This window comes from Pteronotus mesoamericanus, unplaced genomic scaffold, assembly GCF_021234165.1.
Source record: "Pteronotus mesoamericanus isolate MK-2021 breed Mesoamerican mustached bat unplaced genomic scaffold, CSHL_Meso_final contig_182, whole genome shotgun sequence".
Taxonomy (NCBI): Eukaryota; Metazoa; Chordata; class Mammalia; order Chiroptera; family Mormoopidae; genus Pteronotus; species Pteronotus mesoamericanus.
In genome coordinates, this window is record NW_026555078.1 from 131,255 (window position 1) to 271,081 (window position 139,827).

Below are 139,827 nucleotides of genomic sequence, written 5' to 3' on the forward strand. Positions count from 1 at the left end.
GGGTCCCATCCAACCTCATCCGGCGGCCCCCGGGGCCCAGGATGGTGCCCCCCCAGGACAGGGTCCTCCTGCGACAACCCCCTGCCCCCACAGCTGCCCAGCAAGTGCTCCCTTGATTCTTTTTAAAAAATATATGTATTTTTAACCCTCACCCAAGGATATGTTTTTTGATTTTTTTTTGTTTTGTTTTGAGAGAGAGAGAAACAGCGATCAGTTGCCTCCCATACACACCTACACACCGTGTCCAGGAATGGAACCCGCAGCCTTTCGGTGTACGGGGATGGCGCTCCGACCAGCTGGGCCACCCGGCCAGGGCTCCCTTGATTCTTTTACAAAATTTTATCAAAACGTACGGCAAGTCTTTGAAAACATTTTAGGAGGTTTGGGAAAGAAAGTTCTTGAAAAGAATTGCGTAATGCTAACACTCCATGGCGGCCATTTCGGCATCTCCTTCCAGTCTTTTCTTCATGGGTGGCCTGCTCACCCCACCCCTGCGCCCCACTGGCTGGGGTGTGATGGCCCTCACGTCCCCACCTCGGATGCGAGGCCTGCTCTGTTACCAAGGGGCTTCCTCCCAGCTCTCGCTCTGCGGGCTCGGCTTTTCCAGTGCCCCGGGCCGCTGCGCAGGTACGGTAGGTCTTGGGTTCAGCTCTTGCTGGCTCATCCGTGGGTGACCTACTATGTGCTGCCCTGGGCAGAGGAGAGACGGCAGCGCTGCTGTCTGCTGTGGGGAGCTCAGGGCCCAGGCATGCGCTGTAACCTGTGGGCAGATCAAGACCAGGACGTCTTCCTCTGGGTATTCCCAGAGTTTAGGCTGGGCCCTGGCACACAGTAGGTGTTTCATCGAGATTAGTTGAATATGCCCTGGCTGGTGTGGCTCAGGGGATTGAGTGCCGGCCTGTGAACAAAGGGATCGCCGGTTCACTTCCCAGTCAGGGCACAGGTCTGGGTTGCGGGCCAGGTCCCCGGTAGGGGGTGTGCAAGAGGCAACCACACATGGATGTTTCTCTCCCTTTCTTTCTCCCTCCCTTCCCCTCTCTCTAAAAATAAATAAATAAAAAAAGATCAATTGACTATGTTCACAGATGAAATCGGGGAAGAGTTACTCTCTTCAGAGCTGAAACGAAAGGGCTGTAGTGTGCGCCTCAGACGGGGTGGGGTAAGTCTCCTCCACCCCAGCGTAAAGGGCTCCATAATCATAGGAGTAGTACCTATCATTTTTAAGTGCCTGCGGTCTGCCAGGCCCGGTGCGGGTGCTTTCAGATAGACACTCTGATGCCATCCTCACAACGTCTTGGGTGTCACGTAGGAGGACGGGGGACACCGAGACGGGAAGCAGCTGCACGAGGTCTGCCAGCTCCGGGCAGCACCCTCGGGGGGGGGGGGGGGGGTGTGTGCAGTCAGCTGTTTGGGCCCTGTCCTGGGACCCTCACAAGGTTGCAGGACGGACAAACTCAAGTCAGGCAATAAAAGGGCTTTGTACTCTGCAACAGTGTGTACCGATTTGAGCTATTTGTCTGTTCCCAGATTTAACACAGACCCTCTGCCTACCCGTTGCCTTTCGCTGCACAGCACGGCACGCCCGCGGCGTCTGCTCAGCGTGGCGTCTGCTCAGCCCGCTCCGCGAGGCATGATTCCCAGGTCTTCTCTGTCTTTTCTCCTTCTACCCATTTCTTTCTGCCTCAATGACTTGGTTTCGGAGCCATTCCCCTGGATTTTGCTGTCCCAAATGGCGGGGGGGGGGGGGGGGGGGAATCTCTTCTCCTAACTCCGCTTTAGACTTTGTCTCTCTTTCAGCGTTCTCCTCCCTCCTCGGTGTCTCCGTCACACGGCTTGGCCTGTGCAGCTCTAGCTGCACACCCAGGGGGCCTCCAGCTGCCTGCTGCAGCCTTGCCGGCGTGGGCGGTGGACGCGGAGTCTAGGAGAGACTGGGTGGTGGCTGTCCCCAAGCTGTTTCTGGCTCTGCCTCTTAGCTACTGGCCTTGGGCTTCCAGGCAGATGGCTTTTCTCTTTCCAGAATTAGATAAGGTCAACCTGGCAATGACATTAGCCCATCTCTTTGACCTATCAGGCCTTGAAGGTCTCGGAGGAATTCTGCAGCCTGTGGCCGGGACCGCTGCCCCTACTCCTGTGCTCCCATGGCCCTTGGGACAGGGCCAGGAGCTCTTGGCTGGGCTGATTGTAACTGCTGCTGTCCTAGCACTGTGCCACGGACTTCTGGTCTACCTTGGATGCTCCTCAGAGCAGCGATGGTGTGGCAAAGTCAGGTTTGTCTGAATGAGGAACCTGGGTCCTAACCACCACACATACCACCATCTTTGGGCCCCAGGACCCCGTATTATGCCTGGCACATAGCAGGCACCCCACCCCCGTGTGTTGTTGAAAGGATGAGACTCTGCGATGCTAGTGACTGCTGGGTGCCAGAGGCCGGGTCAGACGCCGAGGCCCACGTCCTACAGACGGTCAGCCCACAGGTGATGTAAGCCCCGTCTGACAAGGGAGATAGAAGGATCCCAGGAGTGACGCCCTCTTTCCTTGCACCCGACCACCCAGTCTGAGACACCAGCTCGGAGCCCCAGGCTGCGTGCGGTGCAGGATCTTGCAGGGCACGGGGAGAGCTCCTGGCTGGTGGGGAGGGGCTGACAGCTGGCCTGGCTGTCACCCCGGGCAGGCCAGGTTTAGGGGGTGGACACCTCATCCAGACCAGCCTCCCTTTGTCATTTGGAGGTGACCCTTGCTGGGTGCCGTGGTGGCAGCGGAGGCTAATTGCACGGCCTGGGAGCTAATGCGGCCGCTGAAGTCCTGCCACCTCCAGCCACTCGGTAGGAGCTGCCGCTGGGTCATGGGGGGCGTTTGGGAACGCTGCGCGTCCGTGGCAGGTGTCACTGTCAGAGGTCGGGCAGAGCGCCGGTGCAGTGCCACCTCATCATGTCATTAATTAAAGGAGGACCTACATGACCAGTGCCCAGGCGAGTCGGTCGTGTTCAAGCTCGGTGCAAACTGCCCTCGAAGACCTTGGCGGGAAGCAGCAACTTGGAACAGCCTGGCTCATCGCGGGAGGAGACCGCCTTTGCTTAGGGCTTCTGGGGAGAAATCGCCTCCTGGCGTGAATGTGCTAGCTTTGGGGTCTCCCTGAATTCCCGTCCTGGGAGCTGGGGGCTGGCCTGCATTTGCCCCTTCTCTGGGAACGGTGCCCCTTGGAGAACAGGAGGAGCATGGGAATAGGACAATTCAATCAACTCACAATAAAACATCCACAGCCTTTCATACTTTTTCACTTTCTTTAACTCAATTTATTTTTCATTTTGTGGACAGAGATTTAGTCCGGGTATTAGTTTATGATTTTTTGCTGAAGGAATTACTCAACACACACACATATAAAAAGGAAATATTATTTTTATCATTTATTTTGTGCCATGTATACCATAGGAGAAAAAAAACGGAGTGAAATCACTTCAGTACCGCTGTGTTTTTCATTACAAAGTTATTACATATAGAAATTACTCCAAATTATCTGAAATGAATGGAAATTATGAGGTTTAAATTCCCCAGGTTACTGCAGGCACAGCTCTGGAAATTTATTTTGTCATCTTGCTGAACATAATTGCTACAACAAAATTTCTTCCATTTTACAACTGCAGCATAACTTATTTATACCGGTATAGCTGTAATTTTACATCAATAAGTTGCATGGGAAGGAATACACAGGTGGTAATTGAAAACAATAATTTGTACTGAGGTCCAGGTGGAATGGTTGGCTGAGGAAAAGACTCCAGTTACCGTCGGCAACAGCTCGGTGTCACTGTGGCCTTTTCCCATCCGGTGAGCCAACACCCTGCAAACCATCCAAACGCCCTCCATCGCGTGTCCGCGGCTGCCAGGGCGAGAGGCCGGGCTTGTCCGACTTCCCGCCACGGCCCGGGCACCCGGGCGTCCTGGTCCGGAAGCTGAGGCCCCGGGCCCTGGGGGGCTGGCGAGGCAGACGCCCGCACCTCTGTGCGGCCCTGCCCTTTCCTCTCACGCCTTCCAGCTCGCCTCCGGGTGGGGCGCATTGAGGTGCCCGGAGCTAATTAAGGTGTTTGATAGATTTCAATTGGAGTATGAGTTCTTGCCAGAAACATCAACAATTCGATTCCCCGAACGCAACGCGGAGTGTTAAATCCACTAATGCTTTATACATTACTGTGTTCCTTCCCAGCTGGAATGTGTGGTCTGGGTACAATACCGAAACGGTCCCCAAACAGGCGTCCTCACTCTTCAGTTCTCTAATTGTTCCTGTTAAGCAGATACAAATAATGAAACTGCAGATGCCTGTGCTAAATCCCCACAGCTGATGAATCTACCCATTTGAATCCAGGATCCAAATTCAGAGGCGAAAAAAATGGGCCATAAATCCGCCCCGTTTAGGTTGCAGACCGTCGGAGACAGGTCAGAGGCGGGCCTCTTTGCTCCTGGCCAGCGTTCCGTTTCTGGACACATGTGGGAGGAAGAGAGACGGAGAGAGAGAATTGGGGGCGGGGGGGGGCAGAGTGGAGAGAGGCGCAAAGGGGCTTTGTCACAAGTTCAAGTGGGAAGTGTTACTGCCACAGCCATAGTTTAGAAGCCATTGTTGTTTCAAAGATCTCCAAACCTTAAAATCACAGTGAAATCATTTTCTAAAAGGACCAGGTTAAACTAATACGCTGTACCAGAATGCACAGCAACCCAGCACCTCGGTTTTCCCTGGGTGGTATTAATTATCTTTTGTTGCAGCAAATTGTCTGCCTTGTAAATTGAGCTGAAAGTGTGTCTTCAAGCAGATGCAATGTTTTATTATGCGCATAATGGAACAACTTCTATAACTTCCACGTCCTATAGATCTATTATTCCATCTCCAACAATGCGCCCGCAGTGCAGGCTGTGCATGGTAGAGACTGGTTGGTCATCCTGCGGCCTCGGCCCGTGTCTCTGAGACAGAGGGGATGCCACTTAAGTGTCTTCTAGGACACAAACTACCTTTGTTGAATTCACTCGAAAGCATACATGGCTGTTTCTAGAACTACCAAACAACAGATGAGATCTCCCAGAACCCATTTCTTTTCTAGCTCCGGTAGGCCTCGCTGAAGCAAGGGGTTGGCTGGTTTTCATTTTTACTTTTCGGTGAGCGGCTGCTGGCAGCATTCTCCGTAGACAGGCCTTGCGGAGCACGCCGCCCTGACTCACGCCTCTCTCCTCTGTTCTTCCCTAAGCCCGTCCTCCCTGCTCACTCCTCTCCATCGCTTCCTCCATCTCGGCGCAGACAGGGGTTTTCAGAACCCGGGCTTGGGGTGGGGGCGGGGCGGGGAGCAGAGCTTGCCACTCAAGTCAGATTCGTCTACAACTCCAGCGCAGCATTTACTGAAACTTTCTCCTTCTCAAACTGCTTAAGGATACAAACTAATTAATCCTCCCAGTCTCATAAAACCCTGGTTAGAAGGTAGTCATTATTGCCTCCACCCCAACCCCTCCTCATTTCCTATCACCAGACACCTCATGGTGGCGGCAGTTCTGACAGCAGAGCCAGAGCTGAAAATTCCCTCCTGGTTCTCAGCTCTTTCCGCAGATGAACCGTCTTCACTCTCTCGCTCTCCCTTTCTTGTCTGGGCGTCCGGTAGGGGGGGTGGATGGTCACGGGGCCACCGAAGTCACACTGGTGTATGTGTGCGTGTTTTGCGCATTCGGCCGTATAATTTGGAGACTCGGTGGCAAGAGGGAAAACAGCAGAGAGACCCTTTCTGTACATCCCGCCCCCGTGCACACGCCCGCGCGCGCCCACCCACGCACGCCCCGCAGCTGCTCTGACCTCGGTGCACAGGAGGGTGAGACTTCATGCAGTCACATCGTCTTCGTGAACGGCATTTCTCCCAAGCCGACCAACTGGGTGATGCCAGTCCCTACCAAATTTGAATTGATGACTCAACTAAAGAATTAAAATTAGCAAGGCAAGAAAATTCCAAATGAGGTGAGAAAGCTGTAGAAATAGTTCCAGATCCCCTAGTACTGAGCCATTCAATATCATTTCTGATGACAGGACAGAGCTAGGAACATTCCATGTGGGTGTAAGTCTTTTTCATACACGGAGAGCTGAGTTAAGTTTTTTTTTTTTTTTTTTTAAAGAAAATAATACATGAATCAGGAACAGTGACTTGGGTTTAACCCCTTGCAGGCTGCAGCTTAAAGACAGCAGGCAATGGGGCCTCTTAGATTTCCTGGGACTTACCTGTGTTCCACACAGTGAAGCACATCAACTCTCAAGCCCAAGTGTCACTTACAGAAACAAATAGGGTACAGATGATGTCATGTTTCAACAAAGGCAATGGCTGCTAAATTCAGTAACTGCAGAGAAGCCACCAAACAATTGTTAAAAGGCGAGTGTTGTGGCCCTGTCCCTGCCAGGAGGCGGCAGAACAACGTCCTCCGCACCCCCCTCCAAATCTTGCCGGCAAAGCCTTCACTAACAGTTTCTGGCACTTAGAACTTTGCAGAAATGACATCAAATAATTCTAGAAGATATACTAGGAAGCCCAAAAGACCTCTTTTTGTCTTTTGATGCTTCTGGGTGTGATAGCTCCTGGAGCTTCCAGAACTGGAATGAGGGAGACCAGGGCCCCCTTGGGAGCCTTATTAATGTGAACAGAAATAGGATTTGCTTAGTATCTCTACTGCGGTTTCCTCGAAAGTTACAACAAGTCAATCCACCGATCGGATCGATGCATTTGATTTATCTTCATTCTCTCGGTCAATAGTGTTTATAGATCCCAAGGAGAAGGGATACGCCAGTTCGCTTCTGTGCTGGCCCTACACCTGCGAGCCCGGGAGGGCTCGCCTCCTCCGGGCACAGATTTTCTTCAGGAACAGTGGGAGCTCCCTCTTCCACCGACACGACTCATCTTGATTCTTTCCAAATTTTTGTAAACACATAAAATATAATAGCTCAGAAGGCAAAGAACCTTGTAGAATCTCCTAAAGACTGCACCTCAGCTAAGAGTTAAGGATGAGAATTCTTTAAAGAATTGGAAACAAGAAGCCCTGCTTGGAGGGCGTGGGGGGTGTGTGGCTCCTGGGTCTGTTTCATCGGCCCCCACCGCGTGGTGTGTCACAGGCAGTACACGCAGGGAATCAGAGCTCCACACGGGAGTCATAAAAATGCTCCCTGGTTTGATGAAATGATTTCTGGTCTCTGAACTATTCCTCTAAAAGAAATTGGAAGTGTCCGAGAACACAGCGCATCGTCTGTTGGAACTCATCGTGAAGCTAGAAAAAGGAGAGCAGGGAAATGTTTGTGAGTTCAAAACGCTTTTTGACATCTGCTGTCCCTACTCTCCCTCCTCAAAGGTAGTGCAGAAGATGCGGCCTTTCTGTCCCTCTGATTCTAGTCTGCACAAAGGCCCAGCTCTGCGGCCAGAGCAGGGTCCAGCACACAGTAGGCCTGCTGCAGGTGGGTGCTGGAGACGGGCGTGTGAACTTGGGTCACATTCTGGAGCACATGAGCACCTGCACTTTTTCCTTTATATTTTCATATGTGAAGCACCTGTATCTCCTCTCCCCCTTATTGGGGACGGAGGGAATTTTATTCTAAACAAAGCCTTGGGAGACCAAGGGATGGGGCGGTGGGGGGGGGGGGCGCGGTGTGTGCGCACAGGCGCGCAGCGACCTTCTCAGAAGGGTGCTGGATCCCCCGCCGGCCTGGGGTCCTGAGGACGGGAAGAGACCGGGCTGTGGCCGGAGCCCCGCCACCCTCTTCCCGCCAGCCCGCCTGTTGTCTGGGCATCACGGGAGTGGAGAAACATTAGTGTGGGCCAGCTGCCGAAGCGGGGCGGGGTCTAGGGAGAGGTCAAGGTCGGCGGAGAGGCGGCTATTGATCCGGCTTGGAACGCGAGACAGGGAGAGCAGCAAGACTAAAGGGGGAGCTGTGAGACCAGACATTAACAGCTTTCTGCGCTAATGGTGCCCGTGCCAGACGGGCAGAGGGAAAAAAAGGAGACTGGAGCGGCAGCTGGGATTGCTCGCTGCCTGCGCCTGGCTGCCTCTCGGGAGAGAAGGAGGAGGAGGAGGAGGAGGAGGAGGAGGGCGAAGGGGCCAGCGAAGGGCTGGGCCGGGCCAGGGCCGCCTCTCCCCGGCCGCCGCGAGGTGGAGCGCGCCGGCGGGCGGTGGCGTGTCCGGGCGCCGGCCGGCCCGCCCGCGCGTCCCTCTTCCCGCCGTCGGGGCAGCGCGGGGCCAATGAGGAAGCGCTCCTCTGTCTGTCGCGGCCCGTGCCGCCCCCTGCCCGCTACTTCCTGCCGGGGTGGGGCGGAGGGTGCCCCCTTCCCAGACCTCGCAGCCCCGGCGCGCCGGAGGTGGCAGCTGCTGCCGGGGCCCCGGAGCACCCCGCGCAGTCCGCGGAGAGACCTCTTTCTCGAACGGGGCTGCCCCGTTCCCTGCTCCTCCTGCCCCCGCCACCCAAACTCAGTCCCCTTCCTTGTTATCAGCCCCCGGGAGGGCGAGGGTCGACGGTCGGGATTTCGGGTGCCCGAGCGCAGGCAGGCCAAGGCGATCTGAGTCCCGACCTGCGCCCATGCGCTGTGTGACCCTGGGCAAAACGCTAACCCTCCCTGGACTCCACAACGCCAATGCTCAGAAAGAGAGCTAACTGCTTTCTCTAATAATCTGGGCGAGTTGGGATGGCCGGTTTATGGTTTTCTTAAGAAGTTTATTGAAGGTGTGTGTGGGCATTTTTTTCTTATTTAGGCCACTTTTCTGGAAAAGATTTTCGGTGAGGGGCGGCATGCAAGGAGGTGCTTCTAGACTTTGGACCACGTGGAGGTGGGGTGCGGTTTGGGGGTGGTGAGCAGCTGCCTGTAGTCCCGGGCAAGAGGTGGGGAAAGCCGACGCGCCGTACCCCATCCATCCCCTTCCACCCGCTCTGCGGGCGACCCTGCAGCCCATGCGAAAAACTACATGCTAGGGCACATTTTTTTTATTATTTTTTTGGGGGGGGTGCTTTGGGAAGGGAGCCCTTTCTGTTCTCGCTAATGGGCGCTGCGCGCTGTTAAGTTGTTGGTATGGTCGCCCCACCTAAGACCTTGGGGGGGCGAACCAAAACCCCTTGTGCCTGCGAAGGAAAAGGCCCTGAGGGAGGCGGCGCGCCCGGAGGCGTCACAGCCCAGCCCCTCGTTGGGTGAAGCCGCCCAGGCCGGGCCTGGGGGCGGGGTGGGGTGGGTGCAGCTGGGCTCGCCTGCCAAGCCCAGCCCGCAGCCAGGCCCCGACCCGCCCCGGCCGCCTCCTGCCCAGACCGAGAAAGCCTGAGAAGGGAGAGTACTGTAGCCGCGTGGTGGCCCAGCCCGGGAGGTCAGGTCATAAAACAGACGGAACTGGCCGCCGCCGGGGCCGGAGAGGGGGATGCCCACGCAGACTATGTCCTGGCCTTGTCCCTGGGCCATGGTCAAACCCCCCAGTCCTCCTGTACTCGCCGGCTGGAGGCCACACGGGTGACCAGGCAGCTGTGTCTCTCCCTCTCTGACCGGCGATTTCGAATCCTGCCCTGGGCGGAGGGGCACTTTGGTGGTGGGGGGGTGGTGGTTCATTTTTCCAGGTTGCAGTACTTGTCAGGGGGTGGGAGGGTACTGTGGGACCAGAGTATCTTCCGAGATCCGGCCACACTTACTTCTGGGTCAGCAAGTACTAGTTCCTCTCCCACGGGGAGCACCCCTACCAGCAGACCCCTACACTTCCTGCAGACCCCAAAGGGGTGGGGCGCATGTTTGACCCCGAGGAGCTGAAGGGCTGGGGAGGTGGAAGCGCACAGATTCGGGTACACATTCCTTCCAGGACGGGACTCCAACAAGGTCTCACGCTCCTTCTCCCCGACATGTGCTCTTAACTCTCTTCTCTTGGTATCTTTCATTTTGTCTTCTTGGCTCTCCCAGCGTTTGTAATATCAGGATTTACATGGAGACACTTTTTAGAAGTTTAGCCCCATCCCCCAATAAAACAAAAAGTAAAAACAACCAAGCTACTTTTCCACGGAGATGAAGCAATTGACCATGTACCCCAATCGCGGTGCCCACCCAACCCTCTTCCACAGCGACCCCCGCCCCCTCGGCGCCCCCAGCAAATCCGAGAGCTTTCGGCGGGCGGGTGGGGACTGGCGTAGATTCAACTTCCACACACACACCGCACGCACTCCGCCCCCCTCCTCAGGGGGTCCTGTTCCCAAGAGGGGAGGAGGGACCAGAGGATTTTCTTTTATTTAAAAATGTCCTGCCCACTGTCCCCCTACCCCTTTAGCGCTGCCCGTGCACGAGGAGGAGAGCAGTGCACAAAAACGCCGTTTGCACGTGTGGCCGGCCTGGACTGCGGGTGTGCGCACGGGCGAGAGTGTGTGTGTGGGTGTGTGTTCGCGCGCGCGCGCGCGCGCGCGCGCTGGAGAGAGTGTCTCTGTGTGTGTGTGCTTTCTTGTTCTCTTACAGGGTACAATGTTAAAAAGCCACCGCTAGTCGCCCCCAGTGCTCCGACTCTCTGGGTCTTTTTGTCTCTCTAGTGCAGATTAAACGTCACGTCCGCACTTGAACTTGAATTTTATCCCATTGTACAGAGGCAGCCCCAGCCATAGAGAGACCGAGAGCTCCCAGAGAACCCGGACTCCGCCATCTTCACGTTGCAATCTATAGCTCCCAGTCCGCGCCCGCACCGACCCAGGCGCACTGGGCGAGCCGCCCCTCGGCCCAGCTCCCCCCGGGCCCGCGGCGCCAGGGGAGCGCTGGGGAGCGCTCGCGGGGACCAGGCAGCCTCTCCGGCCGGCGCCAGCCTGCCAGGTGAACTGGGAAGGAGCCGATCCTGGAGTCCCCCCAGAGCCTCGGAAGGGTCAGTCTCCGAGAAAAAAACAGGCAGCCCGCAGAAAACCCAGAAACAAGCAGACCCGGGCAGTTTTACATTGCTTCGGGTTTTTTGAGGGGGCGGGGTGAGGGGGTACGAGACAAGTCCCCAAGTTTTCTTTGCTTTCTTTTCTTTTCTTTTTCTTCTTTTATTTTTTATTTGTTTGCATTTTTTCCCTTTTCCCTTCTCCTGGTAGAAGTGCGCTTTTCACCTACCAGACCCTGAAAGAAAGTGTCAGGAGCCGGTGCAAAATCCGGTTTAGTTCAAGAAGACATTTGGAAGTCCAGGAGGCCAAGCAGTTTGAAGAAGTGCAAAGGATTTTTTTTCCTTCTAAAGAATATATTTTTAAAGAAACCAGCCAGTCTGCGGCAAGCAAGCAACAGCAGATTTTTTTTTTTTTTGCCTCTTTCTCCTATTTTAGATCGAGGGTTTTCTTTCCTTTTTATTCTGTTTTTCTTTTTGCAAACAAAACAAAAAACAGCATAGAAGAAAGAGCAAAATAAAGAAGAAGAGGAGGAAGAGAGGGCAAGAGAGGAAGGGGGAAAAAAAAAACCAAAACACCAACCCCGGCAGAGGAGGAGGCGCGGCGGCGGCGGCGGCGGCGGCGGCGGCGGCAGCAGCGGCGGCGGCGGCGGCGGCGGCGGCGGCGGCAGCTCGGACCCCCTCCGCCGGCTCCCCCCATCAGAGCAGCTCTCCGGGCGATGCCAGAATAGATGCCGGGGCAATGTCCCGCCGCAAACAGGGCAACCCGCAGCACTTGTCCCAGAGGGAGCTCATCACCCGTAAGTGTCTGCAGCGTGCGCGCGAGGGGCCGGAGAATGGGGCTCCGGGCGCCCAAGGCTGGGGACACCGAGCCCGGCGCAGCCAGGCCGGGCGCCGGGGCGGCCCGCAAGCTCGCAGAGGCAGCGGCGTCGGCCCAGAGCCTGGTGAGGGGCAGGGGGGCCATAGGAAAGTTTCTTTGCAGCCTGGGGAGCCGGGGTGCTGCGCAGTCAGACGCGCCCCGGGCTCAAGGGCCTGCAGAGCGGGTGCCGGGCCGGGGAGGGGACGCGCAGGCTGGATGAGGTGTGTAGGTGCGCGCGGAGCCCGGCTGGACCCTCGCCCCTCCGAGCGGCGTGTGTGGCGGCGGCGGCGCTGGTGGCGGGGTTTGCAGAGGAGGGGGAGGGGGCTGGCGGAGAGGAGGGGGAGGGGGAGCCGGGAAGTGGGGAAAAGTTGGCGAGCGCGTGGGTCCGCGCGGACGGCGCGGGCGGAGGAGCGCGGGGTGCGCTCCGGGCTCCGGGAGACGCGGGTCGCTCGGCGGCCGCCGTCCCCGAGGCCCCCGGCCGCTGCACCCGGCCAGGCAGGGCTCCGGCCCCGCCGGTCCTGGGATTCCGCAGCCGCTTTTCTCGCCCCTCCTCTTGCTATTTGCAAAAGAATCCAGCTGCGCGGCCGTTTGCCGGGCTCTGCCCCCCCCCCCCCCCCCCGCCAATCTCCCCACCTCCGCTGTCTCCTGGGATGATATCCTCTTCTTTCCCCCCACTTCAAAAAAAAAAAGGTGGGGGGATTGGGGGCTGATGAAAAATCCCCGCCACGGGGGGAAAAGGTTGTCAGCTAGAAGTGGGAAGAGAGGGATGTGCTTGTAAAATAGTAGTAAAAAAAAAAAAAGAAGAAGAAAAGGAGAGAGACCTATCAATTTCTTACCCGTCCTTCTTTCTCAGTATCTTTCATCTTCTGTATCTAAATAAACAAGTCGGGTCGCAATGGAAATCCATCGGCTGAAATCGTGTGGATTTCAAGCCAATGGCGGGGTGGGCAAAGTCTTGCAGAGGGGCAGAGAGTCGGGCTGATTTAGCGAAGGGAAAAAGCGAGCGCGAGCGCGAGCGGGCCAGGTTCGGGGTTTGCCGCGGAGCTGGCCCCGGATGCCCGCTCAGCTGCACCGGGAAGGTCGGCTCGCGGCGCTACCCGGCCGGCCGGCCAGAGCTTCGCGGCGCGGGAACATTTCCCCGCGGTCCTTGTTCTCGCGGTGCCTCGGTCGCTGTTTGTATTTTTAAAAAATTTATTGCAAGAGAAATAAAACATTCTCTGGGTGCCATCGAGACCGCGGGCAGGCTGTGTTCCTGCAATCCGCCGGGCACCTCGTCGGTCTGGGGCCGGCCGCCCGCGCGGAGCTGGAGAGGACTGCGCGCCCAGCCGCCGCCGAGGACTGGCTGCGGGGCAGCCGAGAGCCGAATATTTATGTTATATTTTAAAAAAATTTAAATAAATAAATAAATATATATATATAAAGGGGTTCTCCCCTCCCCTGAAAACCCAGCATAGGAGCCATCTGCTCGGAGCAGTTGCTGCTGCCATCGCTCCTTTGTTACAGCAAATACCTTAGTAAGAATTTGTGGATTTATTATTATTTTTGGGGGGGAGGGGAATAGATATTAAAGTGGGGTTTGCCTTGGGAGAAGGATGCCTTTGCGGGGAGGGATGGGGACTGCTCTTTTATTTTTCACCATTCCATCGTGAAAGAAGACCAGCGGGTTGCATTTAAAACAAAATGTTTTGCAACCAGATTTGAGCCTGGTTTGACCCAGTCCTCCTTTTTGCCAGTTGATGTTTTGTCCTTTACCAATAATCAATCGCTTATCCCCCTCACTACCACCCCCCCAACACCTTTAGATGGTGGAGTGGTTGTTAGGATGTCTGTACTTGCAGACGCCTGATTTCTCCAGGAGGCAATTTGCCCCATGTAGCTTCTGTATAATTGCAAGAGTTGTTTTTGAGGAGGGGGATGTTGGGGGGGGTGGTTATTGGAGAAGGGGGATTTGTGGGGGGGTGCATTGCTAAGCTAACAGCTTCAAAAAAGCAGCCAGGCGTCTTTGCAGTTGTGTGTCAGGGGGAAGAAGCAGGTAGGTTTGCTTGGCTTTTGCTCTTTCCTCTTCTGGCATTCCCGGGACATCAGGAGCAAGCCCGGCCAGAAGGACGGGTGGCAGCTGGCCGTGGGGGGTGCGGGGTGCCTGGTGCGCCGTCCTTCCCTGCCGCATTTGTCCGGGGTCTCTCTCAGCTTTGCTCAGAGCGCTGCTGGGGAAGGCCAGCGCTGCAGCACTGGCAGGAGGGAAGAGAGAGGCAAAGGAGAAGGGAGGTGGGGACAAGGAGACAAGAGGGCAAAGGGTATCCCGCCTGCCTCCCAGGGCACAGGGAGCCCAACGCATGTGCAGGGGTTTAAGCAGGGAGAGTGGTCCAACCAGTTTCCAGACAAGGCTATTTATTATCAAAAAGCAGCTGGCTTTTCTGTCTGTCCTGTGTCACCCGGGAGGTGGGAGTGCAGGCAGGGGAAAGGCAAGAACAGGGCGCCCTGTGGGCTGCGTGGCCTGTGGATGTGCCCCTCCACGGAGATGAAGCAGACGTGGGTTGGCGGTGCTCTGGGGTCCTGGCCGGCACCATGGGTGCTGTCATAGCCCTCACCTGGGGTTCACGTTGTAGATTTTAGATGTGATAGAAACCACCTACAACGCGGTGCAGCTTCAGCCCGCCGGCCTGGGGAGCGGCAAGCTCGGGTTCTTTGGGGATGATGCAACCTCGGGGAACTGATGGCCTGGGAAACACCATGAGCACACAAACAGCCTCGACAATCTTGGGGTGGGGGTGGCCGAAGGACTCCTTAATGAGCTAGTTAAATTTACAGACAGGGCCAGCGAGAAGAGGAGGGAGGGAAGAGTGTGGGAGACAGCTGGGGAGGGAGACCTGGGCTTCTGGTTTGTTTCACATGTTTGACCCAGATGGGCATGGCTTTTCAAACCGGAGGACAGACGCAGCTATTAATAAAAACAAACACAAAACAACACGGTGACAATACTGGAGAGCGGAGGAAGAGGGACAGTGATAGCCAGGCGGAGGGAAGAGCCGTGAGCCGGCTGTGCCAGGCGGGGCGCGTGGCGGGGGCCGCGGACACAGCCCGCGGAGGAGCCGAGGCTCTCGAAGAGAAAGAGATGTCGATGGTGAACACTGCCACCCGAGTGAAGGCGATTTTTCGACAACCCACCAACAGGTTTCTCTGGAAGATGAGCAATTTTCCGTCTGAATTCACAATTTTGCAAAAACAACGAGAGGCCCAAGATTTGACTCGGAAGTTAGGCCGGGTTAATTCCATGGTCTTACCTTTCAATTGGGTTTTGCTGTCGCTGTGGGTTTGGAAGGCGGCTGGGCTCACAGTGGCCCTCAGTCCCCAGGGTACAGTAGTGTAGTAGCGTGTCTCCGGTTGTCCACAGTTCTTCCGAAATTGGGCTTCCGATAAATTTTATAAGATATAGGCCTCTCCTTTTTTGGGGAGTTGGTGGTGGTGGTGGGGGGTGAAGTTTGTCTCCCCTCTGCACAAAAGGAAACCCCATATCATTAGAAGTGTGATGTAAGTCAGCTGCTCTGATTCCATGGGAGAATAAAATGTGTTCATCAAAGGTGCTATGCCAGGCTGATTTTATTCATTTGTAATTCACACCTGAGAGAAAACAGCCGTGAGCATATTTTAACAACCCCTAATATTTTTAAAAGGGTATTCTTTGCCTCCCTGAATATGTACAAATGCAAATTTCTTTGTATTTTATTTTTTTATTTTTTGGCGGGGGAGAGGTTGCTTTCTGCCTATGCTCTGGCCTTGGTGATCCTTGGCCTTCAAAACAGTTCCTAACAGAAAACGAGTCATTTCTCAAGAGCTGGAGTGAATGCAGTCGCTTTGGTGGAACCGGCCTCAGGAGCGGGGAGGGAGGCTGAGGTCGCAGGGTTGGGTGTGGTGCTCTGCAGACCTCAGTGCAGGACCGAATGGGTTCTCCAGGCCGAAGCTACGGGCAACTTTGGGTGCATTTGGCAGTGATCAGCAGTCTGCCTCAGTGAAGGGGGAGCAGGCAAAACCGTCCCTTTACAGATACCAGCTTCTGACAGCCCCGTGCACCGGTTTCCAGCACCTTATCAGAATCCAGCTCTTGGCACTGGTTTTTCTCTTAGAACACGGCTTGCACCAGCCTTTCCCTTTTTTCTTTTCATCTCCCTTCTCCATCGCTTTGCAATCGCTGTTGCTTGTTGTGATAAAAGACTTTCCAAAATAAACTTTCAGTTGCATTGGCTTCTGCTTGATGGCAGGCGAGCCTGACGTGCCGCGCCGCGCCTGGCGCCACGTAGCGCTAGGGGGCGCTCGGCGCCCGTGTCATGGCTCGGCGCCTCGGCTCCGAGGGGCTGGGACCGGCCTTCCGTCGGCAGCCCAGGCCTTTTGCGTGGCTGCAGAATGTCTTAAGTGCGAAGTTGTAATATTGATTTTCCTGCGGAGATTGGAGCAGGACAACATGAGAATATAAGTTTGAGAATCTATTTTCAAGCTCTCGGTATTGATGGATAGGCCTTCACTTGGCAGATGGGGCATTTTTCTTCCTTTCTCTTAAAAACAAAACAATTAAGATGGTTAGTTTTGAATGGTGTGTTCCCCTCCGTCCCCCGCCCCCATTAGCCTGTGGTGTTGACTTTCTGAAAATTCCTTAAGGTTGCTGAGGCATTCCTGACCTGGGGCGGGAGACTGCGAAGAGGTGCCTCGTGTTGTCCCTTTCTCGCTGCCGGTCACACAGGCAGGGGACAGCTGAGAATCACTGCCTTGCGGAGTTGTGTACGTAGAACAGCTTGATGAATGGAAATCCTTTTAGCCCAGGTTTTATGACACTTGGATTCTCAATTCCATTTATTAGGTGATGTTCCCACTGTACTAAGGGAAATGGCATCCTTCCCCAAAGATATAAAATGCCAACTCAAATAGCGGGTAAAACTTGTTTGGAAGGACAGTATGCTTGCTAGACCTGGCGTTGCTAATACCTTTCACCCCAAACAGGGCTTGTATCGGGTGGCTTCTAATGAGCCTGTTTCTCCCCTGAATGTGCGGTGCAGGGCTGGGGATGCGTGTGCTCTCGATTGCAGGATTTCTGGACCTATAATGTCTTCAAGTTCAAGAAATCTGAAGGCAGCACAGTTCACCCGAGTCTTGTGCTTGAGTTCAATATATGGGCCGAGGAGGTTACACTCCGACAGGAAAGGGTGCTTTATCCTGACCTGAAAGAGAAGTAAATGAGGTCAGACAAAAGCCGGGTGCAGCCCTCTGCCGTAGGAGCCTTCGCTCTCCAGTACAGAGGGCCGGCGAGCTATCTGATGATTTCTCCACTTCGTTTAATGTTCGAACGGAGCCAGTTGTAAGCGTATCGCAGCAGTGGGCTCAGCTGACAACTCAGAGATGAAGCGGCGCTGTCCTCTGGCTGCCTCGGGCTGGGCAGTGGCCTCTGGCCTGCAGAAAACCGTTAAAAACCGTCACTTTAGAAATCCCCAGTCCTGTGCCGCGGGACTTGGGGGAGTTTCATGATCTGTAACTAAACACAGACCACAGATGGGACAGAGCTTGAGAAAAATATGTATTTATCTGTTGGAGGTGGGTAAAGATGAGGTTCCTGACCTTCGTTTTTGTGTAGAGGCTGCTCCCTGCATCTCCTGTGCCTCAGAGAAGGGCTCTCTGGTCCTGCCACGAGCTGCTGCTCCCCGACGACTTTGGCTTCTTGGCTCAATGCTGTGTCACATTTGGGAGGACAAGGGAAAATAACTGCTCTCTGGGGACCGTGCCCTGCTCTGCACCGTCAAGTTATTGATGCCGGCTGAGCACCCTTCTCTGAAGGGGGTGTTAGCTGTAGGGACGCCGACATATTTTTGAATGGGGAGAGGGTACAGAAGAACACTGGGAATGAATGAATGTGTCACCCAGCTGCTCGGGGCATGGCTTTGTCACTTGAGGCGTTCTTTATTCACGGACGATGGGGCCTGGAGTCCTGCGTGTTATGTGCCTCCCCCCACCCCGCCCCTCCCCTCCCCCCGCCGCTCCCGACTCCCACAAATCTCTCTTTCCCAGGGAGCCAAACGTCATTGAAATCGACTCCCGTTCTTCCCCTCCCCAGGAAGAGCACATGCTGACTGCCTCCCCTGAGCAGCAGTTTTCCCAAGGCGTGTATAGAAAGTGCCGAGAACAGGCTATTTGGGGACACGTGGAAGCTGAGGGGCACACTCCTTGCACGAGCCGGTGAGGGGGGCGAGGGGAACAGCATCGTTTTTACTGGCAAGAGTGACACCAGATCGGAGGTTTGATTAATGGTGCTCCCTTCACGGGGACTTTTCGGCCGGCATTTTGACATATGCAAGTCTTTTGTGTAGTTGGTGAAATTCAAGAAATTCATTCGTGTGTGTGTGTGTATTTTTTTTCCTTTTTCTTTATCCGAGGCAGCCGGTAATCTGCTTGGGTGTTGAACCAGGGCAGGGTGAGCTATTTTACTATCATGAAAGCCCAGACTACACAAAATTAAGCAACTTCAAAGTTGAAAAAAAATCCTCTGTTTTACATAACTTTTTCATGACCCTCTTCCACTGAACTGCTGAAATACAAATACATTTGTTAATGTTCTGATGAGTTCTCTCCTAAAACAACACCCAGGAAAAGGGCTGCGGAAAGTTGAAGGCCAGCGTTCCTGTGGTTCACGTGGGTTTCAGAAATGGAGGCGCTGCTAAGGGAAGAAATGGGGTGGCGTGTACGCATTGACCTTGGATGTGAGACGTGGAGGGCAATGCTGGCCCTGTGGGCTTGTGTCCCCCCGGAAGGTCTCCCCGCTGTGGGCTTGCAGTCCGTGTCCTGGACGGACGGCCCCGCTGTTCTCCTGCTTAGCACCTTTGAGAAAGCACAGCGTTCAGTAAAACCAGCGTCTTCCTTGGACCGCAAAGAATGCTTTTACATCACATCCTTGGGAGCTCTGTTGTGCCTCAGAAGATTTAAGGCATTTGCAGTTGTGGAGGGTCTTCTGAATGTGTTGAGGAGGAGTTCTGTGCACTGTGATAAATCCTTTTTTTTTAAAAAAATTAAATGTGCTGTTACTTATCAATACGTAGGTCACTGCATGTACCGGCATCGCGGTCTTGGCTTTTTTGGGGTAATCTCTTAGTAATCAACAGGTAGGACCTGTGAAGACACCCGGAGGCTGTTCTTATTCACTGGGCCCTTTGGCTGCTTTTGAACGGGTGACACCTGGCCTCCCAATCCCAGTTTTAGGGGTTCTGGAGAGGTGTGTGGGGGGCCCTGGCGAAAGGTTGGGCTGAGCCTGTAGGGCCAGGTGAGATATTTTCCAGGGAGCTGTTAGGGATGAGCCCAACGGTCCTGGCACCAGGCGGGGGTGGGTAGGACCCTGTGTGTATCTGGGGCTCTTCCCCCCATCTTGCCCTGGCCCATCTGGACCTGCCCCTGGGTTCCACACCCCCAGCCTCTTCCTGGATCAGCAGCCCTGGCTTGTGGAAGGCAGGCCGGGCCCAGGCCTTCCCCCGCCCCCCTGGCCTGGCCAGCCAGACCCCCGGTTATTTTCCTGGGAAGGGGACCCACATGGCAGATGAGGGTGTGACCGGCAGCCTTTTCTCTGTCCTCTGCCCGCGTGTCAGAATCTTAAGATTTCGTTTTGAGACGCGCGCTGCATGAGAGGGTGGTCCCGGTATGCGCCCGTCTGGTGAGGGCAGTAGGGGGTGGCCTCTGGAGGGCCTGGGGGTCCTGGACCGCTAGCTCTGCGACACTTGGAATGTGCGTGGACACCTCAGATCATCTTGCAAGAGGGCAGGTGGTCAAGGGAGAGGGTCCCTCTGTATGACTCATCCTGCTTCGGACCCAGCCTGGCTGCGTCCTCCCAGGGTGCGGCAACAGCCCCGAGCCTTGCCGGCTGGCTGCAGGAACTTGGGGGGCAGATGGGCTGGGCCCGGGTTGCAGCTCCCGCCCTCGGATGTGCCTTCACCCTCTGTGGCCCCGTGAGGACCGTCCTCCTGACGCCCCTCTGGCTGGGCCGAGGGTCTCTCTCCTCTCCCGGGCACTTCATCATCCCCTGCGTTTGGAGGACTTCATCAAACCTCTTGTTGTGCCGTACGGCGTCATCTAGTCATAGATTATTTTCTCCACCAAGAATTGATTCCTTCTCTCTCCCATCCCCCTCTCCCCACGGTTGTTATTTTCTCTTGGATCCAATAAATTAAAAATTGATGGCAGCTTAGCAAGTGTTGTGCTCTGCCGAGTGCGTGTGTCGGCGGCGGCCCGGCCCCTCCCCGAGCGTTCTCGCGGAGGGAATGAGGCGATCCCTCCGCAGATACCGGTGAGCAAGGCGCAGACTCGTCTTCGCAGGAAGCAGGTGTCAGGTCTCCCGTCGGGTGCAGGGCTGGGCGGAGGGACGCAGCCAGTTCTTGTAAACACACGTACACATCACGATGGTGTCTGTGACGTTGGTGGCATACGATTTTAAGGTCCTGGCACCCCTCCCCCACCTCCTTTCCTCCTCCCCCCCCCCCCCCAATCCCTGAAACAACAATCCTGTGTGTGTTTCTCCCGGACTGTGGCTTAGCCGTGGAAGGCGGAGATTGGGGTTTGAATCACGGCAGGATGAGGGGACACGGGCTGTGTGCTGTGTGTGCAGCGGGGCTCCGGGGACAGCAGGCCGGGCCCCTCGGCTGGAATTCCCCGAGGGGCAGGTGCAGGGGCAGTTGCTAGAGATGGACCGGGGTGGGCGGGGCCGGGGGCCCTGCCTGCTGGGGTCACTGGCCAGGTAAGGCCCGGCTAAGCCTGTGCAGCTGCCTGGCTGGGCCCGTGGTAGCCATGTCTTTCCATTTCTGTCTTCCGCCCGAATTCCTTTGCGGCCGCGCCGCGGCATGGGCGAGTTTGTCTTAGGAAGGAGGGCTTCCGCATGCACTTAACAACGAAGTCCATTATTATTTGTGAATCCTGACTTCATTGCTTCTAAATGCATTCACCAGCTGGGAGGAGGCCCAGCATCCTACATAAAATGTGGTTTTGTTGTAAAAAGCAAATGAATGTGTGTAAATATAGATTTGTCCGTGTACTTTAGGATTTAACATTGTAGGACCCACCCCCGCCTGATCTGTGACTTGGGGACCAGAGGCCTGCACATCCCTTGCTGCTTCCTGTTAAGGAGTCACACACTGCAGCCTTCCCTCTACCTTACTCAGCCTGCTGCGGTGGGAACGGCAGGGTTCTCTGGGGCCGCCTGGCGTGGGGTGCTTTCCACGACAGTGCATGTCCTGCCCGGGAAAACCTCGCTCGTGCCTTCGTTTTGTGTGGCCCAGGTTTGCCGGACACGGCAGGGGGCCTGGTGTGCAGAACCTGGGAATCCGAAAGGCCGAGGCTGTTGGCACGCATCTTGTCCCCTTCCTGGTGCTTGCTTGTCTGTGGGTGGCAGTTGGGACTGCTCTGCCTGGCACGCAGGGGCTGCTTCTCGGAGGCTGTGCGGGGCTGTGCGGCTTGGTGCCCACGGGGCGGGGGGGGGCCTCTAAGGGGGCGAGGCATGGCCTCACCGTGCCCTTCTCTGAGCTCAGCCAAGTGGCTCTTTCTCCTTTTATTTCTCCCACCAGCGATACAGTTCTCAGCAGGGACACGCGCGTGCACACGCTCTCCACACACCCAGCCTGGTATCCGCCTGCCAGCGGAAATGAAACCACAGCCTGACTTTGGGGGTGTCTCCCAGGGCTTTGGGTGTGAGCTTTGAAGCCTCAGCAAGCCGCCTTGGTGCCCTGCTCTGACCCAGGCGTTTGACAGTTTGGGAGCTCAGGGCGCCTCTGCTGCCTGAACGTTGGAGGTGCCGTGGCCACGGCCCTGGGAAGGGCCTCCTGCGGCAGGCCTGCACCCCGGGGGGCAGGGGGAGAGGGAGCCCCGGTCTTGGAGCTGGCGAATGCCTTCTTCCTCTGGAGTTTTGCTTTCCGCTCTGGATGTGGGGGGGGGGGGGCAGAGTTTCTGGCCGGTGTTTCCTTGCCTCCTGGTCTCCGTGGGAGGCAGGGAGCTTGGATCCTGGGTCAGGAGGTGGAAGCCCCAGTTCAGAGCTGCCTGGGCACACCGGCGGGCCTGGCTGCCCAGGTGGGTTGGCTGTGAGGGGACTGGAGGCGGAACCTGGCCTGCGGGTGGCACAGTGAATGGCATGGGATACTTTCAAACTCGGCTCCTGGGGCTTCCAGGGCTGGCCAGGCGGGGAAGGGAAGAGGCAGAGGCTGCCCAATCAAGGACAGCTGACCAGATGTTACAAAAGAGAAAAAAAAAAAAAAGAGGACAAGGAAGACAGCTAGCTGTGCAGAGTCGTTAGCAAAAGATGCAAGGCGGGAGGTGGGGGGGCGGGGGCGTGCTTGCAAACGGCCGCTTGCGACCCTTGCTAGTTTTTACCTTAGTCTGTGCTTCTTTGGAATTACAAAATGCATTTGAAATTATGTAGCTTTAAACCCCCCAGCAGAGAGGAGCTCGTTCACGCTTCTAGAACTGCGCAGGGGAGCCAGGGGCGAGGCTGGGAAAGTTCATGGAAAGCAAAGCGACACACAGCAAGCCAAGGAAGCCAAAGGTGAAATTAAACACCAGAAGACACCTCCTCGCCCTCCCTCCTGCAGAGAGGGAGGTGGGGCCAGGAATGGGGGTGATGGGTCCTGGGTCCACTGCCGCCTTGTTTACCCTTATCCCGTGGCCTTGGGCGGCGTGGCCGGCGGGCCCGGCTCTTAGCAGGGTCTTGTCCACCCTTCCCACCGCCCAGCTCCCCCGGTTCTTTCTTTCTTTTTCTTTTTCGCTTTTCAGAGCATTTCCTTTGTGCCTCTCTCTCTTTTTTTTTTTTTTAACAAAACAATATTTTGACACCCTCCTCCCATTTATTAGAGTTCCCTCTCTAGAAATGACGCACAATACGTCCTTATATTTCTAAAGAACTGTTTTCACAGCCCTCTCCTTTGGCTCTGAAATTATGTATATGTAATTGGTAATTAAAGGTGTGAGCTTTTCAATATAAACAGTATTGCTCAATGTTAGATCATTAAAGGGAACAGAGGCTCCGAATAATTACCTTTTCCACCTGACAAACGGTTCACAGGAACCCCGGCCCCCCCAGAACCGCCGTGCGGTGGGAGGGTTGTGATTGCATTTTAACCATAGCAAAGCATCTTTTCATAAAATAAATTGGTAAATTAATTACGTAGCATTGTCTTCCAAGTCCTTTTTAAGTAAACTCTGATTTCTTCTTAAAGTGTAATTAATGGTTCCTGGGGCCAGCTTTGTGAAGACCGTTTCTCGTACCTTCCAGGTTCTTTTTGTTGGAGGGAAGCAGACCGCAGATTTAGGATTTCCTCATCGGCGGGGTATTTTTGTATTTTTGTACAACCACGTTGCGAATGCGTGTCTACGTTTAATTCATTGAAGGCTCTGCTTGCTTTTCTAGAACCCGAGGCAGGCTCTCCAATGTTCATCTCGCTTCTCAGCAGCCCCTGCTTGTGGACCCGTGCACTCCCCGTTCGCACGAGTGCCGTGGCGTGTGCTGACTGCTCTAGGACCAGTCCTGTGCACGGGCTCACAGGCCCTGCGGAAGCCTGTGTCCAGAAAATACAGAGCAGTGATTTATGTGTAGGATGAAAGATGCCACGGAATTTTTTCCTTAAATTATCTGTTCTTTGGCTCTGGCCCGCCAATAACTTCACTGCCACGGAATGTGTTTTTCTCTCTTCCCTTGCCTGTTCTTCTGTGGTTTCCGCCATCCTTTCCTAAACATCACACAACTTAAAACGTACCTGCCTCCTCGGGTCTCCGACCCCCAAAGACCCTGATGCGCGTGCCGTCTGCCCGACCACTGACATTTGCTCTCCAAAAACTCCTCCCGGAATTTGCTCGTACCCGGAGGGGAGATGCAACCTCCTCGTCCACTTCCCTGATTTATGACACTTTATCTGCTGCCCAGTCTTCCAGTTTTCCCCGAGGGGCTTGCTTCTTTTAGAGGCATTTATTAGCTTCAAAATACTTGGGTCCTATGCCCCTGACAATAAAAAGGAAGTGTATCGGCTGCTAAAAGAAATATGAAAACGCACAACCCATTGAAACTGTGGTTTGTCCTCTGCCAAGAAATGCTTTTGAGTCTGAAGATTTTTTTCCCCTTTTCTCTGTAAGGGAGGGAGAGTAAAGCAAGATGGGAGAGTTGACGAGTGCTGGGAAGCCTGCAAACACGGGGGTCTGACCGGGTGCCGGGGGCTGGATGGGACAGCCAGCCGCCCCCCCTCTCCCCGCCCCCAAGCCCGCAGACCTGCAGGGTCCCTTCCCTGCATTGTTTTTCCTTTCGATGTTGCTTTTGGAACCAACGCTCACTTGTTGCTTTCCGAGCACATGGGCTGCTTTCTCTCCGAAGACCCGGCCCTCTGACGGCTGCCTGGGTTTCTGTGTTCTTGTCTGGTGTGCAGCCAGGGCTCAGGTAGAGGAACGCAAGTCTGCCTGGCAGGAATGGGGAAGCCATGAATGAAACTGGAGGCAGGGGCGGGGCGGGGGGGCGGCCAGAAGCAGGGCCGCACATCTCAGGCTCAAGGTTCTCAGCCTTGACTGCCCAGCAGCATCACCAGGAGGCTGAAGCGACAACCTGGCATGCTCCCATCCCGGGGTCGTGGCCCCAGGTGTGGAAGGCTTTCCAGGCTCCCCGGCTCATTCTCAGATGTCGCAGAGTTTGAGAGACACGTCTCTGGCTGATACCATGGCTGGGATGGCCAAGTTGCTTGCGAAACCAGCGTGTGCGCTGTGCCTGTGCACTCCCGTGTGTGTTCCTGTGCTGGCGGGTGGGGTGGAGAGGGGGGGAATTGGGAGAGAGCAAACTAGAAAGCAGTAAGGTCAGTGCCGCTGAAGCCCCAGCTTCCGGGGGCCGTGGTGTTGCTCCCGGAGCCTAACTGTGCGTGACCGTCGCTGGCCCGCAGGATGGTGCCGCCGTGCGTCCAGGAGTGCTGGGGGGCACTCCGCGCACCCCGGAACCCGCGGCGGAGGGGCCTGCCCTAGGTGGGGAAGGGTTGGAACGCACGATGGGTGCTTGTGACCGCCTAAGCCCACCTCTGTCTTCTCTGCCCCCTCCCCTTTCTCTCTGCAGCAGAGGCTGACCATGTGGAAGCGGCCATCCTTGAAGAAGACGAGGGTCTGGAGATAGAGGAGCCCAGCGGCCTGGGGCTGTTGGTGGGTGGCCCCGACCCTGACCTGCTCACCTGTGGACAGTGTCAGATGAACTTCCCTCTAGGGGACATCCTGGTTTTTATAGAGCACAAGAAGAAGCAGTGTGGTGGCAGCCTGGGTGCCTGCTATGACAAAGGCCTGGACAAGGGCAGCCCGCCGCCCTCCTCACGCTCCGAGCTCAGGAAAGTGTCCGAGCCGGTGGAGATCGGGATCCAGGTCACCCCCGACGAAGATGACCACCTGCTCTCGCCCACGAAAGGCATTTGCCCCAAGCAGGAGAACATTGCAGGTATGGAACGTGGCACTCGCCTGGCCGCTGCAGACGCCACCGCCCGCGCCCCAGGCCCACCCTCACCCCTCGCTGTGTCGGGGGACCGTCCTCTGGCCGAGGGTGTCGGTGTGGGGATGGCCCGGGAGCTACGAGGATGGCCTCTGGCCGCCACTGGGCTCGCCCTTTCCGACGGGGACCTGCAGGAGGAGACGGGCCGGGCGTTCAGGGCGGCCTGACTGGCTGCCGATTGCTTCGCTTTTGGCTGTGGGACGCGGCACAGTGGCCGGAAGTCAGAATGGGAATTTGGAGGTGTAGTCGGCCCTCAGCCTGCCGGGGTCTGTGGCCTCGTCTCTGGCTTTGGAACCAGATAGCCTTGGGTTGGAATCTGTTCTTTGCACCGTGGCCTAGTCAGTTTCGCCGCCTGGGAGAAGGAGCTGGTGAACCCCCTTTCATGAGGGTTGTTGCGAGTTTGTGGGACTGCACGTGGGTGGTCCCTGGAAGGCACTTAGGAGTGGCACTCGTTTTCCTCCTCTCCTCCCTCAGTTTCCCATCTGTGCAAAGAAATGTCCTTCTGACGCTTTCTTGCCCCTATGGGTAAATCTGGGGATGGGCTGTGGGCACCTAGTGGACACCATGCCCCTTAGGGAGGTTGGACGTCTCCCTTTGGCGTGCCCCCTCGGCCGGCCACTGGGACCTCTGGTTCCTGCCGCCTGAAGAGTAGGGGTGGGGCTTGCGTCCTCCGGCCAGTCTGCCCACCACAGTGGGCTGGCATTGGGTCCGTCTCTCCAGGCCCCGGCCAGGCCGGCCAGACCCCCTGCCGCGGAGCCCAGGCTCTGTGCACCCCAGAGTGCTCGCTTCTGGTCCACGCTCCCGAGCCCGGGAGACCTGGGGGTCAAAGGAGGGTGCTGCCAGCCTGTGTCCCCAAGAGCGGCAGCCTGTCCTACAGCAAGACAGCATCAGAGCGTGTGCAGAGAGGGTTCGAATCCTGGTGGCTGATTTTGGACACGTCGCTCCTGGGCCCCTGCCTCGGTTTCCCCATCTGCCGCAGGGTGTGGTAACACTGGCAAGCTTGCCTGAGGCTCGCAGGGGCAGTGGCTTCCCGAATGCTTTGCCAGTGGAACTTTTCTTGCGGGAGGTCCCCGCTGTGCTGCTGTGTGCAGAGAGGTGTAGGTGGCCCGCTGGGCAGGCGTGCGGGTCTGTCTCCGCCGTGCTTTGGACGCGGGAGCCAGCGGGGATGCTGGAGGGAGTGAGGTGCTGGTGCTCCTTGGAGGGTGAACCTGGTGAGGCGGGTCCCCCATGTCCACGGGTGAGACGGTTGGGCGTGTGCAGAGGCCCCCAGCCCCGGAGGGCAGTGGGTAGGGTGAGACAACCAGCCTGGCTTCTCGGTCGCCGCCACGTGGCAGCTCTGTGGTTGTGGGCCTCACTTTGCCCATCTGTACAACGGGACCGATGAGAGCCTCTCCTGAGGAGACACCATGGGGGTAGGTGCTGGGGACACTGGCCTGCGGGCATCGCCTTCGGGTGTGTCCCGGCACGAGTGCTCGCGGACTCCTAAGGTACCAGCGCATGGGGGACGACGTCCTGGGCCACAGCCATGCACACGCTGCTCTGGGCTCTGCGCAGACCTGCGTGGCACTTCGTCCGTAAAGGCTGGAGCTGTTGGCGGGACAGGTGCTGTGTGGCTGGGGTCCCTGCCCTCTGCTTCCTTCATCAGGCGCTCGAGGATTGTTTGTACCAGCAGCGGGAACGCCGGGGACCCCTCAGGGGTGGCTCTGACCGTGAGACGCGGGCTCCGGTCCCTGTCTCCGTGGGAAGGCTTTCTGCCGTTCCCAGAAGCCCACCTGAGTCCCCGTCCCCCGGGGCAGGTAGCTCCCTCGAGAGGCCGCCGATCCCCAGGGGCAGGTTTGTCGAAGAAAGCGAGGAACATGGCCTCGCAAAAGGCCGAGGTAGCCTCCGAGGCGCTTCGTTCCCCCGCCCCCTCGTTGGGGTTGCAGGAGCCCCAGCATTTTTATTTCATGTGTGACGAAGGGTATTCTTGGCCTTTTCTATTCAGCAACCGGATGAATGGATTTCTTCATTCTGGAAGAAATATGTAAAATAATCCCTTGAAGTCGAAAGAGATGTGTTTGTTCAAAGCATTTGCAATGCTGTTTCAATCAAAGGCACAAAACAGACCCCGTGCCATGTCAGCTGAAGACGACTGTCCCGTTCGATGGCCCGCCGTGCCCTTCCCTCTCTCTGGTTCCCTCCGTTTTCCCTTTTCTCTACTTCCTTTGGCACCAACTTTTTTTTTTTTATTTAATAAAAAGGAAAGATTAAAGAATAAAACTTCAGGGGCTCCAATGTATAAAGTAATTTAATAGGGTGGGAGCATTAATTATTTTAGCTTAATTGAATTCTGAGGACTGCAGTGGTTGCATTTTTGTAGACAAGCCCTGTTTATTATTTCTCTGTGTAGATTAACAGTAAAGGAAACACAGATAACTTTCAGTTATTTATTGTAAAATAAATGTGTCAATTCATGTGTAAAGCAAGCTGCTCAAAGATAATTGAGTCTTTATATTTTAAGAGAGGGACGAGGAATCCCAGGCGCTTCTCCGCCCCGGTTCTGGAACCCCACGTGGCTGCGGGCTCTGCGGGCTGCGCCCGGCCTCTCCCAGGCCTGCTTCCCGGCCGTGGCCGGCGGGGATGCTCCGGCCCTTCCGGGCCCTGCTGCCCCCAGGGCCAAGGGCTGTTAATTCTTGGGCCTTGGCCTCTGGCTTGGCCGTCCGAAGTGAGGCGCCCACGGTGGCCGGGAGGGCCGTCTTACATGTCCCCCTCCCTGCCAGGTGCTTCTGGAAGCCGAGCTCCAGTAATGGCTGGGCAGCGCTGGCCTGTAAAGAGTTGGGGTCTCTTCCACCTTTATGGGGGTCCCCAGGATTCTGTCAGCCAGGGTTGGACCCCGGATCGACCCTTTTCTTGGGACAGTAATTCTGGAGATGGGAAGGAAGGGGGTAGTTACTGTTCCTTTAAAAAAAAACAATGATAGAGAATAGGAGAATGGGAGGAAGGCGTTTCTGAAGCTTTGTCTCCTGAAGGGCATTCACTCACTCACTCACTCAGCAAGGGTCCACCTGCTGCCCTTCCTCCGCCCCGGGCACGCCGACCTGGCCCTCGCGGGGTGGTGGGGCCCCGGGGGCCGGGCGCATGTGTGCGGGAGGATCGCCCCCGGAGCTGCTGTTCTGTCCCTCGTGAGGAACTCGGCCACTGTGTGGGCGGGTGGTGTCCCTGCCCTTGATGGGTGTAGCGACGGGCCCAGACCCTGCCCCCTGAACGTCCGCTGTGGACGAGGAGGTGCCACGGAGCCTCTGTCCCATCGGGGGACAGCCGGCTGGAGGTGGTCAAGGTGGGGGTCTTGGCCTGGAGGTCCGAGCGGGGTGCTGGCATCTGATTCTGGGGCGTGTCCGTCGATGTAGGATTCTCTCTGTTTCTTAAGATCCCTTCCTACAGCCTCTCCCTGCCTCTGTGAGTTTTCTGATGGCCGTTGGCGTCTGTCTGTCAAGGGGAGACGGCAGGCCCTGGGAGGGGACCCCAGGGGGCTTTGCACTGAGCAGGGGTCTTTGAGCCGCTCCCTGGGATGGGCGTTTCGAGGAGGGGCGAGGAGACGGGGGCTGAGGGGCGTGTGGGGTTCGCGGCCTGCACCGCGGAGGCCGTGTCTCGCTGCACAGGGAAGGACCCAGCGCAGGGCTGTGCCACCCTGCCGCCTTCCAGCATTGGGCGGCGCGATCGACCTGCCGAGCCGCAGCTTCCACATCTGGGGACGTACCTAACAGTCACTGTGACGTCAAGGGACGTGTGCTACAGATGTGAGCGCCCTCCCCTTCCCCTAGCTCCGTCATTTCCTGGGGTCAGGGCGGGTCTCCCTGGACCATGTCCCCACCCTGTCAGCCCGCGTCTTTGGTCCCATTACTGTCCTATAGTGAAGCTCTCATGGAGTATCGCCCTGGGGAGGGATTCCAGGGGTCAAGGAGCGAGGGCCTGGGCGTTGGCCGGCCGGGGTGGAACTCCAGTGCCAACCCAGGCAAGTCAGGTTGCTTTTCTGGGCCTCAGTTTCCCTGTTTGCACCCCCTCCCCCATGTTACGCCAGGTGGAAGCACAGGGTCCGGCTGGAGGTAGACGCTGGAAGAGCGGCAGCTTCTAAAAAGCTAAACTCGGGAGCCTGGACCCCGCTCAGTCACACGAGGCGCTTGCTTTCCTCGGTGCAAATCATGGCAGTTTACCTGGGATCTCTCGCTCAGCCTTTCTCTCCCGATTCCTCCTTAGAACCCCCATTTTCTAGCCACTGCGGGGGAGGCTCTTGATCACAGGTAGCTCGTTCTTGGCTTCTCGCGTGTTACCATCTCTTCCATCACCAAATGAAGCCATAACGGGAGGAATGAGCCATCAGCTGTCACTCAGAAGTTTGTTGTTTGCCTTTTTTTCCCTCCTCCCCCTAAACCCCAAATGTCAGGTTTCTGGAGAAACGCAGGAGACAGGCAGCGGGTGACAGGAGGTGGCAGGTCCCCCGGGGCTGGAGGTGGCAGGCAGTTCCCAGCTGTGGTGGCCCCGCCCACCTGTACGTCCTCATTGGAACCCTGAAGGTCCAGGGGCGCCCCGGGGCGGCGGGCACTCTGCAGAGCAGGCAGAGCGCAGACCGCGTATTTGCTGGGGACCCGCTGCTGGACAGGACACGCTGGGGGAAGGAGGGCTTTTCGTCAGCTGAAGGACTTACATACTGCTCTGGGGATGTTCGTTTCAGACTTTAAAAAATAAAGTAAATGGGGAAAGAAAAAAAAAAAAAGAATATTAGCTTGGCCAGTGGCAGAAACTAAATAACTTGCTTGCGCTGGAAACTGGAGATAAACGCACTTGCAGGTTGTGTTGAAAAACTTGCATTTGATATATTTAGGGTTGTTATTTTCCCTCCAAATTAAGATGGGTTAAATCCATGTGTGTTGTAGCATGGATTATCTTTTCTATTATTAAATCGTAACAGCTAATTATTAGCTCCGTCTACGCCAAAGCAAAGTGGAGTGTTCCGAGGGATGTGGCCCTGGCCGCAGGCGGGGGTGCTGGGTGTTGCAGGCCGGCCCCAGAGCCTGGGCAGCGCTGGGGGGCGTGGGGAGCAGGGGGGTGCCCGGGAGTCCCCGCTGTGCCAGGGTTGTTGCACCTTGAAGTAGATAGCAACTTTGAAACAGATACCTCTGACCCCACTTTGAAATAGACATGTCTAACCCTGCTTTAAACTGGGGTTCGGCGAGGTTAAGGGACTTGCCCAAGGTCACACAGCAAAGTGGCATCGGCTCCGGGTCTGCTTGGCTTCCCTGGATCACACGGGGTGTGGAGGCTTTTAGGGAGAGGCCGGCAGAGCCGTTGGAGGCAGGCACTACCTTTGTATCCCATCCAAGGGGATCCTTGACACTGGCCCCTAGGCGGGACCCCCGGATAAGGCCAGGAGCCCTCGGGCTCCCTGCTTGTTTCCTGGTGAAGGTTTGCCGGGGGGTGGGGAGGGTGGGGTAGGAAGGAGAGCTCTAGAACGTGAATTTAGACAGACCTGGGCTGGGAGTTTTGGTTTCGCCAGTGACTTCTCTGACCTTCAGCTCTCCAAGTCTCGGTTTCCTATAAAATGGAGATAATCTTTCTTATCATTCAGGCTTGTTTTAAGGTTCGATTGAGACAGTGTATGCCTCTCCCGGGTCCCTGCGGATTGCCAGCTGTCGTTAATCATAGAGGCAGCGGCGGGATGCCCAGTGGGGTTCTGGGCCCCTGACCTGGGCTGTGGGATCTCATTGCCAACCTTCCTGCTCTTCCCTGTGAAAGGACTTGTCTGAGCCTGTGTCCCCAGTACTGGCAGGGCTGAGCCCAGACCCCGTAAGTCAGGACGGGCGACCTTTGGCCACACCAGGCTGCCCAGCCCTGTGGCTTGAGACAAAGCATTTCCCCTTGCGGAGTTCCGGTTTCCTCACCTGTGAACAGGGGTGAGAAATTCCTGTCCTGCCGACCTCCCAGGAGGGCGGTGGACTGAAGCTGTGTGTGCCCGCGCACAAACCTGGTCAGCTGCTACACAGTGTGACCGTAGCCCTGAGTTGCACGGGAAAGGGTTATGGCATGAAAACAAAGACAGAAAGTGCTGGTCAGCCCAACGGCCATCTATCGGTTGGGGGCCGTAGGATCTGTGGCTTAGGCGGGTGGTTCCTTATTCCAGTTCAGAGGAAGGGAAGAAGGGAGGAGAGAGAGAAAGGCACCTGGAACCTCACCAACAGCCAGCCTAGTTACCGTTATTATTATTAGGGTTTTTATTTGACAGTAAATAGTTAGCAGTTGACTTAAGTTTTTTATTAGGCATTTGACAGCTTTTTTTTTTCCTTTGCTAATTTTCATGCATGACTAGTGCGCACCCACCAGCCCTGGAATCTGCTGGGCGCACACTCCGTGCCGGGAAGCCCGGCTGTCACCTCTGTGCCCTTGGGTTCATCTTTTCACTGAGCAAACAGAGAGATTGAGTTTTTCATGTGAGGATTTTTAATTTAACACATACTTTTAGAGCTTCCTGTGTGCCAGTCACTGTTTGAAGGGCTTTGCGAATCTGAGCGAATTTAATCCCCCTAACAGCCCGTGAAGTAGGCGCTCGCATCTGCCCCACTCTGCAGAAGGGGAAGCGGGAGGGCAGAGACGTCCAGTCCCTTGCCAAGGTCACACCGCCAGTGCCCAGTGGTCAACTCCGCAGTCACACTCTTCTCTGTGGTGTGGCGGTGCCGTCCCGGTCATAGTTCACCCTACGTCCCCTTCTCCGTCCTTGCCTATGGTCCTCGTCCCCCCCCCCCCCCCGTCCTCAGTTTCCTCACCTATAGAATACGGTAATGTCTGATTCGCTTCCGTCACACAGGAGGACGTATTCTATAGGTCAGGACACTTGAGTCACAGAGAGGCCGAAGTACCGGTACCATTGCCCTGCAGTGAGCCGCACGGTTGTGCTTGGAACCGAGGCCCCTGCCTTCTGGCCAGCGACCTTCCCAGTGGCGCTGGGTCCTCACTGACTGGGTCGCCTCCATGGGGGGGTGTGGGCCTTTCGCGGTCACCACCGCAGGCTCCTGCTCACAGCCAGCCAACGAGGGACTTTCTGTCTGAGGGCGAAGCTCCATGATGGACCTTGGGGACTAGCGTGGGGACAAAGAATCAGGACAGCGGGCCTCCCCCTGTGCCGCACGCTCCTGTGGACTCGGCGTCGACTGCCATTTGTGCAACGCCTGTCCTGTTGGGAGCTGACGCCTGCTCAGCGCAGTCGGGCCGTAGCAGGCACGTGGGTGCCTGGGCTGCTCTATGCGGAGGGCGGGCAGGCGACCGACTCGTGGACCAGGGCCCAAGACTCGGGGAGGCGTCCTTGCGCTGTGGCTGACACGCGGCGACCTTGAGCAGGCGCCCCCCCCTCTGGGCCCCAGCTTCCTGAGCTGAAGTGTGAGAAGGTGCTACCAGTGGTTTCCAACAGCTGTAAGGGCCTGGCCGGCGGCGGGGCGGGGGGGGGGGGTGCTTAGACCCCAGCTTCCCACCGAGACCCTTTTGCGCCCCATAGCCCCGACCCCCCCATGTGCCTCATCTGTTGTGGAGCGGGCTTAGGGAGTAAGCGTTCTTTGAAGCAGTGGGTGGCTGGCAGCGAGGGCCCTTAAACGAGAGGATAAACAGGGTCGCCCGTGCTCCAGGCTGTGGAGGCTGTCCTGGGGGCTTCAGCGCGGACTGAGGCTGAGTGCCCGGCCCAGGCCCCCCGCCCAGGCGCTGCCCCCACTGCTGGAGGTGTGCTCTGGCATCTGATTTCTTGTGTCAAAGGGCTCTCCAAATTGTGTAACCCTCAGGCCCCGCACACCTGGGCCCAGCCTGGTGCAGGAGCTGCTAGGTGGCGGCTGGGGACCTAAGGGGCAGTGTCCGCTTCCCTAGTGGACCCCAGGGAGGAGCTCCCCATGGCAGCACGCTCTGGGCTCAGGGGCCTCCAGCTGGACCCGGAGCGGCAAGGCCTCTAGGCCTCCTTGCATCCTTTTCAGCAGGCTTCCTCGGGCCCTCGGCCCTCCAGCTGATCTGCTGGTTTTGATGTGTGTGTGGGGGGGAGGGGTGGTGAGGAAGGAGGAGCTGTGCTGGGTAGGGACTAGGGGGTGAGGTTAGGGAGGGTGGGGGAGGGGTGTGGGCCAGGGAGGCCGGGGAGGGAGAGGTGAGACCCCTGGGTGAGAGACAGGCCTGCTCAGACAGCGTGGAAACTGGGACTCTGGGCCCCTTTGGGTGGAGAAGAGCAACAAAACGGCCTTACCTGGGAAGGGAGAAGGCAGAGCCCCCAGCCCGGGTGTGCAGAGCAGGCAGCCAAGCAGCTGGACCACAAAGGCAGGGGGAGCTGCCCAGCCCAGGACAGCAGTGTTTGCTCAGGGCGGCTGGCGCCCTGGGGCTGAGGCCTGCAGCTTCCAGAGCCTTTGGGGTGCAGGTGTGGACGCAGCCCCCTTACACAGGCAGATGAGTCAAGGCTCAAAGGTGCAAACAGGTGGGTGGGTCAGCGCCCACCCAAGAGGAACCCACAACGCCCGAGTCCTGCCCTGCGTCCCCAGTGCCTGGGCTGCTGTGGGGCCCCCGTGGGGACAGCTGTCCAGCCCCTCAGGGTCCAGAAAACGTAGGGCTGCTTTCCTGACCTCAGGAGCCAAAGGGACCCCTGAACGCAGTGGAGAAAGCAAGCACTGGCTTTGTCTCAAATGCTTCTTGGGGCAGAGTATGGCGTCTGGAGAATGCACCCCCCACAAGCGAGATTCTAGGGGGTCCTTCCTTGGGGTTGGGGGCGAGGGACTGCCTGTCCAGTGCTCAGGGTGAGGCCTGGGGCTTTCCTCTCCCTAAAGGAGAAACAGACAGACCTTTGATGACCCCTTCCCACCCCAGCAACTGGCTGAATCGGCTGAGGTTGGTAGACCCCACAAAACTGAGTTCTCCAAGGAAGCCAAGCGGATTCTTTCCCTCTCCCACCGCCATTTCAAAGCCCGCCAATTAAGCAGCCTAAACAGTGCGGTCTCTCCCTGCATCACTGACATCATTGGCCTGTAAAACTTTCCCTGCGAAGGAGGCCACTTCATTCGCTGGGAAAAAGAAGTCTGTAATTTTCCTGACCTGGCCTTTGCTTTGGAGAGAAGGGGAAAGAGAGAGAGAGAAACATTTCCAGAAACAAACGGGCACACAAGGGCCATCCAGTGTCGCGGCCCTGCGGTCCGGAGCGCCGCGGTCCAGGACACGGAAAACCACGTGTTGTGGAGACGCGGGACTCGGAGGCCGCCTGCCCGGGCCAGCATGCGCCGGCGTGCTCTTAAGACTAGGAGGGCGGGGGAGGGGCGGTGGTCGTCCAAGTCCTTCCGACTCGGAGAGTGACCCTTTTTTCCCACTCCCCTGAAACCACCTGACCCGCCACTAAAGCAATTTGCCGAGGGCTCCGACAGTTGCAGCTTGCGAGACTTTTTTTGCCTCGGTCGGTCCGGATCGCCAGCGACCCCTCCCCCAGCCTGGCCCGCTTTACTCCGCTCGACCTCCCCCCCGCCAGGAGGGGGCAGGGACAGAGCTCCTCCTGCCATGCCGGCGGGGAACTTCAGGCCCTGCCCCCTGGGGGACTCCGGGGTTGGGGTCCATTGGCCTCCCTTCACTGCCAAATCCAGGCACACAATGGCCTTTTCCAAGGCGGGTTGAGCGGAGCTTCGGCGGGGTCGCGGGGTGGGCCCGCAACTCGCGGACTCCGCACGGGAAACGGGCAGCCACTCCAGCAACGTAGGGGTTGCGCCGGGGGCTCCCCTGCTGTCCGTGCCCCTCCCCTGCCCGCTGGGTACCACCCGGGGCTTTGGGTGCGCCTGGCCCGCGCCGGGCAGCCGGCCTCGCCAGCCTGTGCCCCGAGCCGGGGCTCTGCGACCAGCAGCCACCTCCTTCCTGCTCCCCCGGCCCGGCCCGCGCGCACGTTGATTGTGTCTTCCTGGGGTGGGAGGGCGAGGGGCTCCAGGCCCATGCATAATTCGGGGGCTTAATGGGCCAGCTGCTGGAGCGGGGCGGCGAGGGGCGGGCAGAGGCGCAGCTGACCCTGCCCGAGTCTGTCCTCGCGGGGAAGGCGCGCTTTCTTCCTCCAGTGACAGCTCCCCTCCCCCTCTCGGCCGGGGTCCGAGGGAGGCGGAGGGGGGTGCTGGCGAGTCGTAGGGTAAGCCAAGGGGAGGGGGCGTCCATCGTGCTTCCGTGCAACTTTTGCTTTGGGGGGCGGGAGGCGTGCAGTGAATCGGACCCGCCCCAGCGCCCGGCGCCCGAAGAGGCCGGGGGAGCTGGAATGCAGGTTTCCTGGGAGCATTCTGCTGCCCCTGAGCCTTTTTTCCCTGAGTCCCGTTCCCCGGCGGCCCCCTGGCGGCCCCCCACCCCCCTGCGGCCCGCCGAGCTCGCCCCTGGCCCCGGGCCAGCCCCCTTCCCTGGCAGCGGGCGGAGATGGATGGAGGCGGAGACCCAAGGTCAAGGGCGGAGAGCCCGCCGTCCTGGGGCCCCTTTGTGCGCACGAGGCCGCCCCTCCTCCACCTGCTGCCTCCTCCCCGGCTCGTGGGCGCGCACCCGGGCTAGTGATGGCCCCAGGCCTGGGGAATTGCATTTCAGTTCCCTGAAAACTCCAGCCAGTGGTCCCCTCCCTGAAACTGCGGGGTGCGAGGGGGGCGGGCCTCCTTGCTGGGGTGGCCTTCCTGAGTCCTGGGGGCGCCCCGGGATCCCCTCTCCTGCTGCGAAAGCACTGAAGGGCCGTCCCCAGCTGCCCTTGGCCCGACAAAGCCCCGGCAGGTCCCTGGATCCAGGTGAGGCCCGCGGGGAAGGGGCCTCAGACGTCCCTTGTGCAACTTGTGTCCGTTGGGGGCGGCAGTCCTGTCCAGGAGGGGCTTTCTTTGGACTTCTTTCCCCCCTCCCTCCCTGCGGGAAAGGCAGCCTGCTTTTCTGGAGGGAATTCCTGGGGCTGGGATTTTAAAACACTCAACAACAAAAGTGTTTTCCCAATTGTGTGGGAATGGAACCCTCCACTCGAGTGGGACACAAAGCCTCGTGGAATTACAGGAAATTAATGTCGTCCTGCCTCCAGCCCCACTTCTCTTACAATGCCCTCCCTCCAAGAGAATTTGTATGCTAATGGTCACCTCTCTAAGAGTCTCTATTTTTGCTTCTTAAAAATTGGCCTCCAATTGTTTAAAGCCCTCCAGCCAGCCCTTAAAGGCCCAGAAAGGCAGGGGTTGGGCGCCCAGTGGATTTACCACAAAGCTCTGAAGGAAATGTTCAAACATTTTCCCAAAGCTGTTACTCTGGAAATAAAAATGTATGCTATTCGGCTATAGAAGATTAAAGTTTACCTTCAGCGTGACAGCTTTTCTAGGCTAGAATTGGAAACACATCTCTATTTTTCATTATTCAGAAATTTGCTGCAACAAGAGTCAAGGTAATTTTAAAAAAATATGCATGTAACCTATCTGTTTATGATTCGGGCCGGCCCCGATCATATCAGGGTACCGCACTTTCTGTGCTCCCAGAAATACCGTATTTTGTAACTGATGCCTTCATGGCATTTCGAGTAAGAGTTGATCTTTAAAAAAAAAAAAAAAAAAAAATTCTCCGATTGCTTGAACCCGAACTTTGAGCAGCTAGCTTTTCTGTTGGAGGACTCTGAAGGTATTTGTCAATTTGCTTTTTTTGAAAGGCCAGGTGGAAAAGGTAACAAATTCAACACTTGGAAACTGCAAAAGCTGCTGGCAGTCCCGGGCAGGAAGGTTTTCATATCTGCCTGGACTTGCTGGTCGATTTCTCAGCCGTCCATTTATAATAGTTCTAACAAGACAGAATCTGCCTTTGAATATCTGTAACGACGGGCAAAGATCACAATCCAGCCCTCCTAATGGCCCGAGACTGAAAAGGCAGATTCTCGTGCTTGGTTAATATTTAAGTTACCGGATTCCTTTGGAGAAAGGGAGAGAGAACACTGGTCACGTGTGTGTGCAAGGGGCCCCATCCTGGGTCCCTGCAGTCGCTTGGGAAGGATGTCCGTTTCAGGATTTGGGGAAACAAGGTGTGGGGGGGGGGTAATTGTTTATGTTTGCTTGGAAGACAGGTAGCCTGTGGTTGGTTGGCTTAATGGCCGTTACACGGGGGAGGGGGAGGAGGAGGCCAACTTGGCTGTTTTTCTTTTGATGATTCAACCGTGGTGAAAGCTACTGGCGATTTCTCCCTCTGGTTTTAGGTTAAGGCTGGGGGCAGAGTGTGGGAGCCCCTGTTCCCCCCATCGTTCCCTGGGAGGCGCACACCCTGGGTCCGCGGGGCAGGGCGGGCAGCCTTGCGGTGTGCTGCTCGTGCTGTGGCGAGTCTGCGGGGCACAGGTGACTTGCCTGGTTGTGTTCAGGAGCCGCGTGTGGGAGGCGTGCCTAGGGGTGGGGGATTTTGTCGGCTGGATCGTGTTGAAAGAAGTACCAGGAGCCCTGGGAGTCAGAGGGGTCCCAGGCCGGCCTCCTTCGGAGGGTGAGTGAGCATCTTCAGTTGCATTCCTTTCGGAAATCCAGATGTTTCTATAGGCTTTTCTAGAAGTGTGGCCTCTCAGAGCAGCCCCTGAGCCCTGGGGACACCCTCGGTCAGTACCTGTTGCTGCTGGGACGTGAGGGACCACCTCGGTGTGGAGGCACCGATCGTGGGCTCGCCCTGCCCGTCTCAGATACGTCTGCTTCTAAGTGGCCCCGGGCGAGCCAGCCCGTCGCTTCTTCATCTGTCAGATGGGGGTGTCCAGTTTGTGTGCGCTCCGGCCGCTGTCCCGGTGGGAGGACAAACCCTTCCCGAGAAGTGGAGCAACTGCTGATTTCAAAGATGCAAAAGAGTGGACTGTCATTGCTCAGTTTCCAGGGGCAGGGTGACTGGTTTGTAAAGGACAAGGAATCATAAAGCTCTTCGTGTAGCGTGTCATGTTCAAGGTAAGGGGGAAAATTAGGGCACTTAGGTGGGGCGTGTAAGGAGAGGACTCGAATTTTCAATTTAGTGACCTAGTATCAATAGGAAACCCATCCCTCCCGTTCCCATTCATTTTATGGGACTGCCCCTCGCCCCAGCTCCTTGTTTGGGGGCTATCATGCGATTCAGAACCCTAACACAGACCGGGTTTGCTGTTGCCCTTGAGCTGGACATACCCAAAAAGGTGTCTTTCCTGACATTTGGCTCCAGAAAGAGAGGACTTGGGCCGCGGGAGCGCAGCCGAGTTGGGTTAGGGAGGAGTGCATACAGCAGGCAGCCTTTAAGTGCACAGTCTTGCTCTTTGCAGGTGAGGAAGCAACTCTGTGCAGACTGGTGGGAATTCCTTGCTTCGCTTTTGCTGCCGCCTCTAGAGGCGAACAGAAATTGGCGTTTGTGCCCACTGAGCCGGCGCACAGCTGGCTGCTCTGAAACAGTCCCTTCGCTGGGGAAGTGAGAGGCCCCAAGTGTCCTGCCGGGGCTCTGTCTTACTTTTTGTTGTTGTTTTCTTCCGAAGAGGCTTGCATTCTTTTTTTCCCCCCAGCCAATGCTGAGTGACCTGAGTTGGAGTTGCAACAGGAATCCCCTCTGCCAGGGCCCAGAACCTGTGGTTTAGACTTGCTACTTAGAAAATGCAAATGCTTGCGTTATGGATTTCGTTGGTTCATCCCTGCACGGCCAAGGCCTCAGGCTTGGGTTTTGGGGTCGCAGTGGGGGAGTGTGGCCCTCGGCCTTTCCCACGGGGGGACCCCAGGGAGTCCTTGTTCCCCAGCATCAGAGCTGGAGTGGAGTGGGGGGCGCAGCAGACCCCCGTAGCTTTTGCTGGTGCAGGCACGGAACCAGAGGCTGTCTGGTGCTCCTTAATTGAATACAGATCTCAGTTCCACGCGGGCACGCCGGGATGGGCAAGGAGGGCGGGCATGGTCCTCCCTCCCCCCGAGGTCTGGTCACAGAAGCTTGGACCTCCCACCCCCACCCGAGAGGCCTCCATGCCTGTCCCCACACCAGCCCACATGGTTTGCCAAAAAGGAAGGGAGGTGGGCGACAGGATCGCGCAACGCCCATGTAAACACTGTTTGTATGAACTGGGTCTTCTCTCTTTTGTTAGTGGCAGCTCGTTAATTAACCAGCAGATTAGTGCAGCCTTCTTTGACACATGCATGTATTTGGGGGCAGAAGATTCTTGTTCTCCTAAAACTCTGAACAGAACTGCTCAGGAAGTCCTCGCAGTTCTGACACCTCTTCCCCCGGTGCCTGCGTTCCCCCCGCTGCCCCCCTCCGTCCCTTCCCATCCCTTCCTCCCCAGCCATCCCCTCCTCCCCAGCCATCCCCTAACCCGAGTGGGCGCCTAGTTGCGTGGAGGACAGACGCGCTCCACACAGCTAAATAAATCATGTTTACGCTTGGCGTTCTTGGTAGTGAAGAATCTGTTGGCTGTTTTTACTTCCTTATTTCTCAGCATTTGCTTCCTACCTGTTTTTGAGCTCATGCCCAGAAATAGTAGTTTTGTCAAATGAGGGTATAATGCCAGCCAGCCTCTCTTGCTGCCAAGGAAGCTGCTGGATTTTGCAAAACAGAGTGACGTTTTCTCAGTGACACTGATGTCCCCCCCCCATCTCAAGGAAATGAGGATGTAGGATAAGGTTTTGAAAATGCACGCAGGGAAGAAAAAAATACTCCCGCCCCCCGAGTCACCCCGAAGGCACAGGGACAGGCGGGGAGCCGGCCTGGAGACGGGTCTCACTTCTGTCTGCACTTGGCAGCGCCCAGGGCAGGAGGCGGGCCAGGGAGGCTGCCGCGGCTTCGACCGCGAGCCGGCTCAGGGCTGTGCCTCTCAGCCTCGCGACTTCATCTCTCTGCCATTTTGCATGATGTGCTGCAAAGCTTTTTTTTATTCCTTATTTCTGGTTGGTTTCGTGTCTGTTTAGTTTCCGAGGCCTCCCCGACAGGGCCTGCTGGATCCTGCCTCTGAGGTTGCAGTACGAATCCAGTCCCCGCCGGGGCCGGGGCACGTTGGGATCCAGCTACGCGCTCATTGTTTGTGGGAAGAAAAGCCAGGGAGGCGTCCGTTTTGCTGCCTTTTTCTCCACCACATTGTTGTGAGGTATCTGAAAAGGCATTGTCGTCAGGGGGTGCTGGGCTGGGAATTAGAGCCCAGGACAGCCTGCAGGTTCACACATTTTTTTTTTTTTTTGGTAGGAAAGAACTATTTATTTATTACTTTATTGTTTACACTATTGCAGATGTCCCCATTTCCCTCCTCTTTGCCCCCGCCCCCATCGTCACCCCCCTCCCCCGGGGCCACGGCCACGCTGTTGCCTGTGTCTATGGGTTATGCATATATGTTCTTTGGCTAATCCCTTCGTAAAAAAATTTTTTTTAATGGTTTCAAAAACAAATAAACGCCAGGAGGCGAGGCTTGACTTATCTGCAGCCTTTGCAAGGCTTCTGGAGTGAATTCAGTCTGAGGTCCAGCACATCTGTTTCAAAGACAGCCAAGGAAAAAAAAATGACAGCGAAATCAAAGTCAGCGTGCGGCGATTTCCCCCCGTTTCTAAGGGGACTACTCTGCAGTAGAAATGCTATTTCCGTGGAGGACCCTGCTACCGGTTTCTGTAATTACATTAAATAGCGGTATAAACCTCAGCTGCACGTAAGCCTCGGCTGCAGCGGCGTTGGGAGCGTGGCGGGATGGAATCGTAAGGAGCAGTGTTACTGGAGTTAATGTGCTAACGATCTTTATTAAATTAATCCTGCGAAGTGTTAATTTTTACAAATTTTGTTGTGCCCGCGCTGTACGTCACCGTTGGTGCGTTAGGGGAGGAAAATGGCTTTCACATCAAAAAATAAAGCAGGAAGGTACCTGTCAGACTGCTCCCTTAGAGGAAAATTTGTGATTTCAGTCGTCAAATGCTACCTGTGCTGAAAGGCAGGCTCACAGTGTGTACATTAGATGCCATCTGCATACAGAGAACTCAGTTAAAGGAACGACTTTGTTGGAAGTAATTACAGGCCTGTTCTGTGCTTTAGTGACATTTCAGACTTGGCTTGGAAGCATAAAGAGGCCATAGAAAGATTTTGTTCTTATGTGATGCAAGGCATTGAACCTCAATACTCTGTGTGTCTGTTAGCAAAAGGTAAAACGAAATGAAAAGGGGGGAAAAAGAATGAACAAAATCCAGGGGAGAGTTGGATTTTTAAAAAAATTATAGTAGGAGAGACCAATCGCATGGAACTCTAATAAATACAACTAAAAACAACAACAAAAAAAATGTGTTTAAACCACAGCAGGTCCCCTTTTCTGCAATTTGATTTGTTTTTCTTTCTTTTTCCGCAACCTGCCTTCTCCTAATCAAGTTAAAATTTCATTCCACCTACAAATAGGAGGGCCCTGAGTCGCTCTTTCCATCCTGCCCAGGTACCGCTTTACAGGCTGACCTGGGGAATGCCGGGCCACGCCGGGGGCCCTCAAATCCCGCCCTCCCCGCACCTGGAACCGAAGTCCCTTCTCCCGGCTGCTCCTGGCTTGCGTCATCGCAGTTCCCTCCTTGCTGGGCACCCTGTCCCTTGGTGTGACTTTTATTGGCTGGGCTGCGTTATTTTCACCCTGAACTCTCCAGGATCCTCAGAGCTCAGACTTCCTCCCTCAGCACGCAGGGCGGCTGAGCCCAAGCAGCGTCACAACGTGCTGAACCTGCCTGCTTTTACACACCATCTATAAGGGGACCCAGTTTTTAACAAGGGGCGGGAGTCAGCCTTTCCAGGTCATTCCTTCCTCAGATGCCAGGCACTGTGGAAGCTGATGGGAAAGAGAAACGTGTCGTTCGATGGAGTCATCTCCTGGCTTATTTTCCTCATGTGACATGTGACTTCAGTCTCGACTAGGCCCTCCATCCCCCCAACACACACACACACGCACGCACGCACGCACGCACGCACGCGCGCACACAACTGCGGAAATGGGAACGTGCCTAAGGGATTCCTGGCCAAGCCGGTCACTGGAGGCCGGGCTGCAGGTTCCTGACCCCAAGTCCCAAATTCTCCAGGCCTGGAAGGAACCCAAAGGACATAGCCAGCTTTTTACTTCAGCTTAAAGGCTGTGCTTTTCATCCAGGGGTGGGCCGTGAAGATCCGTGTGGCAGTGTTGGGGGAAACCTGAGGGAACGTTATCAGAGGAGCTTGGAGAGGTGGTTTTGGGGCACAGGCGGCTGAAGTTGGAAGCCGAGCAGAAAGCCTCAGTCGCATGGACAAAACCAAAGGGGAAGAGCTGAGGGAGGGAAGGAAGGAGGGGGCAAGGGAAAGTGGTGGGGGGTAGGCAGAGACAAATGTATTTGAAAAAATAAATTAAAAAAAAAAAAAAAAAGAAAGCCTGGGTTGGGGAAAAGGCCAGGTCCTCTGCTAGGTGTTGACCCGCTGTTTTTGCTGGTAACACTCAGAGACTCTGTCACCTCCAAGTTGTCCTTGGGCTCTGTCGATTCCTGGGCATGTGAGCAGATGCTGTAGCATGTCCACTTTGCTGATAGATGCATGTGTGTATGGTATGTGCACATACTTATAATATCTGCATAGTAGGTGTGCAGGCACGCAGTTTAGTGGAACGCATGGTTTCACCTTCTGCTGTCCCCGGCCTGCCCATTCCAGGATCGGGGACCCGATTCAGTGGGCCCTGCCTGCTGAGATTGCCCCGGAGCACTCCTGTCTGCTTCCTGTGGGTGTTGTGAAGCCAGGGTGCACGGGCCTCAACTTCCGGCTGGAGCTTAGGGCTTTTGCCATGTGCTCCAGCGGCTCAGAGAGCTCCAGGGATTTCCCCGTGCGCCCAGCAAAGAGCAGCGTGGAAGCTTCCTGTTTGCCCCATCGGTGCCCGCCCAGGGGTTGGACCAGTCCGCTCCCTCCACCTTGCCCTGCCTCGCTGCTCACAGAGGACAGTGAGGACACACCCTTCCTCCGCCGCCAGGCCTGAAGTGCCATCTGCTGCCTCCCTGGGAAGGGCCACAGGAGGGCTGGGCGTTCGTGAGGAACCTCACGGATCCTCTGCTCAGGGTGCAGGAAGGGGGCCCGCTGCCCCAGGTACCTCAGCGGCTTGCATCTTGAGGAAATTGGGGTTGGCAGCCACCTGGACCCGGGGAAGGGGTGTACCAGCGCAGACGCGGCTGCTGGGGAGGACGTTCCCTCCTCAGTCCTGGCAGAGGGGGGCCAACAGGTTTTGGTGGCGTGGTTGGGGGGCATGATTGTTCCTGGGCCTTGCCTCTCCCTTTCCTGGGATGCATTAGATGCGCAGCATGCTGGGGAGCAAAAATAGTTGAGGCGGCGAGTCACCGTTAACAGAGCTCCATGTGCGGAGAGGAGGTGCCCAGAGGAAGGCGGCCTGGCCTGAGGTATCAGAGGATGGGCCTCCCTGGCCAGGCCTTCTCGAGGGGGTGGGTGCGGGAGGACACCCTGCCTTCCACACAGGGCTGTAGGTGGCACGTGGGGTCTCTGGGTGGTCACTGTGGACGCCCAGAGATGTTCTTGGGGGCCCCTGGCAAGCCCACCTCTCCCCTGCCCTCCCTCTGTGCTCCTGCCCCGAGTGGCCCTCTCGGAGCCCAGCCAGGTCCAGGTGGTGAGGGGGCCCACCAGCTCCTTCACCTGCCTCAGACGTAGACTGAGAACTTGGAAGTGGACAGTGGAGCTTGGGGAGCCCCACCATTCTCCAGGGGACTCCTTGGTCCCCCAACGCTCTGTGGCCACCAACTGGGCCATGGGCACACCACTTACCCTCTAGCCTTGCAGGTTTACACATGACTTTTGGTGTTCACTGAAATGCCTGCTTGCGTTCCCTTTCTGCTTTATTATTCTATATATTTTTATAACGAAATGAAAAACAGGCTCCAGTCTTTGCTGGCTCCCAGACCTTGGTAATTAGGAACTAAGAAAAAGAGATGAAATAATACCTGTGGATTGAAGGAATTTATTTTTGGAACACCCCCCAGCCCTGCCCCCCTCCCCTATGACCCCTGTAGCTCTGAAATTGAGTAACAAAGAAGGTGCCTTAGAATCCTCCTCCTGGGTTCCTGCTATCTCGGCCCCGCCCCTGCCTGTACCTCCCTCCCCCTCCCCACCAAAAAAAAAAAAAAAAAAAATAGGGCAGGGTGGTGGGTCAGGGCTAGGACCTGCCTGGTGAGCACCTGTGCTGCCTCATTTAAGGTGGCACTCCACTTCCTTCAGGTAGGAAGGACATTGCCAAAATGGATGTCATCGGCTGCTAATTAGACGTGTTTTAACCGCAGGATCATTTTACCAGCTAACACCGTTCCTGTGTGCTTCCGCGGGAAGCGCACGGGAGCTGCAAAAATAGGAGGCTCCGGCCCGACAGACAGCTCCTGGGGCCGGCAGCTGCTGGAGGTGCTCTCCCTCGGTGGCAGCTGGTCCCCACGTGGCTGGCCTTGCTGTGGCCAGGCCAGACCCCACACCGAAGTCTCAGTCCTTTCAGCTTCTTGATGTGTTTTGACCAGGGCTCTAGTGCAGAGGAGGCGCTGAGCTCTCCAGACTGGGGTCCCCCCAAATCACACCCCTCTCCCTCTAGGAGTCACCGTCCTCTTCTTGCTGCCCGCCCCCCCCCGCCCCCGCCCCAGAAGCAACAAATGACCATGCGTGTGCATGTGTCCACCTCAAACAGGCCGGCCTTGGGTTTTTAAGCCCGAGCTGGCTTCCTTCCGTCTCCTCTCTCTAGCAAACCGGAAAAAGAGCCCCGATTTCCCGTTAGGTGGGGGGAGGTGGGCTGGAATCAGGATAATGATCCTTAAATGTGAGCCATGCCTTTGACTTCCTGTGATTTCTCACTCTCCCTCTCTCTCCGCCCCCAGCCCCTGAACACAGCGCATTTTTATCATTCTTAAGACCAAGTAGCTGGCAAAATATTTAAGCGATCCGAAAGAAATGTTTTTATTTGCCCACGTGCGAATTGGGTTATCTGCCTATCTTGTTTATGAAATTTGGGGCTGCCTCTCCTGCAGTCTGTTCGGCTCTCAAATCTTTCCCGGTGCCCATTTCCATATTTCTGCGTGCATGTTCTTTGTTAATCACTTGGCAAGCGCTTATTTGAATATTAAAAATTTCTTTAATCATCAAAGGCAGGAGCACAGTCTCATGAATATTCATATTTTTCCCCCTCCTCATTACCCTGCAGTAAAAGCCAAACAGCCATCAATCGCCCTCATTACAGGCCCTGGCGTTTTGATTGGCTGCTGCTGCCCAGAGCTTTTTATTTTTTTATTTTTCCCCTTCTCCTATGAGCTGTCTTGTACCTGCCAACAACCAAAAAAAAAAAAAAAAAAAAAAACAACAATGCAAGAATAAATTTCTCTGGTTGAAAAACAACTTTGCAAACTTGTCAAACAGTCCTTGTGGGTTGCTGCTGCCACAGCGGCCACCAGCACAACCTGCGCCCCTAAAAAAAATAAAGATGCAGGGGGAAAAAAGGCGGGGTGGGGGGGGGAGGGAAAATTAAATAAATAAATAAAGAGGGAGAAACTTGAGCCTCAGCGATGAATATTTGTCAAGAGAGTTGACGTAAGTTTCATTTGCATAATGACTTTGTACTTCTGCATTAATAAAATTTGCATATGAAGCCATGTTAATTACTCCTGATCATGCTTTTTGCATTCATGCATAGTAATTTTCTCCGACTTGTGAGAATTAATGTCTTGGCATGGGGGGAGGGGCGCGGGGATTGTCAGGTTTTCTTGCCAGTGGCCCTCACTGGCAGGCGCTGGCTCCCTGTCTGTCTGTCGCCCTCCTGGATCTATGACTCATTTTTGCACTATCAGTAGGAGTTCTTGGCTTTAAAAAAATGTATCCATTGAAAGGCACCGGTAGGGAGAAAAAAATATACATCTGCCCGGAGTATTCCAGGGCTGCTTTCCCGGCTGGGCGATTGTAACCCTCCCACGTGGGAGGGGACGCCCGAGGAGTCGGCGTTGGGAAAGAATCTCATCCCTCTGAAACGCAGTCTGGGGCTTTGCCGGGCGAGTTTTTGTGTCTGCCCGCCGGGGGGTGTGGGCGTGTTCACTGGGGAAGTGCGCATGTGTGAGGCATGGAGCCGGGCCACCTGCGGGGCCCTGTCTCTGCAAGGGGGACAGTTACCGACCCCTCCGAATGGGTGTGGTGACAATGACCTTCCACCCTCATTTGGAGCTTAAGAAGCGTTCGGGGGGGGGGGGGGGGTGTCTTATGCATGGACTTTTTTGTACCTCTCTGTACAGGATGCCTGGGGAGATTCTGACCCTGCTGGCCGCTTCATGCTGGGCACCCAGCCTCAGTGTTCTTCTTTGTGAGAGGGGGGGTCCTCTTACCCCCTCCAAGGAAGGCTGCTGGGCCTAAAGGAGGTGACAGATGTATCCATCATTTATTTCTTTTTTCGTAATGAAAGTGAACTTCCACGATAAGGAATCTAGCCAGCCAGGGGTTTATTCTTAAGCCACCTGGATCCCGGTAAAGCTGGAATGGCGTCTTGCGGTCCCTGGGCCTCTCATACCGCCCTGCACGTGGGGCTGTTCCAGTTTCAGGGGGGAGCCCACCGCGACCTCCAAAGAAAGTGCGTTTTGCAGGAGTGCCCTGCAGGGCTTCACGGGGTGCCTTTCTGTGTGGCGGGTAGGGAATGTTCCAGAATGGAGAAAAAACAAATGATGGTGATCACGTATTGAGTGTTTACTAGAAGCGTGGCTCTGGCTGGGCATGTCCTTACCGTCCTTCAAAGACAAGGCTCCGAGAATGTGGTCTACCCGGGTCACAGGGCCAGGAAGCGGCAGAGGAGAGGTTCAGGCCCAGGCCTCCGGCTCCGGGGCTGCGCTCGGAGCTCCCAGCTTCCTCTGGGCCGGCCAGTCTCTCCTCGGGGGCCTCAGGCGCGCTGGCTAGGGTTCTGGAGTCCCTGGGTGCCCTTCGCAAGGCTGACGCCCCTCCCCTGAGGAGGAACGGGGTGTGGGGGGGAACCTGGGAGGGGGCCTGGGACAGACACTGAGACCAGGGGCAGTCCTCACCTTGACCTTTAAAAAACATCTAGATTCACCTATCATAGAATCCCACTTTAACCACTTTAAGGTGTCCAGTCAGTGGTTTTGAGCGTAGTCACAGTGCTGGGCAGCCATCACCACTCTCTAGGGCCGGCAGCTTTTCATGCAGAAGAAACCCCTGCCCAGGAGCCCCCTCGCTGCCCGCCCCCGCCCCTCCTCTCTGTCCGTCTCTCTCTGTGGATTGGCCCATTCTGGACTCTTCCTACACACCCAGTCGTACAATAAACAGGTGGCTTCTTTCAATCGGCACCTCAGGCCTTGACAGTGGCTTCAGAAGAGGGTTCCTGGAGGCCCACCCTTGGGCAGGCTGAAGCCGCTGCAGCCCAGAGCCTCCCCGAGAGTCCTCTGCTGGCAGTTTAGGATTGGAAGCCCCTCCCCTGGTGCGCCCTTCCCCTGCCTCCACTCAGCGGCCCAGAGCAGGTGGACTTCAGCAAGGTGAGAATTCCTAAGGAGGCCTGGAAGCCCCTCCAGGGGCAGCCCAGCCCTCCACCCCTCCCTGAGTTGGGAACTGACTCTGGCCTAAGCCCAACCTTTCCAGAAGGAGAAGGTGCTGCTGGACCTGCCCTGTGCTCCTTCCTTCCAACCATGGAGATGCGGGTTCCGGCTTGGACAACGTCACCAAGCCCGGTGCGAGGGCGGGGGGCACCTGTTGGCTTTCTCAGCCCTGGTACGTGCTGGTGGCTGTGTGGTGGCCTCACCCAGAACCTGGGACTGTGCCCGGATTTGCTCTCTTGCGACCTTGGATGGTCTGACCGAGTCCTCAGACCCACAGGTGCCCCCCGACAGCCTCAGGTGGGGAGCAAGGCACATCCAGGCTTTGGAGACACAGCTGGGTTTGAGTTCTGAACCTGCCCGAGCCTCAGTCGCCCTGCTGTGGAGTGGGGACGATGTGCCCCCCTGAGCTGGGTGGCTGTGATTGGCATTGAGCACAAAGCCGCTGTCACAGTTACGGATGATCCAGAGCCTTCCGTGGTCTGTAAGCAAGGCCCCCGTAATGCGCAGGGTCATCCGTGCAGTGTCCAGGGTTTCAGGTAGGGACTGGCCAGGGCAAACTTCCGGGAGGAGCCAGGTGATGCTGGCCTCAAGTGCTGCTGACCTTCCTCAGGGGCCTGCCTTCCGTCTGGGGTGTTGCCTTCTGCTCAGCTTCTGTGGCTGGGACTGCTTATGGGGTCCTCGGCCACATCCTTCCTGGGCCTTAAGCTCAGAAACATCTCGGGCCCCAGGCTTAGCCTGGTAGGAGGTCTTCTTGGCCCAGAGGGGCCCAGGAGGGCGGTGCCAGCTTTGGCCCCCTGGGAGGACATTTATAGGTCTTCTCAAATGCCCTGATGCCCCCAGCTCGGGGTAACAGAGAAAAAACCCCGGTTCTGAAGCCAGGCAGCCAGGGCTTGGCGGGACCGGTAGCCGGTGCGCTGGCGTATGCAGCTCTCTGCAGCCACATGGTCGCTTTCCCGGTCTGGGCAGTGGGTGTCTGAAGCCCCGCCCCACGGCACAGTGGGAGACTCGCTCCTGGTGAACCCTGTGACTCCTGGCTCGTCGTGGGTTCAGAGTGGCTCTTCTGGATGGGGGACCCCATGTGGGGCCGTGGATCGGGCAGGTTCCCCACCCCCTGCGGGCCTGCGTGGGGCGCTGAGCAGCGTCGGGTGGCCGCCCTGGCAGAGCCGGCCCAGGGCCCAGCTGCCTGTCGTCTTGTTGATGTTTTCTTTTTGTCTCTCTGATGCTTCCCTGCTCAATTATTTACCCAGGGAATTTGGGCTTCTTCACTTGTGGTTTTGGCAAGGGCTTCACACAAATGCTTTGCCCTGGTGGTCTCGTAGCCATTTAAGATAAACGGTCAAATCAAATGCAGGCTGGGCCGGGGAGCCGAGGCGAGGCAGGCTCTGGCCCTGCGTCGTGGCCGTCAGACGGGGGCGGCGTCAGGAGGGTCCCTGAGCAGTGCCAGGGGTTTCTTGGGGGGTGTCCAAAGCCTTCTGGAAGGCTTGGGGCCTGGGCTGCCAAGGAGGACCGTGGGCAGGAGAGAGGCACCAGCTGGCCGCTGGCCAGGCTGGAGGTTAACCAGGGCCCGGCGCCCCAGAGTGGGCTGGAGGTGTCCCAGGCCTGTGCAAAGAGCCCATCCCGACTGAGCCAACAGCGGTGGCCAGGAGTTTCCCAGAGGGGGGTGGCCCAGATTTTTGAGAACAGATGCCCAAGTGGAGCCTGCTCCGTGCCCCTGCAGCAGCCCCCACAGGGGGCCCCTGCCTGGGAGTGGGCCCCTGACAGCTCCCTGCGTTGGGCCCCCAGGGACGGGAGTCTGGCCCCGAGACAGCCCAGCCTGGCAGCTGTGGACGTGGCCCCCCTCAGGCCCCAGCCTGTGCCCCGGAGGTCTTCCCCGCAGGGCCTGGCACCCTGCCGCCCTCTGCCCCGGGCCCCTGTTCCACACCCTGAGCCCCCTGTACCGTCCAGGGCCCGACTGACCAGTCTTTTCTATTGTTTTTTCTCCAGGGCCGTGCAGGCCTGCCCAGCTGCCAGCGATGGCCCCCATAGCTGCCTCCTCCTCCCACCCTCACGCATCCGTGATCACCTCACCTCTGCGCGCCCTGGGCGCTCTGCCGCCCTGCTTCCCCCTGCCCTGCTGCAGCGCGCGCCCGGTCTCGGGTGACGGGACTCAGGGTGAGGGGCACACGGAGGCTCCTTTTGGATGTCAGTGTCAGTTGTCAGGTAACAGACGCCGCGGTGGGGGGCGGGCGCCCGGGGGGGTGGGGTGCGCCCCGGCAGAGCCGGCCGCTGCCTCTCCCAGGTGGGCCGGGCAAGGTGGGGACTCAGGGGGCCATGCAGTCCCCGCCCCAAAAGGCATTTCTTGGGGGGGGGCGCCAGGGGAAGTGGTGAAGGATGCCAACAGAACTGCGCCCCGGCGCCCCGGTCCCCACGGGTCGGGAGGTCCCCCCACGCCTCCGCCCTTTCTGAGAGTCTCCCAGAAGGAACCCCCCAACCTCCAAATTCCATCTCTTTGGGCTGTTTAGCTAAAGCTTAATTGGATAACGCTTAACATCTGAGGTTTTCTTCTGCCACCCCTCCCCCGCCCCCGGCCCTGCCCCCCCGCCCCCCAAACTGGGCCAGAAGATTCTGTGGTTGTCTGTGTACATTGCCGAGCCGTCCAAAACGCCGAGGTTCTTCTTTGTGACAATGTGTTGCCCATTAACTCTGAAGAAACAGAGTCACTCTAAAGGAGCCTTTCAGGGGGGCGTGAGGCCTCGTGGGGTGTGTGGGGAGCTTGGGGCAGGGCTGTGTCTCTCCCTAGGCGCTGAGCACCTACTGTGCGCCAGGCTGCCAGTTGGCATGGCTGCCCATTTTACAGATGGGCACCCCCCGGCCAGTGAGGTGACTCAACCTGTGCATCATTAATTACGTCTTCACCCTACTCGGTCCCCAAACAGAACCCAAACCCCTGCGGTGGCCGGCGGCCCATGGCATTTGTGGGCGGGGGGCCCCCCTTCCTGGCCTCTTGTGTCCCGGTTCTTGGCTGCCCAGGCTGGTGTGAGGCCCACTGGGGACCCACGGGCCTGGAGGCTGACACACCCCGGGCGGTGGCGCGCCTGTGGCCTGGGTGCTAGGTAGGGGCCGGGACAGGAGAGGGTGGGCGCAGAGTGGAGGGCACCTGTAGGATTTCTCTTGACTTGGGTGGGGAAAGGAAAATGCTTTTCATGGGGCAGAGCTTGCTTGCAGTCGATGCCCTCCCGGGGAGGGTCCCTCGGGAGCCACGGCCCGGCGAAGGGCCGCGGGCATCCCCAGCTCCGGGGCCAAGAGCTCGCGGCCTGGCTGCTGCGGGGTGGCCCGCAGCCGTCGGCACCCTCCCGTGACAGAGGGGGCGTCCGAGGTGCCGGGCTCACGCTTTGAGTGCACGGGGCAAAGGTGGAATCATCTGGGCGGGGGCGTGGTGGTGCGGTTGCACAGAAGCGGGGCTGGCCTGGTGTCCAGGGGGCCCGGGGCTGCTGTCCCGGCTCCGCGGGCCTGTGCCGTGACCCGTGCTTGCAGAGTGCCAGGTGCTGCCCTGTGCGGGCGGCTGTCCTGCTCCTGTGACTTCTGTCATGGGTGGGACAGCCCCACTTAGGGACGAGGTGGTGGGGGGCGGGCCATCAAAGGTCAGCCCAAGTGTTTGTGACTGGACTCGGTCCAGTTCTGCGGTACAGAAATGCGATCCCGCTGGCGCTCGGGGTGTGGCTTAACCCTGGGCTGGCGCTGGCTCTGCCCGGAAGCCGCTGTGCTGTGCAGGGGCTGTCCCGCCCCCATTTTGCAGATGGGGACGTCAAGGCGCAGGCAGAGTGAGTGGCTGGGCCAAGGTTGGGGACGTGGAATGTATCATCGGGATCCCTCCTGACAGGGCCACCCCTCCCACTGAGCCATGCGCCCCCGCCTACATGCAGGGGACGTTCCTCACGCACCCGCCGTCAGCCACAGTGCCGCCCGCTTCCTTAGACGGGCTGTGTGTGGAGGGCTTACTGTGTGCCGCCTTGCGCTAGGCATGTTGTGTGTGTTCTTGAATTTCATCCTCACAGCCGTCTGAGGACGCAGTTCATTCCCCACTTCACAGGTGAGAGAATGAGGCTCGGAGACATTCAGGTCTCGGAACTCTCATTCATGCACTCCCTCATTCGCTCCCTCATTCATGCACTCCCTCATTCGCTCACTCATTCGCTCATTCACTCATTCACTCATTCATTTATTCACTCATTCGCTCCCTCATTCGCTCATTCATTCACTCCCTCATTCGCTCATTCATCCACTCACTCATTTGCTCACTCATTCATTCATTCACTCATTTGCTCACTCACTCATTTGCTCACTCATTCATTCATTCACTCACTCATCTATTCGACCATGAAAAGCCACTTCCTGGGCACCCAGCTTGTAGACATTGTGCAACCGAGGCAGAGCCAGGCACACGGGCCCCTGCCCTCCTGCGGCGTGCAGGCTGGTGGGGGAGGGAGGGGCAGGAAGGGGAACCCACGCACCTGTAAGGAGGACGCTTCGAAGGGGCTGGAGGAGCAGAGGTGGGATTTGGTCCTGGGCGGCCCACCCAGCACCTGTTTCATCTTTGGCGTTGGCTCCTCTGGCATGGAGGCCTTTTTGGGTTTCATAACTTGACGCTGCAAGGGTTCTGAGCCTGGGAGCAGCCCCCACATTGGTGGCCGTGCAGCGTCTGTGGCTGGGGCCGCGGGAACCTCTCGTCCCAACCCTCCGGGGGCCAGTGCTCAGCCTCCGGCGCGCCACACTGATCCCCAGTACTGTTCCCCTTCATCGTGGGGTCCCCATGAATCAGCCTCGTCAGGACGTACCACCGTGTCTTCTGATCAGTTTCAATACCAGAAAACGTCCTATTCCAGTGGTTTCTGTCCCCTGGTGGCTTCTGTCCCTGGCACGGGGCTGTCTGCTTAAGTGTTTTTAGCGCCTGTTTAATTAGTTGCTGGGGTGGAGCCGTTCCATCCCTGGGAGCCCATGAGGAGGCAGCAGGCCTGTGTGCAGGTGGGGAGGGGCCGCCGCCCTCACTCTGTCTTGTTCCTTTCCGGATCAGGACGCACTGGACCTATCTCTCCAAAGCAATACGGAAAACCCCGTGTCACGGCATTTGGCTCAGGTTAACTGCATGCCCGGGAATGCGTTCGCGGTTGTTTACACAAGAGTGCGATTTCATGGGGGAGGAAACCACGCAGGTATGTGTGCTGTGTGCCTCTTGGGCGGCAGCACCCCAAACGGCCGCGCTTCCCAGGACCCCAGTGCAGACCTCCGGCGGCGGTCACGTGGGAGAGGGGACTTCTCGGAGCCCCGCTCACCCATTGCTTTCATTGCTTTTTGGCTCTGCTGACGTGATGGGCAGCTGAGGCCGGGCAAGGACGTTCCTCCCTGAGAAATTCCACGAGTGACTTCCCCAGGCCGCCTGTGGGGTCCAGGGATTGGGCTATGGTCCTGGTCCTGACTCTCTCTGGCGGGTGACCTTGAACAAGTCACCCCCCAGGCCTCAGTTTCCCTTTCTATAAAACATACACACATATACAGACACATACATATACGAGTGTATCTGTGATATATATATGTCACACTTCAAAATGAGGCTCCTTGTATTTATCTCTGAAATGAATCATATTGGTCTGCGTCGATGGCTGAGTCCCTGTGGATGGCTGGGCGCGGGGCTTGGCTTGGGTCCCCGGGTCAGGGGTGGGGTGTCCAGAGAAGAGTTCGAAACCACTGCGCTTTGTTCTGAACCCTTCCCCGCTCAGCAAATTACAGAAACCGCGATGTCTGTCAGCGGCAGACATCGACGTTTTATCAGCCTCTGAGGTGCAGGCTGCTCTGTCCTGTAGAACTGTGTGGCCTTGGACAAGTCCTTCTCCTCCCTCTTCCTCAGTTTCCCCGCCTGGAGAGGATGGAGGGAGCCACCTCTCCAGGCGGGCGGAGGTGGCCCAGGGCTTCAGGGCGTGGGTGAGCTCCAGAAAAGTCTCCTGTCTTCGGCCCTCCTGTAACCTGGGGGTCACGCCAGTTTATGCTTCGAAGGATTGTGTTGAGGACCGAACGAGGTCCCACGCCGGGCGCTGAGAACAACGCCCCCTGCGGAGCCCGGTAGCCATCGTGACCCGTGCATGAGTAGAATGGCCCTCACAGCTTCACGCGGTCCTTGTCCTGTGCCACGGGGAGGCCTGCTTCAAGCCGGATGCCGAGCTTCCCTCCTGAAAGGCGTGGAACCTCTCAGTCAGCTCAGCTCCTGTACCGGCATCGGGAGGGAGAAGGGGCATCGAGAGACGTCCCTGCGCGTTTAAAAGCCGCAAATAGTCATCAGCTGCATTGATTCATACGCGAGCTTGGTGAAGTTCAAGGTCTCACGCGAGGCTACACAGGACTGGAGCTTGGGGAAGTGGAAGTGTTTGGATTTAATAGGAGGAGTCAGTTGCCGTCATTAGTATCTGCTGAAATCACAGGGCTATCCTGTAAAGTTAAATTCAATTTACTTTTCTACTGAAAGTGTGCTTGCTGTGTTATTTAACTAGTCTGGGGTTTCTTGGCTTGGGTTAAAGGGACAATAAAGATAAAAGAATACCTGTAAGTAAATAGTAGGGTTTAACTGTAGAATCTATCGTTTTCTCCTCCTTCAATTATATCCCAGTGTTCATTTTGTGTTGGTTTTTATAACCGGAGCCGTCCAATGGGACGCTGTGGATTAGACCACCCTGGCTGTGGAAGCTTGGTGCAATTAATACAGTCTGTCTGGAAAGTGGCCTTATTTCTGGAAGTTTTATGTTAATGATATGGTCTGTGCTTTGCACATTTCATACCAGAACAAGAAGCAAGCTGTAGTTTCATTCTGGACTGGGTTTGATTAACACCGGAGGATCGGTGGGAAGCCAAGGGGCGCTGCGGGCCGGGCTGGCGGTGCCCACCACGCCCCTGCCGGCGCAGGGCCTCGGTGCTGCCGAGGGGTGCGAGGCGCCCCAGTGGGGTGTGAGGGCCTCCGTGGAGACTCTGGAGGGAGGGGTGAGTATGAGGTGAAGAAGAAGAGAAGCGAGTGTGGGTGAGCATGTGCGGACCGAAGAAACGCTCCGGCGGGGGAAGGTTCGAGACACGCTCTTGCGCTTCCCTTTGCGAAGGCGTGTTTGTTGTTGGGTCGTTCTGGGCCCGCCAGGTCCCAGGTCACTGGGGGTTGGCTCACTGGAGAAAAAGGGCTCTTAGGGGAGTTACTGAAAATGTAGAGTCATCTGTGCGCCTTGTGATGCTGGCATCACCAGAGGGGCTGAGGCCCCAGCAGATACCACCCAGCGGGACTGCTGCGCGCCAGCCGCGGGGTTCTCCTCCCGCTCCGTCTGCTCTGGGGTCACGCCACCCCGCGCCGCCTGCCTTTAGGACCCGTGGTGGGGGAAGGTGCTGGGGGGAGCCGCGGAGAGCTGCAAGGCCCCGGGATGGAGGGAGCCACCTCTCCAGGCGGGCGGAGGTGGCCCAGGGCTTCAGGGCGTGGGTGAGCTCCAGAAAAGTCTCCTGTCTGACAGAGCCTGGCAGTCACAGCTCCGGCACCAGCGGGGGCTGAAGTCGCTGGGAAGGGAGGGGGGGCTCGGAGAGGCGTTGACGCTGCGCAGTGGGGGGCAGGGGCACCTACCCGCGTGACTGTCCTTCGATACAAGGGGTCCCAGCAACGTCCAGACGGGGACCCGCAGCCAGGCCAGATTCCACCCCACTCTGCGAGCCGTTCTGAAGGCAGAGCTAAATCAAAGAATTCTGTTCAAATTCATACAAGATGTTGCTGTTTTTTCTGCTCTGACAGGAGAGGCATTTGGAAGTGCAGTTTCTTTCTTTTTTTTCTTCTTCTTTTTTTTATAGCTGTCTTAAAAAGGAGTTTGGCTGTTTAGCACAGCTGGTGCTCATTACATTATGCACTGGCAATAAAATAGCATGTGTAATTAATTTTTAATGCAGCCTGGATGCAGCACTTTAAGGCAGTTAGTGGATGGGAATAACCAGCACTGGCCACCGACACCAGAGACCCCAGGGCAAGGCCGCCACGTTCTGTTGTTCTGAAGGCAGCCCGGACGCGTCAGGGCCGCCGGCGCCCGCCCCGTGGAGCCCAGCGGCCCGGGGCCGGCTGCACCTCAGTGGCCGGAAGGCTTGAATAAGCTTTAACGATCTAGGATCCGGGGTCCCTGAGCCATCCTCTCATCCAGTCCCTTCATTATCTAGATGGGGAAACTGAGGCGGAGTGTGGGGAAGAGGCCACAAGGCGTGTGTGGCTGAGCCAACCTGGATCGCCCCCCCCCCCCCAGGCTCTGCCCGCTGCACTGCACTGCCCTGCTGGAGATCGTACTGGAAACGGGACAAGGAGACTCATCATCTTGCTCAGGCCACGTGGAAGGGGCAGAGGGGTCAGGCAGAGGTGGAGGTTTGCGTCGGGGGCCCCGCACGGTGAACCCCTCGGACCCTCCGTTTTGGCGTCAGTGGTTGGACCGGGCTTCCGGGCGTCCTGGGCGGGAGACTGCCGGTGGCCGCGCTGGGACAGCTGGCCGCCCCGTGTCTTCTCAGGGCCGCGCGGCATGCGCTCCCGTCTGAAATGAAATGTCACCATGGACACGTTGGCGGGAGAGCAACAGGCGCAGGGGGACGCTCCGGAGATGGGACCGTGCTCGGCCCTTGTGCTCCAGGGCCCTGGGTGTGGCTCGGTGACCCTGGCCAGCCGCCTCCTTTCTTCAGGCCTCAGTGTCCTCACCTGTGAAGTGAGGACGCTGGAACTCCCTGCTCCTCACGCCTGCCCTGGAGGGTCCGCGGATCGGCCTCCCAGCCTGGGGTGGCGGCACGTGGGACAGCAGAGGCAAAGGCCGGTGTGAGGGGCAGGGAGGCGGGAGCCGCTGCTGGAAAGCCTTGAGGACAGCAGGCTCCGCGGAGGGCTTGGCCACCGTCTCTCTGAAAGCCATCTGCCAGGGAGGTTTCCTGAGCGTGAATGGGAGGGGAGGAAGCCCAGCGCCGTCACTGCTCCCGTGACTTGCTGCTGTATTCTAAAGGGCCTACTATGTGCCAGCAACGTCCTAGGCACTTGGAATGCTTTGCTCAGGCACCTTACGCTCACAACACCCCTAAGAAGGGGTAGTCCCCCACCTTTTGCGCATGAGGGTACTGGGGCTCAGAGAGGTCCTCAGCATGCCCAACGTCGCACAGCACACAGGCAGCAGAACTGAGCTTGGGCTCAGGCCTGGCTGGGCTGGGAGTCATGCCCGCACCTGGGAGGACCCGGGGCGTGGAGGGGTTTTCCCCCTGGGGAAGGTGAGGCTGGCCATGGGGACAGCCTTCTTCCAGTGTGTCGGTCAGTGACCGATGCGGATGTGAGTGTCTTCTAGGAGGGGTCTCGCTGACCCATCCAGCCTCCTTCGGCCCTGGGTGGCCCCTGAGGGGTCTGAGTTGTTAGTGACGTAAGGGGACGCAGAGAAACTGACCCTCAGACCACGAGAGGGAAGTTAGGACATTGAAGAAGAGGCCTGGGGCGTGGGAAAAGGTTCTCTCATCACATCGCCCTCCAGTTGGATTTCTGGGGTCTGGCTGGGAGGCGGGGCCTGGGAAGCTGGCCCCACTCCAGGCTCCAGCAGGTCCACACGCGTCCCTGTCCCGGCTTCCCAGCGCCCGGGCAGGCCCAGCCCTGTAGGTGCCCAGGCAATGCTGGTGGGCAGTGAAGACCCAGAAGAGGGCGTATTCACAGCTGGGAGGGGACTGAGACCTCCGCGTGTGCCTCTTCCGTTTTGTGCACCGTCCCCTTGAAACAGCATCTTGCTGCTCGAGAGAAACCAGCTGTCGTCACCCCCTTGAAAGCTTGGGGTGCTTGCTGTCGCTTCTTTGGTGGGGGAACAAAATGTCCTTGTCTTTTCAAAGCCGAGGGCCGGGCCAGGCGGAGGGGGTGTGTACCGTGCGTGTTTCACAATCAAATCCAAATAGTCTAAACCATGAAATATCGTTTATCCAAACATAATCAAGGCTGGCCCGTTTAATCCCAGAAGCAGTGGGAGCAACCTTCGGTGGGCGGGGTCCTGCGGGGTGGGGCTCCACGTGCCGCCCGCTGTGACCCCGGAGGGGCTGCAGCCTGCCCGTCACTTCGGTCCCCGCCTTGGGGTTACTCGATAGTGACCAGTGGCCGGGGAGGCGTGCGGCCACGCCGTGCAGTCAGTGGGGGTGGAAGCAGACGCCGTGATCTCCTGTCCCACCAGGCTCCTCCTTACGCTTGGCCATGAAGCCACCAGGTCCCAGTCAGGTTACCCTTTCTGTGTCCCCACTGCGCGTCAGACCCCTCTGCAGGGGCCTTTTCGGACGTTTAAGCTTCCCAGCCGCTTCTGCCTTAGGAAGGTAAGTTTCTGTAGTTCACAGGTGAGGAGACCGAGACCAGAGAGGTGACGTGTCTTGCCTGAAATTGCACAGCTTGTAGACGGCAGAGGTGGGCTTTGAACGCGGGTCTCCTTGAGTCTGGGGGCCACAGTCCACTCCTCCCCTGTCTTCCTGGCTCCCGGGCTGCCCTCCCGCTGGCCTGCCTGGCGAGTGTGAGTGGCAGCAGCCGAGAGAGAGGAGGGAGCTGGCGGGTCACGGGGCTGCACCGCGCTGGCCGAGCCCAGGATAACAAGAAGGCCTGCGTCTTAGGATTTCAGCGAAAGGCATCAGAGGGCTGGGACTTCTCCGCGGAGGTTAATGCAAAAACAGAGTCCCTCCCTGCCGAGACGGGCAGCTGGACTCTGTTCCTAAGTCTGGCTGCCTTGAATCGTTGCCTCTGCTAATAAGAGGTGAGGGGTGGCCGGGGGGAGGCGCCCCCCCAGGCGCGGGCGCGTTTAACCACTCCTTTCTGACATGGCCCCCTTCCCTCACAATTCCTTGCACTTTGTTAACAAGCACCTCGTTTTGTTCTTGATGTCATAGTAAATGGAGCCGTTGCTTGCGGGCCCACTGTGCGCCACGGCCGCGCTGCAGCGGTGTCGCCACCGACTCTCCCCACGGTGCCAGGGCGTGCCCACGGAACGGGCTCCCTGCGGTGGTAAACTGTGCCAAACGTCAAACGGACCGTGTTCGGCGGCCTCACGTGCATTCCCGTTGTCCTGGTGCCGTGACCACCCCGCGCCCCCAGAGCTATTTTGTCATCACACACTGAAACTCTGTGCCTGGTAAACATGAGCTCCGCCCCCGCCCCGCCCCGCCCCCCATCCTGCTTTCTGCCCCTGTGGGTGTGACTCTTCTGATACCTCACAGGGGTGGAATCACACGGTGTTTGTCCTTTTGCTTGCGTCTGGCTTCCTTCACCAGCATGTCCTCAAGGTTCACCCACATTGCAGCAGGCGAAAGGAGTCTTTTCAAGGCTGAAACGTATCCGCCACGTGGGTGGACCCCGTCTTGTCCATCCCACCCCCCGCGGTGGGCACAGGGTTGCTTCCGCCACGTCGCTGTGAATGTGGACGCGCCGGGGTTTGAGATCCTGCTTCAGCCCTTTGGGGCGCGCACCTAGAAGAGACGCTGCTGGGTCCCGCAGCACCGCTGTGTGTGTGTGACTCCCTGGGGAGCTGCCCACCCATCTTCCGCGGTGGCCGCGCCCCTTCCCGTTGCCACCAGCAGTGAGTGCTCCCGGGTCCCAGTGTGTCCACTTCCTCACCTGTCCGTGGAGTTTGCCCCTGAGCCTTGGGGACGTGGACGACCATCGGCCCAAGTCCAGCAGTTAACACGCCTGAGGGCCTGCGACAGGACGGCTCCGTGGGCTTCACGCGCGGTGCCTGGAGGTCCACTGTCCTGGGCACCTCCTGCAGCCCCTTTTGTCTGAGGGTCTCCACCGCACGGCAGCCCTGTCTCCCAGGATGGCTGGGTTTTGGCAGTCAGCTACACGTTTCCTAGCTTGAGTCTTCCGCGGAGAACACTCTGTTCAGTGGACGAGTTTCACTTTCTTTTCTGCTGGGACCCCAGGCGTTGATTTGGGTTTGGTTTAGGGGAAAGAGCCACGGAGGTGGGGTGGGGACGCGGGGAGCACCGTAGAGATGGCTGGTCCGGGCACGCCCCCGACCCCCCCCCCCTCCCGCCCCTGGCTCGGAGCCCCTCGGGGCCTCCTCGTCGCCTGGGGCCCAGCGTGCCGGCCTCCCTCCCGTGGCTGGGCTGGGCTGGGCTGGGCTGGGGGGGGGCACCTGCTGTGTCCGAGGCTCTGATGGGGCACAGGGGGTCGCTGTTGAAGGGGACGGTAGCCGTGGGGCTGCACGGAGGACCCCGTGGAGCTACGATTGCTCTCTCTTGCCCTGTATTTGTTCCCCAGCGCTGCCCTAGCAAATGGCCACAGGACGGGTGGCTTCCAACAACAGAAATTTACCATCCCAAGTCCAAACTAACGGCGTGGGCGGGGCTGCCCTTCTCCTGAGGCCTCTGTCCCTGCCTCTTCCAGCTCCTGGTGGCCCGGGTGGTTCCGGGCTTGGGGCTGCTTTTCTGCAGCCTCTGCTTCTGTGGTTGTGTGTCCTCTTCCTCAGGGTCTCCCTTCTCCTCTCCTGGACAATTGCAATGAAAAGGACAATGGCCATGGGTTTAGCACCCACCCAGGTCATCTAGGGGGGTCTCGCCCCAGATCCTGAACTTAACTGCATCTGCCGTGGCCCTTTCTCCAAACCAGGTTGCAGTCACGGGTTCTAGGCGTTTGCTTATAGCCATTGCATTTCAGTGGCCACGCTTCAGCCCACGACATGCCCCTGGCTGGATCGCAGTCCCTGCAGGGCGGTGTCCCCGGCTTGGCGTTCCCTGTGAACTCCCGAGGCCTGGGACAGGGGCCGGCACGCGTGGGCATGCCCCAGCTGTGTGCCGGGCCCGACCTGGAGAGGGGCCATCTCCAAGTGTCTCTCCTGTCCCCCCGCCCCCCGGAATTCTGTGATGCTCAGATGCTGCCACCGCTGGGGAGCACCCAGACCGCCATGGTTCGTGGGAGGTTGTGTGGCCCCCAGTCCGGCCCTGTGCCAAGTCAGAGCACAGTTACTAACGGAGAGGGGGGTGGCTTTGTACAAAAGTCTGCGATGGTGGTTATGAGAAAAATATCGGAGTCGAGGAGGAGCTAAAAATAGCTGGACACATACTTGCCTATAATATAGTTTTTTTTTTTTTAAAGAAAATGTAATTATTTTTGTGAACCGACTCTGAGAAGCCAGGAGTATTTTTAGTCTGCGTCTTCCAAGACGTTGCGCCTCTTTTCATGAAGAGCGGCATGGCGTCCACAGGCGTGTGATGTCACCGAATCGCACTGTAGAGGTCCGCGGAGTGGGGTCGGGGGCCAGGGGCCCGGTGCTGGGCTCCATCTTGCTGAGCATGTAGCTGAGGGGGGACCGTCCACGAGCAGCCGGACGTGGCCCCCATGGGTGCTGGCAGTGTGGGGAGGTCTGCGACCGCTGCAGCTCAGGAACTGGGGGCCGGGTCCCCCCTGGGTGAAGCTGGCCTGACACGCTGTCCCCACGATGCGCCGGGTCTGCGTAGACCTGTGAGAAATAACCAAGATTTGAGGGAAGACATTCCATGGCTTTTTTGCTGAGAGCCAAACATTGCCTCATATAATTTTCTCCCTGGTTTTTCCCATTGCCTCTGCCAGGGTCCTTGGGCTCGCCACAGACCCCATAATGAAAGGCCCTGGGCGTTTGTATCAAGTGTGTGTATTTGTGTGTCCGTGCACATGTGTGTGCGCGTGTGCATGTGCATCCTTGCATGTGTGCCTGTGATGTGCGTTTATAGGTGTATTCATGTGCGTGCGTGTCTATGTATATGTGTGTGTGCAGGGGTGTGTGGGTACATGCATGTGTTCGCACATGTATACCCAGGCATGTGTGTGCCTGCACATGCATGTGCGTGCTGACATGGGGCGGCGAGCACAGGACGCCCCTGCCCCGCCGCCGGGTGTCTCCGGCGGCGGCGCTTTCCATGACCCTGTCCCTGAACCTCGCAGTTCTTCCTGCGTCGCAGTGCGTGTGCGTCAGCGCCAGGCCCCCGGGGCCTCTGAGGGCGCGTCTCTCTCTGGGGATGCATTTGCCTTCCCAGTGCTTTCTAGCGGGGACTTTGTCCCCCCGCCCACCCCTGCCTCGCCGGCCAGTCCTGTGAGTCCCCCCCAACCCCACGCCCTGCAGGAGTGTGTGTTGGGGAAGCTCCCGCTGTGGAGGCTGGGCAGCTGGGTTCAAATACTGGCTCTGACGTTTATGAGCTGTTTGACCGTGGCAAGCGACCGCGTCTCTATGAGCCTCAGTTTCCCTGTGGGCAGACGAGCATGGCAGGGACCGAGTGGGACGGGCAGCACGCGAATGGGGCGCTGTGTCGAACGTGGGCCTCGCCCTCACCAAGTGTCACCCCACCTCTGCGAGGAGGGCACTGCTGTCCTCCTGTGGTGCAGGTGTGGACACCGAGGCCGTCGGAACCCAGGGCCCTGCGCTGCTTGGTCGCCCTCGGGGGCCGTCCCCGTTCGCGGCACTGCCCTCAGCGACAGCCGGTATGTGGCAGGCGGCGAGAGTAGCGGTAGTACTGCTGCTGTTGTAATGACAGTCATTGTTTTCCCCACCGTCGCCATCATCGCCGTCTCCCTGGGTGGAGGTGTCCTGGCGTCCACCTGGCCCTGCCCGCGGTAGCCGGGTCCTGCCCGGGGGCATCTCTGGTCCTGGGCCCCTTGGATCCTTGCGATGGGACAGGCATTCTCACCTGGCACCCCTCGCCCCCGCTCCTCATCTTCCCTTCTCCCTCTTGGGTTTGTGCATAGTTGAGGTCTCACATAGTCTTTCTCTGCTAATTGAGATAATGAACACAGTATTTCCAGAACCGCTGCACTAAAAGTCAAGTGCAAAGTGATGGTTTTCATTTGTTGTCCTTCCTCTCTCTCTCTCTCTCTCTCTCTCTCTCTCTCTCAATATGCATCTCTTTACGGAGGGATTGGCTGAAAGCAAACAGCTAATAACCTATGGATTTATGGAGCCAGCGCGAGCCGGCTTAATAAGCTCTTATACCTGAGACCAGCTTTCTGTCCCTTTAAGTTGAAACTCCAACTTGCTTGGTATTTTACAGTGCCTGGTTTCATTTATGCTGGAGCCAGACTTACTATGTGAGAGCCGTCCACATGCTGGAATTAGTCTTAAGCTTGCTTCTGTGGCGTTGCCAAATTCCATGTTTGTGTTTTATTTAGAATTCTTTTCACGGCCAGCCGATTCTGTTCCGGCACACACAGGCGCTGTTGCGCCCCATGGAGAAAATAAGCAAGCTTGCGTTTTCTTTGGCAGAGGCCGCGGCCACAATAGACTGCGGTCTCCGAAACATTTTTTAAAAGCTATTTTAACCCATAACAGATGCATAAAGTCGGCACAGGCATGCCAGTTTTCTTAGTTTTAATTAAAAAATAATTACAGTCTAATGGGATGTTAGTGACACATTTGGATGAATGGCGAGTGACATTATCTGCCACTTATAAATGAGCGCCTCTCCCTTGGCCGGAGCAGGGGTGGGGGAGGTGGTCTGGTTATCTCTTCCTCCTTGCAGGGAGGGGGCGGGGGTGGCCGGCGCCAGCCTGGGCACGGTGGGGTCCTGCGGAGGCCGGGGTGAACGGCGTGCAGCCCCCGACGGGACGTCCCGCTGCGGCCGGCCAGGTGACAGAGCTGCCGGGAGGCGGCCGCGGTGTCCTGGAGCATCCTCCTGCCTGCAGAGCTCCATGGGAAATTCTCACCCGCGGGGCTCCTGGGTGGCGGCGCGATGCGCAATGATGGGGCGGGAGTGCCGTGGCCTCGGGCCAGCACCTGCTTCTTGGCCCCCGGAGTCCCTCCCCTTCAGGAGCTGCCCACCGGCTAGAAGCCCTGGGGACCTGTGGAGGCCATGGCAGGAAGAAGGCACAGCCGGGAAGGTGAAGAGGCCGACTGGCAGGGTCTGGCCAGGTCCTGCCACTTGCAGGAAGCCCGCACCTTGCATGCTCACCCTGGGGTCATTTTTTATGTAAAACCTGACGCTCGCTGGGATCCGGAGAGGGGTGGGCCGCTCGGGGGGCTCAGGGCAGGGGCGTGGACATGGCTGGCTGGCTGTGCCAGGAGGGAGTGGCGGTTCTGGAGCTCCTGTGACGTCTCATCATGGAGGTAGGGGCTGGTGGCGACAGCTTGTCGCGACCTCTGAGCCCTGGTTCTGCCAGTTCCTCCGGGGTGAGGACTGGGCCTTGGGCGGGGGGTGGGGCTCGGTGTCCTGGGGCTCAGTGCCCCCAGAGCCAGTTCTGCTGGGAGGTGGGGGCCCTATAGTTGGGGTGCTGAGACGTCCCTCTGTGAGAGGTGCTGGGAGCTACGTCATCCAGAGCCTTTGGGGATCAGGAGGAAGGTGCCCGGCCGGCCGAGCTGTGCCCTTCATGCGAGTGGACAGCCTCATGTCCTGTCCACACAGCATCCCCTGCCTTGTGCCCTGCGTTTCCAGGTGGGCACGGCCCCCGGGCAGGGCCCCTGAGACCGGGGGCACTGGCTTCGAGCCACCAGCTGAGTTAGGACCTGCCTGGCTGGCCTCAGACCCCACGCCTTCTCCTGAGACCTTGCACTGTGCTCAGGCCCACGGAGGACCCATCCTGTGGTCAAGGGGCAGCGGGTGACCCTTATTTTTATCTTTGGGGGGAGTGGTCCTTACTGTTGTCAGTGCAGGAAAATGAGTGTTTCTTAGACGATGTTTCCCTGAGCCCAAATTCCTCAGAAGTGAAAATTAGGTTCCTCTATTAAAAACATGAGTCATACCAGCCCAGATGAGAGCCGTTTTGGCGTTCCTCGAATTTTTGGAAGGGAAGCATGGCATTCATGCTAATCCTTTCAATTATACCTTATTGCTGAATAATCCGCCGGGCGCTTTGCATGGCAGCCCTCTGCAGTCTGATTCCAGGGGAGCTCTGCAAGCCCGGGCCCCGGGAGGAGCAGACCCGGGGCCCGTGCTGGCCTCTCCGGGGGCTCACGCAGGTCGGCGGAGCCTGGCTGTTGGCGCCTCGGGCCTCCCTGCCTTCCCTGGGCTCATCGGATTCCCTCCACAAGGTCTCGGGTGTCTAATTGCTGCAAATGATTAATGTCCAGTTGAAAAGGTTCCACGTCTGTCTTCTCGTGTGAATTGGAAGCAGATGGAAGTGGGGTGGGGTAGGTTCCCGCTCCGTGCCTGGCCCTGGCACAGGACCCTGGGTCCCCTGTCCCTGGGCGGTCCCCTCCCCCCTCGGGTGAGGTCGCGGGCAGGCTAGGTGGTGTTCTCTCAGAGAAACTGGCCTGTAGATTTGCTGCTGTTATATCTACCCTGGAGGCCTCCAATGGCGAAGACTGCGGCCATTCAGGGGGTGTCACTGGAAGGAGGGGCAGGCTCAGGGACTTCTGTCTGAAGGCCGTGTGTCCTGCTTGGAAAACCGGAACCGGGCAGGAGGGGGAGGCAGGGCGCAATGAGGCAGGGCTGGCCCCTCGGCGGGTGCCTACCCCTCACTGGGGGGCTCACCTGACCCAGGCGCTGAGGAGCTGACCTTTGGCCCCAGGTGCAGCTTGCAGGGGCCAGGGAGGGAGGGTCGCCCTCTGGGAAGTGTCTGCTCCGACCAGGGGAAAGAGGCAGGTTTGCATTTTTAAGAAATGTGAGGCTCGAGCCTCCTCTGTAAGACGCAGCTTTAACACCAGCCTGGAGTCCGGCGCTCTGGGTTCGGGCCTGCCATGGAGTTTTTGAAATTTAGCCTTTTGGGGGAGTCCACTTTCCTTTTGCTCCTTGTCCAGCAAGATGCCCCAGCCCGCCCGCGGCCCCGGTGACTCCTCGGGCGGGGGCGGGAGGAGCAGTGCCTTGGGACGGGGCCTGAGAGGTAGGAAGTGCGGGGGGGGGCTCTGCTCTGGTGGGTCCGCTCCCAGGCGGGGGCAGCCTCTCGTTTTGGATGGACACGGAGCGTGGCTTCTGAGTGCGGAACTGTCGAGCCGCTTTTGGGACGTGTGGGGAGGCGTGGGGGTGAGCAGGGGTTCGAGATTACTTCCTTCGATTGACTTGAAGTTTCCTCTTTTTATGAGGAGGAAGAAGCAGCCCATGTAGGTGATGAGAAGCACAGGCTGGACAAGCAGGACTTGTTTGCTCGTTAAGTTTCCCAGAAAACAAACAAGGGTTTAGTACAGAGGAACCAGCAGTGGGGGCCCGGGGGGCGGGGGGAGGAGCTCCATGGCCGTCCACAGCTGAAGGGGCACATCTGTCCAGGAGGTCAGGTGCGGCCTGGGGAGTGAGGGTGACAGACCTGGCTGTGTGGAAGGGGTGCTCTGTGCATGTGCATGAGTGCACATGCATGTGCATGTGTGCACCCCGTGTGGACATCTGTGCACATGTTTGTATGCGTGCGTATGTGCACCCCATGCGTATACTCACCTGTGTGCCTGCCTTTGCGTGCATGTGCGTGCCGTGTGTGCACACATCGGTGTGCATACGTTTACATGCATGTGTATATATCCATGCGTGTGCAGGCACGCACATGAACAGCACTTTCCCTCTCCATTCTGAGGACCAGGCTCCATGGCCAGCTGCTTGTGGCGATGGTGAAGAGCCAGGTCGCAGGTGCACAGGGCAGGGAGGGAGGCACCAAAACGACACGGAGCGTGTGACTGCAGGTTCCTGTGAGAACCCGGTTCGTACGCCCCCGGGGGCCCAGTGGCTGCCCCGACGCTGCGTTCGGAGGCCCGGCTGGGCGGGCAGAGAGCCCTGCTGGGAGCTGCCCAGCCTGCGCCTGCCCGGCCTGCGCCTGCCCGGCTCTGCGCCGTCCTAACCGGGCGACCGTGGCTCGTCGCCTCCATCTCGGAGCCCAGGCTCCTCTCTCCCTGGAAGGAGGGAATGGCGTCACCCCAGTTCCAGGGTGTGCCCGGTGGGTAGTGCAGGACCTGGCACCTGGGAGGTCCCAGGAGGAGCTGCTACTGATCTGACTAGGACAACAGTTGTCATCACAGGCAGAAGGGAAGGCATCTTCTCCGCGGTGAACCCAGGGGTCTGCAGCAGCACGTGGGCTGAGGGGGTGCTGACGAGGGCTGGGCCCCCTCCAGGACCCCCTGGCGTCCTAAGTGCGGAGCCCTCAGGCCGGGCGTGTCTCGGTCGCCCTGCTGGGCTGCCTGAGCGGCTCCGTGCGCTGCAGTGCTCACCTGGACCCGGCTCCCGAGACACCCTCGCCCCGGTGTGCGGCCCTGCCCCCAGGCTCTCCGCAAGGGCCCCCAGGAGCCCCCTGCCCTGTGCGGCCTCCTGACGTGGCTGGGCTCCCTCTCTCCCCAAGATGCCCTTTAGGCCTCGCCAGGGATCCACACCTCAGGACGTCGGGCTCTAGGTCCTTGGGTGTGAGTGGCACAGGTTCCTTTGGGAGCTTGTTTCAGACCCAGAACAAAGGCGGTGGAGCCCGGGAGGTGGCTGGGTGAGCAGCGATCTCTCCTCAGTTATTTCTCCCTGGAGAAAACCTCCCAGTAAACACCTCTGTTGCCAGGATGGACCAGAAAACTCATGGCTTTGACTGTTGCTAATAAAGCCCAGAGATTTACGGAAATTCTGGGCAACTTTTCTTCCTCCCCTCCCTGGTTTAGACCATTCTTGTGGACCAGCTTTCTTATTTTCTACAGTCCATGCGCCATCTTTCCTTGTTCGTTTCTCCCGGGAGGAACGGGAGGCTGCGGTTCGGAGGTGGGTCAGGCAGGCACACGCGCAGCACGGGCCCCCCTCTGCCCCTTCCTGCTCCCAGGGCAGACGTCGCCGCACCTCCGTCCTCTGCGCCCAGGCCTGCGCACCTCACGTAGCGGCAGCCGCTACTGACCGATCACACAGGCCCAGAAGTTGAAATTTCATTTCCACCCCGACATGACTTTCCTGCGAGGAAACGGTGGTGGGGAAGACACCGCGTCACACCGTTTCCCCAGCCCCTGGGGAGGGCGTCTGGGGGCTTGGGGGTGGTTGGCCTGGTCCTTCAGCGCCAGGGCTCTGACCTCCCCTGAGCACCGCTCTTGGGGGTCCTGCCCCAGCCTCACCCTGCGGCCGGACCTGGCTGGGCTGCCCCGAGGGCGGGCCTGGCCGGCCCGGCCGGCCTCCCAGGGACTTGTGTTGTCTGGCGCCTGCGCGATGGCTGTGAGCGTCACGGCTGGTGTGCACCTGTGGCCGCCCGCGTCTCCTCTCTGCCGTCCCAGGGCCACGGGCAGCTCTGGGCTGGCAGGCCGCGCGCTGACCTCGTCCCGGCCCCGCGCTGGCGCGGGCTCAGCTTGTTCCATCACGTGGCCTCCGCGGTCCCCGCGGGTTTCCACCCCAGGGCTGTGGCCTGCTCTCCGGTCGCCTGAGGGTTCCCACTGATGTCCGTGGAGGCCGTGTGTTTTGATCAACAAGCAGAGGAGTCCGGTCCAGCAGGAACGTGAGCTCTCCAGGCGGGGAGATGGGGGCAGGAGCTCGGCGCTTGCCCCTCCTCCGGCCTCCCCATGGCTCCCAGAGGCGGGAGGGCCCCTCCCACCTCCCAGATGGGGAACCTGAGGCTCAGGAAGGTCAGGGTTCTCCGTCAGAACCGACAGAACCGCACGGCTGCTGAGTGGCCGAGGGAGGCCCGGGCCCCGCTTTCCCTGTCTCTGGACTTGGTTGGAAGTGCAGCGCCTCCATCCTGGGCGCAGTCAGAGCCGCGGCAGTGGTCACGGTGCGCTGCTCCTCCCCCGCCGCACCCCCTCCCTGCTCACTCGGTGCTCACCGTTCCCACATCTGTGCAGGCGTTGACCCGGCGGCGGTGTACGTGTCCGTCTCTGTGTCCCCGCCGCGCCCTGTCACGAGCCTGGACCTTGGCTGAGGCAGGGGCCGTGTCTTGAGACCGCGGTGTCCCTGATGGGAGCGCCCTGCCCTGCCCACTGAAGGGGCCTGATGGTGGCTGGGGGAGGGGTGGGTGGGCACCGAAATGATTTTTCCAGCGACTGTCCCTTCTGGCCCACCTTCTGGTGCCTCGGGATAGTAAAGCCTCACACAGAGGCCCCGGTGAATTCTGGGACAGGATGGAGGCAGCCAGAATGGTGAGGCACAAGTCAAAGGGCACCCGGTTTGCATCCTTGTCCTTCCTTCCCGGCCCACGGCGGGATGGAGTTGCACCTTTAAGACGTCAGTGTCCGGGAGACCTAGAGAAAGCCAGGTGTCAGTGGCGGCAGCTGCCGAAAACACTGAGTAAATGGTGCGGTGATGAGCGGGCCAGCAGCCTCTGTGGGGGCAGGGCCCGCGGCCGTGCCTGGCTGACACCCGGGCTTCTCTGTAGAGGGAGGGGACGCTGGGCCTAAGTGAGCCCAAAGTCAGGCTGCAGGACAGCATCGCGGAGGGCCTGGGTCTTCCAGCGCCCAGGGCCCGCCGGGGAGAGGAACTCCCCGCTGCCCCACGCGTGGCCGCACACACGGCCTCGGGGGGCCTCTGCACACAGCTCCCAGAGTTGCCCCAGGCACCCCAGCACGCAGCCAGGCCGCCTGCCGTAGCTTCCACTTACAAAGTACCGATTCGCACCCGGGCCTGCTGCCTCACATCCTCTGATAGGCTGCTGCTGCGACGTGGGTGTGAGGAGATGGAGGCTCAGGGGCCCCTGTGACTAACTCAGGGTCACCCGGCCCATATTTGCGGGTGGAGCAGTGGGTGAGACATGGCTTGGCCAGAACCCCCGCTGCTCAGGGCTGGCTGTCTCTGATCTCAGTTTCACGGGTTCCTTCCCAGGACCCGGGGTACCTCTGCCCCTGGAAGTCTGGTTGGCCCTGCCCAGAAAGTCCCTCAGTCTCTCTGGGCATCAGGGAACCTGTTTATTCCCTAAGACCCAAGCTCTCTGCAGCATCTCCAGGAAAAACTCCCACGGGCAGCACTTAGCGCACACCTCTGGGCTGAGCTGATCACGTGGCATCCTTCTTCCTTCTCATGTGGAGCGGGAGGGCCCCCGGGGCGCGGAGCGGGCTGCCCGCGTGCCTCTGGGTCTCAGCATCCAGTGCAGGCCTTGGTGCCCAGGCAGGTCTCGGTGAGTGCAGGATGTCTTTCTTGCCCACCAAAAAAAGCAGGCGGTGACCAGCGTGAGGGCCTGAAGCTCACCCAGCTTCATGCCGGCATTTGCGGTCTAGAGGGCTCAGCCGGAGGGAGTTTCGGTTGGCAAGGTGGGAAGTGGGGGGTGGGGGGGTGGGGGGGTCCTTGTTCCAGGGATATTCTGAGAGGGGTCTGCAAGGGGCTATCAGATGCAGAGGAACCCCTGAGAGGGAGTTCCATCCTGTCCTCACGCCGTTTTTCTTTCTTCTTTATACCGTAACCACTTCCATAATTAAGGAGTCTGAAGCCTCTTACTTTAAGTAAACCGGGAACAGAAGCATTAAATCAATGATGGAAGAAGGGGAGCCTTATAATTAAGGGACAGGAAATGATGTTCCAGGAACCTACACAACAATGGAGTGCAGAAGTTGGTGCTGAGCTTCCTGGTAGCCTTGGCAAAAAGGGAAATATGGTGAATTCGGATTTGCTTGTAAAAGAAAGAGTAATGGTTCAGCATAGATTTTTGCAACTATCTCATGCCTGGGAGATTTCCTCTTGTGGCTTTTTAGGTAAGATAGGGCTTTTATCTAAGGTGAAGGTCCAGGCAATATTTTAGCCCCTGTGAGCCAAATGATTTCTCTTGCAACTACACAACTCTGCCATTGCCAGGCAAGAGCGTGCATGGACCATGCATGCCCAGTGGGCGTGGCTGCGGTTCCAATAAAACTCTGTTTACCGGAACAGGCATCCTGTCCACGGCCCACCGTTTGTGGATTTTCGAGATAAGGAATTGTGAATATCACACTGATGGTCATTACAATATTAGCTCGCAAAACCACACACATCTTATATTGACCCTGGTAGAAGGTGAGGATGGAGGGTCTGGTCTTCTCATTCTGTACCCCAAGACCTCATTGTGCCTATTTGTCCCTGGAGGGAGACAGAGGGTCTGGTCAAAGGTGTTGCCTCCCCGCAAACCTTGGCCTCCAGGTGGAAAGATAGCGCTGGCCCTGCGGGCTCCTTTTCTGCCAGATGTCCCCATTCAGGGCCGCGCCTTTGGGGTTGACCGTCCTTCGACACCTTGTTTCTGCAAAGGAAGGCATTTGAAGCAGGGCCTGGGGGCCGGCTTTATGGCCCCGCCGTGGGTAAGAACCGAACCGCTCTTGGGAACACATAGGTGTGCTGGCATTTTCTTTTATTTGTTGGAGGCAAAATAGGGGAACAAGAACTCATGTCAGTTTTGCTCATTACCTCTTATGTTTAGTATTTTTCTTCACTGACTCCCGACCGCACTGCACAAGGACGGCGGCAAGGTGCGACTACAGAGGGTGCGGTCTGGGCTCCTGCCCCGCCCCGTGTCCCACCACCGCCCCCCCTCCCCCCGCTGCCCCGCGCAATGCATGCTGGGTGGGCCGGCGCTCAGGAGGTGCAGAGGCTCCGTCGCATTTCCTGAGCCGCCTGCGTAGCCACCGCCTGGCCCTTGGGCCGCAGTTAACTAACAACTGTCAGAAGTGGGGGTGTGCAGTCTTTGGGAGAATCCCCAGACTGGATAAAACTTGGGTCAGGGCACCAGAGGGGACAGGTTCTCCGTGGGCCCAGCTGGCCCTGGCGTCTCGGTGTGGGGTGTGCCTGGATGCTTATTTTTAGGGGCTGGGGAACCTCTGGCCACTTCACTGTGGAGGAATGGCCAAGGACAAAAGCGCCACCTCTACCAGGCCCAGAATTTTCTCGGCTGCCCAGGGTGGTCTGACGGCTCCTTCGAGGACCTGTTTTGTTTTCCTTCCCCTTTCCACCGCGGCGAAGGGTCCCGTTGCCATTAGGTGATGGTCAAGTCACCTCCCTTTCAAAGGAATTTACCTGAAGGTGCCTGTTCTGACCGCCTGCCCGCAGGTGACCTGGAACCTGGCCCGCCTGTCCTGTCTCAGGCACGCCGTGAGGAGGCAGCGGCGGCTGCGGGGTTGTCCCAGCAGGTGGCCTTAAATCGAGGCCCGGCCGAGCAACTGCGCTGTCCTTCACCCACGTGGCCTTACGGTGGATGACGTCATTCATTCCTTTAGGTGTTTAACATTTTTGAACAAGAAATGCCCTGCGTGAGGGCCTTCAGGGACCGAAGGGTGGAGCTGAGCTGCCGGTGCTCGGTTCTGTCTGGAACTGCCCTGCACGCCGGGGCCCCAGCTCCACCCTCCCTGCGCGCCGGGAAAGAGGCCGCTTAGTGGCGAGGGAGAAGCTTCTGGACTCTCCAGGCCCATCTTGGCCCCCAGCTCCCAGCTGCTCAGCACCTGGCACGACGGACACAGCGAGCCAAGGGGGCGAGCCGCTGAGGATCCCTGTCGGGCACGGGCAGGACGTCTGTGGGGCAGTGCCTGGGGGAGGGGTGGCCGAGGCGCCCGCTTGCCTCCCTCCCCCAGCCCACCGCTCCCGTCCCTGCTGCCCTGTCGGCCCCTGCAGGCAGAGAGGGCTCAGGGCTCAGGTACAGGCCGGCGGGCGCCTCAGCCCCTGTACCAACGCCAGGGACGGAGACACCTTTATTCCAGACTCCCGGGAAGCGGCCCGTCCCCAAGGTCACCAGGAGCCCACCACGTACAACCGTACAACCGCCCAGCCAGTGACCCCCGCTTCAGCTGCGTCGCCCCTCCCCACTCCCCGCCTCCATTGTCACATCCTAGACGGCCTTTTAGATTCCAAGGCCAAGGTCTGACGGAGCAGGGTCCCGGAGCAGGCAGGCTCCGGGGGCTGGGGAGGGAGGCTGCAGGGCCCCAGGGAGGAAGGCTTCACATGGCGCCCGGGACTGCCCTGCGACGCCCGTCGGCTTGAAGGGGTGGGGTGGGAGCGGCGGGCGTGGGTGGGCTGCACAGGGGCTGCCCTTACGAGGCCGCGGGAGGCAGAGGGGGTTGCTTCCTGCCATGCAGGACAGTGATGCTGCCTCCAGGTGTGTGCATGGGGGGGTCCCCTTCATGACTGCACCCCCCGCCCGGCACGGAGCCTGGCACAGGATACCCGGGCAGCAGACCCACACGTGAAATCAAAGAGCAAAGAATTAAGTGAATGAATGAGTGGATGAACGGGCGAATGAACGTGTGAGTGAACGAGCTCCTCTAAGGCAGGGGACATTGCCAGGATGCCCACAGCGCCGGGCACACAGTAGGTGCTGAGGAAATGCTGTTTTACGAGTGAGCGCACGGAACACATTTCGAACCCACCTACACGCTGGTCAGCGTCCCTGAGGCTGCAGGGGCACCTGCGGTTCTTCCCGCCGCCCAGCGCCTCTTGTCCTGAGGATGCGGGCGCTGTTCTGCTGCAGAGGTGGGGTTTGCAGGCAGGGACCTGGGCCAGCGGGGACCCTCCGGTGCTGCGGCTCACCCACCCGTCAAGGCCTGTTCTGCCTGCCACGGCAGCAGCCGGGGGAAGGGGCTGCTGGGCGGTGCGCCGGCCACTGCCTTCCTGCTCTGCGGCTGCAGAAGCTCCTTCTTGATGCTGAGCCTCCGGAAAGTGGGAGTTCACTGAGCTAATGTGTGGAAGGGCCCAGCCTGGTGCCTGGACGTGCTGGGCGCTCGGAAAAGCAGCCGCCACGGGTTTTGTCCAGCAGGGCTGTGGGTGTTGAGCCACCGAGCGTGGGGACTGGGGGCACCTCGCAGGCCTCCGTGGACGTGGCTCTTCAGTGGTTGTCCCTGCCGCAGGGCACCTGGGTCCTCAGCGGAGGTCGGGAAGCCGCCTAGCCTGACTCCCTCCCCGAATGGAGACCCAGGCCCGGGGAGAGGAAGGGCCTTGTCTGGGCCACGCAGCGGGGACGGAGCCGAGCTAGACCCTGGGCTCGTCTGCCCAGCGGCCTCGCCGTCCCCATGGTGAGCTGGCCTCTGTGGCGCTGGGGCCAGTCAGGTGGTCCTGCCACAGTGAGGGCTGTGGGACTTGGGTTCCAGTGGCCAAGAGGTGGCGTCCCCTGGATCCTGAGGGGTGTAGGTCCCGCCTCAGTTGGGGGGAGCCTGCGTGGGGGGCTCTCGCTTTCTCCCAGACCCGTGGGTCCTTAGCTGCACCCCTTGAGCTGTCATGGGTGTCGAGGTCTAAATGTTTGTGTGCCCCTCCCCTTGAATTTATGTGTTCAATCCTAACCCCCTCCCCGACCTCCCCGCGATGGTGTTAGGAGGCGGGTCTTTGGGAGGCGATTAGGTCGTGAGGCTCAGTGCCCTTATAAAAGAGGCCCCAGAAAGTTCCCCATCCTCTTCTGCTGCGTGAGGACAGTGAGGAGTTGGCGTCCGTGAACCGGGAAGCGGGTCCTCACCGGACACTGTCCCTGCGGGCGCCTGGCTCCTGGACTCCTAGCCCCTGGACCCGTGAGCATGAACGTGTGCTGTCGGTGGGCGCCCAGTCTCCGGTGGTCTGTTGCGGCGGCCCGGGCGGACTGAGACGGGGCTCGCGGGAGCCGCCGGGCCGCCCCCTGTTGCTCCACATTCCCGCCCGGCCCCTTCTCTGCTCAAAGCGTGGCCGCCTTGCTGAGCCGAGGAGGGGAGGGCCTTCCTTCTCCTGGGGTGGGTCAGAGGAGAACGCCCTTTCGCCCCCAAGAATACAAAGCTTTCACAAGAAACACCAGCGACGGTGGTGCTTATAGAAAAGGGCGCGTGTCTGACTGATGCTGGCAACGCCCAGCTGGCTGTGTGTGGGAGGGACCCGTTCTAGGCTCCAGCCTACAGAGACACGGGTCGGGGTCCGGCCCTGGAGGTCGTCAGGCACGGCCAAGGCAGGCTGGCAGCTCCGGACGGGGCTCTGCGCCGGACCCCTGTGAAGGAGGCAGGCATCCCCCAGGGTACGGGGTAATGTCGGGGTGCCCAGGAGAGGTGCAGAGAGGGCGGAGGAGGCAGCGGATGAAGGTGAGCGAGGGCCCCAGGCTGGGGCTGGAGGGCAGCCCCGCCACAGGCGGCTGAGGGGTCCCAGCTGTGTGGCCTTGGATAAATCACTTCACCTCTCTGAGCCTCAGGCTGTCGTCCGTGAGGCACCCCAGCCTGGGATGGTGATGCTGACGATGATGACAGTGTCCCCTCAGGTTGTTGCAGGCTTAGCTCAGGGGTCGGGTGTGAGCGTGCCCAGGACAGGGGAGGGTGGCCCTGTCCCCATGTGCGTCCCCACACCCACAATCACATGTCCAGGGCGTGATGTGTTACCTGGATGTGGCAGCTCTAACTGCGGATCAGTCTTGGGCGGTGGGTCTTGCGTTGGCTTCCCGGGATGGGCGACCCTGGCTAGAGTTGGTTTTTCCTCTGTGGGACTGTTTGCTCAGGCTGCTGGCCGCTTCTCTTGGGAAACCGGCTGCTCTGTGGAGTAGATCCTGCCCTTAGGAAAAGGCCGGGGACCCTGGAAGATTGGGGTGACGTGTGTTCACTCTCCAAGCCGCCCTGAGGCCCCCGCCACCCTGGGCCAGGCCGTGCCCACTCCCCTGTGACAGCTAAGGCTGGTCTGGGAGGAAGAAGGCCGGGACGCTGCCCGAGGCCCCGGCCGGGGCTGCTGGAGTCTGACAGGCTGCTTCATCGCCCTTTAGCCTCACCAAGGCGGGGCCGAGGGCCGCTCTGTGCCAGGCCTGGGGGACGGCCCCGGGCCTCGGTATGAGCTGCACGCAGGCCCTGCCCTCGAGGAGCTCCCAGCCTGGGACTCCCTGCTCCTGATTCCATTCTGGGTTTGCCCAGCAGTGGCCGTGCCAGCTTCCTGCCCCATGCCAGGGGCCCATGGCCCTGGGCCAGGCATTTGCAGGGGAGGCCAGAGCCCTGCTGGAGGGCGGGCAACATGGACACAGACGCCCCTTGCCCCAGTGTCACGGGCGAGGTGGCTTCCCTGGGCCTGGGCGGGGAATCCTTCATCTTTCGGGGGAGCAGACAAAGTGCCCAGGCCCCCAGAGAATGTTGTGGTTGGAGAGCTCCCAGCTATGGGCTCCCCAGGACAGCGCTTCGAGTAGCCCCTTTGCCCCGATGGCCGATGTGGCTGGACCTCAGTCACCACCTGTGTTTCTGGCTCCGACTGAGGTACCGGCCCTTCAGCTGTGGGCCTTCGGAGCCGGGAGGACAAAGCCCCAAATAGGATTTCAGCTGGTCCCCCTCCTCTGCCTGCCGGGCCTGGGCTTGAGGGCCAGGGACGTGCGTGGGCTCTGCTCTCCATGATGTGCACCCTTGGCGCACCCGGGTGGGCCTCATGGGGTTTGGCCCCGACCGGTGCTGCGTGGTAATAAGGCTGTGAGGGAAGAAAGGACAGGCGTCCCCATCTTGATGGAACTTGGCGCCTGTGGAAGCAGAGGGATGGAGAAGTCAGGGGGAGCTCTTTCACAAGAAATAGACTCTCCTAGCTTGGGATTTGGGGGAAGAGAACAGGCGAGGGTTTTTTTTTTCCTTCCCAGGCACCGCGTATTATTAAGACACTCTGTCTTATAAGGGATGCTGGGTAATTAATCCTGTAGTGAGGCAATAGCAACAAGCCTTCGAATATATTTAAATAATGAGGAAGCGCTCTTACGTGGACCGGGAAAACCATCGCAGGCCCGTGGCATGGCGCGGGGAGCGTCTGGATTTATTGAAATGTACTTTCCCTTCTGAGGATGGGCCTTTTCTTTTGTGTGTGTACACACAGACACACACACATACACACACACGTGTGCTCGCACACACAGAGCATTTAGCCAGAACCCCGCTATGTCTTTCCCTTTTCAGTCGAAAAGAATCAATTATGCCTTGTGGTCGCTTTCCAGAAACCACTTTCGATGGTGTGATTTTGTTTCCATCGAGAGCGCTCCAACCAGCCCCTCAGAAACAAGCGGGGCGGCGGGGCGGGGGGTGGCACCCCCTCTTACCAAACACCTGGGCACCGCGCGGACTCTCAGCAACGGAGGATATTGACAGCAATCAGAATTCTGCGGCTGTTGAGACTTCGCCTCTAATTGAACTGGGAAAGGTAAACCCAGATTCAGTGCTCTGCACGTGGTAATTGCAATAATTTAATTTAGCTATTTAACCTGTAATTCCGTGGTATTTATTAAGAAGCATGGGAGAAAATGAGGCCATTAGGAGCCAGAGATGAATACATTGAAGTGAAAATGAACACTTCTAACTGCCAGTTGACCTCCGGTTTGTAGCCGTTTTTATTAGGCTGGTCACGGTAATTACCAGGACGTGAATCAGGGAGGAAAGCGAATAATTCCGTAATGAACATTTTTATTCATTATCTCGCATTTTCAGGAAGCGGACAAGCATCGCACAAAAGTATCGGCGACTGTGCTCTCTCTGTTTGTTTTTTTAAAAACGATTGTTTGTGGACAATAGCCCCATGCGGAGCATCCTGCCGTGGGGAAGGAGTTGGCGTCCAGGGAGCTGGGGAGAGGCCCAGGGGTGTGTCGTCGTCTCTGGGCGCGGCTTCCGGGGAGACAGCTGTCCCGATGCGATGCGGCAGGCATCGTCCCCCTGGCAGTGACCGGGAGGGCCCAGGCAGGCCGGCTCAGCGGGGGAGGTTCCCCCCAAACCATCCATTGGATGGGGAGCTTTCTTGACGTGGGCTGACCAAGGCGGGGATGAACGAGCTAATCCGGGGCCCCGTGAGGGTGAGCTGTAAAGTGGGTGTGGCGTGGGAGGGCGCAGGCACCGCGGGGAACGTGTGGCCAGGTCCTTCCTACCCTCGGACCCAGGACTTCTGCCGCCAGGGCTCTGTCCTGAAGCTAGCAAGGGGCACTCAGACAAACACGTGCACGTGCCCGCAATATCCTCGTGACAGCGGACGTTTTGGGAGGCAAGCAGACTCCAACAGCAGGGGAGTGGTTCAATGATCAGGGTCCCAGCGTATGATGGAACGTCACAGAGAGATTAACATGAGGATGTCGCGGGCTTACGAGGGATGTGGGAAAATGCTCCCAATTAATATTGAGAGAGAAAAGCCCAAACCAAAACTGTAGATGGTTCTTCAGAACTCCAACAGTAGGTGCCTGTGTGTGCGCCCGCAGCAGGGAGTGCCCGCACTTTAACACAAGTGACTGGGGCGGTGTCTGTTTTCTTCGTATCCTGGTCTGCATCTGTAAAGTTTTCTACAAGATGAAAGGGTTCCTTTAAAAATCAGAAGACACAGTAATACTGATTTCCAAAGTTGTGTCTTCTGCTGATTGGAGAGAGAAATTGCTAGCTGGGCACCCTCCCGCCGGCCCCGCCAAGCTCGTGGCTTCCTTAGCTCCTCCCCACACTTCCCAGAAAACCCTTCAGCCCTGAGATGGACCAGGGGACGCAAGCTGGAAACGCGCCTGTCAGCCTGGCTGTGATGGATGGCCTGCCCCCACGGAAGGCCAGCCTCCCCTGCGTTTTCAGGCATTTCCTTTTTATTGGCTTTATTTCTATTCTCTGCTTGTTGGTCCACATTGGGAATAAGGGCCCAGAGGGGGCCCCTGACCCTCCTCCTCCTCTGGGGCTGGGGGTACGTGGTCCAGAAGTGGACATTTGTTGAGTTGATGGCCCCATTCTAGCCGTCCGCCCCGTCTCTAGCTGCGGTCATTTCCATTCAGATAGAGAGGTAGAGAGAAAATTTTCTATTCACGCAGCTAGAAAGAGCCAGTAGTGTGTGTGCATTGGTATTGTCAGAAGAACCTTATTAGATACTCGGGTGGTATCCCCTCCCCCACAACAGGGTCTTCATTTCCTCCCTGGGGTGCCCTTCCCTCACCTTCCGATACCCACAGGAACATCCTGGAGGCTTGCCTCCTGGAGGAAAAAAATTATTCTCTTTCCAGTTTTTAATTTTCCAACTTCACTCATGCTCTTTATTAAGTGCACTGTGGTTATTGGAGAGAAAGAAATGAGATGGCAGCTCTGCCCTGAATTCACAGTGTCTGCACCCTGCTCTGTGTACCGGCCGCGGCGGGCGGGCGGGGGTTAGGGGGGCGCGGCAGGGCTCCCTGAGGCCCCGCCGGAGCCTGGCACACCCCGGACCTCCTCTCCCTTGTCTGCTCTCTGCGTCTGCCCTGCTGCCACCGACTGCAGCCCTCAACGAGGGAGCTGCTGGCAAAAGGCTCTGTTAGCCTGAGCAGGGTGCGGGCCGGGGACTTGGAGAGACATCCCGTTGACCCCGGGTCAGGACCTGGGCCCTAGTGTGCATCCGGAGGGGGAATGGAGTTCAGGGGTCACGCGTGCAAAAGCCTCGGCCAAGTTCCTCTCCCATAGCAGGCTCTTGGTCAATGATGTTGCTGCCGCCTCGAGCCCGGGGCCCCGAGCCCCGATCACAGCGTGATAATCTCAACGCCGGCCTAGCCCCTGTGCCTGCAGCACGGTCTGGGACGTGAAAACACCTGGCTTAAGCCAGGTGCCCCGTGCGAGAGCTCGCCCTCGAGGAGCCTGATGGGGCCTCGAAAGTGTTTTGATTTTTTAGGACGATGAGGACACACGCCTGCGGCACCCAGGGCTTCCATTTCCTTGACCCCAAGATCCTCATTTTCTTCCCCCTCCTCCAGATCCAAGGTGTTCTCTTGGCCCAGGCACATTTCCCAAAGTGCAGCTGACCCCGCCGAGCCTCGGAGGCTTTGGGGTCCTGGCACCTTGCGGGGTGGGCTCCGCAAGGTGCGGGCCTCTGGAAAGGCTGTGGCCTGGGACCTTTTGCTGCAGACCTGTGGGTGGCCGTGGTGATTCCGGAGGACGGGTCCCTGGCCCTGCCGCACCGGCTGGCCGGTGGGGCCGGGGCAGGGGAGGGAGAACGCCACGGCTCCCTGCCCCCTGTTTTTTACGGTCTAGAAGAGGGTGTCACGCCGCGGCCTCTCAGTAGCCACCGCGCGCGGGATGCGGCCCTGTGAGTTCCTGTGCAGGAACTCTGCAACCTTTCCTCAGCCTGGTTGCCTGGTTACAAGATCATCTGTCAACAGCTCCCGAGAAGGGGGCTTGGCTGGGAGACACGGGAGGGGGCGTTGGGAGATGGTGTCTGCTGTTGGGAACGCAGTGAGTACATTTGATCATATCTAATTCCCATTTATATTAAGCCGGACAGCCCCACTGCCCAGCTGCCCTCTAGAAGCCTCGGACTGCTGGGGTTTTTTTGATGCATGAATGAAGACTGGGAAGTGGGCCAGGACTTGGCTCATGGGCTTCTTCATCATTTATTAGCTTCTAGTTTTAATTGTTTCCCGACTTCTTTCCAGATATTTATCTAGGAAGAATTGTCAGCTCTTGCTGCGCCGTGCAGACGTGCGGGGCAGGCGCCTCCTGCAGGATTTTAACGGCTCTTCTGGGTGGCGGGTTGCGGGGGGATGTGCCAGTGCCGTCCAGCAGGTGTTGGTAGAGCACCTACTATGTGCTGGATGGGGCTGTCGGGGTGGATGGGACAAGGCTCCCGCTCTGGAGAGGCCTGTCGTCCCTGGGGGTGGGGCGGGGTGCTATCACATGGAAACTTATTGACGTTCATTTTGAGCCCCGGCCCACCTGGGCTACAGGCCGTGGATGGGCTGAGCTGTGTGGCCTCAGGCAGGTTGCGTTACCTCTCGGAGCCGCAGATTCTCCCTCTGGCATCCCAGGTGAGCAGCCCAGCGGCAGTTCGTGAAGACGCGCTGGGCCCGTCAGCCTGTGCTTGACGGGGGCAGGTGGTCGTGTCTCGGGTGTTGTGTCCAGGGAAGTGTCCTGAGTCCCAGGGCGAGGGGTGGCGGGGTGGGGGAGCGAGGACAGGACGCTGGGCTGGGAGCTGTAGGCCGTGGGTGTGTCTTTGGCCTTCTCCGTTCCGTCTCATCGGTGAAATGGGGGCCCTGGGGGGAAATGCTGAGGACACATGGGGAATGTGTCCCTTCTTTTCCTCCCGAAAGAGCCCTGGGTCACAGTGGACCAGCTGCGCTGGTGCCTGTGCTGTGATTGGCAAGGGGGGCGGTGCTCCGAAGGCGGGGCCAGGAACCAGGGCTTGGCTCCCTCAACACGTGCTTGAGCTCGGGAAGGCCTTTTTTCCTGCCGGCAGCCTCAGTTTCCCCATCTGGTTCTGTGAGAGGGCTGGCGACCTTGCCTGTTGCCGGCCCTTTGTTTCACGGTGTGGGTGGCCTTAGATAGACGTGGGATCTTCAGCCGAAGGCTTGTCTCTGAACCGCGGGCTCTGCTTGCGGCTGAAACCGGCCCCGCGGCCCCCAGCGGGGTGCGGCCTGTTGGCTTCCCGGGTTGCTGACACCGACGGCTGTCCACGGGGTTAAGACGTCCGACTCTTGAGCCACATCATCCAGGCTTCGCCCCTGTGCCTTCCGCTCACGCAGGCCCTCGGGCTGGCTGCGCGAGCCCTTTGAAGCTCGCTTTTCTCCCCGAAAGGCTCAGAGATGAACTTCCTGTTGGCATCACTGTGCAGACAAGGAACGTCGCACCAAAGGACAGATTCAAAGAAGTTGAGTGCCTTGTCCCCAGGCCCCCAGCTAAGACACATGAGTCGACGCTCACTGGGAATAGAAACCCGGAGTGTCTGGTCCGGTGCTCAGGCGCATGCGGCCGCGCTGCAAGGTGTCCTGGGCGGCCCAGAGGACAGAAGGCAGGGTGCCGGTCCCCAGTGCGGAGTGGTTGTTCAGGAGCCCTGCTCATTGGCAAGCCTGTCCCACTAGATCTGGGCACGTTTTCAGAACGTGTGCAGCTCAGCGAGGTACAGCCTTTCACTGTCACCTCTGTTGCCGGGGGCAGCCTGGGGCCGGGGCATTTGCTTTGTGCTCGGGCTTGAAGGTGGGAGGACCGTGGCCCTGCCACCGGCCCTGAGCTTTCCCGATTTTGCTTCTTCTCCATCACGTTAGGGGGAATTATGGTGAAGACTGGAAGCTTCGTGTACGGGACATACATGTGTCTCATAGACTTCGCCTTTTCCTGGGAACTCGTTGAATTTACAGTTTGTGGGGGACATAGGGACCGTCAGAGACCATAGCGCCTCATTCGTGTTGACAGGCATTGTGGCCCCTAGCACGGCTGGATCTCACGGATGTCGTGGTCATAAGGAGTGGATTGGAGGTGGGTGTGGGGAAGGGGGCAGTGACAAAGTGCTTTGATTTGTCCGTGTGTTTTTGAACATGAGGTTAAAAAACCCATTTTAGATTTAGGGTTTTAAAGACAGATCCCTTCTGAAATTTGGCCAAAATGATTTCAAGCAAAGTAATCCCAGACTTGATTAAAAAGTGGTGATATCCAGCTCTCTTCCTGGTCTGGCCTGGAACTTCCGTGAACGGCGGGGTTTGTGAATGTGTGTGCTTGACTATTGTTTCTCCACTCAGTTACACTTCTTATGTTAGATTTGGGCTTCGGCGTTTATTTTATTTTATTTTATTTTTTTAAAGGGAAGCATTTTTACAGAAGAGAGTAGTAAGAGGGTTGGGGGGGAGGTGGCCCCGCTGCCACCGGAATCTGGGTTCCCCAGTGTGTTGTGCCAAGTTGATGGTTATTATTCCCCCAGAAAATAATGTCCCGTGTTTTTTTTTTTAACTTGCTTTTAACATTCTGCCCTTGGCATCTGTTCAGGCATTGTGGACGAACGTAGCCTGTGTTCTGACAATGGGTTAAAGCAAGCACTTATTGAAAAGCATTCTCTACTTAATTACATTTCCTTCTTCTGGAAGCTATTTTAATTTTTTTTTATAATCACATGTTAATTGTGTATTAGCGGGGCCCTTCTGATTAGTTGAAAACATAATGAAACCTTTGTAAACAACGCAGAGAGAAAGAAAGAGGAACGTGCGAAGCAAAGACAGTGGGGATGAGCTGTCCTCTACGAGGCCGAATAACCACATTTCTTGATGCCAGGGAGGGGTGGAAATTGTACCTGGAAGTCCCTTTTTTGAGTGACAGCTTCCCTAATGGGGAGGGCGGGACCACAGCTACTAACCGGTGACGGAGAGAGGTGGGCTCATTGAGTGGCCCCTCTCCTTCTCCTCTCTCCTAGCCCCACCCTGCTGTCATTCACTCGCTCGCTCACTCGTTCATTCAGCACCTATTCATTCACTCACTCATTTATTCACTCACGTTCTTACCAATACATAGCTCCGCCCACTGGACGGCGCCTGGGCGCAAGGTTCCTTACACATGCGCGCTGCAGACCCTCACTCAGCACAGGGGCTAACCCCGTTGGCTCAGAGTCGAGCTCACCCATCCCTGCTCAGCCAAGGCTGGGAGCAGGAGGGTCGGATCTGTCAGCCCTAGGCCCCAGCCCCGGTGTGGTTCTGAAGTCTTCCTGTCCCTTCCCGTCCAAACTTCAGCAGGTTCCGGCAGAGGGAGGGTGGGAGGGACCATCCGGCTGGGCCTGTGAGTGTGTTGGTGGGCGGGTGGGGGGAGCTGGCAGGCAGGCGAGGTGAAAGCCCACTGCTCTCCCCGGAACGTGCTGGCCCTGTTTCATTTTCTGCCTCTTAAACGGCTTTATGGAAAGCAGCATCCCCCATTTACGACCCTTGTTGTGGGGAGAGGGTCCCAGAAAGCCCTGCTCTGCTCTGTTCTCTGTTGACAGAGCTGGCCTGACAGGGCCTTGCAGTTTCCAGGCTGTTAGTTGGGAAGCGTGGCCCGGGCGCTTAAAATGAAAGTGCTACCGTGTGCAGAGCGCCAGGTTCACCGTGCACGCTCCAAGGAAACGCGGCCCAGACAGCGTGGTGAACGGCCGCCAAGCCAAACACGCGCGCCCGTCCAGCGGAGCCAGCTCACTTCTGCAAATAGGGGAAAAATTGACTTTCTGATTTGGAGTGTTTCTACAACTAAGAAGAATCACTCCAGCGATTGTTCTAAAAATATTCTGGAGCAGGCACGTTCTCGAAGGCCTTGGTCCTCAGTTGTACTTTTTATGTAATCTCTCCGGATCATGTTCAAAAAAATGTTGACTCAGGCTTGCGTGGCCATCCTCGCCGCTCCCCCTCTGCCCGCCCCCTCCCCCGCCCACCCCCCCGCCCACCCCCAGCACACATACGCGTTTCAGCAGCATTAAGAGTGGCGTACGCAGCAGAAATTGTATTTTTATCTCTTTGACTTCAGGAAGTATATTTGGGTTTGCGTCTCCTGCAGCCGCTGTTGCCAGGCACACGTCTGAGCAGCCGAATGTAGGGCAGCCCCTGCCCTCCCGGCACCGTGGCCGAGCGGGCTCTGGAGGGAGGCGTCCTCCAGGGACTCCTTGGGTGGTGGGCCGGGGGAGGGGCGCGGCCGGGCGGGCACGCGCTTGGGCTGGCTGCCTGCTCGGGCTGGCATCCCCTGAGTAAGACGCAGCTCCCCGGGAGCCCCGGCTCCACAGCTCCAGGCGACTCTGGAATTCCAGCGATTTCTGTAATGAAGAAATTGACTGGGATTCCACAGTTTGCTTGTTGCCAAAAGTAGATGATGCCCGCCCCTCCTCCCTCTGTGTCTCAGTTTCTCTCTGCCCCAGGTCGCCACTCTGTCTCCCCCCTCCTCCCCTCTGCCTGACCCCCGATTCCGAGCTTCTCTCTTGCCATCTGTCCTGCAGGTTCAAGCTGAAGTGCCCACGAGGGAGCCCCGCTCGGTGCAACCCCAGCACCTGAAGGCGTTGAGGCTGGAGAGTCCTTTGTTGTGCTGTGTCTAACAGCATCCCTGCCTCTACCCACTAGGTGCCAGTGGCAGCCCCGCCCAGTTGTGGCAGTCAGAGATGTTTAAAGACATGGCCAGAAGTCCCAGGAGGGACGGAACTGTCCTCAGTTGCGAACCACAGGTCTAGCCCTCCCCATAAAGAACTTACCACCAGGAAAAGGCCTGGAGAATATTAACATTAGCCTCTATTGTTAGGGTGATGGGTAACCAATAAAAATAGGGTAGAATCAAAGGACTTGGAAATTGAGAATGAATCTCCAGTGTTGAATTTTGCCCCCAAAGTGTATTTTAAAAAGAAGTTGCAGGACCTTCCTGGTTTGAGGGTCAACCAGGTGTGGCCGATGGCGGGGGAGGGGGTGGGGTGGTGACCTGTCTCTTGCAGTCGTGTCTGTAGGAGTCGAAACGGTCAGCGGGGGCTGGGGTCAGCGCCTGCACCTTCCGATAATCAAGCCCTTTTCCTCGAAAACATTGCCTGCGCTGAGCTTATCAGACAAATTTGTGAGAATTAGGTAACTGATGCTTTTATTGATGGATGGACAATTTTGAGGAGTTTGCGAGTGTTTTTGGCAACGTTTGCTAGGACTTTCTTGGGTTTATTGCCCTTCTTTCCCTCTGTCCTTCCTTCCTTTCTTCCTTCCTTCCTTCCTTCCTTCCTTCCTTCCTTCCTTCCTTCCTTCCTTTTTCTTTTTTCCTTCCTCTCTTTCTCTTCTCTTCCCTTAGAGATTTTTTTTTTTTTTAAATCCCATGTTAGGAATGAGACCTACCCTGCTCCCCTGCGAGCGCCTCGTTTTGATGACACGCGCTGTAACCGTTTGCTACATTTGTAGGCTGTGGCTTTAAATGTGGACTCGTTACTGGGCCACCCCGCAGGGTCAGGTGGCAAACCCATCTTCGAGAAATCCAGAACTGGGTGGCCAGCGGGTTTTGTGCTGGGCTGCCCTGGAATGTCGTGCGGCCAAGCCCGCGTGTGATAGTGTGAGAGCGATTTCCTGGGCTCAGCCCAAACGCAAGCTTCCGCTGGCCCCCCTCCACCAGCAGGCCGGCCGCACCAGCCGGAGGTGCTGCAGCCGCTTGGAACGCACGGGGCTCGGCCTCCCCTGGGGCCTGGGCTTTTCAGCCTCAGGTTCTCCAGCGCACACCCGGCGGCACCCTCCCGGTCCAGGTCCTCCGGTCTGTTCGGGCTGCAGCATCCCCGTCCTCCAATCCTCCTTGTGCTGTGCCCACCTCCTTTGTCACCAACACAGCTTCCTGCCCCTGTCACTGCCTTCTGTGGGGGGCAGGCGGGCAGGCAGTGCCGTGAAACCCAGCTGGCGCAGTCCGTGTGGGCCATGGGCAGGAGCCGCCAGGCCACCCAGCCACCATGCTGGGCCCACTGGTGTTTGGAGGGGGGCTGTGTTGGGAGCCTGGGTGCGATTCTCTCCCCACCACCTGGTGCATGTGTTCATGTGCCAGCACATGTGTGCACGCGTGTACACACTCATACACCCCTGCATTTTCAGGTGAACCTGGGTGGGGGCAAGGGGTGCTAGGTTTCTATTTCCTGTGACCTCCCGTGGTGGCTGATACATCTCCAAACGCTCTGATTTTCTCATCACCGAGCAGCTTGGCGGCGCACCGGGCCGGAAGCTCAGAGACTGTAAGCCGCGCCTGGCGAGGATGACCATCTCCCGCTGCCGGCGGGCTGGAGGGAGCTGGCACCGCGGCAGAGGCTCAGCGCTGTGCCGCAGGTTTTTCATATGGAAATGTGAAATAATGGGGTGATTAAATAGAGCTGTATATTAAAGTACATCTGACATTAGAATTACCATAATGTGCTGTAGCCTTAGGCTGAGTACTTTATTTGCCATCTGCGTAGGCCCAAAATCCCCCGGGGAAGCGCTAAAATATTCTGAATAAACTCAGCTCGAGTTCTTATTGAGAGTAAAATACCATTTGTGGCACGTCGTATTGATTCGTCTTAATTGTGGTGCAGAAAAGAACATTCACTCGCTGATGACTTTTGTGCTTGGTGACAAGCTGGCTGGAGTTACTCGAACGCTGCAGTTGGTTAACCTGGGCGGCCGGGCGGGCACCTCCACTCAGGACGGGAGCTGTGGGCCACCGCGGGCGGGCACCGCTGGGGCTCCCTGCCAGCCCCCTGCTCTCCTGGGGGGGCGTCCTTTGGGGGGACAGAGGAAATTCATGCTGTGCCCGCAGGCCCCTGCCGGCCGCCTGGCCTCCTGTCCCCACCGCTGACCCGCTGGGGCCGCCCTGGAGGGGCCACGGCCTCTGTCTTAGCCCTCGGTTGGAGAGATGTACTATGGAATTTTAAGAAAACAAAACTAAAAAAATGAAAAGGAAAAAAAAATCCCCCCCCCCTGCAAACCCGAGCTCGGTTGATCCCTGGCTAGTGGCAGTGGGAGCTGGTAACGGTCCCTGCAGCCCGTGTGCGCGCGTGCGCATGTGTGTGTGCATGTGTGTGTTTGGGGGGATGCTGTGTGATGCATTAAAGATAAATGAGTCATCGGTGGGAAAACACGCGGCGAACCAGACAGCGCTCCCCCATTCATGAGGTCCAGTTTTTACCCTGTAATTGCCTATCATTATACACAATTTAAATATTCAAACATTCTCCACAAAGCTTGGGCTAGCATGTTTTTATTACAAATTCAGAACAAGGGAATAACCTTTAACTTCAGAGACAAATGAGACAAATTTACAAGTGCATGTCTGCTGTTTTCTTGTGTTTTATCAATCCCCGCGGACCGGAACACTTTGGCTGCAATGCCGCTCAGAACAATATACATATATTACTACTTGTTTGTGGTGCGTCGGTAACGAGGCCCCTTTGCATTAGCAAACCTCTCTCACTCGGGCGGAGGTTCTCCATAACGTCAATTATCTCCTCCGAGCTCAACGTACACGCCATTAAAACGAGATTTAGTGCCCCTGCACTCCTTCTTGGGGTGGAAGGTGGAGGTTCGCACGGATTTCAGGACAGGCAGGGTGGAGTCCTCCCGGGGCAGGGAGCCGCGAGGGGCGGAGGAGGCAGACTTCCCCTGTCTGCGGAAGGCGCGCGCTCGCGTGCGCGCACGCAGGCTCGCACACGCCAACGCGGGCCTCTCCTGGCTCGTCTTGCCTGTTTATCTCTTACTTCACTCCCTCCCCCTATGAAAGGGTAAGGGTGGTTTGCTCTGTGCTTCCCTCTCACATTCTCTGCTGAATTCCGGTCCCCAGAGTCCTAGAAGCCTTTCAGAAAACCCCCTAGGTGGGGGGTGGGGGGGCCGGTTGAAGGAAGGGGAACAAAACATCCAAAACAGCTCCCCAGTCTGCCTGCTAAAACCCACTGGGAAAGGTGGGTCCTTTTCAGAGAACGTCAACAGGTTCCAAGGACTCTGACGATGCATTTTTCTCTTTCCGGGAGGACGTATCATTTCCAGCAGATTGAGCGTCTTCTGCAAAAGGGGGAAACTCTGTAGACAGGATCTGGAGAAATGGGCCTCGTTTTCTGAGAATGTCGTCCGTGAGGTGCCGCACCGAAAGCCACTCCGGGTGTCCTGCCCGTGGCTCCGGCACCCTCGTGGCGAGCACTGCCGTTCTCACCCTGCCCCCACAGGCAGCCCGCGGTCAGCGGCCGCGCTTCGTTTCAGGGCTGCGGGGCTGTTTCCTGAGCCTGAACTGCACACCTGGTCTGACCACAGAACCGAGCAGTTGAAATTGAGGCTGGGGAAATCTGGGGTGCATGGCGCCTGCAGCTGTAGTTCACTTTTCTGTGTCCCTGCTTCACGAGGGACCTGGCCCACCCTGTTCCTGAAGGGGGCTTCCTCGGGGGTAGGCTGAGCGGTGGAGGGAAAGCTGGAACCCCCGGAGGCAGTATTTTAGAAGCCTCCTGGTGGGGCCGTGACCCTCCTCGATGGGAGTTTCAGCTCCCTCCACGCGTTTTCCGCCCCCTGGGTTCGTTTCTCCAAACCTGCCGGTGTTGTGGCTAGGAAGACTGGATCTGGTCTGAAACAAAGCCCCGCCAAGGGCGCACCTACATCCCCTGTCGCACTGGGGTTTTGTGATACTGAGCAGTGGATCGCTCAAGTCGTCTTGCGGGTGGCCTTGAAAATCTTCACTAAGAAAGTATTTTTTTCCAGTGCTAGAATCGACAGCAGCGGGATTTGATCTGTATCCACCCGAGCCTCTGTATGTTTCCAGAGCCTCCTCGGACAAATCGCAAGCCCCCTTGTCAATTCCACCTCCAGTCCCCCCACCCCCACCCCGGGGACTCTAGGACCCCACCTCCATGCCGTTGTTCATGCGGGTTCCCCTGCCGGGCATGACCTTTCTCTGTGCGACAGACTTACTTCTCCTGAACTCGGTTCCTTCCTGGGAGGAATCTCCCTGAGCCCCCCAGGCTGTGGCTCTCTCCTTCCTCTGCGTCCTAGGCCACGCGGCACGCCCTTTACTGGTGGCCCAGTGGCCTGAGCCCTCACTCGGTGTTCGTGGGCAAACCAGCCTCTTGCCCCAGACTGCAGGCTCCGTGAGGGCGGACGCTCCCTGCGGCGTCCCTGCATCCCGCAGCGCGGGACCTGGCCCAGGGCAGGCGCTTCATGCACCTGTGTGGTCAAGGACGGAAGGGAGGAAGGAGCAGGTGGGTGGATGGCGTTGAGAAGGTCCTTTGACCTTTTGCAACTCGGGCGCAACAGTGTCTGGCGTGCCAGTGTCGGGTGACCTTGGCTGCTGTCCTGGTTCACTTCCTGGGGTTCTTAGGAGAAGCCTAAGAGTCCTGGCTCTCCCCACGATCGTTCGGCCCTGGGTTTGGATGTGAGTGTGGGGGAGCGAGGACAGCCCCGTGCTGGGAGCCCTGGGGACCAGCAGGGGCTGCACCCCTCGCGGACGTCTCGTAGGTGTGTGCCTCTCTGCCTGCGCCCCCAGCCCCTCACTGGCCACAACCTGCAGCCAACAGAACCTTCTCGTCCTTTCAGCCCAGGTGTCCCGGCACCTGAGGCTGGGCGCCCCACCCTGCCTTTCCTCCTTGATCTGGGCAGGTGCTGTGTTCTCCCCGTGTCTGTCCGGCCCCCCCCGCCCCCCGCCTAGGCGCCCTGAAGTCACTCAGCAGCTTCTGCTCTGCCTTAGAACTCTTTGCTCCTGTACCGTAGCCGCCTCCCCTCCCAGCCCCACCTGTGGCCTCCTGGTGGAGGGGGGTCCCGGCTGTTCCTCTGCTGCAGTTGGCCCCCAGCACGTGGTGACTGGATCGATGAATGAGTGAGTGAAAGAATGAGAAAGGCATATCCCTGGAGCTTGCGGGACGAGATTAGCTCTCCTGGGGTTCACTCCCTTCCAGGAATGCCTTTTTTGCTGGAAGTGGGATTCATGGGTGTTCTTGGGCACCCCTGGCAGTCTGGAGGATGTCAGGGCCTAAGGTTGAGGCTTGGATGAAGGCGAAGGGCCCAGTCTCCCAGGCTGAGGTGACTCCAGGCATCTAAAGCACAAACAAAGTTCACCGGTCACCTGGAAGCTGCTGGGGTAGACAGACTGTCCACGAACACTTGGAGGCTAAGTGAGGTTTTTTCGCTGTGTGAGGCCCCTTTGTTCTCAGCCAGGGGACACATGGCACAGCCTGCCGCTGCCATCACCGCCCAGCCCGTGGTGTTCATGGTGCCGCTGGCAGGATTTGCCACGGCTGGTTCCGGTCCCGCCCTGGGGACCGTGGTGGCAGCGTTGGCGTCCCAGTGGAGGGGCAGCCGGGGGTGTGTCTGGACTCAGACCAGGCCATAGGCTCAGACCAGGTTGTGTGTCTTTGGGCCTCTCACTTAACTGTGATGAGCCTTAGTTTCCTTCTTCTCCAACATCTGGATGAAAACCCATTTCCCAAAGTTGCTGTGGGCATCCCCCTCAGACGCCAACACTGGCACGTGCAGGTTGCATGTGAGTTGAACACACCCAAGTCAAGGGCAAAATAGGCAATCCGTGTAGGGGTCGGTGTCCAGCAGCGTTCCCAGAATGCTGCAGGAGGAGAGAGGGGTTACACCTGCTCTGGGTCTAAGGAGACATTTTGCAGGTAGAGAAGGCACGGCAGGTGTTCCATGTTAGGGAGCGGCAGGCGATGGGAGTGTGAAAGTGCACAGCCGAGGAGACGACCAGGAAGGGGCCTGGCCGATGCAGAGCGGGCAGCGAGTGCGGCCGGACCCTGCAGGCCGAGCGCCGTGGGCCTCCTCAAGGGCGCCAGGCGCCATCAGCTCTGTGATTAGGGGAGATCGCTGGCCCAATTGCTTCCCCCCGCCCCGCCCACCGTCCCCCGCCGCTGCGGTAGCTTACAGGTGGGCAGCGGCAGCGGCGCAGTGTCTCGGCCTGCCTGGAGTCACCCCGATCCCCGCCCGTGCTTGGGTGGTGGGCACACAGCCTTCAGAGCGCTCGGGCCTGCGGGGCGGGGCCTGCGCCGGGCGCGCCTGGGAAGCCGGCCGGCCGTTCGCTCAGAGTGCGGAGCTGCAGCTGGCCTCGCGGTGGGCGGGGGGTGGGGGGTGCGGCAGACGTGGAGCCCAGCGGCTTCACCCAGATAGGGGCCGACGTCCGTGTGCCGATGGTGATGACTTATGTGATGCAGACCATGGGGCAGCTGGCAGAACACACCGTTCATGCAGACCACTGACAGTTCTGAGGACAATTCTGACACGTGCTGGTGGCCCAAGTCACAGCCGTGGACAAAGACTGGCTCGATTCCTGTCCTCCGGGAGCTTGGAATCCAGCCCAGGCAATAAATTTTACATAAATAACCCAAGGCCAATAATGTGGCCTTGAGCAACACACTTACAGTCTCTGAGCGTCCTTTATTGCTCCCATAAATGGTCACAGTGTATAGAGTTATCGTGACGATGAAACAGGGTAATGCAAGTGAGAGGCCAGTGTACGCTGGGCCTAGACTCTCGGATCCTGCCAAACCCTTGCAGTCTCCCTCCCAGCACCTTGAACTTCTCCTTGGCAGCCCTCCTGCTTCTCATGAGGCAGCTGGAGGGTTGTTATTAGGAGTCCCATGCGCACTGCAATGGGAGCTGCATCCCTCGCTACCGGCAGGGCCCCTAGTGGGTCAAAGGTCCCCAGCCCCATGCGTTCCGTGAATGGATGAGAGGCAGGTGTGGTCCTTGCTCTCAGCAGCACACGGGCTGCCACCTGGTTTGACCTGGTTTGTGCAGCACTGCCTGCCCTGGCCCCCCAGGAGCCCTGGGGTCCAGGGCCAGCCAAGAGGCGGAGGCACCCCCTCGTGACGCTGGCTCTCAGGAACGCAGGGCTGGGGAGGATGCTGAGTCTGGAGGGAGTTTCCGGGGATGGATTGGAAATGTCTGCCTCTGACACAGGTGGAGGGGCCTGGGTTCTGCCAGGCAGGGCCGGCTCAGCCGCCATCAGCGGGGGCTGTGCGTTAGCCGTAACAGTGCGACTCCCCACCGCCACCGCCACCAGCGCCCACACCCAACAGAGGGCATCGGTTACTTGTCCCTGAGACGGTCAGCGTGGTTTCTCTGCGTGACTGCGATCCCAGGCAGCAGCACCACGCCTCCACGTTTCAGTTAGCACGGGGGCCAGAAGCAAAGCTTAAACACCAGGGCGCGCACAGCTGCCCCGGCCCCCCAGGCCTGCACTCTTTCCTCTTGGTCAGGCTCCTACGAAGACAGCCTAACGCAGCCTGACACTCGGGAGGGAGCACCGCTGGCGGCGTAGCCTCTGGCGAATCGTTTCCGCCCCCACCCCTCACTTTGCTCATCTGTGAAATGGTGCTGACGACAGCCTTGACCTCAGGGGTTGTCGGGAGCCCCGTGTGAGGTCAGTTGTACTTAGCTGTGGGCTGGCTGCTGGTGGGGATTTAATAATGGTTGATTTTATTGTTACTGCCGTTGCTGGGATTCCCCAGTGCTGCCTCTCTCTGCCGGGCTGAGCTTTGATGGACTGCTTTCAGAACAAGCAGGGATGGTCAGAGATTTCCTGGCCGTCTGTGTTCAAAAATAACACAAACATGAAACTTACAAAGGCCCCCCAGGTGGCCAGTTGACATTTTCTCTCTGGGATCCTGAAAGAGGAGACAGTTTTCTAAAACTTTCTTGGAAGGGGGCCTAGACATCTAAGGGATAATAGTGATAGTAATTATTCTCATTTTGGAAATGCGGAGACAAGCGAAGTCAGCTGTCAAGGATTCCGAGGAGGGTGGAGTAGGGGGTCAGAGAACCCGGCCCTTCCTTTGCACCTGGGCACCCTGAGGTCCGGAGAGAGGAAGCAGCCTGCCACAGGGCACCCTGGGACCTAGATTCCTGCTCTTGATCTGGCTGCCTGGTGTCTCAGGGCCCCTCCACCAGGTGCTGAGTGGCATGTCACCGCTTGCAGGCTCAGCCAGGCCTGCGGGGCACTGGACGAGGTCCCATCAGAGGACAGTGGGAGCCCTTCCCTGGGAGGACACTCAGAGGGTGGCAGAAGAACCCCGCCCGCCCGCCCCCCCCCCCACTGTTTTCATTGCGAAACAGGTCCCGACAAGCGTAGAGGGAGTGACCCGTCCCTGGGTGGGGCTGTGTGCCGGTGGGTGGCCGATGGAGCCCGGGAGGGCTGAGACCCTTCCCCCGCTGACTCTGAGCTTGGTCACCGCCAGCAGGAACGTAGTCCTTGCCTGGCCGCCCCCAGAGGCCCTGGGAGCAGCTGGAAACAGCCTGTGCACGTGGAAGTGCCAAACCAACTGTGAAGCGCTCTGCTCACCGCGGGGGCCACGGCCCAGCACGCACGGCCCAGTGGCGGGATTCTCACTTTTGCCTCCAGCTTTCGGAGGGCAGTGGCGGCCTCTGACCCCGGCCCTGCCTGCGCTGGGAGGTGGGGTGTCCTTTCTCCCTTTTGAGCAGCAAGGAGCGACTGTCTCCTGCAGGCAGGGTGCCTTTCCACGGGAGTCGCTCGGCCTCAGGAGGAGACCCGTTGCACTCCTGCTCTCAGTGACGGCCTTTGGACGGAATAATGGTAACTCAACGAAAGGTGTGTTTTTTAATTGAACATCCCTGATACCCTCATTGGCACTATTAGAGTTACCGGCATAATGAGGAGGAAATTATTGCAATGCTCATTAAAAGAAAACAAACGTAATAGCAGAGGGAGGGTCGCATTTCACTGCAGGGCTCCAGTTGCGTGTCCGTTCCCAAGCGTCACAATAAAAAATGAGGTTTGCTTCCCGGGAGCGCCGAGTGCATTGGGGGGCTGCGTTCGAGCTCCTCCAGGGCTTTGTTACCGCCAGCGCCACACGGAAAGGCACCCGTGGAACACCCAGTGTGAGATGGGAGCCGGGCTCTAGAGAGCCAGCCGCGCGAAGCCCAGGCCGTAATGCCTGCGTAGGAACGTGCAGCCCTGTAGGGCGCGTTCCTACCCGGCGTCGCACCTGGCCCCCCAGGTCTGCTGTTCCCATTCTGCTGAGAAGGAAATCGAGACTGAGAGAGCTGACCGACTTGGTGGACTCCTCTCTCTGGGTGTGGACAGGCAGGAGCCCCCGTTGCCCTCTCGCCCCGGGAGACCACGGGGAGGGCTTTGAGCTTGCGAAAAACACAAGGGGCTCCCTCTAGAGCCTGTAGAGCGAAGAAGTTCTAGCGTGGTGATATCTAGTTCTATCTAGTAAATATCCACTGATATTCAAAATGTCTGAGGAAGGAAGGAAGGAGGGAAGCGAGGAAAGAGGCAGGTCCTGGGTTCACCACGCCTGACCTATCGCTTCAAATGCAGCTGGACGTTTTTAGGTCTGTGGGCCGCCTTTCATGTTGCTGGGAAAGTCGCTTCACAGTAATCGACCCGTCAGTTTGCAGTCTTAGCATCCTGTCGGGGGTCCCTGGTGGTGTCCTCACCTGGTGGAGGCCCCAGTTCACCTGGGCAGGTGGTCCTGAGCTGCAGGACACATCAGGTGACTGCGAGGAAACCTCTGGTCCCAGGAAGGCACGCGGGCCAACCCTGTGACCCCGGGTCGTCTGCTGCTTGTACAAATGAACCGTCCATGCCTGCGTGGGCCATGAGTTTAAAATAGTGAGTTTTCGAGTGGAAGCATGTTCCACGTGGCTCTCGAAGACTTTCCGGCACTGTTCAGTTCAGTAGCTCAGGGCTACTTCTGGGCAAGAGAAGCAGGAATGGTAATGTGGGAATGAACGTTGTATTAAAAGAGAAGGGGGCAGAGTGGAGAGAGAGCTGCCTAGGGAGGGCCTTTGAGGGCTGGGAGAGTTTTGAAAAATCGGAAGCCAGCAGATCCTGGGAAGTCAGGCCCCTGGCAGGGATTGTCCCCACTGCGAGAAGGGGAGCCTGGGAGCCTGAGCAGTTTCGGGGTGCAGGAAAAGGAAGAGCTCCTCCGGGCATGGCGAACGGCCCTGAAATCCGATTTGATGGAGACACCCGATGGTGAATTATGGGCAGGTAACTTCCTCCCTGGGCTGCTCCCTGTTGGAGATTTACAAGTGTCTTCCCCTCTTTTTTTTAAAACAAGAAGTGGAAACATCTGAGCTGTTTGGAACATGTAGCCACACGTTTCCCAGCAGCTGCCATTTTGAGTTTATTTTTAAAAAATGTTTTCGTCGGCCATTTCGGTGGTACAGCAGTCCTCAGCCCTGGCCTGCCTAGGGGCTCTGAATTTCCTTTCGCTAGCCACATGCCTCACCAGCTATAGAACTTTCTAGAAAATGTGTGGCCATCAGAACAAGAAACAGGAAGTGCAGTGAAGATACGTGAGGAAATGGAGACGGTGAAGAGAGAGACTGGGGTGCGGGGGCAGGGTAGGGGTCCGGCCGAGAAGCACGGAGCCTCAGAGCAGCATCTGCCGCAGCTCGATGCGTGGCGGTGCCGAAGCCGAGGCGAAGGGCAGAGACGCGCTCTCTAACGTGAAGATCTGTGACCTCGTGGGATGTGGCCCTTCGTTTGCCTTTTTAGCTTCTGTGTTAGGAAGGGACTTTTATTTACCTGCTTCGTATTTATTACTTATTTGGCCTCGCTCCGGAAGAAGGTTGGAGCACGCCTCTGACTACGGCTTCGGGCCAGTTCTCCTGTGAGACCGTCGGAGGTGAACGGTTCGGTTCCCCACGCACAGTAGCTGACAAGCTGGGGACAGGAGAGCGTGCCGCCCTTTCTCTGCCAGCTGAGTGGCGTGCGGAGAGGGCCAGCTGGGCTGCCAGGGAAACTCCCCTCCCCCCACTGCGCTGCCCCGCCCCTTTCCAGGTGCGGGGAGCTCTTCTGGGGCCCCAGCGTGGGGAACTGAGTTACCTGACGTGCTGGGAGAGGGAGGTGACCCAGATGCCCTGGAGAAAGACGACGGTCTCACTCAGAAGCTCTCCTTGAGCTGCTCCTCAAAGTGACGTGAAACTGCACTTGCGAGTTCTTTTTGTCTTTTCTGTCCTCCCTGCCCAGTGGTCTCCTGACCACCAAACTCACAGACACGGCAGAGGAGACGGCAGTGGCAGCAAACCTGTAAGGCGCGCCCTTGGTGTCGGAGGTGGGTGTGCCGGCCCCGTGGGTCTGAGGGCTGGGAGAACTGACACCCTGTCCGCTGATGGCGTGGTGCTGCTCTGCGCCACTGCCCACACCACCTGGCGCGGGGGCTCCGGCCCCTCGGCCATTGTCGGGCCCGGTCCACCTGCGCGTGGTTCACGGCGTATGGTCCCTGAGTCGCTTGGTTTTTACTGCTAAGGGTGCAGCCCCCAGAAATAGGATTCATGGGTGGGACACAACAAATAAATCTTGGCACGGGGTTCAGAGGTCCTTAAACGGACCTGAGAGAGGCCGAGGCGAGGGGCTGTCATCGTGGCTCAGCCCCGCGGGACCTCGCCTCACCAAACTGACATCGGTCACGGTCACCACGGAGTGTGTGGCTGCGGTGCTCCATCAGAGTTGAAATCTCCAGGGCGCAGGGAAGTTGGGAAAAACAAGAGGGGTGCTTCAGGATGGCGGCTGTGGTGTCTTCTTCCTCTTCCTTCCTGGCCGGCGAGCAGCTCCGAGGGCAGCGGGCAGGCCTGCCCACGCCCGTCCCTTGTACATGAGGCCCTGGGAGAGGCCCCGACTGGAAGAGCAGCCGCTTCACCGCAGGCCGAGGAAGGCGGCCGCGGGGCGGGTTTGGCTTCCATTTTATGACGGTCCAATGACGGACAAGACCTTGCCATTTGGCTCTGTGCCATCCGTGTCTGTGGCGGCTTGCTCCCGATGTCACCAGAGCCACTGTGTGACACACCTGTGCTCACTGCCGTTCATTCTGGCTGCACTATCAGGCTTGACATGCTTTCATTCGGTTACTTTTCTGGCAAAGGACTTCATGAGGACCAGGGGCCCCCACCTCGCCCCCTCCTGGGTGGGGGGCGGGGCTCTGTGGAGGCCAGACCCTGCACAGCGGCAGGGGTGTGTGTGAGAGGCCACGATAGGGCAGTCACCACACAGTAGCGATCTTCATAACATGCGAAGTTCCTTCCGTCCCTGTCCGTGTTTAAGTCAGACAGCGCTTTCTGCACCGATGCTGATGTATGAATCCCTACAATTTCCTGGAGCTAAAACTCCAAACGACATAGAGGTATCAGCCATTTCTCTTTAAAAAGTGTTTTCAGTGCTTGCGTTTTTAGAACTTCCTTGGATCAAATACTGTGTCATCGGTGGCACTCAGGGGTGCGGGGATTTGGTTTTGCCTCCCTGGGGACACCTGGTAATGCCTGGGGAGGTTTTCGAGCTTAGTGATTGAGGGTGAGAGGGCGCTACAGGCTTCGGGTGGGTAGAGGCCAGGGATGCTGCTGAACATCCCCCCGTGCACAGGACCGCTCCTGTGACCAAGAATTACCTGGATCTAAATGTCAGTCATGCCTTGGTTGACACCGTCTCCACCCCAGGGCTGCCTGGTGCGGCCGGGGCTCTCACAGTCCGAGCCTGATACCATTCCTGTTGCTGCAATCAGGTGTCCTCACAAACACATCTCATCTGGCTTCGGAGCTAATGGGAACACGATGCCTTTTCCTTAGGGGTGCAAACTGAGATATACGGAATTGAAGTGACTAGCTGAGGTCCTACGGCCTGCCTCGGCTTGGCCAGGGCCTCCTGCCCACATGGCTGGCAGAAGCCTGCAGGCAGCTGGAGCACACACGGCCTGGCCCGAGGGTCTGCCACGCCACGCGCAGGCCTGGGCCTTTCACACGCGTGCTTTCAGGTCAGAGGTCCCACGGTACGCACGCCCCGGGCCGCTTCTCACGCTCTCTTCTCTGCCTTTCTGTCCGTGTGTCTCCCCAGGTAAAGATGAGCCTTCCAGCTACATTTGCACAACATGCAAGCAGCCCTTCAACAGCGCGTGGTTCCTGCTGCAGCACGCGCAGAACACGCATGGCTTCCGCATCTACCTGGAGCCCGGGCCGGCCAGCAGCTCCCTCACGCCGCGGCTCACCATCCCGCCGCCGCTGGGGCCCGAGGCCGTGGCCCAGTCCCCGCTTATGAATTTCCTGGGCGACAGCAACCCTTTCAACCTGCTGCGCATGACGGGCCCCATCCTGCGGGACCACCCAGGCTTCGGGGAGGGCCGCCTGCCAGGCACGCCACCCCTCTTCAGCCCGCCGCCGCGCCACCACCTGGACCCGCACCGCCTCAGTGCCGAGGAGATGGGGCTCGTCGCCCAGCACCCCAGTGCCTTTGACCGAGTCATGCGCCTGAACCCCATGGCCATCGACTCGCCCGCCATGGACTTCTCGAGGCGGCTCCGCGAGCTGGCGGGCAACAGCTCCACACCGCCGCCCGTGTCGCCAGGCCGCAGTAACCCTATGCACCGGCTCCTGAACCCTTTCCAGCCCAGCCCCAAGTCCCCGTTCCTGAGCACGCCACCGCTGCCGCCCATGGCCCCCGGCGGCACGCCACCGCCCCAGCCGCCCGCCAAAAGCAAGTCGTGCGAGTTCTGCGGCAAGACCTTCAAGTTCCAGAGCAATCTCATCGTGCACCGGCGCAGCCACACGGGCGAGAAGCCCTACAAGTGCCAGCTGTGCGACCATGCGTGCTCGCAGGCGAGCAAGCTCAAGCGCCACATGAAGACACACATGCACAAGGCCGGCTCGCTGACCGGCCGCTCTGACGACGGCCTCTCGGCTGCCAGCTCCCCGGAGCCCGGCACCAGCGAGCTGACTGGCGAGGGGCTCAAGGCGGGCGGCGACTTCCGCCACCACGAGAGCGACCCGTCGCTGGGCCACGAGCCCGAAGAGGAGGACGAGGAGGAGGAGGAAGAAGAGGAGGAGCTGCTGCTGGAGAACGAGAGCCGGCCAGAGTCGAGCTTCAGCATGGACTCAGAGCTGAGCCGCAACCGGGAGAATGGCGGCGCTGGGGTGGCCGGGGTTCCAGGCGCGGCCGGAGTGGGCGGTGCGGCCAAGGCGCTGGCCGACGAGAAGGCACTGGTGCTGGGCAAGGTCATGGAGAACGTGGGCCTGGGCGCGCTGCCGCAGTACAGCGACCTGCTGGCTGAGAAGCAGAAGCGCGGCGCCTTCCTGAAGCGCGCAGCAGGCGACACGGGTGATGACGATGACGCGGGCGGCTGTGGTGACGCGGGCCCGGGCGGCGCGGTCAACGGGCGCGGCGGTGGCTTCGCGCCAGGCGCCGAGCCCTTCCCAGGCCTCTTCCCGCGCAAGCCGGCGCCGCTGCCCAGCCCCGGGCTCAACAGCGCGGCCAAGCGCATCAAAGTGGAGAAGGACCTGGAGCTGCCGCCCGCCGCGCTCATCCCGTCGGAGAACGTGTACTCGCAGTGGCTGGTGGGCTACGCGGCGTCGCGGCACTTCATGAAGGACCCCTTCCTGGGCTTCACGGATGCGCGCCAGTCACCCTTCGCCACGTCGTCCGAGCACTCGTCGGAGAACGGCAGCCTCCGCTTCTCCACGCCGCCCGGGGACCTGCTGGACGGCGGCCTGTCGGGCCGCAGCGGCACGGCCAGCGGCGGCAGCACGCCACACCTGGGCGGCCCTGGCCCCGGGCGGCCGAGCTCCAAGGAGGGCCGCCGCAGCGACACGTGCGAGTACTGCGGCAAGGTGTTCAAGAACTGCAGCAACCTGACGGTGCACCGGCGGAGCCACACCGGCGAGCGGCCTTACAAGTGCGAGCTGTGCAACTACGCATGCGCGCAGAGCAGCAAGCTCACGCGCCACATGAAGACGCACGGGCAGATCGGCAAGGAGGTGTACCGCTGCGACATCTGCCAGATGCCCTTCAGCGTCTACAGCACCCTGGAGAAACACATGAAAAAGTGGCACGGCGAGCACTTGCTGACTAACGACGTCAAAATCGAGCAGGCCGAAAGGAGCTAAGCGCGTGCGCGCGGGTGGGCGCCCCGCACCTGTACAGTGGAACCGTTGCCAAGCGACAGAATGCTGACCTGACACTTGCCTCCGTGTCACCGCCACTGAGCACCCCGCGTGTCCCTGGGGCCCAGGGGAGGCGGCCCTCCAACCTAACCTGTGTCTGCGAAGTCCTATGGAAACCCGAGGGTTGTTAAGGCAGTCAAAATTGTGGAGCCTTTTAACTGTGCAATAATTTCTGTATTTATTGGGTTTTGTAATTTTTTTTGGCATGTGCAGGTACTTTTTATTATTATTCTTTTTGTTTAAATTCCTTTAAAAGATTCTGTTGGGTATCCATCCCTTCTTCATTTTTTTTTTTTAACCCAGTAGTAGCCTGAGCAATGACTCGCAAGCAATGTTAGAGGGGAAGCATATCTTTTAAATTATAATTTCGGGGGGAGGGCGCTGCTTTTTTGAAATTTAAGCTAAGCATGTGTAATTTCTTGTGAAGAAGCCAACACTTAAATGACTTTTAAAGTTGTTTACCTTTTTTATTCCTTTTTTTGGTCCTGAAATAAAAAGTGGCATGCGTTTTTTTCTTTTTGGGGGGGGGGGTGTACAGCGGATAACAATCTTTAAAGTTGTAGCACTTTGTTTCAGAATTGGAGTGGAGATGTAGCACTGATGATGTCCTGAGTAACAGAGGCCTTTTCTGTGTTGATTTCAACCTTTCCATGACTTCCACGAGGGGAACCTGGAGTGGTGGGGGAGGGGCCCGAAAACTCCGCACTGCCAGAGAACTAAGAGTTTTTGAGGGCCCCCCCCCCCCGGGGGGGAGAAATGGCCCAGAGGATTCTATAATTGCGCATTACCAGCAGATACTCTCCCCTTCTTGAAATGCGGGTGTGCCCTGGGATGCCATCTTGGCTATTTTGCTGTAGACCAGGCTAAATAAAATGGGCTGAGGGTACTTTTGGGGGGTAGGTGGTGATGGCCTGCAGTGACACAGAAAGGAAGAGACCAGAGGTGTTCTTTCAGGCCGCTTCTGGCTTGACAGCTTCTCTCTCCTTCCCTCTCTCTCTCTCCCTCTCCCTCTGCTCCCCTCCTCCGCCACCCCCACCACGAGAATCCCACGTCCTGCTTTGCTACGTGTGATAATGGGTTGATCGTTTCTCAAGCAGACAAGTGCCCTGATGGTGAATTGAGGGAAGTTAGTGCTCTCATTTCATGCACACTGATGACATTGTATGGACGGGGGGGAAAGCTTGTGAATTTCTGCACCCTTTCACGGGGAGGGCAGGCAAAGTTCCATCCCAAGGTGCCCAGCGCTACTTCCCAATTTTTCTTTTTCTTCTGTCCCATTAGGTTGGAAGGTACTAAACATTGGACTGTTGAGATTAGGTGTTTGAATTCTGTTGACCCGCACTTTAAAGCTTTTGTTTGCATTTAAATTAAATGGCTTCTCAACAAGAAATTGCAACATATTCTTCTCTTTGGCCCAGAGGTGGGTTAAACTGTAAGGGACGGCTGAGATTGAGTGTCAGTGTTGCTAAGCGTGGCATTCACAATACTGGCACTATAAAGAACAAGATAAAATAGTAACTTATTGGACAGTTTTTCTACTGCCAATCGATTTGATGTGAGTGCCTTGAAAACTGATCTTCCTATTTCAGTCTCTTGAGACAAATGCAAAACTTTTTTTTTTTTGAAATGAAAAGACTTTTTTAAAAAGTAAAACAAGAAAAGTACATTCTTTAGACACAAACAAAGCCACATTTACTTTAAATAAATTTTAAAAATTCCTGGTTGAAGATAGAGGACATGAAAATGCCATAAGACCCAATCAAATGAAGAAATAAACCCAGCACAACCTTGGACATCCATTGTTAGCTGAACGATCCTCAGCCCTTTTTGTTTGTGGGACAACGCTGCTTAGTTGTGGAGTGGAGGTGATTTACTGCTGAATTAAAACTCAAGTGACACAAGTTACAAGTTGATATCGTTGAATGAAAAACAAAACAAAAAAAACAATTCAGGAACAATGGCTCATTTTTTTTTCCTAAAGTTAAATTTAGTGCACTCTGTCTTAAAAATACGTTTACAGTATTGGATACATACAAGGGTAAAAAAAAAAAATTGTGTGTATGTGTGTTGGAGAGATTTTTTTTTTTTCAAAGTTTGCTTAATAGGTTATTAAAAAAATGCCACAGTGGCTGCGTGTATATTGTTTTCTTTTGGTGACGGGGTTTTAGTATATATTATATATATTAAAATTTCTTGATTACTGTAAAAGTGGACCAGTATTTGTAATAATCGAGAATGCCTGGGCATTTTACAAAACAAGAAAAAAAAAACTTTTTCCTTTTCCTTGAAAATGTTGCAGTAAAATTTAAATGGTGGGTCTATAAATTTGTTCTTGTCACAGTAACTGTAAAGTCGGAGTTTTAGTAAATTTTTTTCTGCCTTGGGTGTTGAATTTTTATTTCAAAAAAATGTATAGAAACTTGTATTTGGGGATTAAAAGGGGATTGCTACACCATGTAGAAAAAGTATGTAGAAAAAAAGTGCTTAATATTGTTATTGCTTTGCAGAAAAAAAAAAATCACATTTCTGACCTGTACTTATTTTTCTCTTCCCACCTCCCTCTGGAATGGATATATTGGTTGGTTCATATGATGTGGGCACTTGCTGTATTTTTACTGGAGCTTGTAATTTTTTAACTGTAAGCTTGTCCTTTTAAAGGGATTTAATGTACCTTTTTGTTAGTGAATTTGGAAATAAAAAGAAAAAAAACAAAAACAAACAGGCTGCCATAATATATTTTTTTAATTTGGCAGGATAAAATATTGCAAAAAAAAATTTGTATGTTAAGTCCTATTGTACAGGAGAAAAAGGGTTGTTTGACAACCTTTGAGGAAAAGAAACAAAAGGAAGTAGTGAAACGCTTTGGTTCACAAATCATTTTAGTTGTATATATTTTTGACGGAATTGGCCTATACGCGAAGGGATGTCGGAGCTGGGCTTCCCTCCGAACGCAGCCCGAACCTTGCATCAAGGCTCCCTGGGGCAGCTGCAGCAGCCCGGACGGGGAATCCTGTATCTGTGACGAGTGGGAAAGTCAGGTTTTGTTACGGTGTCGGTAACATCTCACAGAGCCCCCCTTGCTCTCAGAGGCCATCTGTACGCTGTCAGCTGCTGAGAGCCATGAGCATCTTCCTTCTCCACTGTCCCCACTGTGGCGGTCACCACCGCCACCACCGCCACCTCTCCCGCCCTTAAGAGCAGAAAGAAATGCAAACCGAGCTTCCTTGAGCCCTTGACAAAACGTTAAACAAAGAAAGAATGTAACAAAAGGAGCTGGCCTATCAGCTGGGCACAGGTGGCGAGAGATCTGCCGCTGAGACCAGCGCAAATTGGATTTCAGGAGGGAGCACCCTCGCCACCGGGACCTTTCATTCCATGGAGAGTGTTGGCCTGTTGTCTTTCTTACCTGCTCTGCTGCTTCGCTTTCCGAAACCTACAGTCCATCCCTTTCCGAGCGCCTAGGCCCTGGGATGAATTCGGTGCCTTGCCGTCTCTCTCTCTCTCTCTCTTTCTCTCTCTCTCCCCCCCTCATGTTTCCTCTCCATCCTCCAGCCTCTGTTGGTCCTGTATCTGTTCCTTTCGTTTTTATTTATTTTTTGTCTCCTCCCTTTTTTTTTCTTTGTAAAGCCAAGTAGCTTTAAGATTATAAAGTGGTAGTTTTTTGGATGAGGGAATAATACATTAAAAAAATACCTATATCAGGAAGCCATTTTTTATTTCAGGAACTGTAAGAAACCATTATTTCAGGTTATGAAAGTCTAACCAAGCATCCTTTTGGGCAATTCTTGGCCAAATGCAGAAATCTTTCTTCTGGGGGCTTCTCTGTTTCATAGGCTCTTTCCTCCTTTGCCACTAACCTTTGCTAAGTCAGAAGAAGGGGGAAGGGGTGGGAGCTAAAGCTGAGATGCCAGCTTCCTACCTGCCTGGCCCCAAGACCCATGGGCTGCCCGGGTACGGTCCTCGAGAGCCTCCCAGGCGACCCCCTGTAGTTATACACGCAGCCAGCTCTTACCTGCTCACACCAAGTCACCCGAATGCCAGGACTAAGCCATCCTAAAGCACAAAGATTGTGTCTCCGTCCAGCGACGGCAGAGGAAAGAGCATTTTGCGTCTCTTTCTTGTATAAAAAGCCAACACTCCAGCCAATACCTGCTGCTGGGAGAGGCCCCAGCCTGGGCGGCCCCGCCGACGGCAGGTGGGCGTCCACACTGCCACCCCTCTGGTCCAAGTTGCCCCCAGTTGGAACCTGCCACTTGCCATGAGAGGGTCTTTCATGGGGAGAGGAGGAGGCTGAACTGTAGGGAAAATGTGAAAAGTCAAGGAAATCAGCCTTTCATCCCGGTCCCAAGGGACAGCCAGTCGAAGGTCGCGTCGAGCGCAGGCAACCCCCCGATTTCGGTGCTCTTTGTATCTCAGCGCTGCAAAGCAAAGTTCCATTGATTTCAGTTGTTTGCATTTGTATTGGCAAGGCAAAATATTTTTATTACCTTTTCTATTACTTATTGTATGAGCTTTTGTTGTTTACTTGGAGGTTCTGTCTTTTACTACAAGTTTGGAACTATTTATTATTGCTTGGTATTTGTGCTCTGTTGAAGAAACGGGCACTTTTTTTTTTTAATTGTGGATAAAATGTTGAGATGACGGGAGGTCATTTCAATATGGCTTAGTAAAATATTTATTGTTCCTTTTATTCTCTGTACAAGATTTTGGGCCTCTTTTTTCCCTTAATGTCACGATGTTGAGTTCAGCATGTGTCTGCCATTTCATTTGTACGCTTGTTCAAAACCAAGTTTGTTCTGGTTTCAAGTTATAAAAAATAAATTGGACATTTAACTTGATCTCCAAACCTTGTCCTTTTCTGTGTCTTTCAAGGGTGGGGGATGGACAGCTTATTTCCAAGGGTGAATTGAAGGACTTTCTCCATTTTTCTCCTGACCCGAACCCTCCTGCCCGTATCTGGGAAGACGGGAAATACTGGCATGAGAGCCTGAGAGGTCTCTTGATCTGTCCCTGTGAACCAGTGTGACAGAACAGCGGCCCTCGGTCCTGGCTGTACACGGGCCCCCCGGGGAGCTCCGACAAACCTCCCCACCCAGGCAGGCCTTGCCCTGGGCCGGTTTCCACCAGGACCTCTGAAGAACCTCACGCACAGGGTTTTTGAAGGGGGTCCAGGTGATTCCCACACACAGCCAGGCTTGCGAACAAGTGGTTTAGAAGAAACCACCGAGGATGACAAGTTTCAGGTGCAGTGTCATTCAGCTCCTGTCGCCGGGACACCCAGTGAGAGCCACTGGGCAAGGTGTCCAGGGGTAGGAACGAAGGAGACAGAGGCCCTAAGTGGCTCTGGGCCCTGAGTCAGGGCCCCTTGGGTCTCCGGTCGGGAAGGGAGGACGTGGGGCCAGACAGCACCTCCGACCGTCGCACGAGATCACACATCACATATGAGGACTGCCCTCCCACCCTGTGCTCTAGATCAGCGCTTTCCGGCCCTTCCCATCTTACGGCACACGTCACCATGGTAATTACTAAATCGGGCGGCACACCGAAAAAATATTTTTGCTGATCTGGCCAAAAAAAAAAAAAAAAGGATAATTTTGATCCACTCACCCAGGATGGGTATTGTTGTGTTGGCTGTTGTGATTTTTTTTACTTGACAATCTAAGGGAAAAGAGGTCAGTGCCCCTGACTAAATTGTCAGGCAGTGCATGTGTGAGAAAGCTTTGTGGCACGCTGGTTGAAAGTCACTGTTGTGGATGTTAAAGATGGAAGGAAACTTTCTTTAGGGGTAGTCTCACCGATCCGGAAGAGGAAGCAAGGTCTTTCAGAAAGAAATGCCTTGAACTGGGCTTTTCCAGTTCCGAGCCAGGAGCAGCAGGTGGGGTGGAGATGGAGGAAGGCCGTATTCTGTTGGATTTCAGCCACTCTGGCACAAAGACAGGAAAACAAAGGTGCCGCTGGTTTCCTCCTCGTGCGTGCGTGAGCCCGCCGCTGGGCATAAAGCGATCCGAGGCCCCCTGGGTTCCTGCTCGCTCTTGCTCTGTTTCCCGCTTTCAAAGGCGCAGAGAACATTCCTCTCCATTTCTGCACATTGACAGGGCACCAACCATGAACCAGGTACCAAACTAGGCAGCCGAGCACCTTGGCAAGGAGACTTCGCAACAGACGAAAACAGCACGCCACACTTGCTGAGACATTCTGCGGGTTCTGCCCATGGGGACGAAAGGAGGAGCCAGGGCAGTGTGCCCCTCTGTCTCCTGTCTTCACCCCATGCTCCCAAAGCCGTGGCTCACCACCGAGGGAAAGAACGTGGGATTTGCACTCCAGCACCAAAAATGGAGTTGGTGCCATTCAGAAAAGACCTGCTCTGCCTCCCAGGGCCTTCTGGCGTAAGAGCTCCCAGTGCGGGTTCGCTGCTTCTTTCCCACAGGTCCTGGGCTCCGAGTCCTGCCCTAGCTGGCTCTAACACGCAGTGTCTGCGCCTTGGTGTTTTTTCCCCGCCAAGAGAACGGTGCAAACAGCAGAACCAAAAGACCCGTTGTGTTCTGATTGGAACACACAGGGATGCGCCCATTTGGGGAAGACTCCCCACCTTCGGGGTGGCGGGCACACACCTAATCCGAGCGTCCCGAATTGCTTGGGACGGGCGCATTTGGGGATTGCCAGCGGGGCACGGGAGAGGCTCAGTTCACGTCCCACCATGATCCCTGGAGTAACTCAGTGACTCCAGGTCAGCCCTTCCCCTTGTTGGGGCCTCAGTTTCCCCATCTTCCTAGGGGACAGTGAAGGTGAGCTGAAAGGGCTCCATCTGCCTTCAAGTCGTTGGGCCCCGGTGGGAGTGTCTGTCACATGGGCACAAATAACGAAATTTGATGGGAATGTTAATGTCAGAAATGTTCCCTACTCGGCTACAGAACACCCCATGGTTTTGCTGGGTGTAGCTTGAAGTCTTCAGCCACCTCGCAAGCCACAGGGTTGCGCTCAGCCACGTCGGGGCGTCAGGACCGGCAGCTGCACCCCTCACTTCTGAGCAATTAAAGCTAGAAAATATCCCCGTCTGCTTCGGAGATAAAACTAGATGAGTAGAACTTTTTAAATGTTAATGTGATGAAATGTGTAAGGAAACTCATGTAACTTTCAAACCAGGGAGGATGAAAATTCTTGTGTGCAGGTGAAGTCTTAAGTCGTTAATTGCCCGCACTGCATAACCTTCAAAACAATTTTATAGGATTCTAGTTGCAGACCATTTAGGGTGCTCTAAAGATGTCAAAACAGGTGGAGCTCAGAAGTCTATTTAATTCCCAAAGCGAAGGCGGAGCTGGATGTCAGGCCCGGGCACACAGGCAAGACTTGGGCCTGGTCTTTGCTCTCAAAGAGCTCCTTGTTCGGTGAGGGCGACGCATCACGGAGACAAGGCTGCGGGGGAGGGCAGCGCGGGCAGCGAGAGGCCCCTGGGATACGGAGCAGCTAATCGGCTGGGGAGAGGGATGCTCAGGGAAATTTTGCTTCTCCAGGAAAGATGAGGAAAGATTCACTCGTGAGATGAGGACAGGAGAGGGAGAAGTGGAATGTCTTGCAGGGGGTATAACATGGGAAAATGGATGGATGTTGGAAAAGCAGAGTGAAGCCCATGAGAAGCAGAATCCTAGAGTTGGCGGGGACTCTTAAAAACCATCAAGTACAATTCCACCTAATATAGGATCCTCTCCCAAACCCTAATGTATAGCATTTCCATCCATCCATTTATCCATCATCTATTCATTCATCCATTTATCCTTCCATTCACGTGTGTATCCATCCATCGATCCATCGATCCGTCCATAGCCATCCATCCATCCACCCATCCACCCATGTAGCTATCCATTCATTCATCCATCCATTCACTTAACTATCCCTTCACAAGTTGTTCATTTAATAAACATTTATCGAAGGCCTATGCTCTGTCACAGACCCTGCTAGGAAGTTATAGATCAGTAAGACTCACCCCTGCCTTCCAGGGGTTTACCTTTCGGTGGCAGTGAGGGACATGCGCCCACATATTCAGGTCTTTATTCGGTTCACTCTGCTGGAGTTCCTACTGAGTGTCCCACATGCCTAGGCCCTGGAGCCCGTGCCCCGGCAGGACTCCCGATGAGCAGGGAGGCCGTCAGTGACCAAGCAGTAGGACTCCGCCTTTTAGGTGGGAGCCCAGGGCCCAGCAGGAGCGGGGAGGAGATGCTCACGACCTTCATGACAGATTAGGAAGCCCAGTCTTTGCCCCGTTGTGCCTGTCACAGTCCAAACTCTCTCCCTCACTATGGCTTATTTCTGACAGGCTGTAAAGAAAATGTGCTTGTGGTTCTGTGATCTTTTATAAGTAAAAATTTAAAGCGAAGACTTGTCCAATGTAGGACACACCCTGGGATGTGAACCCAGGCATCCTGGTTGGGGGGAGTGAGTGGTCACTTCCCCTGTACGAATTCCAGGATGTGATAATGACGTTGCCATGTCACTGACGGGACAGGACACATGCAATTATTCTTTTTTCTTGCTCAGAATGCACGGCAGGGTGAAGTTTCCTAAGGGCGGGCTGGCCTTCCAGCAAAGCAAAGAGCTATCTGACTCAAGGCAAAGAGTCAGATGAGGCCTTCTTGCTCTCCTTCCCCGTTTCCCCTGACAAGTCAGTACTAAGCGTCTACTCCCTGTCCTGTGGTGCAGGCTGGAAGCCATTGTGAAGATGCAAGGAGTAAGAGAAAGAAAGAAATGAAGGGGTAAACCCAGGTGACACTCCGAGACCCCAGCCACCTCCCACGCTCAGCGTGACCCAGCCCTTCCGCTTGTGTTTGGAGGTTCTTTGTGATAATAGATTGTATTTATCATCTGCCATCAGTGGTCAATTTCTAGGGCAGGCTGCAAAAAGAGCATTGTCACCTTGCCATTCTCTCACACAGAAAAGTTGTTAAAGGTGTTTTCCCCTGTGCTGGCTGACACACACTGCGTGTCAGTTTTATAGGCTTCATTCCATTAGTCCGAGTTCTCTCGTGTCTCAAGGACTCTCATGGATCTGACTCCCTGGTGGTTGGTGATTTCAGGTTGTGAGCTCCTCCTTGTGGGTTTCCCCTCTGGGCGAGTCTGATGAGATCTGGTGATAAAAATGTCCTTCCGCGCGGTCATGGCTGCTTCTGTGGAACCCAAGGGCTTCCGTTGTTCTAGAAGGGAGTGTAGACCTGGGTCTGGCGTGGGCTTGGCCTCAGGCGGGCCGCGCTTCAGCCGCTCTTCAAAACCCAGGCCTTGTGCGCGAGGGTCCATTGCAGGTGCCCAGCCTCATGGGGACAGACGCCCGAACTCTAGTTTCCTGTTCCACCTGTGGGGTCGGAAGCCCGAGAGCTGTGGGGTCCGCGCTCACTGCTCTGGCTGCCGCTTGTCTCGCGGTCAGGGATTCCTTTTCTTTGGAGTTTAGACATATGTACAGTCTATATGTTGGGTGGCCAAAAAAGCTCGTTTGGTTTTTTTCTATACAATGGATTTAGTAGTGCTTAGTTGTCTTTAACTTCATTTGAAACAGTTCAGTTAGATTGTACTGTGACAGCTGTCATATCAGCGTGCATTCAAAAAAGCTGATCAAAACTGGTGAATTTTTGTGTAGCCATTTTAATATTGATGAAAGATGAGAGAAAATATGCAAAATTTTTAGCATATTATGTTTTATTATTTCAAGGAAGGTAAAAACACAACTGAAAAGCAAAAATTATGTGTGCCGTGTATGGACAAGGTGCTGTGACTGATCAGACGTGTCAAAACTGGGTTGCCAAGTCTCGTGCTGGAGGTTTCCTGCTGGACGATGCTCCTCGGTTGGGCAGACCAGCTGAAGTTGATAGAGATCAAATCATTAATTGAGAACAATCAACATTCTATCACGTAGGAGATAACTGACATATTCAAAATATCCAAATTAATAAAGTTATTGTTGAAAGTGAAAAATGTTTCTTTTATTTTATGGAAAAAACTAAATGGACTTTTTGGTCAACCCAATACCATATAACTATATGTATATAACTGTATACCATATACATATATACTATACATACTACATAAATATATACTATACATACTATATAAATATATAACTACATAAAGATATATAGTATACAACTATATAACTATATAAATATATATTACATAAATATATAACTATGTACAACTACATAGAACTAGTTATATAGTTCTATATATATACAACTATACATATATTTTTATATATTGTTATAAACGCATGTTTTATATATAATTATGTGTGTGTATGTATAGCAATATAACAAGGTGTTTGACATTTTATTTATCCAGAAGTCTTATCCATGATTCTAGGACTTAGCGTTGGAAAATAAATGTCTCTCTTGATAAGTTAGTGTGTTTCATCTTGTAGTTGAACCATATAATCATGTAACTTGTTGCATTTCCCTTTTTGCCACAACTGCCAGGAAGCTCAGCGTTAAATTTAATGTTCAATCACAGTATCCCTATAAGTTTGAGACTTTAAAAAAGCATGTCTTCTCTCTACTATTTTTGATGTTATGTTTTGACAGCCTTATTGTATAATCGATCTTACTGTAAGCTCCCCAGTACTCCTTAGGAGATGGTAGGTACAGGGCTAAGTAGAGAGACAGCTCCCTCCACCCAGGAAGCCAGCCCCGGACAGTCTGCCCACACTATTTTGTTCTCTCCTAACTTAAAAAAGCTCTGCCATGTTCTTTGTCTTCTTATGAGCTTAGAAACTTCAGTGCAGTGAAAAGAATATGGAATTTAGACTTGAACACACTTGAGGCTGATCCGGAACCTTGGCTCCGCCTCTTCCCAGCTAAGTGCCCAACATCTGCAATTTCTCAGCCTCGGTTCCCTTATCTGCAATTTGGGCAGGGTCTGTGCATCACAGAGCTGCTTCTGAGACCAAACAGGAAGATGCAGACAAAGCCCCTGGGATGTGGGGGGTGCCCGACAGAATTCCCTTTGCTTTCCCTTCTTTCCCCACTGCACTCCCAAGTTCCTATCCAGTCCCTGCCCCCACCCGCACGCCTCCTCGCCCCCCCCCCCGCCCCCGCCACACAGGGGCCCGGCAGCTTCTCACTTGCCTTGCCCCGTTAAGCTGGACCCGGCGAAGTCTCACTCCATCCCGCCCCCCCACCATGTGTGCGCCCCGGGGAGCCTCGCCTGGCACAGCCCGGAGACACCCACTTGGCACAGCCCTGAGCGCCTGGCAGCTGGGCAGGGGGTGGCGGGCATGCGGGGAGGGGCCAGCTCCGGAGGTGGGGTGCCGATGGGGCCTGGTCTGCCCCTCACTCGAGGGAGGGGTTGGAAGGCCTGGCGGAGGGGAGTGACTCTTGTCACGTGGCCTCCTTCTGTTTTCTAATCTCTTTCTCCTGTTCCCATCCCCTCTCTCCCTCTGCTTTCGCTGTCTGTCCCTCAGTCTCCCTGGCCTCTCCCCATCCGGCCGCTTTCTCCGTCTCCTCTTACATTCTTGTGAGTCCACTCCTTTCCTGCCTCAGTCACCCTCCCCACCCCCCGCCCCTCACCCCCCGCCCTGCTGGGAGCGCCTCCCTGCCCAGCACTCACCCTGGCCATCCTGAGGGCTCCAGGAAGCCATGACCCCACCCAGAGGCCTGCTGCCCCTGGGAGAGAGGCCCCCAGGGTCCCTGAAGATGGGGAGCCCAAAGGCCTGATCAGTCTGGTAGTTCCCACACTTTCTCTAGTGGGAGACCCACCCGCCACCTTCTAAGATACTCATTCCTGGTCCTGCGGCTCAGAGGTTCTGAGGCAGCAGGTCTGGGGCGGGGCCTGGAATAGGCTTTTGAAACACAAATTCTGAGAAAGGCTGAGACAGGGGTTCCTGGGCCACATGCGCGATGCCTCGTGTGGGCGGAAGGGTGCTCCTGTCCGCGGCCTGCCTGTCCCCGCTGCGGCCCCGTCAGCTTCAGCCTCTGGCTCCTTGTCCTCTCCCCTTCCCTGCAAGCTGCGGTGGGTGAGCCTGCCTCGCTGCGTGACTCGGGGGGAGGGCGGGGAGGGGTGATGAGGTGATGCTGGGGGGAGGTTCTGAAGAGCTTTCAGTTCCAAGACATACATCAGCACGTGAGGGCTGTGTTACGTAAAGCACCGAAGGAACGATGGCGACCCCCAGTCCACCCCATCTTCCCCCAAGGGTCCCCCAGAGGACGCTTCCTGTCCCCAGGGACAACGCAAGCCCTTTCCCCACACTGTCTCCTCTTCCAGGAGTACCTGTCCCCTCCCATCCAAACCCTGGGGGACCTGTTGTTCAGGGTCCCCTCCTGCCCCACCTCCTGGTCTTCCCGCACCCACACTCCGTGGGACTTCCTCCCCCGTGGGCATGTTTGCCCTGACACAGTCCTTGTGGGTTTTAGCAGGATGGCGGGGCCAGGAGGGCGTCTGTGTGGGAGAAGGGGAAGTGGCCCTGCTGTGCCCCATGAGGGGACAGAACTCTGGGGAATCAGCAGCTCCCGCTCACAGGCACCGTTGGCGTGGCATGGCAGGAAGGAGCTCCGCGCCAGAAACAAGAGCACCAGGTGCCTGGTACCTCTTTTGCTGTGAAGCCTACCTTCTCTGGGCCCCCTTAGATTGTAGATCTCTTTGGGGTCCATCTACCTAGCCACCATCTTCATTCTGGGTCCCTTGGTTTCAGCTTCAGGGGGCTCTGCAGACAGAGCCACCTGGGTTGGAATCCCATTCGGTCTCATTCTACATGTGTGACCGCTCTGTGCTCCAGTTTCCTCATCTGTAAACTGCACTCCACGCTATGCACTTGGCCTGCAATATCTAATTTAATCACCACAACAACCGAAGGGCAGCTGAATTGCCGAGAATCTCCCAGCAAGTCCCCAGGGCCTCAGGAATCTTGCTGGTTCATGCTCCAGCTGTTTAGATGACTGGTCATCTCAGGTTTTCCAATGATGAGTCTGCCCTGCTAATGCTTTCTCCTCGTTCCTTTTGGGTTCTGAGCTCCCAGGTCCTTCCCCAGCCACTGTGCCTGCCTAGCAGCCGTCCCTGTCCCTGTCCTCCCTGGCTAGGCCTCAGCATTCCAGATAATTTTTCATATTTTCCTTCCTTCCACGAAGGCAGAGTACTTTATTTATTTGTTTGTTTGTATATTTATGTATTTATTTAGTCAGAGGCACCCAAGCATTTAGCAGTTACCAATGATCAACAATACTTGTTTTGTAAACAAGTAATAAATTTTGACTTCTGGACAAGATGGCGGCTTAGTCAGACATGGCTCACCTCTTTGCACAATCACATCAAAATTACAACTAAGATATAGAACAATCATCACTCAGAACTGTCAGAAACTGAGTTGAATGAAGTCTGACAACTACAGAATTAAAGAAACCACATTCATCTAGACTGGTAGGAGGGGTGCAGACGAGGAACAGGCTGGTCCCACACCCATGTGAGGTGGATAAAATTTGGGAGGGATATCTTGGGAGTGAGGAGTCCCAGCCCCACACCAGGTCCCCCAACCCAGGGTTCCAGTGCCAGGAAGATAAGTCCCCACAACTTCTGGCTCCAAAAACCAGGGGATTGAGTCAGTGGAATAAACATCTGGAGTCCCCAGCAGTTCCTCTTAAAGAACTCACACACAGTTTCACCTACTCAGACTTACTCCCTCTGAGCTCCAGCACTGGGGTAGCAGCTTGAAAGCCATCAGTGGCATGCTGGGAGAGGCTGAAGAGTCTGGCATCAAGGTGAGCAGAGGCCATTGTCCCTTTTCTAAACCCTCCCCCAGCAAAACCACAGAGCCAGCAAGCTGGTGCCATAACTGAGACTCCATCAACCTGGCTAATACTATTTGACCGGCCTTCGAGATCCCTAGAGACTCAGACCCATCCAACTTATGGACCCATCTAAGCTGCTTTTCCATATGAATGGCTGGTCTTGGCTCATGCTTTAATACTTCCTAAACCCTCTCAAACAAGCAAGAGCTGGCCTCAGGGAGCCCCAGACCCAGCACTAGCAGCAGCCAACCTAGAGTCACAGCTTGGCTTCACCTGGGAATCTCCTAGCCCAGCACAAGTAGCAGCCATCTTGGATTGCTTTATAGCTCAGGCAGGGTGGCCCCGGGGCAAAACATAGGTGAGGGCTGACCTTGGCCTGTACCACATGGGAAACCCCAGGGCCAGTGCACCCAGTGGACAACTACAGACCATGTAAGAGCACCATGACTCTGCCCCTGCACAGCTGACCCTCCACGGAAAGCAGAGGTTGGTGGTCAGTAGTCACAGCCAGTCCTTACTGCTGACTGGCCTGGGCAAATCTCTCCCATTGATCTGCCAACAGCAACCAAGGCTCAACTATAAGAGAAGGGGGTACTCAGCCCACATAAGGAGCTCACCTTGAGTATCCAGCTTGGATGATAGGGGACACTATAGGACACCTACTACATTAGGCCACACTACCAAGACACGGAGTCAGAGCAGCTCTACCTAATACGTAGAAACAAACACAGGGAGGCTGCCAAAATGAGGAGACAAAGGCACATGGCCCAAATGAAAGAGCAGATCAAAACTCCAGAAAAAGAGCTTAATGAAATGGAGATAAGCAATCTATCAGATGCAGAGTTCAGAACATTGGTTATAAGGATGCTTAAGGAACTTAGTGAGGACCTCAGCAGCATAAAAAACACCCAGTCAGAAACAAAGGATACACTAATTGAAATAAAGAACAATGTACAGGGAAACAACAGTACAGTGAATGAAGCTGAGAATCAAATCAATGATTTGGAACATAAAGAAGAAAACAACCAATCAGAATGACAAGAAGAAGAAAGAATCCAGAAAATGAGCATAATGTAAGTAGCTTCTGGGACAACTTCAAGAGGTCCAACATTTGCATCATAGGGGTGACAGAAGAAGGGAAAGACCAAGAAAATGGAAATCTAGTTGAGAAAATAATGAAAGAAAACTTCTCTAATTTGGTGAAGGAAATAGACATGCAAGTCCAGGAAGAACAGAGAGTCCCAGACAAGATGGATGCAAAGAGGCCCACTCCAAGACACATCATAATTAAAATGCCAAACGTTAAAGATGGAGAGAGAATCTTAAAAGCAGCAAGAAAAAGGAGGTTAGTTACTTACAGGGGAGTTCCCATTAAACTGTCTGCTGATTTCTCAAAGGAAACTTTGCAGGCCAGAATGGATTGGCATGAAACATTCAAAGTAATGAAATGCAGGGTCCTACAGCCAAGATTGCTCTGCCCAGCAAAGATATCATTTAGAAGAGAAGGGCAGATAAAGAGCTGCCCAGACAAGAAAAATCTAAAGTTCATCATCACCAAACCGTTATTATATGAAATGTTAGAGAGACTTATTTAAGAAAAAGAAGATCAAAATTATGAACAATAAAACGGCAAAAACACATACCTATCAACAACTGAATCTAAAAAACAAACTAAGCAAACAAGAAAAACAGAGACAGAATCGTGGATGAAGAGAGCGTTTTGAGGGTTGCTAGATGGGAGGGCGGTGTGGGAGAAGAGGGGAAGAGGTGCGGGGATTAAGAAGTACAAATAAGAAGTTGCAGAACAGTCATGGAGATGTAAAGTACGGTAAGGAAATGGAGCAGCCAAAGAATTTATACGCGACCCATGGACATGAACAATGGTGGGGGGACTGCCTGAGGGAGTGGGGGGTGCTGGGTGGTGGGGGGCAAGGGGGAAAAATCGGGAAAACTGTAATGGCATAATCAATAAAATATATTTAAAAATAAATAAATTTCAGCAGCAATTTGTCTATGACTTGTGACCTTTCAATGATGTATTTGATTTTTCCCCCAGAAGTTGAACTTCTTTGTCATCCAACTTTGATTCATATTTTAATTTTTTTAAAAGCCAATGGTCTGTATAACACGTTGCCACATTGAGCTGATTGCAAATGCTGTTTGGGTTGCAGCCAATAGTTTTAATTTATGCCGTCGGAGACGCCCAGGGAGCCCCCAGCCCACTTTGCTAACAGCTGCAAATCCACACATCTCTGCCCCTGGCATTTTTTTACTCCGTAGTTTTCTTAATGCTAGATGGATTTTTTTTTTAAAGGAATCATACACAATGTACGCCAGCGCCTTTTAATGATGCACCTTTAGCCGAAGATAAAACCGGTCAGTGTTGCTCCCTCTGGGCCTGGGTGTTGCTGCAGGTCCTCTTCCTATGGAAAAGGTGCTCGACTCTGACACCCGCCCCCGTCCCCCCTCCCCCCCACATACACACATGGGTGCATTACTTGTGTTAATTACCTCAGGACAGGAGAGTGGCTCAGAAGCAATCATCTTTGTTAACACACCCTAGCTGTACCACCACTCCCCATAAATAAAACATCACTGACATTACAATGTCACGTTCGCTGGGACTCCAGCCCCCCGTGGGGGCTCTAGGAGAAGGCAGGAGACATCCCTGGGCAGCGGGTTCCATTGCAGTGCGGGGCTATTGGTCAGCACCCCTTCTCATTCGCAGGTACGTTGCGCCCACCAGGCAGGGCTGCATCTGCAGTCCCCGGGGCTCTGAGGCTGGGAAGGCCAGCCGGAAGCTGACTCGTTCTCCTCTACCTTAACAGAGTTAGGCTGGTAAGTGTGCGATAGTGTTTGTAGCTGCTTGAAAGGGACCTGAGTCGCTAACAGGGTGCTAAGCTACAGTCAGGACTTTAGCAGGCAGGACTGCGGGAATGTCAGAAGTGACCTTCAGACAGTTGTGTGTTTCTTTATTCATGCCAGTGCTTGGTTCCACGCATATACAGAAATAAGAGAAAAAAAGAGATGACTGATAAGAAATACACTTAATACATTAGAACAATATAAATAATAAGATTAGGACAAATGTCAGTTTGAATAGAAGAAGAATGAAAACATTCAAGGCACAAGGTTCTAATGTTTGATTTTGCAAGTTTGGCCCTGAACTTCCTGGCAGCCAAAGAGAAAAGGGAAACAATGAGTGTCATCGTCAGGGTGGAAAGAACCGTAGTATTGCTTCAGGGGAAGCAGAGTGTTTCCAACATGGATCTGGAAGAAGTTTCTCGTAGTGGATCCACCCATGGAGTTGTGTTTCTCAGTGTGTGGTCTGCTGTGGGAGGTAAGGGACTCCCGCAAACAAACTAACGGATTGAAAATGCACATTCTGAGTTCGGTTCTTAATAGTGAATGATGTGTGATCTTACTTATTTTGGTTTGTAGGACTGATATCTACTTCATATTTAATACTCATTGAGTTATTCAAAGTTACCAAACATACTTCCCATAAATTACATTTAGCGCTTTACTGGAGCTGACTAAGGACTTTATTTCAGCATTCCGTCAGGATGCCTGTCTTCCTGACCAGATTGTAAACTTCCTGCAGATCAAAGGGGTAGGTAAAGAGTTGAAGTTTCCTGAATATCGGGTAAGGACACTTTGTTATCAGCGAATGAGCGCAGTCTTGAAATCATGTGGGGCGGTCTTGAAATCATGTGGGTCTCAGTCATTTCTAGCCTCATATTGGTAAATTCATTGGTAGACTAGCTTTTAGGTTTTAATTATGTTAACCTTTCTTTTCTTGGCAATTGCTTTGGAATATGGAATGGGTTAGGTAATGAACTGCAAGATCATTTGCGCCACCTAAGTGGGCTGCAGACAAAAGAGTTGAAAGTCACTTAGAGGAGGGACCGCGCCAAACCTCAATGGCATTCCCACGGCCACGGAACCCACAAAGGGGATATAATAATCCCAATGCCTATGCACCTCGTAACAGAACTTTAGACTGTATGTAGCAAAACCGATAAAACTAAAAAGAGAAATAGACAAACCCACAATTACAGCTGGAGATACAACAGTCCTTTCTTGATACTTGGTAGAACCGACAGACAGAAAATGGGAAAAAGACGTAGAAGACTCAGCGTCCCACCTCCACTGCCAGCTCACAGGGCCTCATCGACTTTGCGGGACACTTCCAACACCAGAAGCAAAATAGGCGTGCCTTCTAAGAGCCAAGGGATAGTCACCGGGACAGACCATATTTTGGCCTATAAAAACAAGTCTTAATAAATTTCAGTGGTTATAAATCATACAAATATCTTCTCTGACCACAGTAGAATTAAGCTAGAAGTCAGTAACAAAAAGATCCGAGAACTTCCCAAAATACTTGGAAAGTAAACATCATGCTTTTTAATGGTTCATGCATCAACGGAGACATCACAAGGAGAATTAAAAAATATTTTGAAATGAATGAAAATGTAAACAAAATATCACAAATTTGTGAGACAGAACTGAAGCAGCACTTAAGGAGAAATTTATAGTGCTAATCTGGTATGTAGAAAATGGCTCAAATGAGCATATATGATCTTTTACTTCAAGAAATCAGAAAAAATAGAGGAAAGTAAACCCAAAATAATAATAAAAGGAATAATAAAGATAGAGCAGGAAGCACTAATATAGAAAACAGAAAAACAATAGAGAAAGTTAATAAAACCGAAATCCAGTGTTTTGAAAGATTAATAGAATTGGTAAGTCTCTGGCTGGACTGATTTTTTAAAAAAAGAAAACTCAAATTACTGATATTGAGAATGAAAGAGAGGCCATCACTCCATGGCCGACCAATATTAAAATAATATTAAGACAATACTGTTAACACTTTCAGGCCAAGAAATGCCACCGCTTCCATAAAAGAAACAATTTCCTTGAAAAAACTACCAAAGCTCACTCAAGAAAAAAGAGACTGCCCGTATAGCTCTATATCTATTAAATAAATTGAATTTAAAAAATAGTCAAAAACTTTCCCACAAAAATCAAACCAATGGAACTCTCCAGGCCTGGCTGGCTTCACTGGTAAATTCTATCAGCTGTTGAAGAAAGAAACATATTATTAGTACACCAGCTCTTTCTGCAAATAGGAGGAAGGAATAATCTGACCTATGAGGCTAGTGTGACCCTGATGTCTGAACCATACAGAATATAGTCTCTTTTTTGAGGTAGGAGGTAAGGGTTGAAGTTCTTCTTTTCCTTCTCCTTCTTCTTCTTTGCATCTGGATATATAGTTGTTATTATAAGAAGACTACAGATTAATATCCCTCTTAGACATAAAGCTTAACAAAATTTTAGCCAATTAATTCAATAATATATAAAATGATAATACATCATGACCAAGTGAGTTTTATTCTAGAAATTAAAAAAATCAATTAATGTAATTGATCATATTAGCAGACTAAAAAGAAAAATCATAGGATCACCTCAATAGATGCAGGAAACATATTTGACAAAATTCAATACATAGTAATGATCAAAAATCTTAGCAAACTCGTTATAAAAAGTGACTTCCTAAATTTACAAAAGCTTACAGTTAACATCATATTAAATGGTGAAAACCTGAGAGCTTCTCCTGTAGATCAGCGACAAGGCAATGATACCTGCATTTACCACACCTGCCCATTATTATATGTGAAGTCCTAGACAATGCCATAAGGCAGGAAAAAGAAATAAAAGGGGTACAAATTGGACAGGAAGAAGTGAAACTCCCCAGTTAATGTTATCTTCTATATAGAAAACTCCAGAGAACTGGCCAAAGAGCTAGTAGAACTGATACTTAGTTTAGTAAGTTTGCAGGATACAAGGTCAATTTGCAATTTGCAATTTCTATATAATATCAATGAATAACTCATTGAAATTTTAAAAAGCAATACCATTTACAATTATCAAAAAAAGGACAGATTGAACAAAATATGTGTGCATGTATACTAAACACTACAAAACATTGCTGAACAAAATAAGAAAATTCAAATAAATGAAGAAGTACACTTCATTCTATTTTTTTAGATCACTAGACTCAATGTAAGGTCTCCCTACATTAATCTATGTATTCAAAGACATCTTAATTGAAATCCTAGGAGGATTTATAAAAATAAAAATGATAAACTGATTATACTTCAGTCACCCACACACATCGAGGCATTTCTTCTGCTGCTCGCAATGGTTTCTGAACTTGTTGATTTTGATGCCTTTTAGTGCTTCTGCTGTTTTTTTGTTTTACCTCTTCCACAGTGGCAAAACATTTCCCTTTGAGTACTTTTTTCATCCAGGGAAACAAAAAAACGTCGCCAGAGGTGAGATGGGGTGAATAGGGAGGGTGGGGCATGGGGGTCATGCCATTTATAGTCAAAAACAGTTGAACACTCAGCGTGGTGTGGGCAGGGGCGCTTGTAAATCACCCATCGTGAAATGCGCAAATGCGTTGAGTTTAAAAAAAAAAAGACTTCACTGAAGCTGAATGCAGCCTCTCACAGCAACGCCAGCTGGTGCACTGATACAAATGGGTTCCTAGAACACTCACCTAGCGGAGGAAGCCTGTACTAAAGGGGGCTACCCTCCAGAAGATAATTCTGGGGTTTTTGGGGTCTCCCTTCATATGTCTCTCCTAATACACGGAGGGCGGGGCACCGAGGGCATCGATGAAGCCGGGACGTGGGATGTTAGGGACATTCAAGTGAGTCAGGCTGAACTGTAAGATCATGTGGCCAAGGCCACAGCCAGATGCTCATTAGAAATACAAATTCTTGGGCTCCACCTGGGCCTACAGAATCTGAGTCTGGGATGGAGCCCAGGAATCTGCATTCGGCGATCCCCCCCCATGATCTGACATGTGGTAGATTGAGAGGCACTGGTGTAGAACATTTGGGAGGAAATGACGCTTCCCCTGCACCAGCCGAAGACAGGATCCAAAAGAAGTGCCTTGAACGAATGTAAGTGTTAGAGCCTCAGTTGGACACAAGGTTCCTGAAGCTGGCAGTGGTCGGGCCAGCCAGACCCGAGCCCAGGGTGGCTCGGGCCTTGCGGAGGAGGCATAAAGGTGGGGTGATTCTGTAGTTCCCTGCGCAGGGGCCTGGAGCTGGGGCTCGGCGGCCTTTCCCCAGAAGAGTTGGGAGAACCAGGTCCTGGCTCACCGGGAGACAGGCAGGGAGCCGCTGGGCCGTGCCCCCGACCCCCGTGCCGCCAAGCATTTCTCAGGACCGATAATGAACATTCTCACCTGTGTACGCAGAGGACTTGTCCCTGATGTATGCAGATACTGCTGACACAGGCAGAACACAAACTCGTTTCAAAAGTTTCCTGAATCCTCTGTGTGTTTTCTCCGCCAGCCTGGGCACACTAAAGGAGCCGGCGTTATCGGTGGGGCTTTGTGAGAGGTTTTTGGATGTTGGGAACCAGGGGCCCTGGAGCTCCCTGTGTCGTGAGGTTGGGCCCTTCCTCGTCCAGCGCACGGGCTCAGGGAGGCCAGCACATCCCTGTGACATTGACCATCAAGATCAGGTTAAGAGCCCCTCGTGGCTGATTAGGTTGGAGCCCTTGGGTAACAGTGACAAACCCAACTCAGGTGGGTTTGAACAAACGGGGTTTATCATCCCGTGTAACCGAGATGTCCACTTGAACCTTCAGGTGTGGCTGGACCCAGGGCCTCGAGCACTGTTGAGGAGCTTCCTCACCCCCTCCCGCATCTCGTGGGTCTGCTGGCCACTTCCTGGCTTCGCCCGGCAGGTAAGGTGTGGCCGGCCTCTCTCGGTGGCGTCCTTCAATTTGGCAGTCCTGGCAGAAGGCTGTGACGGGCCTCCCTGGCTCGCACATCCACCCCGGAGGGACCGCTGGGGTCAGGGGCGGGGTTCTCTGGCACCCCGGCCCCAGAGATGGATGGGAGGGCAGGCCCAGCACCAGCTGTCCTACTGGTACTGTATGGGGTGGGGGGTCCCCCCAGGGAATGCCAAGGAGGGCTGGGGGCGGTGCTATGTAGACAGGGCGATGGCCACCATTGCTTCAGGTGGGTCCCCTGGCTGTCAGAGGCGAGGTTCAGAGGACGCCCCACAGAATCCTGGGTCATCGAGACCTGCATCCACAATGGGGCACAGTGGAGTTACACACATGCTTCACCCCAGGAGGCTCCCGTGGGGGTGGAGACCGTGGGAGCCCGGGGCTGAAGCTGGGCAGGGGCTCAGTTCGCTGGGGGCTGTGTCCTCTTGCCAGAGCGAGGGACGAAGGTCTGCTTGGTCACAGAGCTCCCCGGGAAGAGAGTGGATGACTGCGGCCTAGCCTACTCCTGCTTTCTGGGGAGATGTCTGAGCATCTGCGCCCGCGTGTGTGGGAGGCGCAGGCCGCGGCAGGAGGAAGCGGCAGCAGGGCGCAGCAAGGTCCGGGTCCCGGGCCCGGCTGCTGACGCTCTGCCGGGGCTCCCAGCTCTCCATCTCCTGGGGCCCTCCTGGCTCCCCCCGCCGTGTGGTGTCCATCGTCCACCCTTCAGACCGGGGCAGGAGAGACAGAAGCACACCGCCCGGCCCCTGCGGAGCCCAGGCGGGCACAGCCACCTCCGGGTGGCCATTTCCTCCAAGCCTCATCAGGGAGCCGGCCCCGCCCCACCCCAGGAGCACCCCCGAGAGCATTCCGCCCTCTGGGGACCACACAGGGGACCCTCCTCCACAGGCAGCCCTGGATGGTGGGCCTGTCTGGGGACTCACGGGCCCGCCGCCATGGGCTCACCTTCCACAGCTGGGGAGCAGGGGAGGAAGTGGCCGGGTCCCTGCGTGGGGAATGGTGCAGCCTTGGGTCAGCCCAATCAACAGCACAGGTCTTTGCAATTCTGTGATTGGTTTCAACGGAAGATTTGCTACTATTTGATTAAGATGTACTGATTTGGGCTGGCTTCCTGAGGGGGTGGGGTTTGGGGATTGATGGGCTCCAGGTCGGCTGAGAGCTGGTGGGGGTGGGGCGGCTGCACCAGACTTGTTCTCTCCCCCAAACTAGGGTGTGACCAACCCCGACCTCATAGCTGCTCTGGCCAAAGAAGAGTGCGTCCTGGTCCTAGGCTGCTGTCTGCCCTGTCCCACCGGCTCCCGCCCCGCCCCGCCCCGCCCCGCCCCGCCTCCGGTCCCCGCCCCACCTCCGGTCCCCGCCCCTCTCTGCTGCCCCTGATTCCGGTCCTTCCACCTGGAGTCCCTGCCCTCCCTCTCGCCCCCCAGATTACTCCTGCTTGCCTTTCAACCTTTCAGGCAAAGTTTGCCCCCTTCCCCGCGCCCCCCCCCCCCCCCCCGCCCCTCTGAGAGGCCCCTGAGTCCCTGGGCCACCTGTGTGGCCACTGGATGCAGCCGCAGTCTGTGACTCTCGGGGACCCCGAGGGGCTGGTGGCGGCTGGTCGGGGAGGGTGGGCCTTTACCAGCCCAGAGGCCCCGCGGGACTAGAGGGTCTGCCGTCAGGCTCTGTGCTGGGCCCGAGGTGGTGGCCCGGGGTGAGGGCACCCTGCCCGTTAGGCCTGTGTCCTCACTGCCTGGCACAGCGAAGCCACCGGCCAGTGTTTGCGGCGTGGAGCTGAGCCCTCCTTCTCTCGGTACTTCAGTTTCCTAGTCTGCAGAGGGGAGATGGTGACTGTACCCCGCTCCAGGCTTGCTGGGAGGTAAGCCAGGTGTGCAAGTGTCCAGCCCACAGCCTGGCCACGCGGGGCCAAGACAAAGCCTGGGGGCCCTGCTCTGGAGTCCAGCTCCCTCCGGCCTCAGATCTGCTTGCAGGGGCCACGTCTACTGTCTGAAGGGCCATCAGCACACTCCCCACTGTCCGTGTTTTTATCTCGGCCCCTGCAGAGGAAATGTGGTGCTAAGGTGTGAAGAGATGCGGAGACCTTCAAGGCTTTCTACCTGCTGGGAGCGCAGGGCACACATGGGGCTGGGGCTGGGGCTGCGGCTGAGCCACACCTGTCCACAGGACACCTCACGCTCCAAGGACACTGAACTTGCCTCTCCATGGGACGGGAGGATGTGGCGGGACGGCCGAGGTCCGCCGAGAAACCCACGCTCCTTCTGCCCCTGTGCCCTTACGATTCAGGTGCAGCTGTTCTCGGAAGGACTACATTTCCCAGAACACCCTGCATCCCCTGTAAGCAGGTGACTAGCTCGCCATCAGTCAACGGGATGCTGGAGACAAAGCTGGGCCTCAAAAGAACAGAAGCTTCATTGCTCCTCGCAGAGAGCCCTCCCAGGGCCTGCCGAGGGGGCACCCGAGGCCCTGGGGCGCTGGTGAGACACGGAAAGGAAGGCGTGTGAGTCCCTGAACTCCCACCCGCAGGAAAACCCCCGCGGCTGCCAGGAGCACTTGCATTGGACGCTTACATAAGTGAGAAATAAAGTAGCAATAAAGTTCTTACATAATAGAAATAAAGTTCTGTTCTGTTAAACGTCTGACTCCATGGCTTGTGTTTATATCAGCCGTGGGCCTTGCCCTGAGGAGAGCGGGCAGATCCCTGGAGAGACCGGGGGTAGGGGAGAGCCAGCCTGCAGCTGATGGAGAGAGGGGAGGAGTGGGGTGCAGGAGAGGTCAGGGCGGGGGACCCGCAGGTGCTGGACCGCCCCCCTGGTGGACTTGGCTGGCTGGAGGGTGGGACCAGTGACTGCACTTTGGGATGGGTGGGGTCAAGGTCACAAGTTTGGTCCCTGCCACACCGAGTTTGAGGCACCTGTGGACCATCCAGCGGAGATGCCCAAGAGGCAGCAAACGATCTGGAGTTTGGAGGAGAGGCCGGAGGAGCTAGGGCTGGAGCTGAGGGCTTGAGAGCAGGAAGGAGGCTGCTGGAACACGGAGCCTTGGGTGAAACGCGCGGCCTTGATCCCAAAGGCTTCACGGAGGCAGCGTCGCTGGGCTTGGGGCTGGGCGGGCTGAGTGGGGCAGGGTTTCTGTGTTGCAAAGTCGTGGGGGAAGCCGGGGGAGGCTGGGGCGGATGGGGGGCCTAGAGGGAGGCCAGGAGGCCCGTGAGGACGCACTGCGGCCGACTGGGTTGCAGGGAGGTGGGCGACCCTCTCCGAGAGCCGGCTGTGCTGCCCTCCGAGAGAGGGGTCAGGGTGGAGCCCTCGGAGGGGGCCTTGCCGCCAGCCCGTCCTAACATGGTGGCGGTGTGGATTTAAAGTGGCTTCCTCGGGGCATCCTGGCAGCTCTTTGCACCTGTCAGTCTTAGGGCATGTACTCCTCCCTCCACGTCTGCCCGTGGCTCCATTCACGCAGGCGGCAGAGCCAAGCGTCGGCGGCCGTGTGGCTCTGACGGGTAACTGCCCTCTGGCCGCTGTTGGGCCGCATTTCCTGAGCCGAGGAAGTGGTGCCTCCAGGCTCTGCCCACGGAAGCGGCCACACGAGCTCCCCTGGACTGTTCATTTGTGTGGCTCCGTATAGATTACCCGTCCTGGGTGGGCGGTCGGGTTGGGTTTGAGATACAGAACCCCCGGCCTTGGCCCCTCTGTCGCCCTCCAGCCCTCAGGTGAGAAGGCGTCACGGCCCCCTTCCCCCACAGTGAAGCCCTTCATCCAGGCCACTCCCCTGCCCCCTAGGGGCCGGGCAGCCTCCACCTCCGGGGAGAGCAGAGGCCCCGCCTTCAACGGGAGGAGCAGGTTCGAGCGTGGGTGACGGCTCCCCGTTTAGGTGCCTGGTTTCCCACAGGCCTCGCTGTGGGGAGCCTGGAAGGTAGAGGCCCCTGTGAGGTGGCACAGGACCCCACGTCACTCTCTCCAGTGGCCTGACCTCTCCACGCCTCAGCGATCTCCTCTGTCAAATGGAGCCCGTGCCCCTGCCCCCCTGCCCCCACTGTGTGGCTTGCCGCGGCCTCCCCGCTGGCCGCCAGCCCTGCGTCTCCTCACACCAAGGCCCCGGAAGGCCAGCTCTGAGGAGGCCGCCCCAGGCTCTTTCACATTTGGCGGTGGCCTGTCACAACCTTTTGTCCCCATCACGGCAGGCGGTTTGTGACACTCTGGACTTATCCGTGGACCTGTCCTTTGCTTAGGGGACATTTTATATTTATTTGTATGCTTCTGATTAATACTTGTTCCCAGTGGAGACCGTAAGCTTTAATCGCCACTGTATGCCCAGTGTCCAGCATACAGTGAGGGGCCTGGGGCACAGCAGACCGTCCGCGAGTAGAACTGAATGATGTGCTGAATGCGGATGAACAGACACTTCCAACTTCCTCTTCCTCCTTTTCCTGCTGTGGTTTTGAGCCTCTTCGGGGCCACAGAACACTCGAGAACTTGACTAAAGCGCTCCAGGAACATGCACGCGGGCACAGTCACGTGGGATTCTCATCCCTTCCGAAGCTGTCCACAGTCCCCAGGGCGAGGGCTGTGGTCAAGCTCCATTGGGTCCCTACTGAGATCGTCCTTGACCTGCAAGTTCCCGCCCACTTGGCAGTGGAAGGGACCACGACCGTGGCCTGCAGAGTGACCTCTAACGGGGGAATGAGCAGAGCCAGGGACGGGAGAGAAAACGCGGGAGGGCACCGTGCGGAGGCTGGAGGTGGGCGAGGACAGAGGCTTTGTGGGAGATTTGGGCTGTGCCTTTGCTCGGAGATAAGGGGCTGAACCTGTGTTGCCCCGAACTTGCCTTACCCCTGGACTTCGAGCCTGAGTTTTAAACCTGCCCCTGGGGAATCTGAATTCAGAGGACGGGGTGTCAGAGTTTTTCAAAAGAAAGGAGCCCCAGACATCACTTGGCCAAGCGGCTCTGGACCAGGTATGGACAGCGTGGTCCACAATAGGACAGGGCCGGCAGGGGCAGACGATGACACGGAGAAGGGACGCAGCCCGAGTTCCCCTGCAGCGGGGAGACCGTCTGTGAGCAGCGGGGTGCAGACGGGACGGCAGCTGCCAAGGTCATCCAGCTGTGACCCTCTGAGGGCTCCGCCCATGGCTGTGCCCGGGGGGTGTGACGTTGCTAGTGTCGGGCAGACCCGCAGGGTGCAGCGGTGTGCGGACAGTAACACTGGATGGTCTCCCAGCCTGTGGTTTAGCAAGAACGGCCCCCGGGCGGGTGGAACATGACCAAACCCCCACTCTAGATGAGGGCTCCCTGCAGTTATGATGGGCTCTGAGGGGGGTCCAGGGCACTTGGTCAAGGGCTCCTTTCTATCCTCATTGACGAGCCCGCGGGGCCTGCTTGCCTGAGGACCCGGGGGAGCTGCTCTGGGGCCGTGCACATCAGCCCCATGGCTCTGGCCTCGAGGGGATGGCCTGGGTCTGCCCTCGGACCTTGGCTTTGCGCCCCTGCACTCCCCCTGCCCCTGCGGTATTTCAGGGCCCCCATGGCAATCTGCTCTTGCACCCGAGGGCGCTGGCCCCAGGAGGCTTTCTTCCCGCTGTGCTGATGGCAGAAGCATCACAACCCTGCTCTTGGCCGGAAGAGCCATTTATTTCATTTCTTGCTGGGAGTTCCGTCTGGAAACACACCCCCCACTGAGCACAAACAGGGCCGCTGTGGCACTTCCTGTGTAACACTGTGAACTGTCCCCCGAGGAGCAGCAGCCCTGGAGCAGCTCGGGGCCTGTGCTGTTTCCACGCTCCACGTCTACGGCTGTGAGGGCTGCACACTGCTTCCACAAACTGCACCCCTGTGAGCGGTTTGAGCGATTATGACCGCGGCCTTGGAGAGCAGGGAGGGCTGGAGTGCCTCTCAGGTGTGCCCCGCAGGGGCAGGGGAAGGCCAGCGGTGGGAAGGGGCAGGGCACCTGGGGGAGACAGGATGTTTTGCAGACATCTGGATGCGTCTGGCTCTGGCTGGGAGGTGGAGTGGCTAACAGCCGGGTGTCCTTCCCTGATTGAAATCATGTGGAGTCTTGCTTAGCTCCTCTTGGGAAATGCTGTCCTAGTTTGACTGTGGGTCTCCCTCCCCACCCCCGCCGGCTGCCTTCCAAGGAGCCTGTTTTGTAACAGTTGGCCCTGGCTCTCCTGTTCTCACCCGGAGCGGAGAGGAGACTGTCATCCTCGAGGCAGGGCCTTGTGAACCTGCCGCAGAGACAGGACAGGGCTTTTGCTGGAGTGCGGAGCGCGGAGGGCGGGCGGGGCGGCCCCGCCGTGACAGCGCACTGCGCTCTCCCTGGAGAGAAGGCAGTGCATCGGGAGACGGGGAAAATGCGCCCAGAGGAAGAAATTCCTCCATTCCGCTGCCACTTCTGGTGACGGCAAAGGCCACTGTTGGCATCTCCCTTGTTCTTGGTGTGAACACAGTCTTGCAGGAGAAATATGACAAGTTCTTTTTCCCTCCCAAGAACTTCTCATGCAAATGGAGCCGTGATCAGAGTCAACTTTTCCCCAAATAAGGAACTGCTTTGGGAGGAGACAGAGGAAGCGAGAAAAATACAGGGGGAGCTTTCACATCTTCGATTCCCCCCCCCAAAACCCTGCTGCTCCCCACCCCCACCCACTGTGACTCCCTGCCTTGGCTCTGTCTTACAAAAATGAGTAAGGACTTTTATTTCTGACTGCGGGCAGAGGAGGGAAGACTTGGAGGCTGCAGGAGCTCCGTCTTCCTCTGTCGCTCTCAGAAACACCCATAATGGAGTGAGGTCTGCGACGAGCCTGCTGGAATGGAGTTATGGATCTGAGACGTGCCAGGACCCTGCCCTGCTGCTGGGGACAAGAGAGGTGTCTGAGTCACGGCCTTGTTATTATGGTTTTATCTTTCTGGGGAAAGGAAGCAGGGTGGGGAATCACTGAGCTGGGAGCCAGAGAATGAGGTTCCCTACCACCTGGAGCCATGGCGCCCCTGGACCCCTGCTTCCCCATCTTTAATAGGGATGCGCCCACTGCCCCCCTGGCCTCTCAGCATTGCTCTTGGAATGAAAGAAAAGGAGATAATTACAGGCGGCATCACCTTGTGCAGGATCTGAGATGCTGGCGTGAGTCAGATCCCAAAGCCCAGAGACTCATCTGTCATCACAGACTCATTCCGCCGGGTGGTCAGCGGAACCTCTGAGGCCTGAGGCCTTCCTTTTTGCAAGGGGGTGGAGGGTGGGGTCGGGGGAGGCACGAGGCCCAGAGAGGTGGAGGGGCTCCATGGAAGAGAGTCTGTGAAGCAGAGAGAGGTGGGCCTAGGATTAGAAGCACAGCCCCTGATTCTAGTTGGCTTTTGGGCCACCATGCTCAGGCATCTGAGCCTCGGCCAAGAGAAGGGAAAGAAACCGCATGTCCGTCGGTGCCCGCAGGGTGCCGGCTCGGAGCCGGCCGCTTGATAAGCAGCCCTTCGTTGGATGCCCTCAGCAGCCCTAGCAGATAGCGCCTCGTATTATCCCATTTTACGGAGGAGAAAGTCAGGCTCGCACAGAGCGAGTAACTCATTCAGAACAGCGAGGGCAGCGCTGGGGCTTGGGAGCAGGTCTTTCTGACCCGGACTCCCTGGGCGTCAGGCTGGACAGAATCTGGCGGCTTTGCCCACGAGCCTGGGGCTGTGCAGGGCTGTGCAGAGCTGCCAGTGCTGGCGCCAGCTTCATGCCTAAAGCCCCATTCCCCCTGACGCCTGCCCCTTCTGAGGGGATGTGCTCACTGCCTGCTGCTGGTTGTAGAGCGGGGAGCGAGGTGTGGGGACCCCGGGAAGGTGTCCGATGCCACTGTCAGCGGTTTCCTCCCTGCGGGGCGGCTGATGCAGCAAGGCCGACCCCTCAGTCCTGGCCAGCACCCTGAAACCCCCTGAATTAGAAGGCAAGGCTGGCTGCCTGAAGTGTCCTCTGCTCTTCATCAGCCCCGAGCTCAGGCCCCCGTTGTTCAAGGGGGCATTCCAGCGGGGCTCCCTTCCCTGGTCCCCCCACAGGGCAGCCCCCCAGGCTGAGCAGAAGGGTCCCTGACACAGGGCTCTGCCCCTCCCTCCCGTGGACAAGGCTCCGCCTTCAAGCGGCTTCATCCAATGGGCAGCCGTTACCCTCCGCCTGCGCCCCTCCCGCCGGCGGCTCAGCTCCTGCTGTCGCAGTGTTCTCACTGGCACACTTCTAATCATTCTCACATAAATATTTGTAAATTGTTTATGTATAAAATTGCATCTACCCCCGGATTTATATGCTATATATAAATTCAATGCAAATCATATGTGTAAAAATCGATTATTAGATATTACGTTACATATGTGCTGTGTTCTTATATATGTTCTATAATATAAATACAATACACAAATACTATATATACTTAGATATATGCTTTATATATTTCATACACTTCTACAGTTTTAAGTGCTTGAATACCAGCTCTGCTTCTCACTAGCTGTGTGTCTCTGGGCAAATTCCTTAACCTCTTTGTGCTCAGGGCACAGAAGGCAGAAGACAAGCTTCTCCTGAAAATAACAATTGGAAAAAATATATTCATAATATTTGTTTGAATAACACATGAAAAAATCTTACCGCGCCACTCCCTCAGTGACCTCTCACAGCCCCCTGCTTGCTGCCCTCGCCCCGCTCCCTCATTCGCATGACCCGCGCTGAGCCCCGGAGGGGCTGCTTCTGGTCCCACCAGCAGCATGGGAGCCTGCGCCCGCCCTGCGCCCTGTCCTAGGCTGGATGCTGATGATGTCTATAATTCTGCCAACTCTTTAGGCAAAAAGCGGCATCTCTTTCTATGTGGCAGAGGAGTTATTCTAGAAATCTTTATTGGCTCAGCTCCAGGCAGTGCTCTGTTTCAGGGTGAGGGACAAGCCAAGGGAAGACAACCTCGAGTTTGCCGAGCCCCCGCCGCCATGAAGAGACAGGCAGGGAGAGAGAATTGGGGAGACGGGCAGAGCCAGCGACGAGGATGGGAGGGGAGCGCGTTGGCCGCTGCTGCCTGTCTCACATCAAAAGGATTCACCTTTCAGTCAAAGGCTAAGAAGGGGCGGCACCTGGGTGTGAACTTGAGGCTGTCCAGCTCTGGAGCCCCACAGTGGAAAGGAGAAAATAAGAGGCCGCCCCTGGAGAGAGACCTACAGAGGAAAGGTAGAGTCTACAGGAGATAAATCTAGGGAGAGAGGCCCAAAGGGAAGAGACAAGGAAGGCAGAGCAAGAAGAACAGAGGCTCTTAGAGAGACAGAGAGAAGGATGTGCTAAGACAGAGGCAGAGGGATAAGAGAGAGGAGAGAGAGAGGGGAGGCCAGACCAGTTCTGGGCCCCGGGAGGGAGGGTGCGGACCAGGGGCCGCCCCGGAGAACGGCCTGCATGTCTCATTTCGGCCCTGGGCCCTGCCTCTCCACTGGCCCCTTGTCTTCTCCTAGGAAGGACCTCAAGCTCCTTGTGCAGTGGCCTCCTGGAGAGGGTTTCGTCCGGACCTGGAGCCTGGGGGAGCCGGGAGGGAGGATGGAGTCCCAGGGAGCTGAGCTCAGGGGTGCCCGTGGGAACTTGCTTGACCGCCCAGGTTTCACGGCCTTGGCCGAAGCCTCTCCGCTTAAACTGACCAGGAGATTCAGCTAAAGGGCCACTGGGAAGGAGATGGGACAAGGATTACACCGTTCAGGCAAGCTTCGGCGCCCACCTCGACTCCTTCCTGCCAACCAACGATAAAAGCCACCAAACAAACGCCCCCCTCAGCCCAGCCTCACATCAGAACAGCCCACTGTGTCGTGAATGGCAGGACAGCCGGCTCCTGAGCCTTGGAGCTGAGCCAGAGGGGCCCTGGGCCAGGCGCCAGAGGCCTGCCTTCCTGGCCGCCCCTCACCTGCCCGGCCCCCAAGGCCACGCGCAGCTGCGGACAGACAGGCCTGGAGTCACAAAGACATGGCTTCTGTTCTGCCCCTTCTTTTCTCTGTTTGTGACTTAATAGGCAAGTAACCGAGCTCTCAGAGCCCAGGATCCCTCATCCGCGCCCTGGGCACCTCACAGGGCTGCCTGTCATGGATCCAGGCAGACAGCAGGTGTCAAGGTGCTGGCATGCCGTAGGTCCTGTTCCTCTCCATGTTCCCATCCATACAATGGGTCAGCCTTCCTGGGCTCGTCAGCTCCTTCCAGCTTGAGCGATGTGACCGACCCCGCGGGGTTTGCTGGACCCATTCAGCTGGTGGCTCTGGGCACTGTCTTCACCCCCTGCGGGGAACTACCTCTCCTATATCCCTCCGCCCAGAAAGCTGGGAGGTGCCCAGGATTACCTGCCCCAGGGGGTTTGGGAGTGAATGTCAGAAGTGAGAGGAGGGGGAATTTCCTGGGGGTGTGAGGGGGATCACGTCTCTCAGAGAAGCGATTCTCCAGGTGAGACCCGACTCCTGATTCTCAGCCGTGATGTTCAGGGCGGTGGTGCCTGGTACAACACCCTGGCCCTCTCACCTACACAGTCATACAACACACACACTGATCGTGCACACGTACGCACTCTCCCGCTCTCACAGACATACGCACGGGTGCGCACACACTATGTGAAAGAGAAGAGCGGTCCCGGCTTCACAGGCCGCGGGAGCCGGGCGGGCGGGCGGGGCTTCTCTGCTGTTTACCGTGGAACCGCAGGAGTTCGCGGGCTCTCCCCTCCCTGAGCAGCTCAGAGTTCCTATCCCATGGCTGGGAAGAGAAGGCTGAAGGACTCGTTTCCTATCCTGTGATGGGGGGAGGGGGAGCCGGAGGGCAAGTTGCAACCGCGAGGTGTGTGCGAGCCTGTGCGTTCCTTCTCGCTAGCTGGGTGGCTGGGCTTGGCAGGGACCAGTGCGGAGCAGTTCATCCCTGGAGGTCTTTGTTGATCGTTTCCACTTCGGGAAACGGTGTTCTTAAGGCTGATTGTGTAAGCTCAGGTTTCTCTTCCTCCGACTTGTCGATGATTGTGCTTCCAGGGCGGCGCGCCAGACTTCCTCATCTGCTCCTGGAGAGAGCCCGACTCCGCCAGCACAGTGAGGCTCGGACTGCCCGTGCCGGGCTGACAGCTACCAGGACGCACCGCGTCTCTCTCTGCGGGGCCTACAGCCCAGCGGCTGCGAGCCTGATCCTTCTCTTGCCAGCTGTGAAGTGCTGGGCCATTGACTTAATTCTTTGTGTCTCAGTTTCCTCATCTGAAAAGCAGGGATGGTAGCACTATTCACAGAGAAGGCTGCAAGGACTATGCAATGGGCCACATGAAGGACACTGCAGGTCCTTGCTTGCCACTTTCACACGGCAGACCGAGGGGGAGGCGGTGGTCCCTGGGCTTTGAAGGTCGCCCTACTTCATGCGAATGGAAGGCGGTAGTGGTGGTAGGAAGTTCCTCGTGGCAGGAGGTAATCAAGGAATAGATTCAAATTCATTTGAAACGAATGGCCTCTCAGTGCCACTCATGCTGTGCAGCATAGTGATGTGTGGGGAGCGGGCAGGAGGAAGGGCCAGCTAACTGGATTTGCGGAGTGGCCTGAGGATACTGTACTCATGTAAAACCAGCGGACCAAAAATACAGACTAAGAAAACCCAAAGGCCGCATGATTAGTAATAAGAAACAAACATGCTATTTCCTCTCAGTTTTTTCCTTGACGTTGCCATGAAGGGTTTCCTCTCATTCGTCAGAAGTAAGCGCTGTGACAGTCAGACCTCCCCAGGCCTGGCACTGGCTCCCACTTGCTGGTTCTGAACCCAGGCTGGTCTGGCTGAATTCACAGCCTGCACGTTGTAACTTGGAAGTTGTCACTTCCTCCCCTAACTAGAGCACTGAGGTATTTATTGTAAGAGGCAAATGAGAAATATGGGTGTGTGAGAATACTCAACAGAGGTTTATTGTAGGCTTACTAGGTTTAGGGCACTATTAAATGATGGTGATTCGAACAAAACCAGCAAACCAACCGACTAGCCAATGTACCAACTAACATACCAATAAATTTACCAACCTACCAACCAACAACGAGCCAACCAACCTACCGGCCATCTTGCAAACCAACTTAGTAAGCAACCCACCAACTAACACACTAACCAACCGTGAAACCACCTAGCCAACTAACCAATGAAACAATGGCGGCACCCATGTTGCTGGGGAGAGACTGTCATTGAGAAGTCCCACAAGTGAATGTGAAATGCTCCTCTGGTAAGGGCCGGGAGGCAGAGGAACATGTCACCCCGAGAGCTTAGAGCAGGGGACACTGACCTGGCTGGGAGGGCCTGCAGGCTCCTCTGGGTGTGAGGCCTGAGCTGGGATTTGGTGGAGGAGCTGGAGTGAGAAACAACAAGACACATGTTGACGTCGGAGGATTCCCAGGTGGCACCGCTGGTGGGCTCCGCTCACTCCCCACTCCTCCCAGGCACATCTCGGGCTCAGGCTTCTGGATCCATTCCCTGGGCCTCCACCTGGCCCCTGGCAACAGCCTCCTCTTTGCTTTCCCTGTCTCTGTATCAGCCTTTCCAGCTGCTTCTGTGTTCTCAGCCCAGAGAAGCAGACCTTGAGCAGAGAAGCAGCGGACCCCAACACCTAGCACATTTAAAGCACTGTTTTTACCGCAAAAGAAGCTCAGATACAGAATAGAGTGGGAGGCACTTCCCTGGGGGCTGTGGCCCACTTTGGGCTACATCCCCAGGTCCTGGGGGACTCTGGTGGACCTATTTAGAAGTACTGTTCCACAGCAGGCAAGCGCTCTCCTGCTTTGGCCATCTGGTAAACCCAAGCTCTCCTCTTCGCGGCAGCAGCTCAGGCCTCCTATTGGCTGTGAACGCCACCCTGAGCGTGCACTCCTCGCAGCACTTGTACAGCACCTCCCACCAACTGGCACTGTCGGTTCAGTGCCCCTAGAACATGGCTCCTTAAGGCTGGGTCCATAACTAGTCCTTCTCAGTATCCTTCCCGGCATCCCTGCAGCCTGGCCCAGGGCCGGCCCAGGAGGAGCCCAGGAGGCAGGCCGGCTGAGTAGGGGTGCCCGCAGTGGGCTCTGGGGCAGGAAGCTCAGCTGGACCGCGCTTGCCCTTTGCAGTTCTTCCTTCTTAAATGCTGGACTCCCAGCGAGGCATCTCCCACGTGTCCGGTGGTCCTGCATACAGCTGCAAGAAAACGGCAATCTCATTTCGGGGTGGTCTGGCCTGGTGGCCTTCTCCCTAGAGGCAGAGAGGGAAGAGGGCAAAGAGCATCCGCTCGGGGACCCCACAGCTGTAGGGTCAAATCCCAGCTCCTCCACTAACAGCCATGTGACTTTGAGAAAGCTATTTGTAGTCTAGTTTTCTCATCTGTAAAATGGGAATAATCACTGCCACCCACAGAGCGACAACCGTCCACCCTGCCATGCCCAGGCGATGGCACCTGTTTTTGTGGCGGCTCCCGAGTGGAAGGGGGACGAGGGCATGGGCTGTGGCCTTGCTGCCACTCTGGGCTCCTTCTCAGGGGAAGAAATATTTCTAAGAGGCCAAGGGGCTCGGTGGATACTTCCGTTCAGGCCACATCTCCAAAGCATCACACTTTATTTAACTTCTGAAAATTTGCAAGACTCATCTGTGCTGTCAGTGCCTAAACATTCTCATCAGCTACGTTTTTTACCCCCAAGAGAAACACACTGACCAACAGAAAACTATGACAGGTTGTTAAATGGGAGTTCTCAACAGAAGCATCGAGGTCTGATAGATGTTGCCCGTCGAAGTGCCGTCCCGGAACGAGAGGCAGGTTTTCAAAGGAAAGCTGACCCGGGTTTTAAAGTCTCCACTCATGTGGAGTGAGTGAGATGGTTTGGGGGAGTGAAGGGAGAGGTTTGGAGGAGGGATTATTGGGAAGAGGAAATTCTCCCCCTCACAGAGTCCAGTGATAGGCGCTTTAGATCTGTCTCTTGCAGAATGGACACGTGGGACCTGCTGTCCAGCTCCCGTCCAAGAGAAGCAAAAGTTGCGTGGCAGCTCTCGGAGGAGCCAGAGCTGAGCCGGCCATGTGGACACTGCTTTGCACACCCACAGACCAGAGCCGGGCACACACACCGGGTCCCTGGGGCCTGGGGGGTTGCGCATCAGGAGGGGCAGCCAAGAGCAACCTGGGCGGCTAGAGAAGGCTCAGTGGAGCAGCTGGCCCGCCAGGGTTCCTGGGGCCGGGGGAAAGGAAGTGGGCCACAGGCAGAAGGATCCAGAGACCTGGTCGAGGGGGCCGCAGGGGACTGGTTTCTGCCAAAACAGTGGCAAGAGTTCATTCCAGGTCAGGGGGCAAGAAGCCAGCCACGGCGGTGCCAGGCTGGTCAGGACGGTTCCATCCGTTTCTGTCCCTCCTGCGACTCCCTGCTGTGCCAGGACTCAGGCCCTGGAGCGAGGGGTCCGAAGTGGGGCCGGGGCATGGGGAGTCGGTGGGAGGAGACAAGGGAGAGGGAGGCAGCATGGAGCAGGCCCTCTGTGGTCAGTGACCGGTGGCGGGGCGGGGTGGTCGGAACTGAACTGGAAATCTCTGACGTTTTGATTACGACGAGGCCCAGGACACTTTTAATGGACAAAGTGACAGTATGCTGGTGATGTTAAGCGACGACAGCACTTTTATTGCCTGTGTGACCTGCAGAGTCAGAGGCCTTTGGTGGGTCATCCAAGGGACGGAAGGAGCTTTCCCATCGAGCAAATTTTAAAGGAACAGTAGGTGGCAACGCGACGTTGCCTGCGGCCCTCGCCCAGGAATCCCGCCTGCGGCACATCAGCTCACAAACCCACGGAAGACGCGGAGCAGACTCTGCCGCTGACTCCCGTGTCTCCTCGCACGGGCCCCTCCCCTCCCCAAACCTGCACTTCTGGTGTGTGGGGTGAGGCGCAGTGCGCTGGCCGGGAGGGCTCTGGCACCCGCAGGGGAAGGCTGCTGGTGTCAATGACCACTTTTCCTTTCTTCCCAAGACCTCGGTCTTCAAAGACACTTAGGCCACCAAGACCCGGCCCTCCTGGGCTCACAGTGCAGTGAGGAGAGGGAGGAACTGGACGCGGACGTCCTTGGATACTCGGTCAACCATTGCCAAACCCTGGGAGCAGGTGGGACCGTGAAGCAGTGACAGGGCGGCCTTGTGCACACCCCGGGGAAAGGTTCCAGCGCAGGGTGTGGGGCCAGGCCTGAAGGCGGGGGACGGTGCGCTGGGGGGGTGGGGGGCCAGTGTGGGGGCTGTGGGGGCTGAGGTCCTCAGGCGACGGGAGGAGGAGGGTGCCGCTGGCACAACGCGTGTGAGGGGGGATCCGAAAAAACCAGAATTTGTTTGTAAAAATTGTGTGTTGATTCTTACATGTTTAAGCTTCAGTCACCTTCAAAGCAGTCTCCATTCGATGCGATACACCCATCAAGACATTTTTTCCGCTGCTCAAAACAGTTTTTGAACTCATCAATTTTGATGCCTTTTAGTGCTGTTTTTTGTTTCACCCCTTCCACATCAACAAAACGTTTCTCTTTGAGGACATTTTTCATCTGAGGAAACAAAAAAAAAATGTTGCTCGGGGCAAGACTGGGTGAATAGGGAGGGTGGGGCACAGGGGGGTCACGCCGTTTTTGGTCAAAAACTGCTGAACACTGAGTGCGGCGTAGGCAGGTGCTCTCGTTACTCACCCATTGTGAATGGGCAAGCGCATTGGAAGAGCCTTCAAAAACATTTGCTGAAGCTGAACGCAGCCTCTCACAACAACGCCAGCTGGTGCACTGATCCAGATGGGCTCCTAGAACACTCACCTAGCGGGAGAAGCCTGTGCTACAAGGGCCCCGCCCTGCAGGAGATAAACCCGTGTTTTTTGGATCCCCTTCCTAGAGCCTTGAGGGCTGAGGTCAGGGTCAGTTTTGGTCTCTGCAGGAGGTGATCGGTGGAGGGCTCGAGGCAGAGGTGTGAGCAAGTCTGACTTTGGAGGTGGAGAAGAGTAGCAGGGAGTGGAAAAGGCACCAGCCGTGGCTTATGCTGAGCCCTAACGGAGAAAACACGGGCAGATCCTGGTGCAGATGCTGATTCTATAGTCTGAGGGAGAGCACGCTGCTCAGACGCAGGATCTATTTTAGAGCAATTGACACCAGGGCCACGGCTGCTTTGAGGAAGGACATTAATATAAAGACAGAAACAGCGTCCATCCCTGGAGCAGGACCACCGGCCGGGCAGGTGTTTCAAGCTTTCCAGGAGCCACCCTCACCCCAGTGCCTGCAGGGGGGCTCCACTTTTGTCTCCATTGTACAGTTGGGGAAACTGAGGTGTGCCTTCCCCAGGGTCCCAGAGCCAGTAAAAGGCGGAGGGGGATTTGAGCCCAGGTGTGGCTGGTGGTAAGACCTTTGCTCCCAACCACTTCCTGCCCTGGGACCCAACTGAGCAACGGAAATGAACAGGGGGAGGGCTTGTTTTCGTCCTTGACCTGGTTGGTAGATGGGGCTCCCTCTGTCTTGGAGCCACGGGGCTGGGCGCCGGGCGCAGGTAGGCACCCAGCTCTCTCAAGGCCAGTTATGCCAAAGGAGTCAGTGGGCACCTGTTAAGAGCCAGACCCTCTGCTGGGCTCTGGGGGAAGTTGGAGTGGGGTGGGAAGTATATGTCAGATGCTAGACACTCCCTGTCCTTAAAGGTTCCATCAGGAAGACATTGGTGGGCAAGCTGTTCAATGTTTATCAAGAAAACATGTATTGGGGTTTTATAAGGTGATTACTACGAATCAAAGCCCAAAGGTGGACTTTTTATGGCCATTTTACAGATGAGACAACCAAGCGCAGGGAGAGAGATGCTGAGCGGGACCGTGCCGAGCCCGCTGCACCTCCCCGAGTCCAGAGACCAGCGGAGCGTGTGTGGAGTGTGTGTTTTCTCCTCATTTTAATGGCACACAACCTTCTGAAGGGGCTTGCTGCTCATGAATATTGGCTGGGTGCCCGAGCTCTCTCTGAGATGCGTTCAAACTCGGTCTTTGGCAAATCTGATTTTTACTGAAAATTACCCATTTTTTAACATTTAAAATGTTATCGAGCCATGTGGCCATTGCCGTCTTGGGCAGAAAACATCTTGGATGAATTTGCATTTTTAATTCTTGGCATTTTTATTTTGCTTCAGTTCCCAAAGAGCATGTTTTTTTCTTCTTAAAAAAAAAAATTAGAGAAAGAAGGCAGCCCGCAACAGGGCCAGGGTGGCAAGAGAACATAATAATAACAGCAGTAATGTGTGTTCCCTTGATGCTAATTGCACCAAATTTCCCCGTGCGCTCCAGCAGCGGGGCCGCCTGCAGCCCTCCGCCCAGCGTCTCCTGCAGCCTCTTAATGGCGGCGGATAATCGCGCCTTAATGGGCCGGCCCCGGGGGTGGCGGGGCGGGGGCTGCCTGCCGTGAGGCGGGACTCTCCGGGCAAGTGCTGGGGAGGCAGCTCCGCGGGGCCTGCAGGGGTTAACAGCGGAGGTGCTCTCTGCCTGGCGCCCGGCCCCACAGCTGGCCCAGGGCCCCTGCGGAGCTGGAGGAGCCGGCCCAGGGGGCGTCAGGGCCGGTGTCAGGGCCGCGCAGGACTTTAGAGACCTGCGGAGCCTATTACGGAGGGGAAAATGAGGCTGAGAGGAGGAGGAAGTGAGGGCGCGTTATCTGCGACTCTGTGATAGTTTCTTGAGCGCCTATTTTTGCGGCAAGTGGCAGAGGAGAAGGCTGGCCGGCTGTGCCGTGATCGCGGTGCGACAGCCAGCGGAACACACAGGATTCTCAAATGCAGAGGGTCAGGTGTCAGGAGTGTGGACATGCAGGTGTCAGGTGAGGTCAAAAGCAAGGCCCCACCCTGGCCCTGCTCCCCGCTTACTTGAACCCTCCCATGGCCCTGAAGGCAGGTATTTGGGCATTATTTTCTGGCTGAGGAAGTGCAGGCATGGAGGTGGGTACTATGCTCAGGTTACAGGTGAGAAAGCCGATGCCAGGAGCGTTGGGGCGGCCTGGCCCCGCACGCCCATGGCTGGGAACGCAGTGATGGAGCTCGCACAGGGGAGCCGACGGCTGGTGCGGGGAGCAGGCCACGCACGATGCACAAGGAGGGTGGCTTCAGACGCGATCAGAGCGCAGAGGAAAATGCAGCAGGACCCCGTGGAAGAGGGTGACCGGCGAGGTGTGGAAGCTGCCGCGAAGGCCTGGAAATGAGCTTCGTTTCGCTGAGGGATAGAGGGGTCCCGGAGGCCGGCCAGTGGGGATGTGGACTGAACCCCGCTCCACGCTGGGGTCCACATCCTGTGAGCTGTGTGGCCATTGGCGAGTTACTCAGCTTCCCTGGGCTCCCGTTTCCATGTCTACATCACGGGATAGTAATAGTATTCAGCACTCAAGGCTGTTGTGCAAATTAAAGGAGTGATATATGCACTCGAAACGTATCACACACACAACCCTATCTCCCTTAGCCAAGCGCCCCTGTGCACCCTGGGTGGGACCTTTTTCACCTCTCCCAGAGCCAGCGTACAGGCCCCAGGCTCTGCTGGTCCTCTCCCTCCAGCAACTCTGGCTTGTGAGGCCGTTCAGCCTGCTTTGGGAAGTGAGGAAGCCACATTTGAATTTGTTAAAAAAAAAAAAAAAACAACAAAAAACAACAAAAGCCCCAAACCAAACAAACACGGCGCGACACGGACGCTGCTTCCTTCAGCCGGCGCCGTCCGCAATATGGTGCTGCGGGCCCGGAAAGCTTGGCCGCAGATGGCGCGCTTGGTACCAGCCCTGTTTTCTAAATACCCGGTTCCTCAGTGTAAATGGTAATGCTCAGACACATGGTGCCGCTGGCTCCCGGAGGCTCCTGCAACG

General features: G+C 56.6%; 1 protein-coding gene across 4 annotated transcripts; it reads left to right on the forward strand.

Annotated features, from left to right (window-relative positions):
* The first annotated feature begins 11,596 nt into the window (after positions 1-11,596).
* BCL11B (BCL11 transcription factor B) lies at positions 11,597-99,416 on the forward strand. 4 transcript variants are annotated; one of them, XM_054566939.1, is made up of 4 exons: positions 11,597-11,654; positions 24,798-25,166; positions 49,688-49,903; positions 97,375-99,416. In XM_054566939.1, exons 1-4 carry the CDS (start codon positions 11,597-11,599, stop codon positions 99,414-99,416), a joined length of 2,685 nt encoding a protein of 894 aa, XP_054422914.1. The 4 variants fall into 4 exon arrangements, with proteins under 4 accessions (XP_054422914.1, XP_054422915.1, XP_054422916.1 ...); XM_054566940.1 differs by having other exon boundaries at positions 24,801-25,166; XM_054566941.1 differs by lacking the exon at positions 49,688-49,903.
* Positions 99,417-139,827: the final 40,411 nt, after the last annotated feature.

Bases quoted from the DNA above. Each gene is read 5' to 3' on its own strand.
- BCL11B (XM_054566939.1), top strand. From the start codon at position 11,597: ATGTCCCGCCGCAAACAGGGCAACCCGCAGCACTTGTCCCAGAGGGAG. The intron at 25,167-49,687 runs GTATGGAACGTG...TTTTTTCTCCAG, and splicing joins CAAGCAGGAGAACATTGCAG to GGCCGTGCAGGCCTGCCCAG. The intron at 49,904-97,374 runs GTAACAGACGCC...GTGTCTCCCCAG, and splicing joins ATGTCAGTGTCAGTTGTCAG to GTAAAGATGAGCCTTCCAGC.